Genomic DNA, 144,179 nt, shown 5'->3' on the forward strand with positions numbered 1-144,179 from the left:
ACCCATGGTTGTATGGTGTGGTGGCAATGTAGAGACCCAGAGTGAGGGGGACTTCTGGGAACCTGGCTTCATGTGATTATTCAAGCTACTCATTTCACTTGGCAGGTCTGTGTGCTTGAGACCTGCAGTTTTGCTCTGTTTGCATTACAATGATATCTGTGTATACTACAGAAAACTCTGTCTCTACATTAATTAGCAGATCACAGCAGATGACTGGGGAAAAAAATTGAAATTGTTGCTCTGGTACTTTTTGTCTTGCTCATTACAAGGCGGGGGTGGGGGCGGGTGGTGTTCAGGGAATTAGGATGTTTTTCAACATGGAGGTTATGCCACACATAGTGGGGAGCGGGGAGATAAAACTATGATAAAGAACAGGACAGAGAAAACGTCTTCTACTGAGAGGCATAAGGAATATAAGCAGCCACAATGAAGGGCCTATATCAATGCTTGAGTTAGGAAAATCCGATTGGAGGAATTGAAATAGATGGAGGTACCTGTTAGAGTTTGAAGGATGAGCAGGAATAACGTGGGCAGAGCAGGGGACAGAGAATCATTCTAGAAAAAAGAAATAGCATGAGGAAATATAAAGAGATAGATCCAGGTTCATAAGGACATTAACAAGAGAAAAAAGAGAAAGAAGGAAAAGGAAGGAAGGGAAGAAGGGAGGGAGGAAGGGAGAAAGAGAAGAAATAAAAGAAAGGAAGGGAAGGAAGGAACAAATCAGATTATTAAAGGCTTTGGATTCCAAGCTAAAGAATTGGTTGGAAAGAGGAAACCAATGGAAATCTCTTCAGGAGAGAGATAAAATCAATAGTACATTTCAATGGTTGCTGAATCTTTTCATATTATTATTTAATGTATTTGATCAGGGGACAAATTTGTTGCTAGGTTAACAAGATTAACTAAAAGCTATGCTGTTACCAAAAAAAAAAAAAAAAACAAAGTTGTTAAAAGTTATATCTTCTTGGATTGCATATTTTACTTAAGATTTATTAGATTTTTAATCTCCACCTTAGTGTTTCAAATTTAAATCAAAATATCATTACAGAACATGAACCATACTAGCTTACAAGCTAAACTTAGGAAGTTTAAACTTAGGAAGCAAAGCTTAAGTAAGCTTTAATTTCTGCTTTTAGGAAAAAGTTTTACTTCTATAAATCATCTATCCCATTCCTCAATCTGGGATGTAAAAACAAGGTCTTATTTCACTTAATCTGTGCTAACATCAGATGTTTCTTCGTACTTAAAAAAATATAAGCTGTTACTTTTTGGGTTTCTTTCTGATACTATTCTGCATAGTCCAACAAACAGGAAAGTAACATATGCAAAGGTCGGGGATGGATGGTTTCCCCAGCTAGGGTAAGGTTGGTGAGCTGGATTCCACAGGGCCCTGTGGCTGTGGCCTGGGGTAGCTGTGGCCCAGACACCATACCACTTCTCCTCAGGGCTTTAGGAGGGACCAGGGACAGACAGCTCCCAGGGCTGTGGGGCTCTTTTCAAGCCAGCATTCACAGTCAAATGCAACTCCTCCAGGGCCCCAGTTTAGAGCTGCCATCAGAGGCTCAGTTTCCAGTATGTCCGTGTACTGAGTTCTGTGAGCCGCTTGAGCATTTCTTTAAAACTTACTCTTGGGAATGTTAGCAAGGCTGGAAGCTGCCAAAAAAAAAAAAAAAAAAAAAAAAAATCTGCAAGTGTGGGAGGAAGGAAGAAGAAACTTTGTTTTGATTGTTCTTTCAGTTTATCATCTCGGCTGCCTCTCCCACTCCCTCTCTTCCCCTCCCTCCCTCATCCCTGTCCCTCCTCCCCCTTCCTTCCTCCCTCCCTCCTCTCTCCTCTTCCTCCTTCTCCTCTTTCCATCTCTCTTTTCTTCGGAGAAGTGGTGAAAAGTTAGAGCTTCTAGATGTAGCTCTTTCTTCTTCCCCTGCTTCTCTCTGTCTCTGTCTCTGTCTCTGTCTCTCTCACACACACATACACACACACACACACACACACAGTTTCAAGTTTCAAGACATGGATAAGAGATGAATTCAGTGAGAGACTATTGCTCTTCCCCAAAATGTGTGTGTGTGTGTGTGTGTGTGTGTTGGCCGTGGTTCTCCTCCTTCAGTCCTGAATATGGCACCAGTCCATTTCTATATTTTTCCTAGGTGGTCCTAGATGATGGGGGGAAGGAAAAGTTTTGCCTGTGTCATGAATTACACTTTTTAATTTTCACAGGCTTTCAGGACAGTCTGGCCCTCTCAGGAAAGCATACTTGGAGCTGGGAAGGAGGGGGGAAATATTCCCCTCAGGCACTCTGATGTCTTTATCCCTGTACAAGGCTGTGGGCTCTCACAGGGGGAGATTCCATCTGTCTGAGCCTGTGGAGTCTGACTCACTGGCCTGGGATGGCAGAGTTCAGCCCCCGAGTCGGGAGCAAGCCCCCCTGCCTTAAAGGCACAGTACATGGACTCTGGCTTAAGGGAGGAGAAGGGTGCTGACAAGGAACTGAGCTGCTCCTCTATAATATCCAGCCGCGTTGACTATGTGGCCATCAGTGATCAACAAATTCCAGTACAAACATAATAGTTTACTTAAAATCTTCTTCACTTCGGAATGGAAAAATACATATTGGATTTTGCATGCCCTTGTGAATTGAGATCACCTGCATCATCCACATGGAGAACAAGAATATTTATTGTATGATTAAGGTTCTGATCCATAGGGGGAGGAAAAATCATCTGCATGTCACGATTTATCCGCCTCCTGAAATCTCAGCCCACTCACTTCATAAATTAACAACAGGTAGCATCAATCTCTCTTCAAAATATGTAAGACACATGTAACCTGGCGGGGGGGGGGGGGGCTCAGGCTTCATGAGCTGGTGAAAATAGGTGTTGTCATTAACTCAGACACCCACATCTTAAAGCTCAAGACCCCGCGTGCTTGGCTGCAAGAAGTTCAGCGTTTTGAGAATCCTCCTCCAAGTGCATTGCCACAGGGTATGCACACGTATTTATAAATCATCCCGTGTCCTTTCTAGCTGAGATGACCAATCAGCTAGAACTCAACAGGCTCAAGCCTTGACACATTCAGAAATGGTTTCTGAGTCTGGCATTCTACCTGTGCGCTGGGCCCTGCACTTGGATGTGGACATGTTGCAACCCAGGCATGATTGCTGCTGGAGGGGCCAGAACTCGGGGACTCACCCCCGCAGGTGAAATGATGATGCTGCCACTATGCTCTAGGGCCACTCCTGGGAGGTGGAAAGATGCCAGTTACTTCTGTGATCTGTTCAGTTAATGGCTGGGGGTGAGACAGATTATTTTCCCCCGTACTTGACAGGTTTTAGATGTGTATGAAGAAGTAACTTATATTTAACATTTTTATTTGAGAAACTTTGATGTGTACTTCAATTTACTAGCTATCACCTTTAAAACTCTTTGACACGCAGAAATTATCTGGTTGATTTATCATTGTCTTTTGAAGGTTGACTCATTTAGCAATGACATGACATTTGCATTTGAAATCAGTACTGTATTTATTTCATTGTTCTGAGCCTTACTAAATAAATCTGTGTTTTTTGGGGGATAATTGTGAGAAAAATAATAATGTAACAACCATTTTGGAATATATGGGTTATCCATAGTTCATAGCTCTTTCAACTTCAGTCTTCGTAAACTCTGCTCAGAATAGCAAAATGACCGCGTTCCACCATAGGGAAAATTGTGTTCCAGTACTGTGGCTGGAACAATAAAAATTTTAAGAACAAGCAATGTGATTTTGTCAATGTTTCTTCACTTCAAAAGTGAAAAGTTTCTTCATTCCTTAAAGAAGAAAGTAATAAAACTGATGTTAAATATAGGGAGATCAAAATCTTCCTCATGAGGATAAAGATATAGAAGTCGAGACTGGCTGAACTTGGTTGAAGTCCTTTAATTTGTGGCTTAGGATGAGCATACGGACACACACTACACTGTGATTTTTAGAAGATGCTACTAGTCATATTCTTGATATATAGGATGGATATTGCATCCAGGGCTTTTTAAAAAACAATTACGCTCCTTATATTTGGCACCCACTTAGATTGCTACATATAGAATTTGGACTACCATTGATCAAAAAGAAAAATTTAAAATAAAAACTGGAATTCTATTCAAAAGTCCCAAATGCCAGTCACTTTTACTTATCTAAATCCAAAATATGGGAACGAAAGACAGTCATATAGTTATAGTGAACTTTTATTGAGTGCCTACTCTTACTAACACGCTTTACATGAATGTACTCACCTGCTCATCCCAACAACTCCCTGAGATGGCACCATTATTATTTCCATTTTACAGATAAAGAAACAGGCTCAGGAAGGTTGAGGAGTCTGTCCCCAAACCCAGAGCTAGTTACTGGGAGGGCGGGGATACAAACCCAAGCAGCTGGGCTTGGAGCCTGAATTCTGAATCATCATGGGATGTCTTTTTGATGTGAAGACTGGCTGACATAATGAAAGAACTGGAGTTTGCAATAATCTCCTAACTGAGAACGAGTGTCTTCAAGAACCAGTCTCTGTACTGCAAACACTTTGTTCTACAGATGAAGGAACTGGCCAAAGTGGCGCAGATGACTCGCCAGAGGTTACTTACAGCTTTCTTTGTGGCAGACTTGAGACCAGAGACTAAGTAGTTTTTCACGCCTCTCATTAAGTCAACCAACATTTGTTGTACCAAGCACATTTTAAGGTAGTGAAGACACAGAGCAACACAGCACCTGAGGTCCCTTCTGGTAGGAAAAGTATGTTATAACCAGAACGGTGATTTAGCATTCAGTTAGATTACCAAGGGAGACTGAAATACTCATGTTAAAATATTAGAAAAGTGAGGATAGACCGTGAGGGAGGAGAGTGGGTTTAATATCAGTTCTACCCCATTTTATAGATGAACTTACTAAGACTCATGCATAATGACGTGTCAGAGTCGTAAGTGTCAGAAACAAGCAAGATTCAAATCCAGCTGGATACCCCTTCATAGTGAACACAGTGTGTGTGTGTGTGTGTGACGCGCACGCACATGCGCGCGTGTGTGCATGAGTGTGTGCATGTGTGCGTGTAAAGAGGACATTACAACTTCCTGGTTAGAGAGCAGCACTTTATATGAATCAGTAAAGCTGGTTAGAGCAAGACACCTAGTCCCACTGCTTCGAACCAAAGAAGTCCATTTTTCTTGTAGAACCCATCCAGTCTAACAAAGCCTTGCCTTTCTCTTCACAGTTAATTTCATCAGAAATTTAAGCTCGTTGATGTGTGCTGGTTCAAATTCTTGGATTCTATACTGGGGAGCTTGTGATGTTAGGAAGCATCTACCAGCCTGGTAGCTGCAGAGGAGATGGCTCAAACAGCAGAGCAGAGGGCAGGCAAAATTTAAAAAGAAAGAAAGAAAAAGGAACCCTGTCTGGAGGGGTGCAGCCCCGGGGCAAGGGTTGCTCAGGGCTTGGATATGTGGGTCATGGCCTTGCTAAGAGTCTTGGCATCTTACACTTTGAGAAGCCCAGATGAGAGTGAGATCTGAACAACTCATTTACTACAGTTCTATAGAGGGTGGGAGTGGTAGGAACTAGAGTGTGGGTGCTTTTTGCCTTTCAGAATTACTGTCAGTCTCGTGGTGGGTTTCTCAGCATGGGGGGGGCGCCATCACTCTGGCCTTCCTGAACCCACAGCTCACCCACCTCCCTGTCAGAGCTAACGTGGCAGAGGTGGTTGGGCAGTGGTTACTGGCTCAGGGCCCTGAAACACTGAGTAATTCTTAGAATGGCTAGGAATGAAGGCACCATTCCAGACACTTCCACGTTGTCTAAAAGTATAAAAAAAACACAACCCTACCACCATGCAGCCCAAACTGTTGGAGGCAGATCCCTTGGCTCTGAAACAAGACCCATCCCTTTTATGGAAGGACATTGCTGGAAAGTTCCACAATATAGGAAAGCCAGAGCTCTTTTTCTATTTTTTACAGAGCAGGGCAGGACCAAATCAGGAGTGAGGAATGAAGAGGGATGGATGAAGGGAATCACAGCGCTTTTCCAGAAAGCTCTGAACTTACATTATCACTCTTGGCTTATAAAAACAAAGATCGGAGCTTCTTTTCAGATCTCCTCCAGTGAAAAGAGTCAACCACTTTTCTGGAGCCCCCCAAGCTGTGGACTTCTCGAGGAGTCAAAGAGCATAGAGTTTATAATTTCAGAAGCAACAAGACAAGATATATTGCACGTCAAATCGTATAAATGACAACTGGCATGACCAACAAAAATAGGCAGTGGTGGCTGCGCTCTAGCTGAGTGTTTATTTATTGGGAAGAGAAAGGTACAATCAAGAGAAAGGGGAATCATGTCAGGATGTTATTGGAGTCAAGCAGATTGACTGCCTGGACTGACATTCCTGACTGTGCAGAGCAGCGAGGCGAGCAGTTGGGTCAGAGACACGAGAACATTTGAGACATGGGCTTAGAGCCCCCCAATCGATTTCTAATTGGATTCCAGGTTTTAGTGCAATTAAAAGCCACTGCAAAGTTTTGAGAAGAGAAATGGTAGAGTCAAATTATTAGAGCAGTACGGTTTTCATTTTAATTAGGACAAACCACAGGGACTGGGGGGTGAGAGGATCAGCAAGTGAGGTAGTTCACTAACCAGATCAGTATAGGAGCTGACAAGCTCTTTCTGAAACTGATAGATTAAAGCTACAGGGTGACATTGTAGACGCGAGGGTTTTCTCCCCCCTTTAATTTTATCTTATTCAGTCACCGTGCTAGCTCTGACAGACTTGGATCACCAGCTTGATTAGTTCTCTTATGCATCCATAAACACTAAAATTATACTGTTTCATCCATTTACGTCTTTATTCACATCCACAATTTAGGCGAAGTGAAGAGGAAAAATGTCCAGATTAAGGATGACTGAATTATTTTTCTATCCTATTTTGAAATTTAAAAAAAAAAAAAGGAATTCATGTTTTCTTACTTTGTCATTATCAACCCTACTCCTTTTGGAGGATTTTCGCCTGAAATCTGAATGTGTTTACCAGCTGGGAAAAATCTGACATTTACTTGATTTTGTCCCTTGGAAGTAAAAAAAAAAAAAAATTGGCAGTCTTATTAAACAACAAGTCTGCTTATTTATTCCTTCAATCCCTCCCCAGGTTTCGAGTTCCTTTCAAAGCTCCGACAGACCTCTAACCAGCTTTTTAAAGGTAATTTCTTAAAGTGCTGCCTCTGGTCACAGAAAATGCCACGTAGCTGGGTTTATAAAGGCTGAGAAAGCCATTTTGGTCATATTTGCAGCTTTTTGTGTGGTTCTGGGTGGGTAACACTCTATTGCCAACATTATTCTTTCCCTCTTCTGGGAAGAGCCATAATTGTACTTGGCTTGGTTAACACAAAGGCCTCGGAAAAATATGAAGCTGATCCCTCTAGTGTTCTTTTGTGAAGACTACAGTACAGAGTGCGGGACGGAGGGAAACAGCAGCAACATACCACAGACAATAGCTCCTGAAGTCAATCTGTTTTTCAAACGACATTAATAAAATGACTTGCAGAGACAATTCTGTGTGCTGTGTGAGAGTATTTACAAAAGAAAATGTTGGTATTTTTCTACAATCTATCTACGTTCTGCGAGCGTGCGGTTGGTTATCATTATTGGAGGATGTGTGGCACTGAGAATTATCTGAACAAAGAGTAAACAATTTAAATAACACTGGTCAGAGTTATCACAGGTGCAGAGACAATGTAAACTTGCCTCGTTTTCAGAAATAAATTTACCACACTGGTTAGGACTATCTGACTATATTCATAGGCTTTTCTGGTCATACAAGGGGGAGAAGAGATTTTGTACGTTTTTATATTCTTTTCCTGATGCTCCCTGATGTTCAATAAAAAGAATATGCTATCTTCATGTTTTTCTTTGACATTTTCTTCTCCATTCAGACATTTATTAGATAACTATTCTACTTCAGGCATTGAAGATAACAAAATTGATAAGATAGAGTCACGTTCCTCAATAAACTACACAATCTCACTGGCAGAGATTCTTAAACAACCACAGCAAAGATGTACACAAAGCACTTGGGAATCAGAAGAAGTGATATTATTTATTAATATTAGGAAGGGGAATGAGATATTTAAACTGGATTTTGAAGAATGAGCGGGATTTAGGGTCCTCATATTGCAAACAGCTCATGGTATGTCAGCCTTTGACTGAGCTCCAATTCACTAGCAGTTTCCAGGGAAATCCACTCCATGATGGGCAGCTTGTCCTTGGAGCTGTGCAGCCTGAGTGTCTCCTGCAAAATGCCTGGAGGTTAGTCCAGTTTCCATTCTTGTGACTCTCATTCTTCACATTAAAGAAAAAGAGCTATGTCATAGAAAAGCTAGCTTTCAGTTTAATGAACATGGAATAAAATTTGGAAGCATCCTAGGGATAAGTTTTCAGACTGCTGCTACAATTCTGGATTCTTAGCAGGAAGAGGTAATGCACAAGCAAAACTAAGTGAAATAGTGAGAGTAGAACCAGATCCACTGTGTATCTAGAAGTAGGTCCTGATTGAGGGAGTTTGGCTATATGAGATGATCTCTAAGAGCCTTTCTAATTGTAAGAGCCCATGAATCAATTTTCAGAATTATTATCAAAAGGGCTGATTGCCCCAGAGAGTCTAGGTAACTGTACAGCCACTCAAGACCCTACTACAGTGATATTTGCCCCAGACATTGTCTAACAAGTTCTTCTGTAAAAGGCCCCCCCCCCCCCGCAGACAAGATGATATTCACAGTGATGTTGATAAGAAAGTTCACTGGCTAGAAAACACTGAGGTAGTTTTCAAAGGTTTCTGACTTTCTTGGTCTATAGAGATCATTTGATTCATTACATGGAACATATCATCTGCAGTTATTATATTTATACTTTATGTGTACAGTTAAAATCAAATCATACTTACAAGAGCTAAAAGCATATTGAGGGTCTTAAGAAATTGAATAATGCAAAATTGTGTTGTTATGCAATGTGAATGTCACTATAATAAGCAAACTGTATTTTACAGGCAGTTAAAGTAACATTATTGTCATTTTGTAAAGACTCAACTTTAGTATTTCAACAGTTCCCTAATATTGAACAACAATGTGGTATAATAGCAAAGGCACCAGTGTGTGTGTGTGTGTGTGTGTGTGTGTGTGTGTATAGAATAAAATTATTCAAGTGTAAGATGCCATGGGAGGCAGTGTTTAACCACAAACTAAATAGGAGAGCTGGGAATTATAGATTTAAACCAGACATGCTTGTTTCTAGCAGTCCTTTGGACATAGGGAGTTTCTCTTGTAAAACCTTTGTTCAAGACTATGGGTTGACATTGGTATGTTGGGATTGTCCCCAATGTCTTCAGCTTTTTTATACCTGCATTAATCACAATACACATTATTGCATTCATCCTGTCAGTGTAAGACAATTTTTATATATGCTCTCAGAAGAAATGGGAGTCCTAAATTAATTTGGGAATCAAAGTTTAAATATTTAAAAGGAAATCTGCATTTTGCAATGGGCATATCCATTAATTACTGGAGGGGTATGGCAAATGGAGAACACACATTATGAAATATGGCACAAATTTATTAGGCCCTTGAGTGTCTAAGGATGTCCTAACTAACACCTGAATTTCCCTGGGCTCTATGAGACTTCGTAGATGAATGAGGTCATATCAATGCCCATGACTCAAATTTCATTGGCTTTTTTATTTATATGGCTGATACTGGATTCAAGTGGCTCAAAACATTCATCCTTCTACCAAATCTTTTGAAACGTACCTCCAGGGTATGTTTCCTATGTGGGCAGAGTTAAGCAACTTCCCCTGAACGCTGCTACACGTCTGCACACCACAGCCTCTGTTTTGCCTGCATTACAGTTCCCCATCTAGGGCCACTTATGTTCTCCCAGGTACATAAGCTACCGTGTCTGGCACTAATTTTTATTGGGCACTGACCCAGGTTCTAGGCATGCCAAATCTGGGTAGGGAAGGAAGAGAGAGAGGGAAGGAGGGAAGGAGGATGGAAGGAGGGAAGACAATATTTTCCTCCCTGATTTTGTTTCAAGGTTAAAAGTGTTGCTTATGGGGGCGCCTGGGTGGCTCAGTTGGTCAAGCATCTGACTTCAGCTCAGGTCATGATCTCACGGCTCATGAGTTCGAGCCCCACCTTGGGCTCTGTGCTGACAGCTCAGAGCTTGGAGCCTGCTTCAGATTCTGTGTCTCATTCTGTCTCTCTGCCCCTCCCCTGTTGCACTCTGCCTCTCTCTCTCTCTCTCTCAAAAATAAATAAAAACCAAAACCAAAACCAAACAAAATGTGCTGCTGATGCCTTGGGTGACAAAGTAAAACAGCTACTGAGGGTTTAACTTATAGTTCTTTCTTCTTGAGATTCAGGCATATCTATACACATAGGGAAAAGATTCAAAGGTAAGAAATCTGGGGTTCTAAATTATTTTTTCTTCTCAATACTTGAAAACTTTTATTTTTTAAAAAATTGAGTAGGTGTTCATTTTACTTAAGAAAGAAAAAGAAACATCTGTAACTCAAGGTTTTGGGCTCTGGCATTATATCCAAAGCCTGCAACGTAACAGGGAAAAACTGTCAGTTTCTGAGTTAACAATTTTATCAATTATTTATTGATTCATATCCCATTTATGTATGAAGAAGATTCAATGGGACCTAAGATAATTAGAGAAAAGCCAAGGTTAAAAATGAAAGATGAAATTCAAAGAAACGGATAGTAGAGAGAGTTCTTGGAGAAGAAATGAAGGAAATTTACTCCGATAAAAAGGAATTAGAGAAGACTAATGGAAAAAGACCTTGCCACTGAAGAGAATGAGAAGAAAGGAGGCACTGTTTATATCAATAGGTAGTTCTCTGTCTTTATTTTCCAAGGCACTATATTGTTAAATCCTGTTAGCTCTTTGATAGCTCACCTCGAGGGCTAAACTAAGAAATCCAATTACTTTTCTAGAAGCTGTAGTGATGACCAACTAAACTGTGGCCCTTGGGGACAGTATTTGTATCCTTTGACAGCAATTAATGAAACCAATAAATCAATTAGTTAAATTAAATTAAGGTCCACCCAGCTGTTTCCACAGCCCATCTATGTGTAACTAAATGTGATTATAAGGGTGCCCTTGACGTGAAACGGATACAATTCAAGTGATCTTTGCTGTCTTTATGTCCTTAACGTCTCCCCTTTACAAAATTATAGTTATTCTACCTTTGTCTTGACTCTCTATTGGATGAACTTTGCTTGGGGGAGAGTTCTTGATAGAGGCAATGGAAATACTCTTTGTACTGCAGTGAAAACGAATAACACTGGAGATTGCAGTTCTTTCTATTTATCCTTTTCTTGGATTTAAGAAATCTCATTTTTCTTCCAAAATAATTGTTGTTATCTAGACCTATTTTCTATTTCAAAGAGGAGGCTTTTCTGTCTTTTGACAATGCTAACACCACCAACTTCCTCCTTCTTCTCTAGGACCATTATGATTTCACTCCTTGCCTTACTGGACTAGACTGTCCCCGCCCACCCCCTCGACCCCCCCATCAACCTCATTATCTTTCCCTACTTCCCAAAGAAGTAAACTGTTTCTTTTTCTTCTGCTTCCTTCCCAGCTTCCTCACATAATGGCATTTTCACCTCTTCAGCCACTCTTCTCCGCATTATGAATGTATCATAGCAGTTGCCTCCTCATACCGAATTCAGTGAGCTTTCCCACCCTTGACTTGTCTCCAGACTTAGGTACTATTGGCCAATCCTTTCTCTTGAACTGTTTTTGAGATTGGCAATCAACCTACCAGGTCCTCTCTATATCTCTTCCCCCAGTGTCTTCTTTATTGCCTTCATTAGTTCTGACATCTACCAATTCCTCTGCATATCCATGAAATATTTACAAGTATCCACTTTTGGAAGACATTGTGTTAGGTCCTAAATATAAAAATAAATAAAAAGACATGCTCTTGAACAGCTTATAGAATAGAAGGGGAGGCAGAGGTGAGTAAATAGCTATACTATGTCAAAATCAAGTAAAATCCTCTGCTATAAGAATACAAAGAATCTGGAGAGAACAATTTTGCCTGGATGGAGCAGGGAAGGACAACATAGATGACATCTATGTTGAATGACCAGGGTTAAAAGAAAATAAGTATCATTTCAAACATAGGGGGCAGTGGGTGTAGAGACTTAGAGGCCAGGATCTGATCTGAAATGGAGTCTGGTCACTTTAAGAGTCTTATCTGCCGTTGATAACGTTGGAAAGGTAGATTGTGGCCAGGCTCTTCAAAATTTAGGCCTTTTCACTAAAAAAGTGTGGGCTAAAATTTTTGAGCTGATGCATATAATCATATACAAGTTGCAAAGGACACTTATTAGCAGTGTGAGGAACAGATTAGAGCCTAGAGTTAGCTCATTTCAACGGTCTACAAGAAGAATGATCATTAAGAACTGAACCAGCATGGCTGCAGAGGGGATGGATACTAGACATCTTGCACAGACAAAATGGGTGAAGGAGAGTGTTGGTTTGATGTTAAAGACTGGAGATAGAGAGAAGACCTAAAGACAACTCTGATGTTTCTAAAATAGTTTTTAGATAATGCTATGCATCTATGTAAACATTTCAATTCTTCCTCACTACCTCATTTCAGTATTTGAAACATAGTTTCTATATCCATCACAATTCTTTTGGCTACAAGAGAAAGAAATGAACTCTGGCTAGCCAATCAGAGAGAGAGAGAGAGAGAGGTATTAGAAGGATACTGAGGTTATCCCAGAGAACTCAAGAAAGATTTGAACAATTCAGCACCATGGACGACAGGAATCAAAGTAGTTGATAGATACCTGAAAATAAGGAATTCATGAAAATTTTGTCTAAAGTTCTAATTCCTACACCCCCAGCTTCCAGGTTTCTCAGTTCACAACTGTATACTCTTGGGATCTGATTGTGTCAGCTGGGATCAATTGTTTCCCCAGCTTCATTCAACTGCAACCACTATGGCAAGGTCAGACTGTACAGCTTTGGCCCTAAAGACCACATCCTTGTATGTCAAGGTCAACATCCCAAAAAGAAGAGACTTTGGGTGCTGCTCAGATATCCTATGAGAGGTGTCTTCTCTATGTTCTAAACTGTGTTGAGCTATGCATTCACTTGAGAATCTGGTTAAAAAAAAAAAAAAAAACAAAACCCAAAACAACTAATGACTCTCTTCCCAGGAAAAAAAAAAAAAAAAAAAAAAAGCACAATCACAATGAGGCACAAGGAGTTTTATGGGCTTCTTGAAAATAATGCACAAACCCAGATAAGAAACTTTTGCTTGCATAATGGAGTCTACAATTCTTAGCCTGACTTTCCGAGGTCTTCATGATTTGGTTTGTAAGAGCCTCTTACCAGTCTGGCATCCCACTCCTTCTCTCCTCAAGCACTCACAGTAAAAACAAATTACTTGCCCAACTCTGAACCTTTAATCACGTCATTTCTTCTTTCTATAAAGAATGCCCAAATCCTCTTATCCTACTCATCCTTTAAGGGTCAAACTGAAAACCTGTCCCTTTTATGAGCTCTTCCTTGACGCATCAACACAGAGACAACCGCTCCTCTTCTTGTCATGCGTAATACTTGATACCAATTTCTCTCACGACATCTATTACTTTCATCTTTACTTTATAATTTCTATATGGTGTATTTGTGCTCTTAGATGCTAAGCTTCCTGGAGATCGGACCTGGTGCCATTCAGCCATGTGCCTGCACTTCTAGTGTTCTCTGTAAGTGTGAGGCACTCAAGAAATGCTTGTCAAATGGATGAAAGGCTACTTATTGGGAGAGAAAGGGTTCCTGTATAATTTTATCCTGCTTGTATTTTTACAAGCTCTTCTTTTCAGAGGAACAAGTACTTTTCTTATTTTCCTTTTTATTATACTCATTTTCTCAGGCTTTATGTTTTATCTCTGCTTCCCTCCTGGCAAATCCCATATCCTTTTTTTTTTTTTTTCATTTTCCCTTGGAGATAAATTTTCCCCTTCATCTTTTTTTTATTAGTATTAATTTGAATGACTGTCTTTTTTTCATTTGTTCTTCAGCCCACAGCCTTTACTTTGGCCTTGTTATTCACCAAAGGGAAAATTCTGATCAAGTCAAGAAGTACCCTCCCTTCATTGAAATGCACTGCTTTCAGATTCACTAATGGGTGCAAGAAATTCATAGAAGAGAAAATGGTGGCTGATATTTATATCTTAGGCAGACACATTTAGTTCATTGCCACTTGCCTTATTATTTTCACTGCTTTACAAATGACAGATTTAGGAATCACCACCAAAATATTTAAATTAACTTTAACTGAGTCAAAGATTCTTTTCTCTTTGTTTGAAGTGCGAAACCACACTTACAAAATGGCCCAATAGGAATCCCTTCCCACGTGGATGGTTTTCTGGGATGAAGGGGGGGGAACGGGGGGGGGGGGGGGGGGGGGGGGGGGGGGGGGGGGCTTGCTATGTATGGAAGAACAGCATCCTCTACTGGTGAGAGGGCCTTTGAGTAATGAGAAGGCTTCTGAGTGTGGAGAGCCAATGAAGCTTTGGAAAATTCTTGGCTGGCATATTCACTACAGACTGAGAATGAATTCAAGACTTCTTGTGTTCATCACTCATGATGTAACTGAAACTTACTTAACCTCATACCATTGAAAATCAGTAGTAAATCTTCTCTTCCTTCTTACCCTTCTCCACTAAGCATTTTCCGTTAAGCATTATTCTTATTCTTAATTTCCTTGAAAATTCTTATGCAAAGATTTTATTATAGTTCCAACAGTGTATGTTGGTTCAAATGGAGAAACTTGATGTCATCATTATTGTCAAATATTTTCTTAGAAACCAGCTCTGGTGGTGTTCTTAGGGTCTCTCTGTGGCTGATTTATTATTGAGGCCATCTTATACAATAATGTCTTCTTGGAATTTTCAAGCCCTTGTCCAGGGTCCACAACCAGCCATTATGAAATGAAATTTCCTTCTGTGCAAATATGTGTGAAAATGAGTAGATTTTGTATTTATTTTAAAAATGTGGTACTTGACATTTTCTTGCATCGAATAAAGATCATGTTTGCTCAGTTTGTCTTCTACCTTGGAATGGTGGACTAATTCACCCCATGATGGGGTTTTTCATGCTATTCATGGAATTTTTACAAAATGGCGGGTCGCCTGGATGGCTCAGTCAGTTGAGCGTCTGACTTCGGCTCAGGTCATGGTCTCGTGGTTCGTGGGTTCGAGCCCTGCGTTGGGCTCTGTGCTGACTGCCAGCTCAGAGCCTGGAGCCTGTTTCGGATTCTGTGTCTCCCTCTCTCTCTGACCCTCCCCTGCTCACGCTGCCTCTCTCTCCCTCAGAAATAAATAAAAACATTAAAAAAAGATTCTTCTCTAAAAAAGTGGCAACTTTTTGGGACAGGAGGAAAAGTAAGGTGAGATAGAGTTAAAGACAAATAATCAGTGGATAAGCATATCGATTTTTATAAGATTTATTTATCAATTGCAAAATCTCACCCGTCCATCTCCATAATTATTGAGCACATATACTTCATTGTTTTCATAAGACTGACAAGTTCCCTAGAACTGGCATGAAGGGACATTAAAAGAGGAGAGTGTTTTAGGAGTCTTTTCAGTAGAAATGCCCCTGCCCTCAGGAAGTTCTATGTGTAGGTATTTTGTATATGATCTTGATGGAGGGGCAGTTTCTTTCATTAATGAAGGATTATGGCCCATATTTTATATCTCTAGCCCACTTGAAATTAAAGAAGGTCCCAATATCTTATCAAGTCTCAAATCAGTTTCAATGTAAGACATTTAGTTTCGAGAATGTTTTTTTTTTTTTTTTTCCTCTCAGGAGAACTAAAGCAGAACTGAACCAAGTCTGGATTTACCAAAATTTTTCTTTGCTCTAGTTTCATGGAGAAGGCTAATTAATACCTAGTAATTAATAACCACATATATTCTTTTGCATTATATCATTAAGTATATTCACTTACAGTTCTATATTCTCATTTCTTTATGATGGAGCAATTAGCATTAAACTATCCTTGAGGTTATTATGATTACAATGCCTGCTATAATCACAGTTAGTCATAACTATAATTATCATCACAAATATAGTGGCTATTAAACTAAATTTTAATAACTCACTCTATTATTAATATAATTTTTATTGTTAACTTCATGCCCTCATAGAAGCTGCATAATAATGAATAATTGACAGAGAAGTGGAAATACAAATCATAAAGAACAGAACAAGAAATCCTATTTCCTGTGTTAATGGGCTAAGTACTAAAGTTTACTTATAAATTTGTAGTTTGAAACTCAACACATTCTTCTCAATACTAATGGTTTTATGAATGATGTTGAGCTTTCCAACTAGCTTCTGTATCCAAATCTCTTTAAACCATACTATAGCTTAATATAAAACTAATAGGACAAGCAAGAATTGGAGGTTCAGGACAGAATTGAGGCATGTGGTGCAGGGAGAAGACAGTGAAAGGAATTTTCTTTTCTTTCTTGACAACCAGGCTGATTTTAGAGAAGGTAATAATGAAGTTTTCTCTCACTCCCAATCTGACCTTCAACTGAGTCCCCTGTGGTGGAATCCCACCTGAAAGAAATGCCAGCATGGTGGGAAAATGGCTATTTGACTACCACATGGGGTCACTGAGAAGGAGAGATGAATGTAAATGCTGTGGACTGGCTTCTACCCACATGTCTGCAGCCTGTCCTTGCATATAGGTTGTCTCCTCCTCATCTGTCTCACAGCACCTGAGACCGCCAAGAATTTGGGATGTACTTCTTCTAGTTGTTCTAAAAGATTTCAGGGTGTCAGAGAAGAAATCTGGAGATTAGTAACCTTTTGTGCCTCTATTTATCCTTCTTCACCCTTAACTTGCCATCAGCAATTCTGTTTCTACAGCCTCGCCTATAGTTTCCCTCTACTGGCCATTCTTAGTATCACAGTTTAGTGCATGCTTTTCCATCTCTACGGAACTATTGCCATAGATTCCTATACTTCCATATTTTCCCCTTGACCTTTCCAATATCTCACCCATACTGCTCTTGCTTTTGTTTCTCTGGACACATTTATTAATCATCTACTATATCTCCATCACCATGCTTAAAAACCTTTATAGCTTTCTTTTGTCTATAAAATAAATTCCAAGTTTCTTTCTTTCCTTTTTTTTTTTTTAAGTTAATGTACTTACTTTGAGAGAGACAGAGAGAGTGTGCTCTGGGAAAGGACAGAGAAAGAAAGAGAATCTCAAGCAGGCTCCGGACTGTCAGCACAGAACCATGTGGGGCCTGAATACACAGGAGTGTAAGATCATGACCTGAGCTGAAAGCAAGAGTCAGATGCTTAACAGACTGAGCTAGCCAGGTACCCCAAATTCCAAGCTTCTTAATAAGACTCTATTTAAATGAGTAGCCTTAAACTGCTTTGCCAGAATTATCTCCCAATATGCTGTCTTATTTACCTTACGCCTCAGGAGCAAGTTTGAGGATAAAATCAAGAATTTGGTTTTGTTGAGTTTGAAACACTACTGGTTATATATATGTGGAGGTGTGATGTAGGTAAATGAATGTAGGAGTCCAATATATGGGGGGACATGTATATACTTGGAAATTGCCAGTGTATAGAAGACACCTTAAATTCATTAGATGGAATGAGAAAGTAAAAGAGGAGAGTTTGGAGAACTGAATCCTAGGGTCACTTGAATGTTGGAGAGATGAGGAAAAGCTAATGCATGAGACTTTGGGAGCAAGCAGTGAAATGGAAGGAGGCCCAAAACACAGAACTAACTGAAGAAGGTGTTTCAGGAAGAAAGGCAGTGCCCAGCTGTAAAAAAAAAAAAAAAAAAAAAAATTGCCTTTGCATCAGCAATGATCTGGTCATTGGAGACTCCATCATTGGTGGATTCATGGGATTGAAAGTTTGAAAGGAGGTGAATGAGAGGAGAGGAACTGGAGGCAGCAAATACAGACATTTGTTTCTAGTGTGAAGTGTATGGGGAGGCAGAGAACTCAGGAAACGGCTAGAAGAGATGTGGGAGATCCTACATTTGTTTTTGTGATGATGGACTGATCCAGTAGAGACTGAAACCTTGTCGACACACGTGAGAGAGGACAACTGTAACAGTGGTGTCTGTCAACAGGTAAGAGAGAGTTTGGTCTTCGATTGGACCATTTATCCATTGTAATGGGAGGGAAGTCAGAGTAGATGGGCCCCGATGCTGATATCTTATAGACGTGATAAAAATGATGGTGGTGGCAGTGCTTGCGGAAATTTGATACTGCCTCTTATTTTTACCCCCTGAATGAAATGAGAAGCCAGTTCAGTTGAGAGTAAGGGGTAGGAAAGAGGCATAGAGACCTGAGGCAAAAACAGAAAGAATGAAATAGCCATCTAGGAAAAAAGAAGAAATTCATCTTGCTTCTCTTCTTCTATTGGTTTTTGTCTATCTTTTCCAACTGAACTCCCTTCACTGACCTGCCAGCAGGGGCTCTTCCCCAGAGAAAGGGCTTGAAAAATATTGGCCCCATTAATTGATTGGAAGCTTTTTTTCTTTGGAGCCTTGGGCAAGGGGGTCATGGCCCAAGGCCATTTCAGAGGCTTTAACTAATTAGACTACTCTCCCTTTTGAAATTTATCCATACTCCCTTCCATATTTCTGTATTTTAAACTAGAAATTCAGCATACTTGCATATGAGCCACATTCTGCAAAAATATGTTTCTGTTGACATCAGATAAAAGTTGAGTTGTGAAATACATCTCTTTAGAGGATTAACCAAGCTTCCAAAAAGGCTCTTTGTTGTGGAATTTGCTACCAGATGGGAGACTCTAGACTCTGGATGTTAACAGTATTCCGGTGATTGGAGAAAAATAGCTTCATTTTGTGTAAGCAAAATGAACATATATATGTAAAACATGATGACATTGTAAGTAGATATGCAAATAAGAGTGGAAAAACATAGTTAAGTTGCTTATGGTTTAGAGAAATGGAAATGGAAAAAAATTGCTTGTTAATTAACCAAAGCATACCTAGAAAATACTATCTCTACTATTTATTTTCCTCACATGGTTTTAGGCACTGGGCTGGTATGTATGAGAATATATGATACAGTTTCAATTCCCAAAGATGCTAGTCTTGAAGAAAAGTGGTCCCTGTTTTAAAGCATTGGAAGACTTCCAAGTGATATGAGGGCTGGCAGCAGTTATGAAAGTAATACAAGCTTAGTTTGAACTGCATCAGTTAGGGAAGGCTTGTTGGAGGAGACAAGTCTTGTACTTCAGAGAACTCATTTTTCTGCTTTGAGAGCTTAGGTAAAGAGGGGACTCTTTGGCTTTCAACTGCTGTCGTGCTGGGCTGGCTCTCCAGTTGATTTTCCGTGTGTGTAAACCATGTCCCCCTTTGTTTTTTAACAAACACATAGTGAGGATCTACTAGGTTCCTTAGTGCTGTGGGTACCCTGGTAAATAATTGTGATGTCTGCCATTGAGAAAATCATGGTGTAATGGACAGAGACTTCCTTTTGGGATTTTAATCCACCCACAATAGAGTATTTTCACTTCTTCTTATTGATCCACATATTAATATTTTCCACTCTCAGAAAAAAGTGGCTTTCATAGTAGACTTCCAGATGATACTGGTATGAAGTATGTCCAATAAGGCTCCCGAGTTGTTGCTCAATGGGGAAAGTTGAGGGGTTGCATGGGGCATTTGTTTTGAATTTGGCATCTGAGCAGGAGGTGATTTTTTTTCCAAAATGGGCTTTACTTCCTTCTGTCACTGCAGAAGGTGTTGATGGGTTTTCCTGTACCAGATTCCAGGCTCTCAAATATAAAAGAACAAAGGACGATGGCTGTACTTCCTTCAGCACGTGTTTATCAATCACCTACAATGTGCCAGACACTAATACAGACATGGAGAATCAACAAACAAATGACACAGGCAAAGACCTTATATTAAGCTTAGATTCTATTTTCAAGAGACAGACAAAAACCAGATAGATAAATATGTAAGAGTCATGAAGTGATTATTCCTATGAAGGAAAATAAAGATGCATAAAACAGAGTAAGGGGGATTGAAAGGGAAGGGCAAAGGTTCTGTTTTGGATTGTACAGAGAAATCTCCTCTGATAACGTGAAATTTGAGCAGAGACCCGAAGAAAGCAAGGGAGTGTGGAGCATCTGGGTGGATGGAGAAGCTCATTCCAGATAGAGGGAATAGCAGTTGACTTAATGAGTCTAGGACCCTCAGAACTCTACAATGAGCAAGTGCAAAGGATGAGGCTTGTGTGACAGGCTCCAAATGTGGAACTCACAGAAGCAAAAGACAACTGCGCCCAAAATTTTCTCCTTAACCATATGGACTATGAGTTTCCTCCTGCCTCATGAAGAGAACATGATATCCTACAGAGTTCTGGCTCTGTCATTCTCAAAATGCACTGTTGTCATTTTCATGAAATCTTGTAGTTATTCTACCCTCCTGCTTATAACCCCATTATAGCTTCAGGGCACTTGGGAATGCAGCTCACTCCTTCTTATGACCCTCAGAATCCTGGAGAATCCGTTTCCTCCTGCCACCTCTCAAGCTCATCTCCAGCTGTATATATTGGTCACATTTTCTCCATCATGGCAGTCTCTTCTCTGCCTCAGCTCTTTTCTTTCTGAAGCTCCATTTAGACCCATATCACCAAGCAAACTCCATAACTTACGTCTGGTCTTGCTTCAGGTCTCAATGCCAGCATCCTCTTCTCAGAACGGACTTCTTGGACCACCCCATTGAATGTAGCCACACTCCCTCTCAACAGCACTCTGCTTTTTTCCCCTTCTTTTCTCATAATGTTCACAAACTTTTGAATTATCTAACTTGTTTATTAAATCTCAGGTCTGTGAGAGCAGAGACTCATCTATTAGTATTACCTTGATAACTTGTCAGGATGCTGACCATTAAGGAATATCTTAGTTACAGGAGAGAATCAATATACACACTCTAGATTTGATTGACCCTAACTAATGACTGCAGTCACAACTGTGGTAGGTGAAAGTCAGTAAGCAGTATCCCTGGAGAATTCTACCTTACCAAGTCCTATTTCTGTATGGATTCTACATTCTATATTCCAGGTTTGATCCATTGACCCATTTCTACTTCAATGGAGAGGAATGATCTGGCTCAGAATATTTTTCTTTTAATGTCTAACTCCAGTGCATCTGAATGAATTAATTCAGACCACTGTGGAATGGCTTGGGGAGAAGGTACTGGAATTTGGAAGCTGCGAGACTCAGATTTTGTTTAAACGAAGCATTGTTCAGACATTCATCAGATGACAATATGAGAAATGATTGCTCCAACCTTTGCTGTCAGGTGGCCTGATTCCCGATTCACTGAGATATGGAGGGAGGTGGGAAAGGTTACACTTATGGGGAGAGAACTGAACTATGAATGTACTCGTTTCTCTGAGATCAGGTGAAAAAATGAACTCTGATTTTGTGTTTATTCAGTGGCTGAGAAAGAAGACAGCTGTAACATAATCCATCAGAGACAGACATTTGTCTTGAATACTTTCTCACGTCCGTGAGCTGTGACTTGAAGTGAAGACTTCTTTCTGGCCTGTCCCTTTGCTCCAGGCCCTTCTTCCTTCAGAGTAGGGGCAGTTGCCTGGGAGGTGTCCGGGCTTTCATTAGTAGAGGTAGGAAAGGAACATAGCCCAGGAGAGGAGGGTGGCCTGTTTTCCAAGCCTGTGAGAACAAGCAAATTGCAATTGTCTTTCAATGATCCTATAGACAGGAAAACTTGCTACGTTAGGAAATCACCTGTTTGTGAATACCCGGAGGAACATAAAATAACTTACGGAGGAATATAAAATAACTTACGAAGACCAACGCAGCTTCTGTTTCAGTGTAAGCAAACTGTTATTCAGAGAACACAGAGATCCGCAACTAGAACTCTCTCGCGCTTGCATTATTATAATGATGACAACAGCCATTTAATCAGCTCTAGGAAACAACTACAACAACAAACAGTAACAGAAGCCACATTATCTGATTATTTCATTTTTAATGTTTGAAGTGAAAGCACCTCAGCTTCACGTTACTCTTGCCAAATGGTGTTTAACTTTAAAATGAAAGTTGTGTCATTATCATAGTTGGCCTCCCTCCTCATCTATTGCTGTAGATTACCATACTGTCTGATACAGTAGCCAGTGGCCACAGGTGGCTATTTAAATTTAAATTAATAAAAATTTAATAGAATTAAAAATTCATTTGCTTTTAACACTACCCGCATTCCCACATATGGCTACTGGCTATTGTACTGAACAAGGCAGACATAGAATATTCCCATTATCACTAAATTTTATTGGAATAGCACTGCTTGAGAAACTAAATGCAGTATAATAGGAGAGATTTCCAATCTGTTTTTTTAGCTAGAAAACAATTTCTTGAACAAAGGTACATATGAAATATCAATATTTACAAATGATCACTGTTTAGAGCTGCTATTGCTGAAGTTAGAGTGGAAGATTCTAGATCCCTCCTCATTTGCCACTTACTTCCATCACACCCCAATACCACAGATGACCACAGAACACAGTTTGAAAATCACTAGTACAATTGGTGGAGAGTCATCCTTGAAAGGAGTTGACCTGAATTTTCAATGTTGGCTCTTTCCTCACCAGCTTTGTGAACTTGGCAGTTTTTGGAACTTCTGAGAATTAAGTGCCCTGGTCTGTAATATATATCAACTATCAGAAGGCTGTGAAGGGAGGTTTAGTTTTCTCATCTCTCAGATGGGGAACTGAAGCTTGGTGAGGCTACATGCCTGTAAGGCAGTTACCCTGCCAACGAAGGCCAGACCTGGACCAAACTCAGCCCCCTCTCAGGGCTATTTCACTCTACTGCTCTATAATGTCTTGTTCAATTTGAAGGTCTTCAAGCCAAATCACTTTTTAAAAACCAGTTGTCTACATGTCACTTGCGATTTTTTCATTTCTTTCTTTTTTTTTTTAATGCTTATTTATTTATTTTGGAGAGAGAACACAAGCAGGGGACGGGCAGAGAGAGAGAGACACACACAGAATCTAAAGCAGGCTCCAGGCTCTGGGCTGTCACCACAGAGCCCAACATGGGACTCAGACTCCACGAGCTGCAAGATCATGACCTGAACCAAAGTCGGGTGCTTAGCTGACTGAGCCACCCAGGCGCCCCATGATTTTTTTGATTAATACAGTGTGTGAATACTTCTGAGTGTATTTAAGTAGAAGTTCCCCACCCTACTTCCCTTTGAACTAGCAAACACTGAGTAAAGTCAGACCTTCTTGGATACCCTTCATATTTCCTTATATGCCTCATGCTCTTCTCTTCGTAGAGGGTGCAAAGGAAAACTGACAGTCAAACAAAACACCCCACCTTTTCACACGCACTAAAAACAGAAGGAATCTTTTTCAACACCTCTCATTTTTGGTGGTGGAATTAGAAACCAAATGGACCAGGGGTTTGGAGAACATGCTCCTGTTTCATAGGGCTGAGCACAGACCTGGCTTACCTGTGACCTCAGTCATCTCTAATAACGGTAACTGTAACTGTGTAGAGGAAGTTTTGACAGACAGTGTCAAGTTCAGTGGTTTTCAATACTGAAAAGGCTACTAAAGCCTTTTAGTATAGGATACCCAGGGATTGCAGGAACTTGATGATTATCAGAAAAATCCTTATAGTAACTGAGACACTGATGGACTGCCTCTTGACATCTTCTAGTTCCTCCTTTCCCTAACCCCAGGTGAGAATCTCTCTCCTAAAGTGAACTTGGATACTTTTGTCACTGAAAATGGCACTCAAGGGGAAGCCAGGAGGCTGGGCTCACTCTTACCTTCAGTGTGTGAATTCGGACAAGCCTTTCAACATCTCAGTGACTGAGTTACCTCCTCTGTACTTTGAGGAGATTGGTTGAAATGACTGCTTCAGTCTGTCACTCACCATTTTGTTCTTTTGTTTGTTACAATCCAAGTATGCCACTGTGAGCAGAATATAGTAAATAGTAAAAAAAAATACTTCTCTATTGGAACTCATATCTTCACACTTCCCATATCTCTCCTGGTCCTGCTTGCAAGTACTTTTGAGGTTCTTATACCTGTTTCTGAGGACAAACTAGGCAAAAATGTGTGTGGGGAAAGAGAGAGAGCCAAAGGAGTAGCCAAATATCCTGAGAACAGAGTCAGAGAGATGCCCATGTTCCACTCAGTTCTCCTATATTCCATAATAACTGATCTGTTCAGGCCTCCGTGTTATCTTTGAGCCAGATGGAGAGGGCAGAGGCAAAGCTACTTGTCTTCCTACTTCCATGCTCTTAAGTACAAGGATTTTGTACTCTACTGGATGCCTATCCTAGATTACAACTCTGGTTATAAAACTCTTCTCAACCAAACCTTCAGCAACTCCCCTGTGACCACAAAATGAAGCTCCAACTGTGTTGAATGCATTTAACAAGGATTATACTTAACTTACACTTTATTTTTTTAATGTTTATTTCTGAGAGAGAGAGAGAGAGAGAGAGAGAGAGAGAGAGAGAGAAGGAGCCGAGGAAGGGTAGAGAGAGAGGGAGGCAGAATCTGAAGCAGGCTCCAGGCTCTCAGCTGTCAGCACAGAGCCTGATGTAGGGCTTGCACGACAAACTGTGAGATCATAACCTGAGCCAAAGCCAAATGCTTAAACTAACAGAGCCACTCAGACACCCCTACTTGTACTTTAATTGCTCAGAATTCCTTGGCTTTCCTCATAAGGAAAAAAGTCTTTGTTCCTGGCCACACTCCTCTTCTCCGAGTCGTCAAGAGGCTAGAATTGTAGCTTCCTTTAATTTGATCCAATGCTCTTTCCACTATACCCTCAATCTCCAGACAATAACTGTTTTTGTTTTTTGACAATAAGCATTTTGAATCAATGAAATAATTATCAAACTTTAACACCTTAAAAATAGTTTATTAAATTATCTATCCTGGTCCAAAAATGTCACAGGACAGGAGATGGGAGCAGGGGTCTTTGACTGGCCATTGTCAAGAAGGGTATGTCCAGCAAGACACGTAGGTGGATGGATTATGTGTGCCCCAGGTATGTGCACAGAGTTGGGGGACAGCACTGAGGGCATGGCACTCAGTATGAATAGTATAGTGCAGGAAGGAAAGAAAGGAGGCAAGCTATCTTTCCTTAAATATTTCTCCCATGTGGAGCACTGCATTTGAAATGTTGTTGCTTTGCTGAGTACATCTATAATAGGGAATTTCCAAGCAGAGCAGCAGATGAATTAAGGAAAATTCTTCCAGTCATGTATATAAGACAATTTTGATGCAGCATCATCTGTTGCGGTACTTAAAGAAGTGTTTGTTCCCATGATTAAAATCAAGCGAGTCTTTATTTAGGGTTTAGAAGCATTTGTTTGTTCAAAATCTAGGAAGAAGAGAGAACTAGAATTTTTCCAGGAATGAGCATGGAAATGGGTACATGGAGTTTCAAGTCACACTTGGAAAATATTGGAGAATATATACTCTTCTAAATCATAAGGACTGTTAAACTTCTTTTCCTATTGTCTGGCTGCGTAGACATTACCCATTATAGGGAAAGTTATTCTGACTAGACCTTGCATAGTCCCTTCAAGGAGATTAATAGTTAAGTCCTTTAAAATGTTTTCTGAACCAACTGATGAAGGAAGAGATACCTCCCAGTGCAGATGGAAAGAGTGTAACTTTTCAGGTCTTTGTTATCTCTGTCATGAGGACTACTCAGATAAAAAACTAAGGAATTCTTCATTAATGTGAATCAGGGGGCTTGGGCTTCATATTATAAACAAACAAAAATCCAAGTTCTACCACCAACAAATTGTCCTGCCAGTGGGTGGCACCATTATCCACATCCTTTGTTAAGTGATGGGGTTCAGGGCAGTTCACCCCAGAATGTGTCACTTTGGCACGTGGGTTATTTTGAGCTGAAGGCGGTTAAAGTCCAACAGATCCAAAGAGAGATTTTTACCTCCCCATTAACCGCTTAACAGAATTTAGATAGGGAGCTGCATCAGGAAGAGTGCTACTACCAGAAATAACTTTTTATTTACATAAGACTTCTCACTTGCACAGCAAACATTTGTTTACCAAACATTTACTCTGCCCATCTTCCTATAGATTGTCTTCCTACTATTTGAAGTCCCAGACTCCTACCCGCTTCTGCTTAGCTCAAGATGCCATTTGCGGAGTCCCTTATGTCTTTGTGGGGCTCCTGTACATATGTATTTAAATATGCCTTTTCCTCATTAATATGTTTTATAAAAATTTAATGATTTGGCCAAAGAACCTAGAAGAGAAGAAGGGAAAAGTTTTCTTTCCCTACATCCCCAAGGTTATATTGATAATGCTAAATATAGTGAAATCTAGTTAAAGTGACTGTCTTGAGAATCTTTAGAAACTATTCTGCCTCTTTAGTTTGTTTTTAGGTCACAGTGACTATTCAGAGCTTTAAAGCTAAAGTATTCTTGTCTCCTTACATAGTTATTTCCAGTAGGAGTAGTGGTAGTAGCAGTTATCATAGTGGTGGTATTACTGATAGCAATAACTACTCCAGTATTTCTGCAGCTGTGATTCTACTAAACTAGCTACTGTTGCTACGCCCCTCCACAACTAGTTTTGTTATATCATTAGTTGTGCTGGTATTGCACGTCAAGGGCTTTAGATACACACATCTAATGCTTACAATCAATCTGTAAGTTGAGTATTACTACTCTCATTTTATAGAAGAGGAAACTGAAGCTCAGCAAAGTTTATGTACCCAACCTAGTGAGTTTCTGACCTGAAACTTGATCTTAGATGCACCTGTCTCCACAGCCCACGCTTTTGCATCATTCTTTGTCCCTCATTTGCTACTCACAAATGGCTATAGCTCCAAATCCCAACCTATATGGAATATACATTAAGATACTCACAGCCCAGGGAAAGTGAACTTTCGAAAAGCTATGCAGGAAGTCCAGATGGTTGCCCAAAAATGGCCTGTTTCCTTTGTGCTCACTGACTCTGGCTTGTCTCAAATGCTTCAAAGTTATCTTAATGTCATTTCAAAGGCAATTGAGGGAGCATCCATGGAGATAAATTGCGTCTGCAGCCTGTTGCTGAATGCATATTAAGTTCTATTCATGGATTTCCTAGCAACCACAGCCCGATGACGCACGGAGTCAGTGAGCTTGCGTTATACTCATCTAGAGAAATTAAATCACTTGGATTTTATTATTAATATTTTTAGAAAGCCTCACTAGATTAGCTGTTTGAAACACGTTGTTATCGGAGTTACTATCAGCAGCTGGTCCCAGTCACATAGGAAGTCACTGAGGACTCTGTAATTTTCACAAATGCTCCAGTGAGAGATTATCTCCATTTTAATATTTTTGACAATTAAAGATTTAGTTGGGAAAGAAGGAAATTAAAAAGAGAAAGGTTGTTCTAGCAGCTTGTGATCTTGGCAAAGTTCTCAAACTTGAGACAAACATATTAGAAATAAGCAGTAGGCGTCCTGGTGAGAAGAGACAAGAGGCTAGGCTCATTTTCATGAAAGGGACATATTGAAACCAAAGAACATAATTTCAACAAACCTGGCTCTCCGCAAGACATTCTATAAGGTTAAGGGCAGAATATTTTCATAATAAGGCTCACTGAATACACTGTTTTACAGACTCAAAAGAGCATTTGAGTTTGTTTTTCAGATTTCTAAACAGCCTGGAGTGGTGCAGGCTTCTCACAAGTTTCTCCCAAGTTTTAATTTGTGCTTTATTGGACATACAAGTCAAATACATATGTGATCTGCTGTAGCTATATGAGCACAGCATGCAAAGGCATGGGTAGGTTAGATAACCCAGTGAACATGACATATTTTAAAGCAGTCAGCTTGAGACGACAGCTAGTTAATCCAATGATTTTACTTTGCTTAGAATTTTGTTTTCCACTAAGACTATTTTTTAGAGCAGTTTTAGGTTCACAACAAAATTGAGGGGGAAGGTTCAGAGATTTCTCACATATCCCTTTTACCCATATATGCATAGCCACTCCCCTTATAAACATCCGCCACCAGAGTGGCACATTTGTTACTACTAAGGAATGACACATCACATGATCACCCAAAGTCCATAGTTTACATTATGTATCATTCTTGGTGCTATACATTCTATAGATTTGAACAGATGTATAATGACATGTATCCATCATTATGGTATCGTGCAGAGTATTTTCACTGCCCTGAAGATCTTCCGTGCTCAGCCTCTTCCTCCCACCCCACTCTCCAAACCCTGGCAACTACTGACCATTTTATCATCTCCATAGTTTTGCCTTTTCCAGAATGCCATATAGTTAGGCTCACACAGTATATAGCCTTTGCGAATGGCTTCTTTCACTTAATAATATATATATATAAGGTCCCTTTACAAGACCTATTTCTTTTTAGTGTTAAATAGTATTCCATCCTCTGGAGGTACCACAGTTTATTTATCCATTTATCTACTGAAGTGCATCTTGGTTACTTCCAAGCTCTGGAAATTATAAATAAAGCTGCTATATAAATCTATATGTAGGTTTTTGTGTAGACATAAGTTTTCAACTCCCTTCAACAGATACCACGTAGTGTAATTGTTAGATATTATAAGAGTACGTCTAAGTTTTCTAAGAAGCCACCAAACTGTCTTCCAAAGTGGCAGTACCATTTTTGCATTCCTGCCAGCAGTGAATGTGAGTTCCGGTGGCCCCGCATCAGCATTTGCTGTTGTCAGTGTTCCAGATTGTGGCCATTCTAATAGGTGTATAGTAGTAGCTCATTTTAATTTGCATTTCCCTGATGACATAGTGGTGGAACATCTTTTCATATGCTTATTTGCCATCCATATATCTCATTTAACAATGTGTCTGTTCAAGTCTGTGGCCCAATTTCAAATCAGGTTGTTCGTTTTCTTATTGTTGAGTTTTAAGAGTTCTGTGTATATTTGAGAGAATAGTCTTTCACGAAAGTAAGGCATAATGCTAAACCAGAATTCAGCAAAGACACAGATCTAAATTCTTCAGGATAATCCTAGTTTTGACTTGTACTCCAACCCATTTTGAGTTCAAATCATGGCTGGTTGAGTGTGCCAGGCATATGGACTGATGGTGTGTGAAAGAGCTGAAGCCACTGTTCATTAACGCTTCTCCCTCATAGTGAGTTGAGGGTATAAATGTGCTGCCCTCTGCTTAATTTCCCTTGTTACCACATTTAGAAGCCTGATGGACCTAAAAGGTTTCTTCAGAAGAGTGACTGATAAAATGTGTGCCAGAGAGCATCCACTAGGGCCACCATGCTTGTGGTGGGCTATCACAGTGCTTACTCTGCTTTTAACCAGAAGGATTTCAATTCTACATATTACTTTTCCAGGTGGTTTAATTTCTACAAATGCAGAAGGTTTGAAAACCACTTCTTTATACCTGATACCAGTGGCTCATTTCCTCTTTTTGAAGAGTTTGGAATGAAGGCTTGCTTGTTTGAAGAAATGAGCAGTTTTCAGACTTTCAAACACTTTTGCACTCTCCAAAATCACTGATTATGCATGAATTTCATTTCAGTGTTAGTATAACATTTCATATTAATGGCCACCTGTTGCCAGATGGGAAAGCAATGATGGTGCCCAATGAAGTATGTCCTTACCAGTGCAGCACATGGCTCATAGGACTGCTTTGGGAAAACAGACCTCTGAGTGTTTTCAGCAAAAATTAATTATTTTGGAATGAATCTGCCAGTTTTCCTCCAAGTGGCTAAATGTCAAAAACTTGAAATAACTTTTCCTATGGACTTCGATATTACTGTAAATTCATATGTATGTTTGTGTGTGTATATATAAAATTAGATTTATTATATACACTATAGTACAGTATTGTACAGTACAGGATGGTGTATATTGTACAATACGGTATAATGTGTGTGTGTATATATATATATATATATACTATACTAGTATACATATATACTTAGTGAATATATATATATATATATATATATATATATATATACTAAAAAAAACACACATACTTTCTTTAAGACTAAAATTACCAAGCTATCAAGGGGACTATCAACCCCTTTCTGGCAATATGCCAATTCAAAGGGACTTAAAAAGATTACAGTGAGAGATTGATCTGTACATAAAATGTAATTCTAGAGGAGTCATCACAGGGGTTATCTTTATAGCTGTCCTGGGGCTTTACTTAGCAGTATGTATGGGAATAACTGAAATCATGATTCATTACTGAAAGAAGGGAGTCTAGGAGATGGGGTCCAGGTGGTCTTGCTGATGGAAAGAGAAACCTATCACTTGCTAGCCAAAGCTGTTGAAAAAGCTAGGGGAAATGGTAAAATCCAGTGTTTATTTGACTTCTAAAATTTACCTAGACCTTGTTTTTTAAGTTTATTTGTTTATTTTGAGACAGACAGAAACAGTGCAAGTGGGAAGGGGCAGAGAGAGAATCCCAAGCAGGCTCCACACTGCCAGTGAAGAGCCCAATGTGGGCCTTGAACCAACAAAGCCATGAGTTCATGACCTGAGCTGAAACCAAGAGTTGGATGCTTAACCAACTAAGCCACCCAGGGGCTCCTTTACCTAGACCTTTTGAAAAATATTTCTAAGTTTCAAAAAAACATTTAGAGTTAACTCAGGACTTCTGATCTTAATCTAGATCATACAAAACTAATTTCCGTCTTTTCCCTTTATATGTTTATATATAATACTACCATTCATTTGAATATATTGGTGGTTTTATAATTTCCATCCTCTAATCTTCATATTGTTGACATATTGAAATTATTTCATCTTTGTTTTGACCTGTGAATATATGAAATTATGTGTTCTTAAAGAATTATAAAGAAGGGGCACCTGGGTGGCTCAGTTAAGTCTCCAACTCATAGTTTTGGCTCAGGTCATGATCTCACAATTCCTGGGGTCAAGCCTCCACATGAGGCTCTGTGCTAACAGAGTAGACCTGCTTGGGATTCTCCCTCTCCCTCTCTCTCTGCCCCTCCCCTGCTCATGCTGTCTGTCTCTCTCAAAATAAATAAATTAAAAAAAATAAAATTTAAGAATAAATTAAAAATTGTACAGTAAATAATTTGATTAAACATCTAGTACACACTGCTATTCTTTTATGTTACTAATCCCTTTGATAATCTTTGATAATACTTACATCTCTATTAAAAGTTGCAATGAGGTTATTGTGTTTTACCATTTTCACCTTATGTTAGTTTATATATCTTTATGAATCATTATGACTCAAACATGAGACCAAAATATCTACATAGTGTATGTCCATGTTAGTAAATCTTGTTTGTTCAGCCAAAATAAGGTTTTCTTAAAATAAGAATTAAATGGTAATATTCATAAAGGGTGTAGCACTTTATCTTTCACAGTAGTACTAAACAAACATTTATTAATAGATAAACTGCTTATTACTAATAATTTTTATTGTTTAATATTTTATATTATAAATAGTACTTCACTGTCTTTTAAATAATAGCTTTAAAGTAAACCTTATAGGATACTTCCTTGGGTTATGATGCCCTCCCTCCCCAAAGAAATACCAGGCAACAGGCTTCCGGGTGTTTTAATAGTTTCTGCTGTGTATTATTCTCTAATTTACAGCAAATTCATACTGCAATTAATAATGTCCCTATTCACAGTCCCATAAACTTTGGATTTTATAACTTTTACTTATTTTGCTAACTTCTCAGGCATGGTTTTAGGCTATCAAGCAATTTTTATCAAAGCATGGGGCATGATGTTCCTGCGTTAGAATCACTTGGCATGCTTGTTAAAAAGTTCAGAAATCTAGCTCTCTTGCAGATCTTCTCAAAGTGTCTCTTGAGATGGAGTCTGGAAATCCCCATGTTGAACAAACTCTCAAGGCAAGTCTTAAGCACTCTAAACCTTCAGAACTGCTGATTTATAATTATCTTAATTTGTATTTCTTTAACTGAGAGTAAGGCTTAGCATGATATCCTCGAACCTATAGGTATTGTAGGCAACTGGCAGGTTTTCATATGGGTAAACAAATCTCCCAAATCCTTGTTCCTCCTCTCCACATTCCTCTGTATTTCCCTGATCTACAGAGTTCCAAATGCTAATATTTTAGGGAACACATGATTGCAGTTCCATCTGCTGTAGCTGTTACAGGCATCCTCTTATTATAATACCCACCTAAGCTAATGTTGGAAAATGAAATGAATGGTGTGGTCATGAGTTTGAAAGAGCTGATTGGCTGTACCTTGGCCAAAGGAGTAGTAGTTTCCTGGTAAAGAAATAGGAACATAACATCCCAGACAAATAAAGTAACTAAGACAATGAAATTAATAAAAGGCTTCTCATATTTTTATGTACAATGGTATATTATTAATGCATTCAGTCCATTTCAGTTTGCTTACTTCTAAAATGTACTAGATCCCTGAAATATCTCCTTCATTTTTTGTTAATAAGAGATCAGTTAAAAAGAACACAAAGTATGGAAGGACTGAGGAATAAGTGTGTGTGTGGGCAGACAGGAAGTGCCAGAAATAAACTTTAGCGACAAGAAAAATGCTTAATGACCTCAAGAGTTATTGACGAAAAATTGAGTTATGAAATCAACATGTAACTCTATTGTAGGCACAGCTAAAAGTAGTGCTTTGCTTTTGCATCTCCTATAATCTTCTTCCCCAAATATATCCAGACAGCAAATGTACGGAGTTAAGCCGAAACAGTTAGATGGGCATGAAGTAATAAACTGCTGCTTCCCAACCTCTAAAATCAAAAGGGAAGTGAGTTTGTCTGGGAGACCATTTTGAGAAGAGGGATTAAATTATGGAGAAAAAAAATGCAGGATGACATTTTTTTCCCCCTCGCTGAGTAAGGCCTAACAGAGAGAATGGAACTAAACTTTTCTTCAACACTTAGTATGGACAGGTACTGGGCTAGAGGCTTTAGTATACATTTTCTCAAAAAATTGTTGAGCAAGCAATAGTTTCCACATATATAACTTCCAAACAAGGCACAAAATCTGAAGTACTGGGGAACTGTGCATCTGTAGAGAGACACTGAAGTCAATCCTTTAGCCTGAACCTCAGACCTTTTAATGTATTTTCAATTCCTTACTATGTCGCCCACCTGAATGACTCTTCATGACCTTGAATCCTCAGAAACTGCCTATATCACTAACGTCTAGAGTGAGTGTGTGCATGTGAGTCTGTATGTGTGCACACGATGGATATATGATATGTTCATTTTTTTAACCATTTTTCATTGATATCTTTTTATCTTATTAAAACTTTTCTACCGCATCATTTTAATGAGTCTACTGTATTCCTTTATAGGTACCATAACTTGTTTAACTAAGAAAATTTTAAACATAGAATCAATTGAAACTCAGTGGAAAAGCATCTTCCTGAACTCCTGAGAAGGAGGAGGCATCTCTTTTTCTGAATCTGTGTCTTCTGTCACTGACCTTTGCTGGACTGGGGACTAGTCACATAGCATTTCAGCTTGTCCACCTCTAAAATATCTGTTGACTACTCACTTCCCTCCTGGAGATATAGTGATGTTCCATAGCCATATTATCAGGAAAGAGATAAAACTTCAGATGTATAAATAACAGAGACTTAGGCTTGTACAATTTTAGAGACAGAATCAATTTGAAAAATGATCTAGACTAACGTCTTATTTTCTAGAAAAGATGATGGAGGCCCAGGAAGTTTAAGTGCCTTGTCCAGAGTTAGGTGGGTAGAACCAAGATTAAAACTGCTTCTCAAATCTGAGTTGGAGGCTTATTCTACTTTTTTACTACTGCTTCCTCAAAATATTCCTTTTCTGCACAGTGGAATAATAACAATCATGCCTAGCATTTGTGTTGTATTTTCAACTCACTGTCTTCTCTGACTGAATTTTCTTACCCCTCTAAGGTAAACCGCATGGCCCCCATTTTTCCCACTAGGTACTAGGGTAAACAGAGTAAGAAATATATTTGGACAACATACACAGTTAAAGAGGTTGGGCAACTCATCAGAGTAACATCTTTGATGCCAGTACTATGCTAAGTCTTTTATATGCACTATCTTGTTGTTTGTTCATGTCAGTGAGGTGCTGTTACCAGTTCTACTTTACAGGTGAGGAAAGGAAGGTTTAATGAGGTTGTGATCACTCACTAGGACATGACATAACTGGGATTCGAATCCACGTTGCCTGACTCCAAAGCCCACACTCCTAATTACTTTATCATGTTGCATTCATATGTTAGTTCAGGCTTTTTCATTCAATTCTTTATTTACTCACCAAACAGTTGTGAAGGTTCATTTGATGCCAGCCTCCATGCTTGGTGCTAAGAAGAAAAACAACAACAGGTAAGACATGATCCAGAGCCCAGGAGAGAGATTTTGATATGTAAAAATAGTAACACTACATTGTAGGAACTTTGATAGAAAAATGTCCAAGGTGAGGGAGGTAGGGGCAAGTTAATTTGTACCACTGAATTCTTAGCATTGAATGCTCTTTCTAGAAATCTGTGACTCATAGAGGATGAGTTGGTGTGGGCCTCAAGAAACCTGCTTTGACCCTCAAGTTGAAATCTGGTGGCTCAGTGGGAATCTGACAAACTATCATGATATTTTAATAGCCCTGCCTGCATCATGTTTCTTTATGAAAAGGTGAGACGCTTGACAGTTACTTGTAATACTGGTAAAAAACAAACAAACAAACAAACAAAACTGGTAAAAAAAAAATACTGGTAAAAATTAATAATAGAAATGACCAGGAAAGATTTGTTAAATGGTAAAAGGCCTAAAACATGGTTCTAAACATCTCATTAATTATGAACTAAACACAACTTAGATTTTAAATTAAAATTGTAGGCACATGTATTATCTCCTTGGGCTACTATAACAAATATCATTGACTAGAGGCATAAACAGCAGAAATTTATTTTCTCATGATTCTATTACCAGCCCTATTTTACAGATAAGAAAAAGAAATTTCAATCGGGTTGTGGTCACTCACTAAGACATAACTGGGATTGAAATCCCTAGATTCTTGATTCTGGAGGCTGGAACATCCAAGATCAAGGTTCAGGCTGGTTTGAACCTGGTGAGAGTTCTATTCAGGCCTTGCAAGTGGCAGCCTTCTTGCTGTGTCCTCGCGTGGTGGAGAGTGAGCAGTATCTATCTCTCCTCTTCTTATAAAGCCCCTAATTCCATCATGAGGGCCCTACCCTCATGACCTTAACCAACCCTAACTGCCTCTCAAAGGTCCCACCTCCAAATGTCATCACATTGGGGGTTAGGGCCTGGACATATGAATTTTGAGGGGATACAATTCAATCCACACCAGTGGCATTATGCAGTCAACAACAATCTGAAATGAATAGTATGAGCACACATTTGTTATTCACTGTAAGCCTGAGCCAACCATATTATCTTCCATGTATCCATCTTGCACCTTTATGTATTCTTATTTTTACTATGATAGTTCTGAGAAGTTTGAATGAAAAATTCAGTTATTTGCTTAGGAGCTAAAATGAGTGACATGGATAAATTAGCAACAATAAAAAAAAAAAAAAGAAATCATGCCCCTATAGTTTGAGTTGCAAATGAGAAGTTTCTGCTTAAAGCCTTGGAAACAAATTAAGAATTAGCATAAAAAGTTAAATACCGAACTCATGCCTTAAAGCTGCTAGTAACACTCGACAATATTGGTCTAATTTTGGGATATGTTGGCAGCTAGAGTTAATCTTTCATTACAGTGAGTAATAATAGAAATTAGCAGAATAGGAGACTGGTGAACAACTGAAATCAAATGTTATCAGCGAACAACAATTTGGAGATCACAAATAATGATACTGTGATATTCTAGAAAATGAAAATTTTATTTCATTCTCTAAGCAGAGCAAAAAGCCATTTTGAGCAATAAAGAATGGTGGATTTAAAGATTTGAGGTTATTCCCACCAGCCCAATGTGCCTTGACAAATCTCTAACTACTCTGAATTTTCTCATATGTAAAATGAGCCTTGCTTTCCCTCCCTCCCTTCCTTCCTTCCTCCCTCCCTTCCTTCCTTCCTCTTTTCCTTCCTCCTCTTCCTTCCTCATTTTCTCCTTCCCTTTTTTCCTTCCTTTTCTGCCAGTGAGTACTTATTAAGGCTCTATTATATGCCCATTGAGGGCACCTGTGCTAAGAGAAAAACTCTCAATGCTAAAAAAAACTTTCTCATAAGATAGGTTTAAATAAGACTTTTTAGGAGAAAGGGCTGTAAAAATGTTCAACATTTTAAGTATATTAAGTACTTTTCCCTTTGGAGTCGACTTCTGATTTCAGGATTAATGAGCCAGGGGAGTTTTGTTCATGCCCTTATTAAAGGAAATAAGATTAGCGACTTAGATAAGTTGAAAACTGAGTTCATTAAACCAAATAATTTTGTATAGTTCCTCAAGTCCTCTACAGTTTCAGAACAATTAAAGCAAGCAGGGTAATACTAATTATACATTCTGAATTTTAGAAAAAGTTGAAAATGTACCTGCCTCACCCTTATCATGTATTCTGAAACTTAACCAAAAAAATCGACTGAACTTCAGAGGATTTGATGATTCGGTGGGTCAATAGCAAAATGATCAAAATGATACGCATTTTGTTCTCTTACTCATGACTGCATCACGTTAATTATATGCCTCCAGGGCACTGCAGTGCCAGCCCCAGACTCTTGATTCCTGGGCAGTAAGCTTTCAGGGAGGCTGTGATCACAGTGATGCATAAGCCCAGGTCTTTTCGAACTCTGTCCCTATTTTTGCTCTTTGTTGTTATCTGATTTAGTGTATTGGATGAGAAAATAGAGCATGATGGAATGACAAATACATCACACCTTCCAGTTTCCTCCAAGAAGCCTCTTGGGAAATGAAGGGAGGGAGAGAGAGAGAGAGAGAGAGAGACTCTTTGCTTATTAATATGTATTTTCCATAAATGCTTGAGAAATGAATGCTGCTTCTTAATTGCTGAAGCCAATTACATCAATCTATAACAAAAAGTTCTAAAACATGTCTCTTCTTCAGAAACACAAAGGGACATATCCCAAATGTACACTAGAAAAGCCTCTCTCTCACAGTGGAGTTGCTTAGAATTAAGAGCCACATAAATTGAATTTCAAATTAAACAGGCCTACTAGTAATTGCTCAAAATGGGATTCTAGACTTGAGGTTGGCAATGCTGTGGCATATTTACAAGGGCTAAGCTTGTCCTTGACACTTGACTACTGTTTTCTTTGAGGAGATCCAAGGGCCAAAAACAGGTCATGTAAATCTGTGCCTATTTCCTTCAGGTTTTGACAGGTCAGAGGGAACAAACACTCTAATAGGATCAGACTACTCAGATCAATATTCAAAATTGTTAGACTGGCTTATTTACTCACAGGGGTTTCAATCATTTGTAGAATTTTGTTGGAAGAAGAGAGGCTTGAATAAACTAAGTTCATTTTAAGTGGGAAACTTGCAAAAGTAAGGTTTTTTAAAATTTCCTTTTTACATCAAGCTTTTGATTAAAGAAAATAGTTGTGTAAAACAATTCCATTTTAAGCAAACACCTTAATTATTGATAGCAGTCTCAGGAGAATGAATCAGTGTGTTTCTTTGAGCAATTGGTTTGTTTTTATCTCAGTGGACTCTGTGTATTTTATAACTGATGTTTCCCTCTACATTTTATCTGCTAGAAAGATTAGAGCCCAAATTCATAGCTCACTTTTTGCAAACGTATCAGACTTTATAGCAAGTACTTTGAATACAACAAACATCACTCCTAATTCCATCTTTTCTAAACTTTTATCTGGCTCATTCCACATAGACCAAATGTATTTTATCTTATTGCTTGGTATCTTTTTTGAATTTTCCTAAGTATTTTTCTTGAAACAAAATGGGATGTATAAAGATAACAATTTTTCATAATATTGTTTGCAGGGTCAGTGAATGCATAGAAAATGACAACTATTAATATTAAAAAGTGCCATTAGGTAATCCTAAAATAAATTACTCCAAGCTGTAGTTTAGAAACAAAGTCCTGATAGTTTCAACTAATTCTAAAGTACATGTAAAGTGTGACTACATAAAGCTGGGGAAAAGGATGGGGAATCTTTCTATTTGTTTTTTTTAAAACTTCCACATATAAGAATGGGGATTGAATTCTCTACAGACCATGCACGGTGGCTGCTTTTTTCCCCTGCTTGCAATCACTACGTTTGAAGATTTTTAGGGCCAGGCAAAGATAGGTAATTATTAGTTTGCCCTGTTCTTGCTATACAAGTTGCTAAACTACTGAAAACTATTGAAATACGTCCATTTCTGTTGGTAGAAAGACCTTGCCCTGCTAGTTATCTTTCAGTCATTCTGTCCATTCTGGCCATCCCCTTCCATATCCGAGCCTTGCCTGTAATTCATCAATTAAAGGGTTAATGCCTGACACAATAGGTGGCCCTGGTTACCTGCTCCACTCTGTCACCCCTACATAATGATTTTAAATATTTTGAATATAATCCCTGGTCTCTGTGTGCAAACCAAGGTAAAATCTTGTACAACTAATGAATAAGTTGGAGAGCCAAAATGGTAAAGTAAAAAAATCTGGATCCTCCCCCTTAAAAGAAAAAAAAAAAAAAGATTGGAGGGAGTATAAAATGATTTCAGATAAAACCTTCAACCAATTGATTATCTAATCAGTAAGTATTTTTGAGTCTTTAGTATGTCTTTATCACTGTGCTAGGCATTTTAGAGGATATAAAGAAATGTAATACCCGGTTGGGGAGGTGACAATATGTCTGTGACAAGATAATTGCCAACCCATGTAAGTACTATATGTTAGAGACTTCAGAGATGAAGAGAACACTGATTGAGTATAATTAAGAAGATTTATTTGGGGGAGGCAGAACTTGAACTGAGTCTTAAAGAATGAGAAAGATTCACAAAGGTGAAGATAAAAATTTAATTCTATTCTGCAGAATCAAAGCTAAGGATGCTGTATCACTGTCTTTCTATGTGATTAACATATCTGTTATCAAATTAAGAACTTTCAATGATTGCTTTTGGCCTGCATCCTTGTGTGACATCAGCTCTCAGTCCGTGGACTTGGAGGTCTCCAGACTGGCCATGGTAGCCTGATGTGTTGGTAAGAACTTAAAGGACGAGCAACAGCTTCCCTCCAAAAAGTCAATTTTAGGTTGGCTTTGAATTCATAGGCTACTCATATAAGATTCCATTTTTGTTTAAATGAAGAGATGGAACTGGCGACACATATTCTTAACAAATCTGTATTGGTGCTGATTAAATCCCCTCATTTTGCATTTAGCTATGCTCTGCTTCTGGTATGCAGACCTGACTTCTTGACTGCAGGCTCCCAGACCAGAATTTGGTGCTCTCAGAGCAAACTTAAGGGAAACTCAAACCTGAAGTCCGTTGTGTTAATAAACAAAACCAAACCAAATCAAAAGAGAATTCCAAAGAGCCATCACGGGTAATTGTATTACAGAGATGTAGAAGAATCTGTTCTCTAAAGGATGAGAATAAGCTGTGAGATTTCTTTGTAACACATAGCATGTTAAGAAACAGCTGTTCAGAAATGACATTAAAATGCTGCTTCTCGGGATGGGTCTTGTTATATTTGCATTTGTAAATATTTACTGGGTGAAGACTATGGATAAAATTGCACAGACTTTTATCCATAGGCTCTGTGGTCTGAGTCCGACTTTAGGACTTCAGCTGTTTCACATTGCGCTTCATTTCCTCCCATTGGTTTATGACTGAAAACTGAAACTTCCCAAGGGAGTTTCAGGGGGAGGAAATGTTTCCCCAAATCAGATGAAAGTCCTATGATGGGCTGCTTTCTCAACTGATTTTAGGGAATTACAGCACTTAGAGAAAACTTTAAGGGGGTGAGAGAAAGATGGAATGAGAAGAAGGCAAGATACGTGACTGTTCCTTTCCCTTATATCTGTGTTGAATAATTACATTCAGAAACTTACTGAGAGGCAAACATGTGACATTTAGCTAGTCTTTTTTTTTTTTAAATGTTCATTTATTTATTTTGAGAAAGAGAGAGAGTGAGCGGCACAAGGGTAGAGAGAGGGAGACAGAATCCCAAACAGGCTCCCCACTATCAGCTCTAAGCCCGATGTGGGGCTTGAACCCACAAACTGTCAGATCATGGCCTGAACTGGAACCAAGAGTTGACCACTTAACTGACTGAGCCACCCAGTCGCCCCTCGGCTAGCCTTTAAAAACATTGCATGTATATGTTATTGGGGCTTTCATAACTAATTATTTTCACCTCAGAGGACTACTGTTATTTGGGACTTTCTTATGGCTTGAATACTATGAGAATCTTCTTAGCTAAGAGGAAAAGACCAACCGAACTTGTACCATAGAACTTAGAAGTTTAGATTCAGAACTCTGGAGTAAGTGCGTGGATTTAGGGAGAAAACTTTTACTGAAATGAAAGGAAAGGACAGTATGCAGGAACACCTGCCAATTAGAAGGTCCCTGTGTTTTCATTTTTACTTTTCTGTTCCATTATAAACTTGACTGGGAGTTAGTCTCCCTCAGCTTTCTTGGACATTCTTGCCTGAGGGTTTACAGAAATGTAATATTGAGCAAGAAAATCTCAGAACAGCATTAGATTAGAATATCAGAAGAATTTGTTTTAAGAGTTGTACTGCCAGTTTCCAGAGTCCTTGATATCACACACTAGCTAGTTCACCCCCTGGTGGTACTCAGCTGTGGAAAAATATTAGTGCCTCAGTCGTGCATTATTTAATTCTTAAAATTAACACCTTACTTCTCACATCGCCTTTGGTATATCAGATAGGAGGCCACTACATTAGTCAATTATCACTTGCATCTTTTTTCCGAAATCAATTTTGGGGGTAATCTGATCCCACAGGCAATCCAATTAGTGGTCTCTGTTGTCTCTGGACTTCGAGATTAAGCCTAGTGTAAGGATGCTCCAATACACAGCCTTCCTTTACCTTTCTATTTACTGCCAACTGTTGCTAGAAGCATTGAATCTCGGATTTTTAAGAATATTAAATTGAATCTCTTCTACAATATTCCTATTCACTAACCATCCTAGCTAAGGATTCCACTGACTGCAAATAGTTCTTTGTCATAGAATGTGAAGTTCTGCTTTGTCATGCTGTCGTGTTCTGGACTGCTTAGTTCTACCCTCTTGGTATGTAGTAGGATTATAAGTTCTCCACCATGTGACAGCCCTTGGAAGGCTAAAAACAGTTGCATTTAAGAACATGAGAGATTCCTTCCCTCACTTTCTCATTAGATTCAAAATAATAGTCATGAGCTTTCTGCTTTACTGTTCCTCATTCCGATTCCTTTAGGTCACCAGCTTCACCTACTTCTCCAGATGCTGGCTTATTTATACCTCTATGTCAAGGTGAAGTTAGGAAAACCAAAAACACACTAAGGTATTTCACAGGGAAATTTAATACTATTAATAATAATTCCCTCAGAGGAATCCAGTATTTGGGAGAGGGGTCTTGCAGAGCTAGGATTGAAGAGACAGTGCTCTCTGGACTGTTTCTAGTTTCTCTGGAATTGAAGAGGAATTTTGTGGAGCTAGCCCTCAGACTTCTGAGGAGAGTTGCTCGGCTGCTGTCACACCATATCGGCTCAAGAAAGAGCCCTGTGATACCAGCAATCAGACAATTGGGAAGATGGTGGTGTCCAATGGTGCCGGCCCCTCAGTAGCTTGGAGGAGAGCCTCTGTTAAGCTGAGGCTCAGCACTTGAGTTTGGGGAGCTGCCTGCCTAGTGGTCTTAACCCTGTGGAGAGGGTGATGACCTGGTCTGAGAGTGCTGAAGGAAGCCAAAGGCTGAACCCAACTTGAAGACATAACTTTCTCCCATTCTCTAGTCTTCAGTTTCCCTCCAGGGCCTCCTATTGGCAGAACTTAGTAGGAAGCCAACTGGCAAAGGAGAAATACGTTTTGCAGACCTCTGACTTGTTTCCCAAAAGAGAATAAGGAATAAAGACGGATGCATTTGGAACTGAGACAAAATGGCCCAGAAAATTATTTTTTAAAGCCCATTTTTCTTAAGTTTGGTTAGAAACTCAAATAAAGATGGATCAATTTCGATTATATTTGCAAAGCAGGATTACATTTTCAATAGGAATGTTAGCTTATTTATTCATATGTAGTCACATAGGAAGAGTTGCTCCGTCATCCCTATTTATTTCACTTGAGTTTTTTGGGTTGTTGTTTAACTTTCCTGTAAATCAAATTTTCTCTAGCTTGAAGATTATGACTTTCTTCTTTGGAGACTTCTTCATGTCTCAAATATATTCCCTCTAGTGTCTAATTTCATGGAATAAAGGATATCAGAGTACAACTTAACTGCTAAAACTCAAATTACCAAAATAGAAACTCTACAGACTAACTCACTCGGGAGGTTAAAATTGAAGTAAAATTAACCCCACTGACCTCATTCAAAACTTTCCTTGTCAGAGTGCTAAGGATGAAAAAGAAAATAAATTGATGTCGACATACAGACTCCTGTGAAAAGTGACACAACATCTTCTTGTGTAATAGCCTTGATTTTTCTCCTTCCTGGTGAGGGAAAGCACTGACGATAAATTCATGCATTGAGTATGCAAGGAAAAAAAACGTTACCATTCTCCAAATTATTCTAAGGTTTTCTGGACTGAGGACCACAGAAGCAGGTGAAAGATGAGGAAAGCAACTTCCTGATCTTGAAAATGCTTTCAAGTCAAATGCCATTTGAGACTGAGACCATTTGTAAGCAGCTCTTTGAGCTTCAGGCTCCTCTATTTGAAAGAAGACTATGGGCAATGGTCTTCAAGGTTTTTCGGTTTTAGTAGTCTGAGAAAAAGCCATTCTAGAATGTTCTTGATTTTGTTTTATCTTTTAGAAGTAGGGGATTGGGAAAAGAGAAGAGGGGAAGAACTGCAATGACTGATGATGATGATGATGATGATGATTACTGCTTCAATGTTAGTCTTCTCTCTTCCTTCTGAATAACAATGGACTCTAGAGTTGAAAGTCTATGTGACATTTTAGAGTCAGATTTTGGTTTTAATTCCAATTTTGTTTTATAAGTTGTGATCTTTGATATTACATGACATCACTGGGCCAAAGGGTTTCTTCTATGAAAGAGGGATAATAAAATCAGTTCCAGATCTTTCTGAGGAGAACATAAGATGATAAATATGAGATCATCAACATGATCCTTCATACCGATAATATTAATAAAATGGTTAATAGCAATTACCAACTAATCATCTTGTCTGTGCTTCTCTGGTATACTGGCATGCAGCGTATGCAGTGTATACTGGCATGCAGAAAAAAAAACTATTCTTTGCCTACTCACTTCCATGCTGGCATGCGGCCAACTCACACAGAGCACAGTCCAAAGCATGCGCTGGCGCTGTTACGTTTACATCAGTCTAGATTTCTTTTCAAGGCCCTGTGTGCGCGCATGTGTGCACAAGCACATGGCCTTAGTGGACAGCTGGCAAGGTGATCTTCCCTCTCTGTTGTCTTTCATTCTCTAATCCACAGGAATTTGACGGTAAGACTGGTTTTTTCCTGCTGCAGAAAAAACATAAACTCAAATTCTTCTTAAAATCAGACTAGCTATCCACATATAAGGATAGCACAAAGAAATTATTGACATTGTTGTTTTGGAGATCAGTGAGGCTCTGGAATAAAATACAGGAATTTAAGGAGTAAGAAGTTCTTTCTTTCTCTTCTAAACCACATCTTCAAACAACACAAAATTATAGAATGATTTACTGATGAAGTTTTATTATGAGGTTGCTTCTCTCTTTCTTCCTCTCTTTTTTTATATTAACATCTAGGAATAGTATTACATAAATATTTAGGTAGCCGACACAAAGAAAGGTTAGGTGTCCTATTTCAGGACACTAGTGAGTTTAGGCAACACTAAGAATGAGAAGTACTTCTGGGTTTATTTTTCAAATTCCAATGGCTTAGCCCTTTGGAGGGGCGAGGTGTCTGTCCCAGCCACTTTTGCGGTGGGCCCCCAGGCTCACAGCACTTTACGTTTCAGTGCAACAGATGGAACCACACAACGTGGGCCTTCTCGGTGAACCCCCTTCCCATGCTGGTACCAGGCTCCATAACAGCAGGCACCGTATCCAAGCCTGCTGTGCTGATCACAGCCAGCTCGGGCTCCTTGTTTTCTTAAAGTGCCATGTCTCTTGTCCCCACCCCCCATTCATTCCGAACCCTTCAGCAGCTCAGCACAGCAAGCTTGACAGGACCTGTCTTCCTCTACTGTTAATTTCACAGCCGGATGAGTAGAAAGGTAATTTATATGGGTCAGTCAGATTTAAAATGCTGCTGTGTCTCCTGACGAGGTGGAATGAGAGGATTTAAAAGAATTATTAGTGTGGTCCAGAGCGGCAGTCTGTGGTTTCTTCGACACAGTCCTATACCTTTTCCATTTGGTAAATGCCCCACGTGGCCTCCACATGTTGACTGTGGATTACAACCAAGATGAGAAGCAAGCCACTAGGGGAAGATTTTTGTTTTCATTTATTTTTAATTAATTGCAAACTTCCTCTTTCATTTGGCTTGCCACGCTCTGCAGATCCTGGTGACACAGGAGCTCTGCCAGCATTAGGAGCCACTGTGCCGAACTGTGAGCAGCTTAAAAGTACCAGCCAGCTGCTTTGCACTCAATCCTCAGGGAGGGTTTGAAATAAATTTGCATGCTTGGAATTCACCTTCAAAAACGATCCAGTCGATGTTGCTGAAATCCATGTTTCTCTTTCCTTAATTCTCCCCTTAAATTATAATGTTTGTAATTACACATTGTTATTCAAAGCATAATTATTAATTTTCAGGGGATAAATAGAGTGTCTAGGGGCACTTTAAGGCGAAAGTCATCGAGAGTTTTTCCTGCCCTTCCTGAAATCCCTGGAACTAGTAGTTTATATAAGGAAAGAATGATGCTTAATAACGGAAGAGCCAAAATAAGAAATAGAAAAAGGGGGGAAAAAAGCAAGCCAAGGTGGGAGAAACCCCAGGGGCCTGAGAATCAGTTACATCTCTTTTGAGGTCAGACAGATGTGAGTTGCATCTTCCGGTGCTGAATAACTGTGTGATCTTGGGTGAAATTATTCAATAACCCCAAGTCCTCAGCTTTTTCATCTGTAAAATAGTTGTAAAAACTAAATATGATGATCAAAATGGAATATCTTGCACCTCTATTGCATGTTCTATACATGGTAACACTTATTAATATAATCTAACATAAACAGAAACATAAATTACCTAAATATGGAATCTATGTGCTTTTAAATATAAGTTGAAAACTTTCTGTTTCAACAAGATGGTCAACTAGGATAACAGAGACACGCTCTGGCTACAACCATCTAGAAAATGGGAACATATAAGACAATAATGATAGCAACAACAACAAAATTATTGGATATCTGAACCCCCCAAACAGAAATAGAATTCTCCCCATGAGTAATAACTGAAGAAAGAACTAGAAACCTGAATGGCAATTAGAAGCTCTCAGTGGGCTAAGTATCTCCTCCCTTGGGGAGGGACATTTACCCAGGTCCCTGGGAATCCAGATGCTTTGGTTTTCACACCTAGATGGAGTCCAGAGAGGGGGTCTTGGGTCCAGGCAAGGAAGGAAAAAACACTGAGACTGCTGCCTGAAGTTAAGTCCCTTTGAGTGTTTTGAGTCTAAATGAAAAGGTGGCTAAAAAAAAAAAAAAAAACAAAAAAACACCCAGCTTGGCAGCATGGAGAGATAAAAAATATAGGAGCTGAGTAAAAATGAAAACATCTTCCTGGGAAATCATGAGCCCTTGCCTTGGCTTCACTGGAGCTTAGACATGATTTTACAATTCTCTGAGAAACTCCAAGCCCAGAAATTTACATACAATTTGTCCAAAAATTAAGTAAAATCTAGTGAAATAACAAAATGAATAAAGCAGAAAAAAAAGGGAATGATAGTGTCAATAAAAGCAAACACTGGCTCTTTGAAAAGACAAAATAGGAAGATTTTGAGCAACAATAATAAAGAAACAAAGAGTGTGGGCACAGGTAAATCATATTTGGAACAAAAAGGACAACTGCAGATTGAATGTGTGTGTGTGTGCGTGTGTGTGTATTCAGAAAGTATATGGAGATAAATTTGAAAGCTTTAATCAAAAAAAATAAAATTATAGACAAATTACCAAATTCACCAAAATGACTATACAGAAGATGAATAGTTTTATAACTGCTAAAGAAATTGAATCAGTAGTTAGAAACAAACCCAAATAAAGACAGTCAGACAAAGGGTTTTATAGCCAAGTTCTACACATTTAAGAAAGATATATAATTACTTTTTTACACAAACTCTTCCAGAGAGTAGAAAGAATAAGATGCTTTACCACTCATTCCATGAGAACAGTAAACATTTGAAATCCAGACTTGTCAGAAATGTAGTGCCATGAAAGAATACTGTTGGCTGGTATCATTTGTGACAATGATACAAAATTGTAAATGAAATATTCATAAAACAAATCCCCCAGTGTATTAAAATGTATAGTATGACTGAGTGGGGTTCATTTTAGAAATACCACGATGGTTTAACTTAAACAAATCTATTAATTTTATTCATTATGTAAAGAAATTGAAGGTGAAAACATAAATATCTCAACAGATTAAAAAAATTATTTGATAAAATTCAGTACCCATTCAGGGTTAAAAAAAAAAAAAAAAGCAATCCAGACATTACACTAAAATTACAATTGCAGAAGAATTCCTTAATTTGGTGGACTTCTGGTTGATAGAATATCAACCACAAACTTATAGCAAAATCATATTTAATGGGGAAACATTAGAAGCTCCATTTAAATCTCTTGTAAATACTGATTGCTATCACTTTATTTTCATATTGTACTGGAGATTTTAGCCAGTGCAGGAAGACAAACTAATTAATTAAAACTTTTAAAATGTGAACAAATCAGAAAGAACAAAGTAGATTTTGCTGATGATATGACTATATCAGAGAAAAAAATGTAGGAAAAGGGTACATGGGTGGATCAGTGGGCTAAGGGTCTGGCTCTTGATTTTGGCTCAGGTCATGATCTCCCAGGTGGAAGATCAAGCCCCACATCAACATCACGGAGTCTGCTTAAGATTCTCTCTCTCCCTCTCTCTCTCTCTGCTCCTCCCCCACTTGCTCACATGCTCTCTCTCTCTCTCAAAATAAATACATACATACATAAATTTTATTTAATTAAATAAATGAATTTAATTTAATAAATTAATTAATTAGACTTATTTATTTTAATAAAGAAAAAATGTAGGAAACTCCACAAACTATTAGTACCAGTAATAGTTCATCTAGATTTTTAGATATAAGACTGATGTACAAAATCAGTAGTGTATCTTTATATCTTCCATGAAATATGGTAAATGTACCTAAAGATAAATACAGCTAAAGGAGTGCAATATCTTTATGAAGACAATTACAAAATTCTACTTGAGAGACCTAAAAGAAGAGTTAAATTCACAGAGAGAAGACATGTGCAAAGATTGGAAGACTTAATATTCAAAGGATGGTAATTCTCTAATTAACTTTTAAAGTAAATTTAATTTCACAGGACTTTATAAGATGATTCTAAATGTCATACAAAAGTAAGAAGCACTGAGAATGAGTTAAAATGATTTTATGGAAAGAGATAAAGAATAAGGCACCAGGAGGAGAAGAAGGAGACTAAAAAGAAGAGATATATCCCATGAGAAGTAAACTTTTATATACTCATATTAAATGAAACAGTGTTACTGACATGGGGAGAGATAGATCAATGGAAGAGAACAGAGAGCCTAAAGACACTCATCCCTATGTAGGAACTTCGTGTAAAGTGGAGTAGCCTTATGAATGCAAAAGGGAAATCTGGGCTGGTCAGTAAATTGGTACTGGGACAACAGGCCAATCCATAGAGAAAAGAAGGCTAGACTCCTACTTAAGGCCATACACAAAACAAACTGCAGATGGACTGGATACTAAATGTGAAAAATCAAAACTTTAAAAATTTCAAGAAAGAATACACAATAATATTATAAGAGTTCAGATGAGAAGTATTACTTAAATAACAAAAGGGGTGCCTGGGCTCAGTCAGTTAAGTCTCTGACTTCAGCTCAGGCCATGATCTCATGGTTCATGAATTCGAGTCCCACGTCGGGCTCTGTGCTGACAGCTCAGAGCCTAGAGCTTCCTTCGGATTCTGTGTCTCCCCCTCTCTCTGCTCCTCCCCTGCTCGTGCTCTGTCTCTGTCTCTCTCTCAGAAATAAATAAAACATTACATTTGTTTAAAGTTAAAGAACAAAGAATAGCAAAATAAAGGAAAACCATGATAAATTTGACTTCATTAAATTAAAAATCTGTGCAGGTTAGAATATACCATTAACAGAAACAGACAAAGAAAACTACTCACACTGACAAAAGATATTTTCCATCTATATATGTAACAGAGGAATAGTATATAGAATACATAAAGTCTTCTATAGATCAATAAGGAAAAGAAAAACAACCTTTTAGGAAATGGGTAAAGGATGTGAAAAAGCAGTTTGCAAAAGGGGAAACTGGACTACTTGATACATATATGAAAAATGCACTCAACTTCGTTGTTATGTAGGGAATGCAAATTAAAATAATAGTAGAAATGATTTCATCCTTAAGAGATAAGAAAAACAAGCCTGATATCACCAAATGTTGGTAAGGATGTAGGGAAACAGGACTCAGGTAATGTCAGCAGGAGAATAAATTAGCACAACTACTCTGGAAAACAAAAGTGCACGCATTCTCTCTATGCATTAATTAGTATGTGTGGAAATGCATGTATCCTAAAATTATATTTCTAGTTATATATCTTAGAAAAACTTTCACACATGTGAGCACAAGGGGTTATACTTCAAAATTTTCATTGCAGGACCATTTACAACTGTGAAAAAGCAAAAACAATCTCTCCCTTTATAGAGGACTAGAGAGGTAAGTTGGGTTTACTTATACAAGGAATACAATATAGCAGTTCAAATGAACTAACTAGATCTGAATATGCCAATATTAAAAAAAACCTCATGAATAGTATGTTTAATGAAAAAAAAAAGCAAGTTGTAAAAAGATACAGGCACTAGTAGTACCATTTAGAATAAAATTTAAAAACACACCAAACAATAACATGCATTATTTATGCATCCATGCATATATGGTAGAAAAGAATAACTAAAATGGCAAAGATATATGGATACTTGATCAGTGTGGTGTCACTCAAAGAGAGAGGAAGGAAGGCACTCTGCTGGTGGACTTTATCTGTGCCTGTACATTTTAAGTCTTAAAAAAAGTCAAACAATAAAGAGACCTGGTAAGCAAGATTGAATAATGTATTTTGAATATGGTGGGGAAATATGTGAAGTTATGCCTTTTCTGTATTTTTGTATTTGAAACATTTCAGAGTTGGAACCAAAATTTTCAAAAGATAAATAGCCAATATAATTTATATATTTCAGAGAAAGCTAAGCCTAACTCTTCAGATACAGCTAAGGGTTTGATGTGCCTCTAGTCCCCACCATCATCAGTCTTTGAGAATCACTAACAAGCATAGAATGGAATTATTACCTGCCAGTATTTTGTTACAATTTACTACTGTAATTTTTGTTGTCAAAGTAATAGCATCTTCATTTTCCCTATTTGGAAGTATATTTTGATATTAATTATGCTTCTTAAATCTGAACATGCCTTTTGGAAATGCTTATATATGCTCTCTCCGACCTCATTTCACCTCATCCAATTGAGAATCACAGACAAAAAGAATTAATACACACATACTTTTTTGGAAACCACATTAACAGAGTCTAAGAGATGAGGGGACAAGTGTCAGAATTGGAGCCAGGGGTCCTAACTTCTCTCTCTGCTCAGTAACTGTGGAAATATTTTCTTAACTTTTCTGTGCTTTAGTTTCTTTATCTTTACAGTAGAAGTGGTGACTTACCACTAAACCCTTTCCAGCTCTAAGGTTTTATAATTTTTTGAAATACATGAGTGCAGTCAGTTATAAAACTAAGTGGTGATTGGACTATATGAGCTGAGGAAGAGCCAAAGGACTCCTCTGTGTCACAATATCTCTTCCTCTATCTTTGCCAGAGTGTCACTGCTTCAGATTAAGTTACTGAAGGCTGAAATTTGAAAGCAACTATTCATTAATGCCTCGTAGAAATGAATTTTAAGATAAGTATGTCAAATTGCTGGCTTCCTCAAAGATTCTGGGACACAGAGCTGGTAGTTTTAATGAAAAGGTGAGCTAGGATTGAGCCAGAGTGTTGAAAGTATTGCCTTAGGAGAGATCCTTGTCCTTTAGAAGGATTCATAGGGCACTGTATGCTTGGGAATAATGGATCCTGAATAAGGGAAAAGTGGACAGAGGATTGTAGAGCAGAAGCAAAGACTGAGCATTGCCACAAGTTCACAATGGCAGCTCCCAGTCACCTCTAAAATTCCAGCTGATGAAAGAACTGCTTGTCCGAGGGGTTAGGGGCCATGCTGACAGGCCATGACTCCACAGGGAAGAGGCACCATAGCAGCTTCCAGCATTGCTGCAGCCTCAAGTCAATGTCCATCAGGAGGGGTGACCGCACCCACCCTGTGGGCCAAGCAATACTACCTCCAGGCATTATGGCTCCTCCACCTCGTATGAGACCACCCATGGGCCCAACAACTGGGCTTCCCACTGCTCAAAGGATGCCAATAGCCATGCCCTCTCCAGGAATTAGACTCCCCCCACCAGGAATTAGATGTCCACCTTCCCCAGGAATGGGTCCACCAAGATCTGAGAATATTGTTGATCCTTCTTAAGTCACTTTTCTTCCCTGCAATATGTCTTGTGAAACTCTGTAAAGTATGAGCTTTATTTAGTTCCCTCTTTGCTGCATTAGTATTAGGTAATAAATGCACAGAGCAATTAAAAAATAGTTGTTTGTTTGTTTTAAGTAATGAGGAAGGGTGTTTTAAAATCTTTGGACCTGTGATAGGAGTGGTATTCTTATTTTAAGATGAAGTTGAAGAGGAGCCATTATTAGTCAAACTGCCAAAGAAAAAGCCCCAGTGGGTGTACCTCTTCACCAGTTCAGGGATCCTGGAACAACACCTACCCAGAGCTTAGCGCTGTTAGAGTTACATTCAAGTTACGTTAGATTTAATAAAAAGGTGGGGGGAAAGAAGTTCAAAAACTTTAATGATGAACAATCTATTCTTTTATCATACAGGAACTTCTGAATTGGTGTGGAACTTTTCAAGGATTCTACAGGAGTGATTTAAATGTAATTTCCTGGAGTCTTAATTGCTAATTATTTTAACTAAGAGTTCTAAATTAAACATTCTCTATTTTGAAGGCTTTAAAGAGTTTAAAGCAATTGCTGTCTTTGGAAATGTGTTTAGTATCTGTTCTCAGGAGTGGAATCTAATCAGCCACGTAAGCATGGTGACCTCAGAAATACAGCCACAAGCATCAGTCTTAATTGTATTGAGAACTCAATGTCCACTTGAGTGAGATACCACTTTAGATGGGTACAAAGTTTTGGAACGTAAACTTCAGTGAATTTAAATATTGCCTTAAAATTTCTTTTTCTTTTCTTTTCTTTCTTTTTTTTTTTTTTTTTTTTTGACACACTGACCTGGTCTATAGATGAACTCTTGATAAAAAAAAATATTGAGACTGATGATTTGGAGGTAAGACAGCCACATAAGTCAGTTTTTTTTTTCCTGATCATATCCTAAATGCCATTTTTTCAATTGGCTCTGCCTCTACTTTGCCAAACTCACATACTGTATGTATGTGTAAATAGAGTACTTACAATAGTCACTGCCTACCAAGTATAAGCATTTCAATACTTAAGACCACATAGCTCAGTCAAATGCTTTCAGAAGGTAGAAAGCTAACCCATTCTGCCATTTTTTAAATGTCCTGCTAAAATTTTATATTCCTATATTTAGGGCCCCAAAGAACTTTATAATAAAACATTTGAGCTACTATAACAAGAGGTTGAACAGAATTTTAAGTTTTGCTCTGAGTTGTAGCAAGCCCCAAATCTGTGTAGGAAAGATAGCAGCTACCTAGAATTCAGGATGCAAGGGACATTTCCTGGGACCAAACTACTTTCTGCAGAAAATAAGCCATACCAGCACAACTCTCCCCACCCCTAATCAATAGAAGAGGACTTCTGTGGGGTGAGAAGGAACTCCCTTTGGGGAAACTCAGTGTTCCTGAAGATAGGTGCACCTCACTTACATTTTGTTTCCCGGTTGGATTTTTGCTTAGCCAGTAAACTTGCTACCTGCCCCTGTACTGTTGAAAAGAAAGACAAGGCAATTTGGGAGAGACGTGACAGAACCCACAGGTAAAGTGAGACCTAGGGCTAAGATATACACCCTAGTTTTCCCTAACCCAAAATTTCCTGGTTCTAAGAGTTGTCCGGACAAATTAGATGAGCTGGGGGCTGTAAGTGTGCCAGACGTGCTATGCTGCAAGAGGCAAATGGACTGGATCATGGACAATCTGTTGGGCGTCTGCCAGAAGTCACAGAGTTCCCATCCAAATGTTATGGGGAAATCTATCAGGGGGCTCACTGATCTTTAGTAGTGAGGCATATTGGAGCTACCATATATCCTCATGGAGCCCACAGGCCACAAGCAAGAATGACAGTCTTAAACTGGTATGAAACACAACCTCCTCAGTCAGGTGATGACATTTTCTCTCTTCCAGACATAATACCCTCTCCTTTTCCATGGCCATTCTCCTGGTTTAATCTCTCTTGGTCTTGCTCACCATGCTAATAGATTTCTAATCATTTTCTGTGCATCTAGACACAGAACATTCTCCAGACAGCTACTAGAATTATCTTAAAAATGGCAAATCTAGTCAAGTCACTTCCCAGCTTGAAATTCTCTGATGATTCCTCACGTTACCATTAGGATCATTAAAATCCCTTAATTAGCTTTCCTGGTCTCTCTAGCTTCATCTCTTAGCCACGATGAACTTTCAATGCCCCCATATTGCCAGAGTACCTCTCTTTCACTTCTAGTCTTTCATAGTTAGTACCTTCTATTCTGCCAGAGACCCTCCTCCCTCACACACTACCATGCTTTGGACCTGCTAAGTCTCACTTAACCTTTACCTGGCAGATGAAATGTAACTTCCCAACAGTACACCTGACCATTAATTCCTATATTATTTGCTGCTCCCTCCACGGTAGAGTTGAAAACCTGCCACTTATTCACCAGTCTATCCTGTCCCAGACTATATACTCAATAGATATTTGCTGAAAAAAATAAGAGTTAATTTGGGACCATTTAATCCATGGGCACTAAAAAGATAAAGTCAGTTAATCAGATCAAACCTGGGCCTTCTGCCCATGCCATATTAACATCTGACTCAGAGCAGATGCTAACATTATATCAAGGTATCAACAAGAGAATAATAAATATAATCCATCATTTTTAAGACAGCTAGCAAAAGCAAAAACCTTAAATCTTGTAACAGAGAAACTTCTCCTGACAGTAGTGCCTCATATACCTTTTCTCAAACTCAAATTATTCAAATTGTGTTATTACTTATTTCCAGTCTTTTCTTTATCTGTTAACTTCAAAATCATCTCCTTGTTCTCATTAATTTTTTTTCCTGTGAGTGCAGGGAAAACAGGCACTTTATGAAATATTCATATCCAAATTTAGAGGCTAGCCTGTTAACTTTCTATGTAGATTTCCCCAGTTTAGCAACTCCTCAGGCCATCTAGATCTTTCCTAACCAATAACTCCATGCAAATGTGTTTCCTTAAACTCCCCGGGAATATTCACCTTTAAAAAAGAAAAGTCAGGTTAGGTATTTTGGCTACTCCATGAGTTGGCTAGGGCTCTTGTAACAAAGTATCACAAACTGAGTGGCTTAACTAAGAGAAATGTATTGTCTCAGTTCTGGAGGCTGGAAGCCTGATATCAACACCAACATCTTGGGTGTTTTTTGGCTTGCAGAAGCATTAACCTTGACCTCTGCTCTCATCTTCACATGGCATTCTTTCTGCATGTGTGTCTGTGTTCAAATTTCTCTATTTACAAAGATACCAGTCATCTTGGTTAAGGGGGATACCTTACTGCAGCTTGACCTCTTCTTAACTACTGATATCTACAAGGATCCTATTTCCAAATAAGGGCATATTCTGAGGACTTCAACATACATGTTTTAGAGGGATGTAATTCAACCCATAACAGTTAACAAATAACAGAAACTTTTACTTAAGTGTAAAATAGAATTCACTGAAAAGGAACAAGACAGTTTCTAAAGGTCTCAGTGATGGGGACTGCTCAAGGCTATCCCAGGCACTGCAGCTGGGAAGAGTAGACTCTGTTTCTTCCATCTTTGGACAACTTGGCCTAAGATTCAAAATCCTAGGAAAGTTCATATGCTCACTGCTCAGCTGGTGGACATGGGATGGTGGTGTGGTAATGAGAGGAAGTTTTGGCAGGAGGAGTTTCTTGGAGTTCCATAGCAGGAGGGCAGGACTTGGGCTTGCTGTTCTGCCCACAAGGGCGGGGTGAAGTTAATTCCTCTAAAGAACTGAGGCCTGAGAATGTTAGAGAGGGAAAATGGATGCTATGTAGCCAAAAAGAAAAGAAAAATATTCTCCATTTTTTTTTTTTTTCAAAAAGAGAAAGTAAACTCAAAAGGAATAGTTTTTCCCTTTCTGGTGTGGATGTTAGACCCAATAGTAACCAAGTATGAAGATCTATCTAGGCAAATGTAAGTTGGAGTCTTTTGATCATACTATATAATGACTTTTTTTTTCTGATGCTGTTCCTTTAGAACAGGTTATTTTTTTTTATAGAATAGGCCATCTTTAGAGGGGCTCAGTATATGTCCATCAGTATATGTCCATCTTTTGTGAATAAAGATTTTCTGGAAGTGGAGAGAGAGGCATTAGGCTTTTGATGTTTGCTTTTTCATACCAATCCTTAGACCTAGAGGGGTTCTCATGTGCTTACATACAGGAAGCAGAACTAGTCCTATGTAAAATGCTGTCTGAATACCTCTCAGCCCCAGTGACTCAAAAGGTCTTTACCTACTGTGTGTGCTAACTTACCCACCCCCTACTCCCTCAAAGTGAAGGCTCTAGTTTATCTTCTTAAAATAGCACTTAGATTCAGGGCAAGGACTTCAGATTCCCGTGGTTCCATGGGATGGACCAAGCTGAATAACATACTCCTCCAAACCTAAGACCCTCCAGTGTGAAATGACAATGATACTTCATAGGGTATAATACTCTCACAGAGTTTGTGCGAGATTAAGGGCAGACATGTTTGCCAAGTGCAACTCAATTAACCCTGAGAATGTGTACATCTGTGGTGACAAGTCAGGTTGTGTTGACACTTATAGTCATATTTTACCAGCCAGTTACTTCCATCTTCAAAACCACGGTACCTCACGCCTTGCTTTCTGTCCTCCAAAAATCCATACAAATGTTTCTAGAATTCCCAGGGCAACTTCTTATGTGCCTACAATACCTGCCAGCTTCTTCTTTGAGGATATCTTGTTGATGACATTTGTCTGTCAGCTTCTGAAGGAAGACAACTCTCCCTCTGCTACTTTTGCTCATGCTTGCTGTGAAGACACTGCTTCTACCCTCTACATATACACTGTCAATCTGATCCTTAAATTTTTTGGATTCCTTGAATCTGGCTAAAAGTACTAAATATTCCTCAGGGGATGTTGGATTTGGAATGTGAAGTGAAATGTGTGAGTTACAGTCTCTTGTAGTGCCATGTTGACCATGTAATGAATACTTGGGGTTGTTTGATAGATCATTGGAGGAGCACCATCAACACCTGTAGCTCCCCAAAATGTGACTTGGCAAGATTGGAAGGTTTTATTGGATTAGCTCAAGGATCAGTAAATTCGAAAATTTACTTAGGAGATTAAATAATGTTTTATTGTGACTGCTCTCACCTTTCCACTCAAATCTCCTCTAATACAATTTCTACTGCAGCCAGTGAAATGAGCAAGAAAGATTATAGTTTTGAGAGTTTTGGAAATGTGCTCACATTCGACATTCACCATAAACATCAAAACCCAAAACTCTGTCAAGAACTGTGAATGACTTCCTGAGTCTCCTGACTTTTCCCAAACTGGAAATCTGTACACTCCCTCCTTGTCTGTGCTTTCCTTCAAAGTGCCTGATATGCCCAGGCATGGCCTTTGGGCTCCTTCCCCTCACACCACCATGGGCCTCCTCTGCTTCTTTTGGCCATTCTCCCTATGTACATTCCTCTGGTCTGGTCAAGTTTCCTCGCTGTACATCTCACTTCTCATCTTGTCTTAGTCACGTTATCTGATAATCTTGGCTAGGAGGACATAAGATACTCCCGGGTAATACTGGAAGGCCGACTCATTCTTTTTCATTTGTATTTTTAAAATCTAACCCTCAGCTTCTCAAGCCTCCCTCATTTACCTACCACGTTCACAATTTTGTCAGATCTGAGTAACCCTTTCACTGTATTCTTCTTTGAGTCAACTCTCATCTTAAACTTAAATGCATTAAATTTTAGCTTTTATCCTCAGCAATAATACCTGACTGTGAAAAAAAAAATGGCTTTGACCTGTAAGGTATATAATTTCCAATACACAAATAAATCATAAATAGCTGTTTAAAAAGATCCTTTGTATACCACCTGTAATCATGTGGCACTAGCAGCACTCTCCTAGCCGCTATCAGTGCTATCCAACAAAACTTTGTGATGAAAGAAATATTCCAAACTTTTAGTGTTCAATATAGTAGCCACTGGCTGCATATGGATATTGAACACTGGAAATGTGGCTAGTGCAACCAGTGAACTGAATTTTCAATTTCATTTAACCAATTTGTATTTAGATGCCCACCATGTGGCTGGCTAGTGGCTACTGTATTGGGAAACACAGATGCATGTTGTAAGGTGGTTGGATTAAATTATCTCTGTTTTCCTCCAGGTCTAAAATGAAAAAAAAAAAAAAAAGGAAGGGTTTCCACAAGTAGGAATATCTGTGGAGATAGAAGAGAAGGATACTGGGACTAAAACTTTTGGGTGAGAGGAACTTCGTCAATACGGCTAGCTAGCAAATATCACAGTACTTGATTTAAAAAAAAATTTTTTACCAGGGGTGGTAACTTTCACCAATTCTCAAGTCACCTCATTAAGATGGTGGTCTTGATGATAGAAAGATTTAAGGGGCCTTGATAAAGGTGGAGTTTTTTGAGTCTCCTCATAACAACAATTTATCCAGGGCTCATTGTGTGCAAAACAGTTTATGAGAAAGGGATGCAGGCCTCAGAAGCAAAATCCCTGGCATGTAGTCAGGGCCTTCTGGTCAGGGATACACGTTAATGAAATTTGTAGTTTGTGCAGCTTAAAACTTTGAAGCACAGTTCTTTCTCCAACTTAGTTTCAACTTGAACAAACACAAGAGCACTTGTACAGAGAAATTCTCCTCCAAAGTGCACTCTTCTGGTGATTACCAGCAGGTCCACTGGCAGCAGCTGGATTGAGTGTCTGAATCAGCCTAGCTGATTACCTTAATCACCTTAATCATAGAATCTACTCTCCCTGGAATGGTCTCAACATGGAGAGTGGCAGAACAGCCACTCTATGCTGAAAACACCTCGTTAGAACATATTCTGATGTTTTTAATGAAGAGGTTACAATTTATATTAGGGACAAGATAATTTCAAGGCTTTGTCAATCTTTTGCTAGTTCTTCTGTTAGTAATGAAGAGTTTTCCAAGGATGTTTTGCTTAGAATACTGGGCACATCCTTGAGGGGTGTTGCTGGCATCCCAAGGTGAGTGTCTCTTCCCTGACCATTCAGTAACAGCTTAAATCAGTACTTGGGACTTTTTCTTCTCTAGTACTAGATTTTTAATAGGCATGGCTAACATTTAATGATTGTTAACAATAAATGACCATTTTATTGAAATAATAAGCAATATTAACTAATCTTTACTTACTAATATTCAGACAAAAATTTAAAGAATATTACAAATTAAATTATGAAATAAACAATATTTTAGCTATAGATAGGGCTAATTGACAATATTTACCAGAAAAATGAATTGCCCATAATGACTAAGAACATTGATCTTGGAGTCAGGAAGACCTAACTTCAAATTCTGGTGTCTCACTTCCTTCTGCTGTAATCTTAGGTAAGTTTCTAAAACCGTGTTTTTCCAGTTTCCTTGTCGACAAATAGGGATAATAACAATTAACTTATAACATCTTCTGTAATAATTAAATAAATATATGTAAAGTGATTAGGATTATCTCTAGCATACAGTAAAAACCAAATAAATGATTTAACTAATTAGCAGTGGTATTATGCTTTTTAAATCTGTCCCTGAGAATCTCTTATCCAAAATTGGTTCTAATTTTTAAATTTTAGACCATTTAGTTTTCAGAACATTCCAGAACACATTTACTGAGAACAAAATAATTATAGCAAGCACTTACACAGCACTATTTGGCTGTCAACTGTTCTGTGCCCTTCCCATACTTCACTCATTTGATCATCAGAGCAACCTGATGATGTAAGTACTCTGATCATCCCCATTTTACAGATAACAAAACTAAAGCACAGAGAGGATAAATAACTTAATTGAGATTACCCAGATCATCTTAACAGAGTCAGAATATAAACCAGGCAGCAGGGCTCCAGAATTAATACTTTTACCCACTCATCTATACTGTCATTTAGGGCCACAAGCAAAGGTTGATTTACAATTACAATTAAAATATATAAATATAATGCTGAATAAAGGAAACCTATAACATGGAAAAATAAAATATATAAAATATATACATAATTAGAATGTATAATCATTATACACAAAACATATTAATGGCTAAAATTTTTTTAAGATTTTTTTTTGAGAGGAAGAGAGAGAGAGCGCATGTACGTGCACCTAGGACGAGGGGCAGAGGGAAAGAAAGAATTTTAAGCAAGCTCCTTGCTCAGTGCAGAGCCTGACAAAGGGCTCAATCCCATAACCCTGGAATCATGATCTGAACCAAAATCAAGACTCAGATACTTAACCTACTGAGCCACCCAGGGACCCATATTGTTAAAAACAAAACAAAACAAAACAAAACAAAAAAAAACCTTTTTAAGTCTTTATAAATCAAAGATGAAATCTTCAGTACTCCTTCAACAGGGATTACTACAGCCTAATTTGCTCCTCCCAGCCCCTTTGAACAAATATTCTTATTTGGCAGACTTTCTGCATTTGAGATTTAAAAATCAAATTTTTTTAAAGTTTTCTAGAATAAGTTGAAGTTTGCTTCTGATAAAGAAATTATTTTTCTTCCCAGCCCGTTAGCTCTAATTATAAAGTAAGAAAAATCTTGTTTGCTTATAAAAACCATCCTGTAAAGAAAATCAGCATCTAGTGCCAGAAACATTAAGGGAGAGTGGAAAGTAAGAGAAATTAATGGTTGTTCAATTGAAAATTAAGATTTTAAACCAACTAAAAATGGACTGGAGAATCTGGCAGTGACTTGACTCTGTGAACATTCATAGTACAGCACCTAGAACTCATTACTCTGTGTATACATAATGTGGGTCTAAGAAACACCCACATTATGTATACACAGAGTAATGAGTTCTAGGTGCTGTGCAAACTGAATTTGGGGGAGCATATGCCATTGTAATATTTAAAAATGGTGGGGTGGGGGTGGGGGGTGGGGACGCCTGAGTGACTCAGTTGGTTGAGCATCTGATTTCAGCTCAGGTCATGATCATGGTTTGTGGGTCAAGTCCTGCATTGGGGTCTGTGCTGACAGCTGACAGCCTGGACCCTGCTTCGGATTCTGTGTCTCCCTCTCTGCCCCTCCCCTGCTCATGTGCACGTGTGCACACACGTTCTGTCTCTCTCAAAAATAAATATTAAAAATAATGTTTTAAATTAAAAAATGTGGGGGACTTCCAAAGTATATATTCCTGAAGTAACAGATCTTGTGGGTAAATATATTTTAAAATATATAATTAGGATAATAACTACATCTGCATACATTTTATTTATTTAAGCGATTTCATACTGTATTTCCCTGTTTCATTAAGTCTTCTACAAGCTCTTTTTAACAATTTTCCTTATGAAAATTAGAGTATTTCTGTTTCACATTATTACAAAAAATTCTATGAAAATTACCATTGTGCAAGAATCATTTCACATCATTTATTGCCTATGATAGCATTCTAGTTGTTCAACTACTGAGTGGAAAGCTCTAAACTTCAGTGCCCAAATAATTTTTCACAAAGCTATGCCCATTTATACTTATGCTAGACAAAACTAGTTTTCCTATATCACTGAAGCTTTGCTAGTTTTGAATATTCTCAAGTAATTATATTTCATTTTTTAATTTGAGAATTGTTAAGAAATGAAATTGGCCATTGAACCTATTTATACGTAGTTTCTGAGTATTATCTGCATATGTCTATATTTCAGTTAGGATGTTAATATTATTTCTTAGTAATTTGTATTAGCTCTCTATAGTAAGGATATATACATTTTAACATTTTGGAAATATTCTCCCAAGTTTCTCATTTGCAATTTAAGTTTGCTTATGACTTTTTTCATATGTTTCAAAATCAAGATATATAGTCCTTATTCATAAATATCATAAGCAAATATTAAATTTACTTTAGTAATGCAGATATTAACTTATTTTAATATTATATTTGTTTCCATAATTTATTTAATAAATTTAATCTAATATTTACTAATCACAGTAATAAGAGGACAAGCATAGTCTTCTAGACTAGCAGTATCAGCAATTAGCATCAAGGTATTGAAGGAAGAACACATGGAATGCTTAAAAGGGACCATAATTTACTGTGATAAATCCAGCATATTATGAAAAGACATATATTTTTCTTCCCCTCATCATTCTTACTAATACTTTATTATTTCATTTTTTTCTGTTGTGTCCATATTCAAGCTGCCTTAAAAAAATCTTTTGTATATATAATGGAATATTATTCAACCTTAAAAAATAATCCTGCCATTTGTGACAACATATTGGACTTGAAAGTATTATCCTAAGTGAAATAAGCCAGACAGAGAAAGACAAACACTGCATAGTATCATTTTTACATGGAATTTTTTAAAAAAGTCCAACTCACAGAAACAGAGACTAAAAAGGTAGTCACTAGGGGTAAGGAGTAGAAGAAATAGGGGGAGTTGGTAGAGGAGTAGACACCTTCAGCTATAAGGTGAATGAGGTCTGAGGATCTAATGTAAGATATGGTTCCTACTTGATAACGCTGCATTGTATAATTGAAATTTGCTAAGTGTAGAACTTAAATGTCCTCACTAAAGGAAAAAAATGATAAAAATGTGAGGTGATGGATGTGCTAAGTAACTGGATGAGGTAACCTTTCACAATGTATATGTATATCAGGTCATCACAATGTACACTTTAATTACCTTACAATTTTATGTATCAGTTATACCTTGATTAAGCTGAAATTGAAAAGAAAAGATGAGTAGTTCTGGGGATCTAATGTACAGCATGATGATTACATTTTACAATAGTGTATTATCTACTTGAGAGTTGCTAAGAGAGATCTTACGTGTTCTTACATGTTCTTACCACAAAAAAGAAATAATTGTGTGAGGTGTTAACTACTACTTGGTAATCATTTCTCAATATGTAAGTGTATCAAATCAACACATCAACTTAAACTTATATGTCAACTATATTTCAGTAAAGCTGAAAAAATCTTTTCTAGAATATGTCTATATTAGATTGAAATACTGGAACTTCAATATCCTGCTTTTTCTGTCATTTCATTTCTTCTGTACTGTTTGTGTTAGAAGAAAATAGAAAGAAATACAGCAGGTAAAAAAACTGTTCAATTTTTCCATTGCATTTGAAAAGCAAATGAAATATCCCGAGGTCTCTCCACTGTGGGAGAGGATGGGGTTATTGTTAGCACAGAGCATGTCACTCTGTACATGAACCTTGCATCCATAATCCCCCCATGTGCTTTGAGAATAAGAACTTCTGACATGAAAAGCTCTGCAGAGATGGCTCATTATTTTGTTTCTATTTGAAACTGAGGTAAGGGTCCTGACCAAAAGAAGATAGCACTTTGGAAAAGAAAACCACTCGGTTTCAGCAGGACAACTCCTGGATCAGCTAGAGAAAGAGAGAGAATGGTCATCTTGACCAAGAGAATCCATGAACAAACAGATGGGTGCTATGTCCTGCCAGAGCTGAGCGGAGGGTGATAGATGTTGGTGACAGTTGTCACCATCTTGTTCTATTCTCGTCTGACCTTCAAATCCCAACTCAAACTGGATTCCCTTTTCTGCCCAGCTCTCTGCCCAGCTGCTACTGGCGTACCGCAGGCAGGGGAAACCGGGTGGTAAGCTCTTTAGGAGGAAAGCACAAATGGCACCAGACTGGTCCCTTGCTTTAGGTGTGACTCCAAGTGCTTCCTTCAACTTTTCCTTTGGATCTTCAACTTGCTTTCACAAAGGCCCTGGATGAGTGTACTAATGTCTCTTCCACATGGGAAAATTGGGCTGATTAAAATAATACTGCAGATTAACTCATTTCTTTGAGACACTTTGTTCTGCATTTGTTCAGTTTTAAGTTGAGTCACTTGGTGCACAGCAATATAATACTCATTTCCTCAGCCAGATGTTGACCTGCTACAGTCCTTCCTGCTTGGATAGGGCTAAAGAGACGCAGAAATTCAGTTTTAAAAAAGTACTTCAGTAGCTGTGTGTCAGGAGCCTCCCTCCTTCAGCCTCTGGCGCATCCCCAGTGTGGTGATTTTGCCCACACAGCCTTTCTCATGCTGTGCAGAGGCTTCTTCTCTGATTGCATTTATTGTCTAAAGCCAATCAATGGTTGGCAGGAACATACCTGCACTGTGTTTTACCAGTTTTCCGGGTAATATCATTTCTTCGGCAGCATTATTAGCCTACCATACAATTGCCATCAGGAACCAAAACAGAGAAAACTGGTCTAAAAGACAACTCATTAAACACGCACTTCTTCCATGAAGCCTCTCTCATGGCATCACCAGCTACAGGTTATCCCTTAACACATTACCCAAACTGCCAGATCATAACCATCATTTCATGCACTCTCTTTAAAAAACATATTGTTGGACCCTCCCCTGGGAGAATTCTGTGTCAGTGGGTTTGGAGTGGGGCCCACAAATTTATATTTCAGAAAGTCCCAAAAACACATTAGACATATCGTATTTAAAAAGCCATCTCAGGGGGCACCTGGTGGCTCAGGTTGAGCATCTGACTCTTGATTTTTTTTTGCTCAGGTCATGATCTCACAATTCATGAGATCAAGCTGACAGCGTAGAGCCTGTTTGGGATTTTCTCTCTCTTCCTCTCTCTCTGCCCTTCCCCTGTCACCCCTCCCCACCAAATAAAAAAATTTTTTTGTTTAAAAAAAAAAAAAAAACCCAGGTTGGGTCTTATGACCAGGCAAACTTAGGAAACTATCTTAATTATTGCTTCACATCTTCTGTCTTAAGGATCTGATGATTTAATTACATCTTAAGTCTCATGGCTGAAGTGTGCGTTGTGGAGAGATTTCAAAGAAACAAGATGGGCAGTTGGATTTTTTAAAAGGTGGTCATAGGGACTGGAGTGTGAAAAGATAATTAAGGAGCAGAGACAGGAAAAGTGCTTCATGAAAGAAAAAGGGACAGAGGTCGAGCGAGTGGGGAGGTGGGACATTCTAACATCCAGGCAGCATGAAAATGACCTGCTTATTGGTCTTCCCGCCTCAGCCTCTGCACCCTCAAATCCCTCACAGCTGTCACAGTCATCATCCTCTGGCTTCTCCTTGATTGCATTATTTCCCCTCAGAGTCCTGTGCCAGTGCTCAATTACCTCTTAAGCCAAATTAGCACTCTTAATCACAGGTGTCAAGGCCCTTCACCCCCTTGTTTCCTGTAACTAACCGCCATCCTCACCCCCCTCTTTCATCATCTTTGAGGCTTCCCTCTCTGGCTCCCAGGCTCTGTTTACCAGTCCTTGGATGGAATTTGTAAGCCTGCTTTTGGCAGCGCCCTATCTCAGCTTCAGACCATTTTCCCCTCCTTCTGATGAGGCTGTATGCCTTTCTTTTTTGAAGATACTGTTCAAAAGTAACTTTTTCATTTTAGATTTCCCTTTCTCTTATTCTGGACAAAGATGGCCTTACAGTTTCCCTCAGCTTAATGAAGTTTTTAGTCTTCCTGATTCTAGGACCCTGTCTTCCCTTTCTTTAGAGTAATTTACAAAATTTATAAATTCTTTCTCTGCCCCTTTGAAATGATGTAAATTTTTGCCCAGCTTCTTGCTGGTTTTACAACCCAGGAAATGTTTTTCTTTTTTTAATTTTTTAAAAATTAAAATAAAAAGTTATTTATTTTGAGGGAGAGATCGAGCAGGGGAGAGACAGAGAGGGAGGCAGAGAGAATCCCAAGCAGGCTCCACACTGTCAGTGCAGAGCTCAGCATGGGGTGGGCTCAAACTCACCAACCGCAGGATCATGACTTGAGCCCAAGACAGATAGTTAACTGACTGAGACACCCAGATGTCTCAGAAAGAAGTGTCTTTCTTAAGAACCAGGGAACCATGTCTTTGAAATGTAAACATCAAAGGAGATAGTACCCCTGTCTCCCCACCTCTGGGGGTGGAGGGTAGAAGCCCAACTTTTATGGGCTAACATTTTTGGCCTCATCACAGAGAAAAACATTCACAAACTCAGGAATGTGCTCCACAAATCTCACCAATCAACGTTCCATTAATGTCCTCTAGTACTTTTCCACTAGCTTACCCCAGCTCTTAGCCAACTCCCAACTTTACTTTCTGCAGAATGGAGTTCTGTTTCTCTCCCCTATGGTAGTAGCTTGAATAAACTCTTCCTCTTGTGTTTAACTTTGTCCATGCACTGGACAAAGTTTGCTTGACATTACTTAACACCACAGATACAACTGGTTGTATAAATATACAACCAATACATTTCAGAAAAAAACATGTATGTGTATAATCATTGTATCTATATATCTAAAGTGTAAGCTTTTGCAGTTGGTAACCACTCTCAGTATTAAATTCTTCTGAGCAGAAATCTTTGTTAAACCAAAGAAAGGGATAATGGAGTCTCTATATATGATTGGGCTGTCATTACATGGAAATTATGAAAGCTTTTAAAAATTCTGAAGACACATTAGAACACTTTTCTATTAGAATAATAAAAAAAAACATTTCTTTTTAAGGTCTGGGAAAGATTTCCAAGGTCAGAAAATGCATTTTCTTCTCAGAATTACACAGGGCTGTGACTCTACATGTAGAGAAATTTGCCTCCTATGTGTTTTGTGTATAGCTGCTGCCCAATTAGGAGACCCCAGATTCCAGGTGTCTTGTTAGTAGAACTTTCTACTAAACAGAGCGTTAAACATGAGAGTTAAAAAAAAAAGAAATACAACATACATGAACATGTTACATGCGACATATGCACACAGAATATAACTGTAGGGTTATATCGATTTGTATTTATTCATCAAGAGAACAAAATAAAAAGGTTTACACCAAAGTTTCTTCAAATAAACTTGGAGAAGGAATTATTACATCAAGGGTAGAAAATGCCTATTAATAGGAATATTTATGTGGTCTTGTAAGACTGTTTTTCATAAAATTGTGTCAAGTTTAGAAAGTTTTCATTTTGTGCCTTATCAATATAATTTTTCAGTTAAATATGTGGAAAAGGAAGCTCACTTGTTAGATAATTGGGGAGATTTACAGTGTTTCTTTTCTGATATTCAACTCCACCTGGACCATCCTTATTTTCTCCCAGTAAAGGCAAAGGTACACATTTGCTGTTGAGTTGGGAATGAGGGCTCATTAGTTTGTGGGACACAGAGATTTTTCTTGGCAGTGCTGAATTGCCTTGGGGATCTCAAGTGCTTTCTGTTAACAACAGTGCAAAGAAACTATGTTCTCTAAAACCTCCAAAGAGATCCCTGTCCCGGTCTTCCCTTTCCTGGGAATGCGAATAATCAAACTCCACAAAAAGTACAACCAATTAATTTGTTTTAAACCTGAAAAGCTGTTGTTTTCTCGCTTGTTTGTTTTGCTTTGTTTTGTTGTTGTTGGGTTTTTTTTGGCTGTTTTCTGTTTTGGAACACAGCACTCTTGGGTTTTCCATAAGTATTATTATTTTGGCTTCTAGGTATTGAATTGAAATGAAAAGATTGTTACATGAGTGGACGACAACCCTGGGATACTGATTCAGTATCAGTTAATTTTCAAGATTTCGGTAAATCTTTAGATTCTGTTTGCAAGCAAAAAAAAAAAAAAAAGAATACTTTGGATTACAAAAAAGCTATTAATGACACGTAACATTTATTTGCATATGGCTGTGAAAGTATACATTTGAGAATCACTTCTAAAACTAGGAAGTGCAGGTGGCAAATTTGAACTGATCTGCTAATCTCTTACATCAGGCCCAGAGTATACAATTTTCTGTTATCATGTGAAATAGTCCCTTACAATTTGCAGATACTGTTCTATGTCCAAGTTTATTAAGCCTTTTTTTTTTAAAAAAAAAAACAAAGACCTCCAGCTAAAACTATTTCTGTTCTTTCCATTTCCTACCTAGAAATGCAAATGGGAAATTGATTTTGTGGATGCATTTCATATTTTAAAGCTTAGTGAAAATCGAGTGAATCGAACTATTCATGAATGAGCTTAATATTTGAGATTGCAATTTATCACTTTGGGAGTTTTAAAAGTTTTTTTTTTCTCCTGTAAGTTAAAACACTGTTTATATGAGCAGCCAAACTTCTATTAAGCACACTTCTTACCTAGATATTATAGGGCCCGTGAAGGATTGAACTGTATAAGCAATATTCTAAAATGTTAATGATACCACCTACCCCTTACCCACTACCCCGTCTCCTGCTGCCTCAGCCTCTCTTCATTCTTTTGTCTCCTCTCCCTTCTTAACTATTCTATATGGAGTCCACTAAAGCCTGACCACTTCAGGTGTGTTTCTAAGCCAGTCTTCTAAGTTGCTCTTCCCTGAGAGATGAACTATCAAGGTTTGGTCTGTAAGAAGTTTAGATTTTAATTTCAAAGGAAAAGACCAGGATATTCATATGGGGGTTCAGTTATAAAAACAAATCTTTTCCCAGGGAATTAATGTGACCTGGACAGAACCCCCTATGAATCCTAGGCCTACTGCATTCCTTGGCTGCTATATGTATGCCTTCTAAAACACCACAGTTCACTTACTATTTCATAAAACTACAAAGGCAATTAACTTAGAGGAATGCAATTGGGAGGACGTATTACTCCTTTTCAAGAAATCTGGAGAATTTCTCAAACAGAGAAATTACTTCCTAGCAGCAGCTCTAGAACTTGAACATTTTTGTATTTTTGTACTGTTGTTTTCCTTGCAGAGAAGCTATCGATTTGAGGAATTTACAAGTTTCTGGAAGAGGAGCTTGGAAAATTTGTAAAAGAAACATTTCTGGGATTAAAAATGAACCAATTTCTTCTTCCAGAGAATGGAAATTTTGAATTATAAACCCAGGGAGTAAGCTCAGGTGGTCCCAGTTCCTCGTGGCAGAGATTGGCAATTAGCAAAGAAGAGATTATATAACTTTTCTATTGCCGCTGTAACAAAGCACCAATTTAGTGGTTTAAAAACAACACAAATGTATTATTTTAGAGCTTTGTAGGTCATAAGTCTCACATGGGTCTTATTGGGCTAAAATCAAGGCTAAAATCAAAAGGGCTATCTTCCTTTGTGGAGATTCCCTTGCCTTTTACGCTTCCCAAGGTGTCGTCGACTCTTTGTCCCCTTCCTCTATCTCCAAAACTGCAATGACAAACTGAATTCTTTTCATGCTGCCATCTCTGGTTCTCTGCAGCTAGAAAGAACTCTCTGTTTTAAAGGACTTGCAACTAGACTGGGCTCCCCTAGATAATCAAGGATAATCTCCCCATCTTGAGGTCCTTGACCTTAATCCTATCAGCAGAGTCATTTTTGCCACATTAAGTAAAATATTCACAGGTTCTGGGGATTAGGGTGTGCACAGCTTCAGGGGAACATTTTTCCACTCACCATTGGAATCATGGGCTCTAGTTGGTTGTTAGCTCTTTGTCTCTAAGGATGTAGGCTCTTTGTCTCTAAGACAATCTCCACGGGTGGGATCTGGGTGAGGTGACTGAGGTACTCTATTCAAGTGGAAAATCTAAGCAGAGGCCCAAACTCAGTAATCAAAATTAATATTTTAAAATAATATTTTAAAAACTCAAAATTGTTGGGAAAGGCAGTCTCATGCATGCAGTCTTTGACCCTCATTCAGCCACATAAGAATGGGCCTTTGGCCTTGAATACATCCTCACCAAGAGATCAAGAGCTCATACAGCCTGTGCCAGGGTTATCACATTGTGCAGACATATCTTTCTCGGTTTCAGATATATGCTTCTTTGTTCTGCTTAAGCATGTATGCCGGTGTCCTCCGGCAACACCCCCGCACGCCCCCCCCCCCCTGCTGCCGGCCCAGCTTTCAGTATGTCTGACTCTATAGGGGAAGGGTTGGGGTGCTCCTATGGTATGAGAAGGGTACAAAGGTTAATTACTAGCCATGAAGGACAGATTGAGCTGATCTTGCTTTCTCTTCTCTATGTGAATAAAGTATTATTTCCAGTGCTTCACTGTGTTGTGTTTTCTTGACAACTCTGAGAGCAAGATGAAATGGGCAGAAGTGTTTGGAGTCTTTCCTAGGACTGGTAAACATGCACCATGTTTTGCCCCCTTGGGAGCGATCCAGTGCAAGGTGTTTGGCTTGACAAAAATAAATGCTGAAAATTCCAGATGAACAAAATATCAAAATTTTGACTAAAGACAGGTGGTTGTTTGTTTGCTTTGTAGCCTTGTATTATTATGCAAAGAGGAGATTTCCCACAGCTGAGAGTGTACAATTGTGCATGAAGGGTTTGGGCAGTGCAGGCCTTGATGTGTCATCATGTTTTTGATTGTAGAAATTTTATTAATTATTTACTTTCTTCCCATTTGGTTCAAAATATGGAAACATACCTTGATAAGTGTATACAGGGGTGCATATTTTTCCTTTTGCTTCAGACCACAGTAATGATCTGAATGGTAGTATCATTAGCACCAGTGTTTGTGCTTTACCAGCCAGACTTGCACTGTGGGGAGGTGGCCAAATTAAGGTGGCCTTAATTTGTGGAAGCAAATCTCAAGGCGGAAACACTGGATTCCAGGTCAGTGAAGTGAGGTACCCATGAATAAATGAGATAACGACTTGAAGAACTCCTATATCCTTGTAGGAATCTGCAACAATGTCAACATCATCAACTGTAGCAAGATCGTCTCTTACACCTTAAGACCCGAATGCAAAGACATGTTCCAGTAGCTATAGCAGGTTTCCTTTTTAGCACCACATCAAGTGTCTGGCTTCCTGTTTGGGGATATTGTTCAAGTTCAAGGAATCTTATCTGATTTATAGGCCCAATTGCAAGAAGGAAAACTGTAAAGATGACCCTTTAAAAAAGAATTTCTAAATTCCCATCTTAGAGAGTCCTTGAGTATATCATGGCACTGTGATAAGAGACTGAGGTTATTAATCTTGTATGATGTGATTTGGGAATACTGCTGTGGAGTATTATTTGCTTTTTAAGCTGGAAGGTATGGACTCCAGAATCAGCCATGTAACACATTTGTATCCAATTGCACAAAGACAGGCAAGCAATAATCCACCAGGAATTTTTCAAATTTTTCCCAAGGAAGGATATAAGATGTGTATTCATTCAGCCTATTGACAGCTCCTGGAATTCTGATGTATGCACTAAATCCTGTAAGCAATTCAGTCCCAATCAGTCTCACACTTTCTTTCTAAGAAACTCTTTCTTTTCATTCTTTATTTCTTTGTTAAATTTGCCTTGTCTTTGTTTTTCTGCTATTTGACTATAATATGCTTAAGAATGATTTTCTTTGTATTTATCTTGTTTGGAGATTGCTGATGTTCTTGAAGCTGACATACTTCTCAAACTTTGGAAAATTTTTGCATTAGTTTTTCAATTTTTTTTCTATGTCATTTTCTTTATTCTTTTCCTCTGAGGCTGTCAAGTATCAAGACTATTAAGATACTTGGTATGTACCATAAGTCACAGATGATCTGTTGATTCTTTTAACCTTTTTCCTCTGTATTCTACAGTGTAGATAATTTTTATTGATCTGTCTTTCAGGTCATTGACCTTTTTTACTGCTATGTCTAATCTGCCATCAAGCATACTCAGTAAGGTTTTTTTTTTTTTTTTTATTTCTTATATTATACACTTCGACTTTAGAATTCCTTCTTTTAAAAGGTATTTTTCTTCTTAGATTCTGTATCTGCATTCTCATTACATTCATTTTTCCATTAAGTCCTTAAACATACTTATAAATAGCCCTTTTAAAGTCCTTGTCTATTTCTAACACCTGGGTCATTTTGAGGTCTTTTGTTATTGACCACATTTTTCTCCTGAATACAGGTCAGAGGTTCTGCTTCTTCATATGTCTCGTAATTTTTATTGTACACTGGACACAGTAGATTTAAAACAGTAGGGAGTTAAGATTATGTTGTCATCTTTTAAAGACTTTTGAATTACATTGTGGTAGATAGTTAAATTACTAATGTATTTTCTTAATACTATCATGGTTGGCTTTTTAATGTTTTGTCAGGGTGAGTCTATTTCTATACTGTCCTTAGTGTGCTAGGATATGACCCTTTCTTTAGGGTATGAAATTTTTAAGGTCCCAAATGAATGCCTGAGGTGCTCACTGAAATTTTACCGTTGCTGGGGCAGAACTCCCACACTCCCAGAACTTCATGACCACCAATATCTCTGATCAGCTTTTGGTCTGATAGCAGTCATTTTCTCAATGGTCTCCTGATATCTCTCACTATGCATGACATGCCAGTCTCAGCTATCAACCTACACAGAAGCTTCATGCAAACTTTTTGCTATTTTTGCTCTCAGTGAAGCTTCCTCCTCTCTAATATCCTGTCCTGCATCTTTCAGCCATATCAGCATTAACTCCTATTTCTGTCTCCCCAACTGCTTTCCCACTGAGCTTCAGTATCCTGTACCGAGGCCAGGGAATTACTCTAAGAAAGCCCAGGCTAACATGGAGCTAATCTCATGCACTCATTGCTATCTGATAAAGTGATGAGTTTTATAGTTGTTTATGATGTTGGGTAAGACTAAAACCAACTGCTCAGTCACAGCCCAAAGCAGATCTCTCTCTTTTATACTTGAATGTTACTGCTTTACCATGTAAGCTTCGGGAGTCAGGAGCTGACCTTAGCTTTTGACTGTGTTGTCTATAGCAAATGCACAACCTGGGAAAAGTTAAGAAATACAGGAACCATCTTTGTATTTGGGAATGAAGATACATAGAGAATCAGATGTGATTCTCTACAAAAATTTAATTCATTTCACTTGTGGTCACTATCTTTTCTTTCCTTTCTTCTATAGAAAATTCTATCTTCTTCATCCAGCTGTGTCCTTTGATCTCTCTGCTCTTCTCCAGTACTTGCATTAGAATCTCATTTTCCATATCTTGGTTTGGACTAATTTTCTACTTCTTGCATTGACATCTTAGATTTTAACTATTTTGGCATTTGACCTCTGACCAGTTTACTCCCAATTTTCTTGCACAGTTAAGCTTAAACCATCCTTCAGCTCTCACTAATGTTTCCCTGGGGATGATTCTATGATCATGTGTGGTCTCCTGCACTCCTGATCCCTAATTCACTCTCCCAGAGTCTTTGTTAACATCAGCTGTCTTCCTTGACCACATCTGCCTATAAAGTTGAATCCCCTAATATGAAACTGTCCAATTTCTGAAATGTAGCTAAGTTTGGTATGTCACATAATCTTTCTGGGGCAGTCTGTGTAGCTGGGACAGAGAAAAGGAAAACAAGCACTTCAGATCATTCTAGTAGACTCTAAAGTTTGAGAGCTACCCCTATAGGCAAAAGTATACAAGACATAACCTTTTATTCCTTTACTTATGCTCCTAATCTTCCATGCAAAATAGAATGTTACTTGGCTTCTTCCAGGTCTTGATTTGCTTGTTTTCTTCCATACCCCTTAAAATTGCTTTGTACCAATCACTCAATTACTCTCAATTAGAAGATTGTGGGAGGCTGTTAGCTGAGCATATGTAATTTTATTTACATAAGACAATTCTATGAGTGTGTACAGGATTTTTGAGAATTATGGTCTTCTAACAATCTTGAATCTCTAAAACTGTTAGCATGTGCTTTATTAATGATTTTTCATTATTGGCTGTCACATAGATAAGACATCACAAGGATGTGAACAAGTTGGTAGCACTCTAGCTGTACTCTACATATTTCTCTTGAATTTAAAGAAATATATCAGAATGTACATGATTGAGGGAGACATTATTGTAAGGATATTCCTAAACTCATTACTATTTACATAAAGTTAATAATTTATGAAAGTCATCATTTTATTATTAGTAACCAGATGCTTACCTCAGAAATAAAGTCAGGTTAGTCTAGCCTGACATCAAGGTTGAGGACCAGCCCTATGAAGAATCTTTATAGAGAATCATACTTAGTGGCTTCTACGAACTTTGCAATCGGTAATACTGCTTTTCATGTCTTTCTTAAAGTTTCTAAAAGTTATTATAGCTTGCCTCTGGTCTAGGACAGTAGAGAGAGGAAAATTATATGTCTTTTGTCCACACTTTGATCTATAGTAATAGTTCTCAAACATGGGGAATACTAGAATGACCCGACAGGCTTGTCAAAACACATATTGCATGGCTCTGCCCTCAGTTTCTGATTTAGTAGGTGTGAGAAAGGGCCTGAGAATGTGCATTGCTATCAAAGTTTCTGGGTGATGTTGTTGTTGAGAACCACCAGCCTAAGATATTTCGGAGTCTCTTAAGCCTAAGAATCCCTGGAACTGATTGTTATTTTAGATACTTACGAAATGTATTGCTAGCGACTCAGCTCTGGCTGACCTTTGTGGCATTGCCAAAATCACTTAATGCTTCTGTGTTTCTATATCAATGTCTGCAAGATGGAATATGCCATGTGAGGCTTAATGACGCTCAGGCTCACATGAATAGAGCTATGGATTTGCAAGTACTTATTTTAAAGTATTATTTTGCAGACTTGGACAATTCCCCAGAGAAGTTATGGTTAAGGCTCCATACAGAAATTGAAATCCCTCTTTGGCTTCAAAATCATTTACTCTGAAGCATTGGCTTATTTGGGGGAAAAATTAGCTTTTTTTGTTATCTCAGTCTCCATGAAGTTATAGCTAAAAATAATTTTTAAAGTTAAATTGTCATTAAATCCTAATGCCCATTGATGCATTTGACCAAATTTTGCAACATTTGAGGAACTTTTAAATGGCAAGTTAGGAAAATTTAAAACAATTGTTAAAGATGGTAGGTATAAAATTTTTAAAAATCAGGATAGTATTAATTATTAATTGGAGACAAGTTTATTTCATTTGAACAAAATATTGATTTGATAAGAATGTCACACTGTAAGTGTCTTTAGGTCAGAGTCCTATATTGCATAAATTCTACTTTATCTCCAAAGTACCAACCTTTTTAAAAAAAATTTTTTTTAACGTTTATTTATTTTGAGAGAGAGACAGAGCATGAGCAGGGGATGGGGCAGAGAGAGAGGGAGACACAGAATCCAAAGCAGGCTCCAGGCTCTGAGCTGCGATGCGGGGTTCAAACCCATGAGTGAAATCATGACCTGAGCCGAAGCCGGACGTCAACTAACTGAGCCACCCAGGTGCCCCTTCAAAGTACCAACCTTGACAAATGTTCACTCTTGGCATTCTGTATCCTTAGAGTAATGACTTACTTGAAACTTAACTTTATTATCTGGTATTGGTGATAATGCAGCAACATCTTCAACAAAATGGTTTTAAATCCTTAACAAAAATTATGTAGTAAAAATATTTTGAGATAATGTGGGTCATTAGATATTACACATTAAAAAATATATATATACACATATACACATATATGTATATATATATGTGAAATATGTAGGATTGTCCTATATATATATATATATATATATATATGTGAAATGTAGGATTGTCCAGGCAAAAATACCAGTTTTGTGACTGGAGGATAAGCCTTAGATGAACAGCAGGGTAGGAGAGAGGAAGCTGAGATTCTCATATTAAATTAGGATCCTCAAAGTGGTATTAAGTATCCTAGCTTAGTGGTAACTTCTGACTCTCTGCAGAAGTAAATACGAATCTTCTCTGAATATAAATATGTGGATATTAGACACAGGATTCCCACAGAATAAGTTCAACAAAATAAGTTCATAATAATAAGGTCCAAAGAAACTAGTCACCATGAGAGAGCTGGAAAGACAGCAAACAACAGATATGTTTCCCAAGAACTTCAAATATTAGAATTTGTATATATGAAATATACAGCCCTAAATTTTTTTAAAGGTAAAATATAGAATAAACAATTGAGAAAGAAACAAGAATATATAAAAGTAGCCAGGCATATTTGAAAATCATCCAAATACAGCCTTCAAATATAAAAGATGTAAATGTTGAAATTAAGAGTTCAATGGATATCTTGACCACAGAGGCATGGCCATGAAGAGAGACTGAACTGAAATATAAATCTAAATAAGCACCCCCCAGAAAGCAGCATATAAAAAGGAAGACATGAAATATGAAAGTTCCATTATTATAGAATCTAGAAGGAAAAAAAACTAACATGCATCTAAATTGAGGAAATAGTTAAAAATTTTTCAGATTTGAAAAAATACAGAAATCTACCAACACAGGAATCTCATTCTACTCCAAGCAGGATAAATAAAAAATAAATGCATGCAGAGTAATTTTTTTTGGAATATTGTAAAATATTAGTGACAAAGAAAAGATCTTGATAATAGCCAAAAAGAGAATACATATTATGCATAAGGAGTAACAATTATACTAACAGAAGACTTTTTTATAGCAATAATAGATGACAAAAGATAGCAAAGAAATATCTTCAATATGGGGGAGAAACTTGGTACTTATCAAAACTGGGTTAAAAACAAGAGTAAAGTGAAGATATTTAAAATAAATAAAAACTGGTAGAATATACCATTAAAAGATCTTCACCATTAAAGGCCATATTTTTTTTTTAAAAAAGGTCCGAATTGCATGAAAAATAATGAGTAAAGAAAGAAGAGCTACTTAAAGAAATCTTAAAAAAAGACCAAAAACTAAGAAAAAATAGCCTATATAAAATATTAATTTTAATAACACCTAACTTGGGAGTTAAAAAGGGTATAACTAGCCTACTGGAAAACACTGGCCATTTTCAATCAGAAGTGATTGAAATCAAATTATTCTAAAGTTTGTGTTTTCTAAGAAAGGATACATATTAACTTTAGACTTTATTATTTATTATAAAATGTGGAGAGTATTTATAAAAAAAAAAAAGAAATGGAGCATACAACCTCCAGACAAATAGAGGGAAGAATTACAATAAGAAAAAGCAAATAAACAAACCAGCTAAATCTCAATTATGACATCTTCACTAAAAGAAAAGGAAATAATGGTGGGACAAATAAGACACACACAAAAAGTATACCATTAAGAATGTATCATTTGCTATTGCCCCATATTTCTTAGTAACAAATCATTTCACAACTCAGTGGATTAACACATAAGCATCCATGCTCGTGGGTCTTTAGATGGATTGAGGATTGGTAATCAAGGCGTGCCTGAGCTAAATGGTTTGGATCTGCTCCATATGTCTCCCATCCTCCTCCAAAAGTAGCTGGCTAACCTAGGGATGTTTTCTTCATGGCTACAGCAGGGAAGCATACAAGCATAATTCAGTCTTATGTTGCATTATGTCTGCTACATCTTATTTCCCAAATCAAGTCCTATGGCCAAGGTCTAAATTGGTATAACGAGCAAAATATTCTCCTTCCATGATGTGAGGGTAACAACATAAATATTTTAAAACAACAATCAAATCAATAAATGTAATTACATTAAATTCACAAGATTTATATTTATACTTATATTTATATTTATATTATAAATAAATAGAAATGCAGTAATTTCCCCAGTTACAGCATTTTAACTACTGCCAGTTAAAAGAGATGACCAACTGAATTTAAGAGAAATGCAGAAATCTGGAGAAACTGACCATAAAAGACTGGGGCGGGGGAGGGGAGACAACCAGGAAAATACTAAACAAAATAAAGCAAGAAGCTGTGAATGATTACTTTAGGGAGTACAGAGGGATAGTGATTGATAGGGAACACCAAGAACAATGCTTCTAGGGAACTGGCAATATTTTATTGCTCAAGTTGGTGAATGTATAAATGAAAAAAAAAATTAAAAGGAAGGAAAAAAGCAAGGAAGGAAGCAGGCTATTGTAGCTGTATTAAAATGGAACAAAAATAAAATGTAAAACACAAATAAAGTGTAAAACACGTTATTAAGAATAAAGTAGATCCCTATAGAACTGTATGAAGTTCAATTCACCAGAAAAAAAAAATGAAACAATTCTAAACTTATATGGCTCTGTATAAACAGCACCAAAAATATATAAAGCAAAGTACCATAGAGCTACAAGGGAAAAAAGGAAAGGTTGAAATTGATTTACTGATTACCAAACTTAAGTTTTAAAAAAAAATCAACAAAATAAATCCAAAGAAGTTATAAAAATTAGATAACGAGTAAGAGAAATTAATGAACTAGAAAGCAGATATAATGAAGAGAATCAACAAAGAAAAAGTTATTTTAAAAGATGAGTAAAGATGAACCTGTGGTGGAATTTATCAAGTTCAAAGGGACAAAGAACAAGTAAGAGTGATAATTTTTTCTCAAGAATTTGAAAACATAGACGGAATGGACAGATTTGTTGAAAACTATAACTTATGGAAGCTAACTCAATAAGAAATAGAAATTTAGATTAGTATTTAAAAATCTCCCACACTGAAAATAGCAAGCCCACTTTTTAAAATGAATTCTTTAAATTTTTAAGGAAAACAGCTAATTCTAAACTTATACAAATTCTTCTAGATAATACATAAAGAGGAAACACTCCACAAGTTATTTCCTAAAACAAGCATAATCCTTCTACCAAACACAGATAAGGACTGTATGTGAAAGGAAAATTACAGATCAATCTTACTCATGAACATTAATGCCAAAATGAAAAACGGTACTATCAAGCCAAGTCTAAGGGTTTTTATAAAAATGATAATATATTATGATCAAATTGAACTCGTCCCAGGAACGTAAAGGTATTTCAACATTATAAAATCAATTAATATATTTCACCACATTTGCAGATTAAAGGACAAATACCATTTGATCATCTCAGTTGAAGCAGAAAATCTTTCCGTATAATTGAACATCCATTCATGATTATCACCATTTCCAACCTAGCAATATAAATATTTATCAAAACCTTACAGCAAACCTTCTTAATGATGAATTTGGGAAATACTCTTTTTAAAATTAGGAACAAGACAAGGATTCCTATCACTCTTCCGTTTTCTTTTTTTCTTTTTTCTCCCATCACTGCATTGGAGTTCCTGGCCAGTGAAATCTAAGAAACAGAAATAAATATAACTTTTGGAAAGAAAGAAACAAAACTGTGATCTATATATATCATAACTGCATAGAAAATCTAAACAAATGTAGATAGAGTTTATTATAATTAATAAGAAAATGAGAAAAATGATTACATATGAGATCAAATTCAAAAATCAATTGCATTTTCTAACACATGCAACAAATAGACAAAGCAACTTAAAACTGTTTTCGATATAAACAAATACTATAAAGTACTCGGGGTACATGCAACAATTATATTGTTAGTGAAATGTTAATATGGGGGCGCGGGGGTGTCTCAGTCGGTTAAGTGTCCGACTTCAGCTCAGGTCATGATCTCACGGTTCATGGGTTCGAGCCCCATGTCGGGCTCTATGCTGACGGCTAGCTCAGAGCCTGGAGCTTGGCTTCAGATTCAGTATCTCCCTCTCTCTCTGACCCTTCCTTGCTCACGCTGTCTCTTCCTCTCTCTCTCAGAAATAAATAAAAAAAAAAAAATTAAAAAGAAAGAAATGTTCGCACGGAGAAAATTACCAAACATTGAAAGACATCCAAAAATAAATAAATAAATGCAGGGATATCCTCATATTCAGGGTTAGGAAGAATCGATATTGCTAAGATGTCAATTTTCTCTAAATTGAATGAGAGTTTCAGGGCAAATCCAATCAAACTCCCAAAAGGGGTTTCTGAGGAACCTGACTAGCTTATGATAATATTTGAATAGAAGATCAAGGGGTCAAGAAGAGTCAGGAAACTCCTGCTGAATAAGAATAAGGTTAAGAGAATTGCCCTACCAGCTACCAGATCTATTACGCTAAGCTAATTAAGAGAGTGTGGTATTTGTGCAAGGGTAAAAATTGATCAGAGGAATAGCTAGCCTAGAAATAGATCTCATACATGGAAGTAAGATATATAACTGAGCCGGTATCTTATAAATATAGCAGTAATAATTATTTATCTACAGAAGGGTAAAAAGAAGAAATTAGAATACTCTCTCATAACATACATAAAAATGATTTCCAGGTGAATCAAATATATTAAGAAAGGTAAAATTTTACAAATAAGAAAAAAATTAGAAGTGTATCTTTAGGATTTCAGGGTAGAAAAATTTTCTTAAAATACAAAAAGGATTAACTATATGAGAAAAGTTTAATAAATTTAACTGTAGACAAAAGTTCCTTTAACTGCAATTGTAAAATCCATAGAGCCATGAAATATGGAAGTTTATGTTCATATGCAACATAAGTTCATATGTTCATATTATTTGATGGCAAACACAGACACATGGCTGTTTGTTGTGTTCTTTATAATAGATGTGAATATTTACCCATTTTGCCTTGGGTATAGTAATGAGTTTGCCTACAGAATTCTCTCCAGACTTTGTTGGGAGTGTTCATAATACACAGAATATGATCTATGTGAACTTTCGGGGGGAACAAAATTCCTAACCTGAAACAAACCTAATTCTAAGGGTTTTCAACAAGAGATTGTGGTCCTGAGCATAACAAATGAGAAACACATAATTCAGGGTAGAAGTTATTTCTGGGTGCTCATGGGGAGGCAAGCAAGGGATATGAAAGGACCACAGCTACTCTGACCATGATATAGGGATAGGTACTATCAAGTAGAGGGTTTGGGGGTGGGTCATGATTTTATTTGCTTCATAACTTATGTGTATAATTTATATATATTTAGTATATTATAGTAAACATTATGTGGTTGGAAGATGTTTTAATTCTTCTCTCTTGTTTCCATTTTTTTAACAAATGATTTCCCCCCTCAGAAAGTTGATTTCATGGTTCACTAATAAGCCATAAGCTACATTTTAAAAAGCTGAGCGACCCTCGCCTGTGTCCTAGGAGCCCCGAACAGGGATGTCAATGGTCTTTATACCTAAGTGCTAATATGGTTGATGCTTAATGGATGGGTTGTCTTCATGCTATAAAATAACTTGAAATGGACCTACTGGAAAGAAAACAGTCCTCCTCCTCATCATTCCAAAGGTTCTGACTTACTTCTTTTTTTTCCAATGTGGACTGGTTCTCCCGGAGATGACCTCACTTCTTTCCTAGTGTGGCCCTGACTATTGGGCCTCCCGTGTTGTGAATTTAAGGCCCGTGGAGAGAACATGCACGGCAGGCACCGCAAAGCACACAACAGCATCTTGGAGAGGCAGGATTGCTGTCAGGTAGAGAGTGTACTCCAGTTTGACAACCTTGATTCCCGCCTCAGTCAGTCTTCCTTGTGGGTTGGGCACTTGGGCTGGGAGAGGGGTGTTTAAATGGACAGCATCTGCCACCGCAGCGGGCCCTCCTGCTGTCTCTCAACAGGGAGGACATTCATCTCCCTCCCATCTCCTGTACATTAATTTAGCAAAACAGTCTTCCTGCTGGTAAGCCAAAGTAATCAGAACACGCAGGAGATAAGACTTCAGGAAGACAGTTTGGAGCCATTCGAACAACTCTAGGTTTCTCTGGTTGAAACCTTGAGGCACTGCTTTGGGCACAGGCACTCAAAATGTGTGGACACCCCTTTGGAATTTGGGACTTCCGCCCGAATTACCAGGAACTGTACTTACTGGAGGACTCTCCAGCCTCTAGTTTGAAAACCAGAGGGGAGTTTCCACATGCCTTGCCCTTAGGGCAGTGGAGATTCCACAAGACGGGGATGTTCTCAAAGGAAAATAGAGTAGCCCTCTTCAAGGAAAAACTATGTGCTTAGCTCACAGCTACTAGTACTGTTTCCTTTCTGACATCACACGGTGGACGCTCTTGAGTTTTTTTGTAGGCTTACCATAGGAAAATAAAGCGTTATTAACATGAAATCTAACACTTTGTCCAGTTACCCTATCAAAAGATCAACATATTTTATATAATTTACGATAATCTGCTTTGTTAAAAAAATTATATTTAAATGTTCTATTCTTTTTAATAATTACCTTAATAAACTGAATGATGAAAAATGAAATAGAAATACATATTAGATATCATGAAATAACAACTAAATTTTTTAAACTTCCTAATCATTAACTAAGTTCTCTAGCCTCTGTGGAGTGTATATGTATGTTATTTAAATGTACGTGATTTTACACTATTATTTCATGTATTCTTCTCTGGGGTTCTTCTGTTTATCAAAAGCACATTAGATCTTTGAAATATTTTTAAGGAGGTATTAGTAGAGGTCCAGACTCTCTACATTCAAATCCCAGAAGTTCTACCTACTAAACTGTACAATGTGATCAAATTACTTAATATTTTTTAAGCTTCTCATTTGTAAAACAGAATATAATAAAAGGCATTTGATTCCACAGTATTGTCAAGGGAATTGCATGGGCTAACCCATATAAAGTGCCTAGAACTATCTACTTGGTACATAACTAGATGCTCAGTATTTATGATTACAGCACTTAAAACTGCTTGATCTTATTCCATGATGCCACACTCTTCATTTGTTAATGAAATATGGCTTTGTGGAAGAGTTTTACAATGGGAAATTCAGGCCTATTCCTTTAAAACCTAGTTTTAAATAACGAGTGGAATGAAGTAAGTAAATAATCCTCTTTAAAAAATGTTCTTTTATTTATTTTGAGAAAGAAAGAGCATGCATGAGTTGGGGAGGGACAGAGAAAGAGGGAAAGAGAATCCCAAGCAGGTTCTGTGCTGTCAGCACAGAACCCAATTCAGGGCTTGATCACATGAACCATGAAATCATGACTTGAGCTGAAATCAAGAGTCAGACACTTAACCAACTGAGCTACCCAGGCACCGCTAAAATTTCCTTCTTGATTTATTACTTCATTCATCAGCAGTTGCCTTCCACCTCTGCCCATATAGTTCTGAAAAACCTTGAATTTGTAATTGGGATCATAGAATATTAACAGAAGTAACAGATTTTATTCTGGTCTAGTGAGGTAGGTCAAATTCTACTCCCAATCCAGCTTCAACTTTAAAGGGAACAGCTTTTGGGGTACTGGTGGCTCAGTCGGTTGGGTGACTGACTTCAGCTTAGGTCATGAGTTTAAGCCCTGTATTGGGCTCTGTGCTGACAGCTCAGAACCTACAGCCTGCTTCGGATTCTGTGTCTCCCTCCCTCTCTGCCCTTCCGCCGTTCATACTCTGTTTCTCTCTCTCTCTCTCTCTCTCAAAAATAAACATTAAACAAAATTTAAAAAAATAAGGGAACAGCTTTTAATAGTTGAGCTTCTGGGAAATTTTCATTTGAATGAACAGCATCTCATCAACTGAAACAATAAAAACTTTTGAAAACTGCACACTTAGTCTACACATCTCATTTATTAGATGAGAAAACTAAGATACTGAAAGGTGACATGGCTTGTTGGATGAAGGAGATGTATCCTCCCTAAAAGGTATAGAACAAAAAATAACTAGAAATTATTTGTAGGTTTTTTCTTCTTCTTTATCTTGAATATCTATGAAATCTTAAGCTATGTACACTATTTTCCTAATGTTTCTGCAAATTTATTTATTTCTTACCTATAAAACTAGGACCTGCCTTTTTGAAGTAGCCAGAAGGTGTAGGCAAAATAATTGTCTGCAATCATCGTCACTTCATGATAATCACTGTCCCCCACAGCCCTGTCTCCCCAGCTTGTAGACAATACTACCTTCTTTTACATGGATATTTCTTTACTTTTTAAAAATTACCTTAACAAAGCACCAAAGTTGGTATATCCCTGATCTATTCTGTTAGCCTTTTCATTTTTCACAAAGGGAAAACATTTCTATTACACAAGCAGATAATGAATACTCAGTTGGACATAGAGAAAATTAGCAGACTAAATGATCTACTGATCATCAAATGTACATGCAGAGTTACGACGCAATCCAGCCTTAAAGTTTTGGAGCAGAGTCACATCTAAAGAGACATCTAAAGAAAGGATTAATAACTTTCTGCAGATAATACTGGAAGTGGGACAGAGAACTACAGAATAAAAGGATTCAGAATGCTTGTTCCTGAATTATGTCTCAGAATTTTCCTCAATTCTTGAAGTCCTTCTGAGTCTCCTAACTGTCCAAAATACTGAAGTCCAAGGGCAGCACCAAATGCACAAATTTCCTTTGATATGACAAACGAGTCCCTCTCTCATGTTAGGACTAGTTTGTAGTCAGTGACATGACTTTTCTCCATTGTTGAGAACATTACTGTAGGATGATTACTAAGCAATTAGTCTGCCAGTTATAGAAGTATTTAGACTTTCATAGGAGAGAGGGCATAATGGGTGATGGCAATTAATACTAATCTTTAATTTGTCACTAATACTAATCTTTTATGTCTTTGGGAAACGGTTAATTTTTGTAGAAAATGAATGTGTTTCTTACTTTTAATATTCCTTATGTTTGGAACAATAAATACAATTTCAGTTTTCAAAGTTCAGCTTGAAATAGCCTATTCTAGGAATTTTCAAAAGTTTGTCAAACTCAATTCCCTCTAGGGACTACTGCCATAACTTCATCCAGTATTTAAACAATAAGCAGATTATTAAAAAAAAACAAAGTGGTAGATTATAAAATCTTCTTTTTATTATAGAATGCAATTGCTGCCAAATTTGGCATACCCAGAGGAAAACTGCCATTCAGTAACAAAAGATCACTTTATCTGGTTTACTCATTTCAGGCACTGGAATCATAACTACAACGAGGATTGAAATCAGGTGCTTGAATTCCATCTCTAATAAGACCCGAGGGTTCTTCTATTATGAAGTTCACCAAGATAACTAAATGAGATTGGTTGAACTAGCACTGAACAATGAACTCTATACAAGTTGTACACATTTAAGGTGCAACATAACAAATAATAGAGTGGAATTCTGATAGTAAGTTTCAGTCATTTGTCAGTAAGAATTTATCAAATCACAGCCATATAAGGGCAAGAGACATACTGTCCTCATTCCGTCTTCTTTCTTTTTTTTTTTTTTAAATGTTTTATTTATTTCTAGGAGAGAGAGAGAGACCGTGAGCAGGGGAGGGTCAGAGAGAGGGAGTCACAGACTGAAACAGGCTCCAGGCTCTGAGCTGGCAGTCAGCACAGAGCCCGACGCGGGGCTCGAACCCACGAACCGCGAGATCATGACCTAAGCGAAAGTCGGACGCTTAACCGACTAAGCCACCCAGGTGCCCCATCCATCTTCTTTCTATGTTGAGAGCCATTCTGAGCCCACTAGTCAAGATAGCTCCTGGTGAGGTTAAAGCAAGTTTGCACGGTCTCTTGCCAATCAGATGATGACCGATATCCACCCCCACTCAATTATTTCTGCTTGAGCACTGACCCCCAAGGTACCTTGTTGATGGGTATCAGGAATGACTTATCCCCTTATTCTGGCCCTGGTATGATGACTGCACCTTATGATGGAACTTACTGTGGGAACTTCTTCTTTTGATTATGGGAACAGACATCATGTCTCCAGCAGATCCTGTTTCCCTCAATACTTCCTTTGAGCTATGAATAGGATAATGACCCTTACTCATAAAAGATTGACCTCTACATGTACAATTCTGTTTCTACCGTTGCGTTAGTCTAAGATGTTTATACAGCTCAACATGTAAACCAACTAACCAAAAATGTCTCTCATGCCCTAGCTATTCAAGAAATTATGAAACTAGACACAAAGGTAAATGCACTCGAAGAGGCTATTCTATGTATTGGAAATGAGCTAAACTCTTTAAAGGTATAGTTGGCTTTCTAGTGCCATAAGGAATATAACTGGACAATTAAGTCTTGCCCAGAGACAAAGAGCCTAACTTAGAGAGAAGGAACAGATAAGGGCAGAACATAAGTTACCACATAAACCTTTGCTAACTGATGACGTATAACAGTCCCTTCCCTAAGGCCTACATTCCACAAACACCTTCCCTTACCCTGGCAGCTGTGATGAGGAGGGATAAGAGTATCTACGACTTAACTTATGACTTAATCTTAGTGTTATTAAAATGTGTATGTTATCCTGTTTTTCACTAAGAACTGTTATTTTCTTAATCACTCAACTGCACTATAATTGGGGCAGTTCTGCAAGAATACTTCTGTAGAACCTGTTTCTGTACATTTTCCAAAACATCTTATCACAGAGAACTATCCATTGTAAAAATTCCATTTTCTGATACCATGTTAATGTTTGATCTATAAATAAAGGCACCAAAACCGACAGGACAGAGATGCCTGCCTGGTGATCAGAAAGAATCTCGGGGCTCTCTCACTCTCTTGCCAACACTGTCCATCCTTCAGGGACCCCTGGCCCAGGCTGGAGCTGGACTCCGGCATTTCTAACTTATTTGCTGTTTCCCTACTTACTCATATTGCTTCCACAGGCAGTGGAATTGTACCTCCATGGATATGCACCCATCTGTTTTGTTTGCTATTGAACCCACAGCACCTAGTACAGTATTTGACACTAGTTAAGTTTCCAATAGGCAAGGCTGAATGGACAAGCAGAATCTCCTCCTTGACCCCAATGGGTGGGCCCTACAATTTTTCTGGTGGTGTATCTCCATTGCTACATCCCTGGGGTACTCTCCCACTCTTCTCCATGTTTCTTAGCTGATACTGAGACTTGCTGCAGTGGTGGGGAGATTTTTAAAAGCTAATGTTCCTGTTGCTTTAAAAAGTAATACTATTTGATAATAATACTATTTTTTGAAGAAAGCTTTGAAAATGTGCCAAAGTATATTGAAGAAAATAAATATCACACGTAATTTTACTGCTCACACATAACACTTAGTAAACACTTAGTCCTCTGGGGATTTTCCTTTCTGATAACGTATGCACATGTATATTAAAACATATCTTTAATGAAACTAGTATCAAAATTATAATTTTGACACTTGATTTTTTAATTCAACATTGCATTTGATGTTTTTCCTACGTTGTTAAATATTCTTCAAATGAATGGTTTTCTAATAACTGGCTTTGGCATTTTATATTTATTTTACCATATGCATTTCCATAATTATTTCATAATTATTTTAACATTTTCTATTTGTTCCACTTGTTTTCCTTGCTATTATAAATCATGATTTAACTAGAATCCCTGTACCTTTACCTCTATATTCTTCTGGCAACATTTTCTCAGGATAAATTTCAGAAGTGGAAATTCTGAGTTAAAGCATAAGAATATTTTAAAGTTTCTAGATGCATACTGCTACGCTTCTTCCCAGAAAAGTGGGCCCAATTTACACTGGTTGGGGGCTTATCTTTCACGAGAAGGTTAGCTGGTAACTGGAGCTGGAAATGCAGAAGGGTCCACCGCAGTGCAGAAGTTACAAAGCCCACTTTGCTACAAACACCCTTCTCATATGCCATGTCTATTTGCAGCAGCCTGGGGTTGTGCTAGCTCACCATTTCATACTCATTGCTACTTAGGCTTTCCCTTGTTTTCTCTGTGAATTAAAGATCTTTCCTGGGAAATTTCTGCTAGAGATGGCTGCTTCCAAGACCAGGATGTTGTAGGTTTAGCATTTGGCCTCTTTTTGGCTGCTTGAGACTTACTGCTCTACCAAAATGCAAAAGGGCTGTATAATCAAATTCAGAGATAGGGTCATGGTTAAATTACCAGAGTCAACATTTGTGCCTAAAAAGCTATTGGGACTGTAATCTATTGTGTGTGCTTAGAGAAAATGCACATTTACTCTTTTGGAATGTCATCCAATATAATGTGCTAAATAGACTAAAGCAGACCATGCCCGTCAATAATAAAGTAGGAGTGATGATTGGCAAAGTTTAAATTCATGCAGTGTGAGTTTGCAAATATGTTAGATAAACAATCAAAGCCGAGTCCCACACCATATCATAAGGACAAATAGTGCTGAGTGTTTCAAGCTTACTGTTACTTCAAATAATAGATTAAGCTATGCCAAGCAAGAATTCTCATTAAATTGTCCCGCAGGATGCAGGAATAGTTTGTATATAGCCCAATCGAGGCCCAAAGCCTCTAGTGTCCTTTGGCATGTACCTGACTACAGACTGAGTAGATGACATTGAATTGCGTATACAGTAAAACTAACTTTTATATTTTTAATAGAGGAGTAAAGGGCTGGTCTTCTACTGATTTTTTTTCTTTTTCTTTTTTCCTCACTTATATTCTCTACTGATGATGCTTTTCAGATGAGCCCAGCTTCTGAGAGGAGGTATGGAATCACAGGATTGAGAGCAGACTCTAGGAGCTATATGGTTCATAAAATAATTCTCTGGGATGGAACAATGTTGCACCAGAGTTAGGAGAGTTTCAATCTCCTCAGGAAATTCACTGATTCAACCAATATTTACTGACTGCTTGCTATTAAACACTGTTTTAAGTTCATAGATAAAATAATGGGCAGAAAACAGATCTTTCGTTCCCTGTCACTTGCCATCCATGGAGAAGGAGACATTAATCACATAATTTCACAAAGAAGTGTATAAATGCAACTGTGAAGAGGGCCAAGATAGAGTGATAATGGAGAAATTGAGCCTGCTGAGAAGGTAAGGGAAGGCTTCCCTGAGAAAGTGACACTTGAGTTGAGAACTGAGAGATATACAGGCATTAACTATGTAAGAAGATGGTAGGTGAGGATTATAGATGTAGAAACTGTGTGTTCAAAGGCTCTGCTCAGTCTGAATGGCTGCAAAGGTCAGTATAGCTGAGAAGGAGAGAGTAATGGATGTATAACATGAAATACGACTAGAGTGGTAAATAGGACGCAGGCCACACATGGCCTCCTAGGTCACATTAGGTATTTTTATCTTGATTTTAAGAGTAACTGGGAGATACTGATGGATTCAAGCAGAAAGTACCATTATCAGGTTTTTTTTTTTTTTTTTAATTTGAAAAGATCACTAGTTTTACCACGGAAAACAGATTAGAAGGAATTAGGATGACTAGAGACCAGCCAGTTAGAACATTGCATTAATCCAGGAAAGAGTTCATGATAGCAGGGACTAGAGTGGTAGTGGTGTAGAAGGAGAAAGTGGACAATGTTTAGGGATATTTAGGATGGAATACAAACAGAAATTGATGAGAATATGGAATGTAGGGTGGAGGAAATAAAAACGTGTAGGTTTCTGGTTTAATTGCTTGGGTTGTGGTGCCATTTTCCTGAGTTTAAAAATAATGGAAAACTACCACACTTAGGGGAATAGTTTGTTTGGTTTAGGGCATCTGTGGAAATGTCTTTGAAATTCCTGGATGAGATATGTAGATAGCTGAATATGGTACTCTACTCTGAGCTCAGAGGAAACACATCAGCTGGAGGTAAAGTTTTCCAGTCATGTGAGTGTTGGATATTCAGACTATGGATACAGATGAAGTTGCCAGTATGAAAGTCTGAGTGAGTGAAAAGACCACAAGGTGTAGGCCTAATGTGCTATATTCAAAAGATCACCTTCTCTCCCAGCTCAATAAATAATGAGGATTCTTGAGTTTAATTCCTGAGCCTTCTGCTCTTCTATCTATCAAGAGATCATAGCAGTTCATGAAGGAAAGAGTGATTAATGGTGACATGTTTTGTTGAAGAATCAAATAGGATAAACAATGTTTACTGAATTAAGGATGATTATGGATGTCTGTTAGTTTATTGAGAACCATTTCAGGGAAGTCATTTAGCCAGGTGATGGTTAGAATGAGGAATGAAGAAATAAAACAAACAAAAAGTTCAGACAACTTGAGAAGTCTGTGAAGGAAAGAAGAGGTTGGGCGGTAGCTACAAGGGAATAAAGAACCGATGAAAATTAATGAAAGAAACTTCGACTGTGTAAAAGTCAATGAAAAAGTTCAATTGAGAGGTAAGATGTTAAATATACAGGAGACAGGAAAGAAAGTCCATAGCAAAAGTCTCTTCCTTTTCCTCTTCCACTTCTTCTTCCTCTTCTTCCTCTCCTTCTCCATCTCTTTCTTCTTCTCCCCCCTCCTTCTCCTTCTCCTTCTCCTTTTTCTCCTCCTTCTTTTCAAAGTAGGCTTTACACCCAGCACAGAGCCCAATGCACAGCTTGAATTCATGACCATGTGATCAAGACTCAAGCTGAGATAAGAGCTGGACACCCAACCAAACCAACTGAGCCACTCAGTTACTCCAGTAGCAAAAGGTTCTTAATCATTCAGGAAAATATTGAGTCCAAAGCACAGGTGGTAGAGAATTTGGATTTAGGTGGGGGGAAAAGCCAACTTTTTATTTTTTTAGGAAAAAGAAAAAGCTTAGATGATTGAAAATGTAGATAGATGTTTGTCTGATACCAAGGACATGAAGTAAATCGCTTCTGATGATTTCCATGTTCTTTGTAATGCCCCTTCACCTTTATGAAAAGGTGATTTGCTGAGTTTGGGAACTGAAAAGAGTTATTTAGGAGAATGGAAAACTTCAGACATAATCATTGAGGTGAGCATAAGAGTGAAGGAGCCAAGCCAGAGAAAGGTGATGAAATTAGGTGGTACTGAAGGCGCCATTTGAGGCTGGTAATTGCGGGTTTATGATGGAGCCAACGTAGCCTATTGTGTGATTTTTCTCTGACTACATGTAGCTGATGAGAGAGTGGTGTCAAGAAAACCGATTGTCACATGCATTCAGTTTGGGAGTTTCCTTAGAGGGGAGTAATGAATAAAGCAGAAAGGGAACAAAATTTGTAGCATTGTTAAGAATACTACTGAAACAATGGAGCATGTATTCCAAATGGTCTCAGAAGGGAAATAAGAAAGAAATGGAAACATAAATTGAGACAAAGTAGAGGGAGCATTAGATTGGAGATCATGACAAAGTCAAAAAATTGTTGTAACAGAAGTAATTAAGGAAAAAAAACAAGTTGAGAGAAGAGTTAGTGCTCAAAGAAAATATTTGAAATATATTTGAATTATTGCTTTGAACATAGAGACAAGATTATGATCACTGGAGATGCAGAGACTGAGGACCTGAGATCCCAAAGTTTTGGGCCAGGTGACCCAATGGGACAAGGATGGTATCTTGGAAACGGTGGGGACTATCACAAGCCAAGAATCAAATTCTCTAGAGATCTATAGTGGTCCAGACTTCAGAAGATGGCAGCATGTAAGAGGTAGAGAATTTGATGAGACTGAATGATGTTAAGTCTCAAAGTGTCTTTCCTTTCCCCTCCCCACCTTTTTCTTCCCCTCCTTAAGAGGAGATAATGACCTAAAAGTACCAATGAAGAACAAGAGAACATAAATCCTACTTTCCAGATTGAGGCCATATGGGATGAGAGAAAGTAATGTGATGTTGAGAAAACTTGAGGGTATTCTAAGGTAAGAGCCAGGTTGCTGATACAGCAAAAAGTAGACAACGAATTCAGAGAAGAGGGCATAGATATAGAGGAATTAACACATTATGAAATAATAATTTGATAGGTTCCATTGGCAGGGTATGAAAGATGGATAAGAGAGGGGCCCCTGGGTGGCTCAGTTGGTTAAGCATCCAACTTCAGCTCAGATCATAATCTCACGGTTTGTGGGTTCACGCCCTGCATCAGACTCTGTGCTGGCAGCCAGCTCAGAGATCTGGAGGCTGTTTCAGATTCTGTATCTCCCTCTCTCCCTGACCCTCCCTGCTCGTGCTTTCTCGCTCTCTCTCAGAATTAAATACAAAACATTAAAAAAAATTTTTTTAAGTTTAAAAAAAAAGATGGATAAGAGAGAGAAGTTGGGTCTGAGCAAAGAAGTCCACAGTAAAGATCACGATGTAGTGGAGAATTAAGAGTTAAGGTATAACATGTTGAAAATTTATTTCAAAGGTTTTAGTCTCAAGAAACCTCAGATGAAGGTGAATAACTGGGCCCAGTGGCTAGGTGTTTTTTTTTTTTTTTCCTTACCTAAGAAGGGTCATAGTGGGACCAGAAACTATATTCCATATGCTTTTGTTGAGTGATGACTAACTTAGAACTTCAGACTTCAAGCAGGATAGTCACAGGACCCAAGATTCCCCTTTTTTTCCTTTTTAGAAATTACTTCCTATTAAGTGTGGTGAGTCTTTCTTTACATGTGATATTCTTCAAAAATTTTTTATTTTTATTGACTTTGGTCTACTCTATTCTGACTTGTCCATGTATATGTGTGTGCGTGGGCGTGGGCATGTGCATGTATGTCTTCTGACTCACTGTTGTCTTTACTGAATATTCAGTATGGTTAGGTTGCTTGGCTTGGTTTCCATTAGCTCTCTCCCTGATGGAGCCTTCAAAATATGCATGCTCATTTGAGCTGGATTTATGACTATCTGTTGTGTGTGTGAAACCAAAACTGACATTAATTTAAAGACCATGTGGTATCAATGGAAATTACAATTAAAAGCTGAGGATGGATGATTAAGTCACACCAGGAATGATGAAGAGGCCAACAGACAAAAAGGGAGTTCAGAGTTAGATAGTGTAATCATGCATCTGTTTTTATTTTCTTGGGGCCTCACACAGTGGATGCATGAACAACTATGAGCCGACGGGATATTGACTTGGCTCAGGATGTAGAGCCTTCCCAGATGGCTCAATGTACTCATTTCCTGACATGCAAAAGTTTGGGATTACCCTGAAGTTTTGATGCCCTCTTATTTCAATGTACTATATCATTGTTATTTCTTGTAAAAGTTTTAAAATATATTCAACAATACATTATGCCACATAAATACATATTGCATATGACATAGAAATGTGTCCACAATATATTACTGAGTGAAAAGGGTAGATTACCAAATTGATGTAAAATAGCTGGTGTATGTAGTATGTCACAAGCACAGCAGAAGGGATCTGGAAATGTAAGCCAAATTGTTTATGGTGGGTTTTGCAAGACATGAGGATAAAGAGCTTAACTTTCTGCTTTGATTTTTGTTTTGTCTTTTGCATCAGCCAATAATAGTACATAATAAAATATTTATAAAAAGCTATATATTTATATACATACCTATCTTAATCTTATGTTGATTTCACGTCACCTTTTAGGATGATAGGCCCCTATATGAGATTGGAATCACTGATTCAGACTATATAACTTAATATCACGATTTTGAAAAAGGGACAATTTTTTGTCTTACTGGTTTACACACACATAGACACACATTCACACAGCTTTCTTATCTTTAAATTATGTTCTCTCTTGAGAGTTTGAAGTAAAATAGTACTTTAGACCTGAAAGACATGTTAATTCATGTATTTCCTTTTGTGAACGTATATGCTGTTAAGTATTAGTTGGTAAAATCTGAACCAGTTTAAAAGAGAAATTCCGTTATTCAAATGCTTAAAGATTTCCTAGCAACTGGGACAAATAAATAAGAATAAAGAATATGGAAATTTGATAATTGTTAGGAAGGAAAAAGCAGAGAATTATAGAAATGAAAGAAAGTTAAAGTAATTACGATATTTTCCATACTTGTGAACTATTAAGTAGGTACTTTGAGGTGGGCCTGGGTGGCTCAGTCAGTTAAGCATCTACCTCTTGATTTCAGGTCAGGTCATGGTCTCACAGTTTGTGAGACTGAGCCCAGGTTTTGGGCTCTGTGCCGACAGCATGGAGCATGCTTGGGATTCTCTCTCCCTCTCTCTCTCTCTGCCCCTCCCTGGCTCTCTTTCTCTTTCTAAAAATAATTAAGTAAACATTAAAAAAGAAAGCAGGCACCTTAAAATCTAAAAATGTAGAAGGCAGTTTTCAATAACATGCTATGGGTGCAACAAACAGGAACAAAAGAAAGGAGTACCTACCTAAGTTTAGGGAACAGAGTAGCGATCAGGGAAGACTCAGAGAAGAGAGTCTTGAAGTGAATTGGTAAGATGGATATGAGTTATCCAGGCAACAGATTCCATTATGAGTGAATGGTACAAATGGGGTTGGTGGGAAAGGATCATACCAGCTGGGAAGCTTACATGAAGTAAGGAATAATAAATGGTGTTATGATAAACAAATAAGCCTTGGAAAGGGTTAGAATACTCAGCAGATAGCAGCAATATTAATCACCACAGCTTTGGGTATGAGGTTTTCTTTATGGTTAGTGCACTATTCAAGTCCTGCCTTTGATTTAAATTAACTTGAAGGCATTATTCATCTTCCTTTTACTGTCTGTTTATGCAAAATTATAATTGCTGACACTTATATTTACTATTTGGTGATTCTGCATGACAGGAATTTCTCAATATCAAACACTACCTACACGTATTCCCTAAGTGACGCTCAGAGCCTGTCACATAATATGCAGACTACACAGATATAGTGAAAGGAGTAAGTGTTGGGGTGTGTGTGTGTGTGTGTGTGTGTGTTTAAAGGGCAGTTTTTGACTCCTTTGCTTCTACTGAGAGATGTGGTAAGCAGCACATGGAGCCCTGTACCCTGATACCTCTATACCACTAACAGCAGCATGGAAAAAAGGATAACTAATTTCACTGTCAGTCAAACAAACAAACAAACAAATTCTGGGAATGGGCTTCAGAGGTAGATTATATAGAATTGAAAAGGATATTTAGCTAGGTTTGGAAAGAGCAAAATACTGGCATTCTTTAAGCTGTTGAATTTATTCCCCAAACTACAACTCCTCACTATTACGCTACATTCCCTATTTCAGTACTTCATTACAAATTTAATGGGATAAAATGATTGATTGAATTCTGAAACTGTAAAAGGAGAGGATGCTTCCTTGTGATCTTCTAGTTCATGGCAGTAATGACACACTAGGGACCAGGAAGTCTTAACCTTGAGCATAGAGTACGAACCTCATGGTTCTTAACAAGGGCTGTACACTAGAGTTTCCTAGATGGCCTTTTCAAAATATGTATGTTTGAGTCTAACTCCAACATTTAAATGGAGTCTAGGCATGTGCATTTTGAAGATGTTCTACTGTGGATATTTATGCATAGACCTTTTTGAGAAGTATTGATAAAGTGTATACAAATAATAAGAATACAATGGCAATAATAACAACAGGATTAACTTTACAACTTATAAGTATTTGCAACTGCAATATTTTGTCTAATCTTGATAATAACCCAGCAATATAAATAACATTAAACCCATTTTACTCAAGAAGAAACAGATTTGGCAAAGCCCAGTAAATTTCCCAAGTTTGCATTGCACAGAAACATCAAGGCTAAATTCAGTCCCAAATCTTCTGACTTTTCTAGTATTAAAATCTTTGGCATCAAGGGGTTAAAGGGTGGCTCAGTTGGTTGATTTCTTGATTTCAGCTCCGGTCATGATTTTACGGTTCATGGGATCAAACCCCACATTGGGCTCTACACTGAGCATGAAGCCTGCTTGGGATTCTCTCTCTCTCGCTCTCTCTCACTCTCAAATAAATTTTAAAAAATAAATAAAATCTTTTGCATAGAGTCCTTTACTTATTCAGATCAAATCTAAGAATTTCTTTTTCCCACACCATTCACCATAGCTCTCTCCTTATCTATGTCCTATTTAGTGGAATCCCATTCTTGAAAGACCTATTTCTACACATATATTGGAAGGAATTTGGATTTGGCAATGTAGCTTTGGGATGAACAAATATTGGCAATTATATTCTGACTTTTTCACAAAAACTATACAGGGGATTTCCAATGATATTTTAAGGGAATTCCAGACACCAGATTACTGTTGTACTAATATTGGAGAAAGGGAATCAACCACCTACTAACATCTGATCTCAAAGCTTTAGTAACAGATGTACAGATAGTCTTATTGACCAATATCAATTTCCTGGGGAAATTTCTCAGAAAAAAATAATTTTGCATTTCTGAATTAAGAATTTCAAATATCAGTCAACTGTGGGGAATAAATTTAGGAATTCCCTGAGCTTGCACCAATGGGTTAACAAGGCATAAAGAATTAGAAAGTCACAGGAAGAATACACCCAAGTTTGAGTAAACAAGATTAGGTAAACAGGGCAAAGGCCCCCCAGTATAGGACAAAAGTATAGGAATAGAAAAGCCTCAGGATGAAAGCCAAATAAGGTAAACAAGATTAGGTACTCAGGGCAGAAACGGCCCCCCCCCCAAGTTTAGAACAATAGTAGAAAGCCACTTTCACCAGAAGGAAGGACAAAAACATGAAAACAGAACTTTAGACCACAGCAGGGTTAAGTTGCCCAGAGCAGAGCTAATTAGCAAAAGAAAGGTGCTTTGTTGACCCTGAGGCAGCATCCTCTGTATTTATTGTCCCCTAGGTCAATTCAGATAAAGAGAGGTGGCTGGCACCTCATGTTTGCTCTAAACCTTCCACCCAGCACCAGAATTTTGTTTGTATTGACCCAACCACCTAATACCACGTATCTCCAAAGCCCCCTTTTCCTCACACCCACGAGTGAACGGTCACGGTTTCATTCTCTTTGTGCATGTCCATCACGTTTGTAAGCCTTCTGACCCTAATAAAAATGGAGCAAGGACTCTTATTTGGGGCTCTTGTCTCCTCCTGGACAGTAGCCTCCCTAGCTTTTTGATCCTGTGTCCCACTTTCTTGCTGGACTAGAGAGAACTCCAGACCCCAAGTCTACGACAGTCAAGGACTTAAGTATGTTTCTGTTTATGGTGTAAAGGAGTTTATAACCATTCCTCGTTCAGGGAAGGTCTCTAGTTCCTCTACCTCTATCTTCCCTCAGAGTACAAGCACTTCCTTTTAAAGATCATTCCCATTCACTCATTTTTTTACATTTACTACACTTAATATTTCTTTCTATAATCTCGCTTTTCATTTATGTCTTGATAACTCTTTACTTTGTCCTTCTTTCCATGGGATTTATCTGCATGGAATAATGTCTCTCAATATAATCTTGACCTTAAGAAATCTTTTAGACAATTCTCTAAGTTTCTAGAGGTAAAAAAGAAGAAGTTCACAACTCAATCACAGTGACAACCTAGCACAAATATCATAGAGGCAGCACCTTTGAATGAGACATATCCTAAAGGATTGACTGCAAGACTTCATTTTTTGGCAAGGCATTATTCAGTGGCAGTTTTAACTTAGAACTAACATAGCTCCCAACTGAAGTCTCAAATTAGCTTGATTTGTGTTTTAGCACATCCAACTAAGAAATAGAAGAATTGAGTCTATTTATCAACTCCCAACTCTTTTTCATATTTTTTCCAACCTATTATTCAAGGTAGCTAAATTCAGGATTGTCACCACCCAACTTAAGCACTGAGAGGTGAATTGTAGAATGATACCATTTAGTTCACATTGTTGATGTGCCTGTGGGAAATAAAGCTTGGTAAAGCAAAAAGAGAGCCAACTCTGATATCTATTTATCTAAGTGCCTTTTCTGATATCTATTTATCTGGATGCACTGTCTAAGGAATGTCTTGTAATATAAATATATTTTCTAAGTCATGGTATATATAAGAGAGAAGAGGAATACTTCTACTTTGTCAAATAAAGACTTTCTCAAACAGTTGCTCATTTATTCAACTTAGTTTTGACTAAAAAACTAACTTTAAAATCTTAAATTCTGCTATATTCTTTCTCCTTCAGTCTTTGGTGGGGAGGGGGGGGGTCTTTGAGGACAACTGCTGAAACTACCTTAAAGAATAAGAGCCCTACTATCTACCAAGAGCACATGCTATTATTTGAAAGTTAGAGTCTGACAGAGAATTGAACTAGGAAATTAGCAGTCTGCTTAGAAAGTGGAGTGTTTGTATGGAAATCAAAAGCTATATGAGTGTCCAGCCAAGACCATCATTTCTGTTCACTACATAAACAATAAGTTGATCTGCTGAAACAAGTTTCTTAAGATAAATTATATTAGGAGCCATATTCATCATAGTGCAGATGTTTGATAAAAAATATTTGTCAGGATAGCAACCATATAGAATATATTTATTTTTAATGTAACCCTTATATCTAGAGATAGACCATAATGGTTATTATTCATTTGGGACAAGCCATAATCACCTTAGAATAATAAGTTCCTTGAAATTCTTTTGTGAGGAAAAAAATGTTATCTGTATTTTAGGAATGGAAGTAAAGCAAGGCAAAAATTATCCTTTTATGGGAAGTGTGTAACATGCCCTTGAATGATGCTTTTTCATCAAAACCAGATGTTGAAAGAAAAGTTCCAAGGCACGGTCCAAAAAGCTATAATAATAATAACAGAAAAAGCCTTTACTATAGGCCCTTGATTATGATGAACCCAAGACAAAAACAGGGGCAGTTAAATAAAAGCAAAATGGTTTCTGTGAAAAATAATGACTGTGAAGAGGCATGTTTCTATTTTAGATAGTTTAGTGATTATTCTTAGCTCAGCAAAAGGTAACTACAAATGGATCTGAAAACTGTTTGAATACCTTCCAAAACTGGTCAGGTAGGAATACAAAACAGCGACAGCAGGGACAACTGCACAGTAACTGTCTGAAAAGAGATAAGAACACAAAGGAAATAATAAAATCCACAAAAAACTGAAAATTTATGAGATGACAAAGTCATCTAAATATGTTTGTCATAACAACAAATAAAAATGAGATAAACTAATTTTAAGCTATATGAGTATTATTAAAAGAGTAAGATTGAGTTTAGAAAAGAAAAAAAAAGAAAAAAAAACCTCTATGTGGTCTGTAGGAGACTCACCTAAAACACAGTGACTTAAAAAATCAAAGGAAAAGGATGAGAAAAATATATAGCATACAAATATGAGGTGCAAAAAAGAAAGTATGAGTGCCAAGATTGTATCAAAACACTGAATTAGAGTTTTAAGAAAAATGAAATGTGCCTAAAAATACTACATTGTAATAAACAATTCTAGACATACTAAAGGTATTAATACAATGGTAAATTTAAAAAGAAAACAAGGAAAAGGAAAAGGAAAAGGAAGAAAGGAAGGAAGGAAGGAAGGAAGGAAGGAAGGAAGGAAGGAAGGAAGGAAATAAAGGAAAACCCCAAACCCAAATAAAAGTAGTTAGGGAAAGCCAACAGCAATTAGGTAGGAACACCAAAATAATAAAACATAAATCTTCTAGCTAACTTAATTTTATGGGCTGAACTTTGTTCCTCTCAAATTCATATATTGAAGTGGTAATCCACAATATCTCAGAATGTGATGTATCTGGAGATAAGGTCTTTAAAAGAATAAGTTAACTGTAGTTCATTAGGGTGGGACAAAATCCAGTATGACTGATTTCCTCATTAGAAGAGGAGCCTAGGATACACGCCTATACAGGAGAAAGACCATATGAAGATAGGCGAAGATAGTCTCCTGAAAGCCTAACAAAGAAGTCTCAGAGAAAACCAATCATGCTGTTACTCTGATCCTGGACTTCTGGCCTCCAGAATTGTGAGAAAATAGATTTCTTTTGTTTAAGCCATCCAGTCTGTATTCAAAAAGTCAGCTCTATTTCTGTATGTCAGCAATAAACATAAATTGAAATTACATATTAACATCATTTTCAATAGGACCAAAATATGAAATCTTGGGGGTAAATTTGACAAAAGATATACAAAAACCTGTACACTGAAGTCTATGAAACATTCATAAGAAGACTAGAGAAGAACTAAATAAATGAAGCATTATATCTTGAGTCAGAAACTCAATATTGTTAAGTCAACATTTTTCCTAAATTTTCCATAGATTAAATGCAATTACAGTCAAAATCCAAGCAGACTTTTTTTTTGTGGAAATTGACAAACTGTTTCTAAAATTTACATGGAAATGCAAAAGACCTAGAATAGTCTAAACATCATTGAAAAATAGCATCATATTTAGAGGACTAACAGTACCTAATTTCAAGACTTATTTCTAAGTCTACGGTAATCAGTATCAAGTATGACATTGCAATTCAAATAGACAAAAGGATCAACGGAACAGGATAGAGCATTCAGAAATAAAACCGTATGTATATCGACAACTGATTTTTGACAAGGATGCAATTCAATATAAGAAGAATAATCTTTTCAACAAACTATGCTAGAACAATTGAACGTCCACATGCAAGACAACAATAAACAAACGGTGGTCCATACTACAAAAAAGCAGTTTAAAATAGGTCCTGGACCTAAATGTAAAATCTAAAATTATAGACATCCATGAAGAAAACAAAGGGTAAATCTTTTTGACTTTGGGATAGACCAGCGTTTTTTACACCCAGCACTATTGACATTTGGAGCCAGATAATTTTTTGTTGTAGACGGATGTCCTGTGCATTTAGGAAGTTTAGCAGCATCCCTGGCCTCTCCCCATTAGAAGTTAGTAGTACCTTCCCAGTTGTGACCACCAAAAATGTATTCAGACTTGCCAAATATCCCCTGGGGAGCAAAATATCCCTGGTTGAAAATCACCAGGTTAGGAAAATATAAAATCACCTGATATGAAAATCAAAAGCATGACCCACAATAAAATAATTTGATAAATTGTATATGAACAAAATTTAAAATCTTCTCCTCAGAAGACACTGTAAAGAGAATCAAAAGATAAGCCACAGATGGGGAGAAAATATTTGTAAATCATGTGTCTGAAAAAAAGACATATCTAAAACATACAAAGAACTCTTAACACTCCACTAATAAACAACTCTTCAAAAATGTGGAAAAAATTTGAACAGATACTTCACTAAAGAAGATACACAGATGTCAAATGAGTACATGAAAAGATGTTCAATAGCATTAGCCAACAGAGAAATGCAATTTAAAACATGATATACGATCACATAATTATTAAAATAACTTTAATTTTTTTAGTATAATTTATTGTCAAGTTGGCTAACATACAGTGTGCTCTTGGTTTTGGGGGTAGATTCCCGTGATCCATCATTTATATATAGCAAATATCAGTGAGGATACGGAGGAACTGGAACTCTCATATACTGCTAGTAGGAACATAAAATGACACTACATTGGAAAACAGTTGGGCAGTTTGTTAAAAATTCACACATACACCTACACATGATCCAGCCATTGGATTCCTTGGTATTTCTCCAAGAAAAATGAAAGCAGAGGCCAATACAAAGACTAATGTAAGATTGTTTACAGTAGTTTTATTTGTAATAGCCAAAACAGGAAACAACTCAAATGTCCATCAACAGGTGAATGGATAAACAAACTCCGGTATTTCCATATGATAGAAAAGTACTCAGCCAAAAAAGGGAAGGAAATATTGATGCACGTAACAACATGGATAAATCTCTCAAAAATAGTGATGCTGAGTGAAAAAAATGAGGTAAAAAAGAGTATATACTTATTTCACTTACCTAAAAGTTGAGAAAATGTAAACTCATTGATAGTGACAGAAAGCTAAGATTACTGGTTGAGTGGGAAGGGGTGTAGGGTGTAGGGTGAGGAGGGTAACAGTACAAAGAGGCACAAGAAAACTTTTGGGGTGATAGAGATGTTAGATTCATAGCGGTACACAAACATCAAAACTTAACAAGTTGTAAACTTTAGGTGCAGTTTATTATATATGAAAATATTAAAGAAAAAGGTGCAACTTACAACAGCAATGTGGAGTATGATTACCAAAGAATAAGCTGAGCGAAATATCAAGGACAATTATGAAAAAACTTTAAGACTCTACTGAAGATATAAAACGAAGGTTTAACTACAAAGGGACTCATTTTGCATTTTTATTATTTGATAAAAAGATTCATTATTATAAAATTGTCAGTTCCTCTAACTCAATCTATGCTCTTTAGTACAATGACAATATGAATCTTTGTTTGTATGAAAAAACAATGAAACTTTGTTTTTAACTATGACAAGTTTATTCCAATGTTCATATAGACAAAATATGTGAAAATAATCAGAAATTAAAAGAGAAAGTTCCAAGTTACTCTCACCTACTACATTTTAAAACATGTAATAAAGTTGGAGTAGTTAAAAGTCAATCTGATGCATAAATTATTAAATAGATCAATGAAGTAGACAAGCATCCAGAAATAGAACCAGGTGTATATGAGAAATAAGCATATGGTAAAAGTAGCATTAAAGTGGGGAAAAAGATGGATTATTAAATAAACAGTTTGGGGATAACTGAAAAAGAAAAAAATCAAGTTAGAACATTACTACAGTCCTTACAAAGACACATTCCATACTGAGAAAGACGAAATGTTAAAATTATTAGGGGCACCTGGGTGACTCAGTCAGTTAAGCATCCAACTCTTGATTCTCAGCTCAGGTCATGATCTCACGGTTCTTGAGTTCGAGCCCCACATTGGGCTTTGTGCTGATTGCTTGGGGCCTGCTTGGGATTCTGTCTCTGTCCCTCTCTTTCTCTCTGCCCCTCCCTATGCACATGCTCTCTCTCTCTCTCTGAAAATAAATAAATCAAACTTAAATGTTAAAATTATTAAAGAACCAGAAGAAAATATAAAGGGATACTTTTATAATCTTGAAAGGTAAATATTTTCTTAGCCTAAAATAAAAGCCAGAAATATATATAACTGAAGATTTAAGATCTGAATACAGAAAACAAATAGAAAATTTTTACATTCCAAAAAACAGCATAAACAAGACAGCTGAAAATAGAAAATAAAATACCTGCAATTAATGTGACAGAAAAAAAGGAGTATTTATAGTACACAAAGCATTTTTTTTTCCTTTTTTTTGAGAAACAGAGAGACAGGGAAAGAGCTCCGATGCAGGGCACAATCCCATGACTGTGAGATCATGGCCTGAGCCGAACTCGAGTCAGACGCTTATCTGACTGAGCCACTCCGACACCTCACGAAGCACTCTTAAAACTGAAAAGAGAATAGATGATTCCTGGAAAAAAAATAGGGAAAAAAAATGTATATACAGGCCCTTCACCAAAGAAGAAATATAAATGGTCAGTGGACTATATATATATATATATTTTTTTCAGTCTTATTAGTAATCTTGTGAACACAAGCAAATACAATAGTAAGATATGGCCACCTTTCTGACTAGCAAATATTAAAGGACTGATCAAACTCAGATTTCCAAGAGAATGGAAACTGACTTTCTCATGTATTGTTGGAGGGAATATGTAAATTGACACTTTTTTTCAGAACACAAATAAGAAGCATATGTCAAAACTTGAAATACGCAATTACACTTCTAAGCAATTACCCTAAGTGGATAAATATACGTGAGCTCAGAATTTATGAACAACGAAGTTCGCTGTTGCTATATTTCTTCTTTTAAAAAAAATAGGTTTTTTCACATATAAATTTTAAACATACAAGAGCAAGGAGAGAATGGTATAATGAACCAGTAACTAAATCACCTAGTATCGACAGTTACCAACATTTTGCTCATCTTGTTTTATTTGCTACCTCTGTACCTTTATTTATGTGCACTTTTATGTGGGAGTTGAGACTGAGGATATTAAAGTTAGCCCAAAGCAATATAATAAACTCCACAAATACTTTGGTATCTATATTTAACAAATAAAGACTTTGTCATAAAACATACCTGGGATAATTTCTTAACATCACCTAATACCCAGCCCATGTTTAAGTCTGCTGAATTTTCTAAAAAATCTCTCTTTAAGATTGGTTTGTTTGAATTAAGATCTTAAGTTCCAAATATTACATTTCATTCACTATATCTCTTAACTTCTTTTTTTAAATATATATAACAATGCTTCCTCTCTTTTTTTTTTTTAAATGCCATTTATTTATTGAAGAAACTCAGTCATTTGTACTGTAGAATTTCCCACCAACAGAATTCAGGTAATTGCTTTCCAATATGCAATTTACCTTGTTCTTCATTTCCTTATATTTATTGTAAAATGATAGATATATAGGCTTAATTAAAATTTTTTGACAAGAATGTCATATAAGGGATGTCATGTACTTCCTGGTAAAATGCCCTGGTTATTCTGTTTAAGTGATATTAAGATCCAGATGGATCCGGATGATGTCAACATGATGCATCCATTATAAATTTCTCCAACAACTTCTCACTAATTGTTTTAGATCTATATTGATAGTTATATAGACTCATTATTTCATTAGGGATTGCAAAACTGTGACATTCTAATTCTGTCATTCCCTTTGCATTTATTAGCTGGAATTCTTTAAAAAACTATTCCTTTTCAGACTAATTGATTACACTGAAATAGATTTTGTACAGCAAAGCCTGGCTTGATGCTGTCCCTTTGTTATTTTTTAGAATAATGATGTGGTTTCCAAGAAACCTTTAATGGTGACCATTGTGTGTGTGGCACTTATATCATTATGAACTTGTGGATTTTCATATTAATGTATTTCCGTCTATTGCAGGCACTCAATAGACTCTTTTGATGCACTGAAAAAGACTCTTCTGTCCTTTTGATGTAACTCCAGTCTTCTTTTTTAAGAAATTTCTTGCTTTGGGGCACATCTAAATGTCCTAGGATTGTTTTATACATTTCTAACCCTTAACCTAGATTCACCCATTTTCCCAAAGAGCTTTGATATTTTGGGGGAATGTGGGTGGGAAATAGTATTTAAAGATCATAATCTGGCCACTGGGGATGCTCAATTCTCCTTAATTATCAGTGTTGCTAAGGTTTTTCCTTGGACACACCTAGGAATCAGGCATTTTTAGGAAAGATGAAGAGTACTGATATTTTCTTTTTTAAAAATATTTTATATGTTTATTTATTTTTGAGTGAGAGCAGTGGGAGGTGGGAGGTGAGAGAAAGGGAGACAGAGGATCCAAACTGGGCTCTGTCCTGACAGCAGCTCTGTGCTGACAGCAGCAAGCCTGATGTGAGGCTTGAACCTATGAACTATAAGATCATAACCTGGGCTCAAGTTGGACACAACTGACTGAGCCATTCAGGCACCCCAAGAATATCAATATTTTCAATTTAAGTTGAACTTATGGGACATTATGTAACTTCCTTATTTCAGACTTGTATTTCCTTTTCACTGACATTCATGGTTCTTAATGATATTAACATACTTATTTGTTGAGTGCTATAATATGCCTATAATAGCTTCATAATAACAAAAATATTATTACAACTAATTGAGTGTAGTTTCAGATCACTTTGCAATTCATTTTGTCCTTAGGTTATAATGATTAAGAATTTACAGTAAAAAAGAAAGGATAGTCAAAATACTATGTTTTGGAGTCACCTGAAATAATTATCTGTATGGTTATATAAACAAGTTAGCATAGAATTAAATTTATTGATTTATTTCTGATTTTTAACATTTTAATTATTTAATATAAAATATGTATGTGGTTTGAAAGGCAAACTATAAAACCAGGTACATTTAAAAAAATCTAGCTTCAATTCTGTCCCCTATATCCTGTTTCTTCCATTCACTTACAGGTAATCTTTTTTGTTAGGTTTCAGTTTGTTGTTTTAATTGCTTTCTTTTGAAATATAAGTGATATGTGTGTAGATGTAGCCTTCTACTTTTTATACATAAACTAGCATATAAATGCTTGGAGAAGAGTAATGAATTAGGAATTGGAAGAACTGTGCCCTAGTTTTGCCTGAACTAGCAACTGTATATAAGATTTTGAAACAGTTAATTTATCATCCTGTGGTTTAGTTTCCTCATCAGTAAAATGAGAGGAATTGCTTAGAGTATTTCATAATATTAGCATTCTGTACTTTTGGGATATTAAACAATGCCCATTTCTTAGGATATGCAAATAGAGATATATAAAATTGACCACACTCAAAGATACAACTTCACCTCTTGGGATAATTAATGTATGTCCTAATCTAAATACAGGGCCACAATGGGAGAAGTCTGACCTTAAATTGATTTGAAGTATTTGCGTGCTTAAATGAGCTTTTAATCATGCAAATGGTTGCATTATTACTACACAGTCTTACTCATGCAGAAATGGCATATCTTACAGTCCAGTTAATCATAACTGGCCATAATCATAATCATAACTCTCTGCCCTTCTTTCAGATGACTCTTTTATGATTTTGTCTTTTACCTTAAATTCCTATCTCCTTCCCCATCCTCATAACAATGGGTAATCTTGCTTTTTTACATTACCCTCCCCCAAACTTGAAGCAAGTTGCCAAAAATTCCTACCAACCCATCCATGTATTCATCTGCAGCTATGCTTATTAGTTTTCTCTTCTCTCCAGACGCTAGGGAGGAAACTGTCCCTGTCTCGAGCTGTGGCTAGCCTTTACATATGCATTATGGTCTATCCTCTTTTGCCAATTCATTGATCATGCTTTTCCTGAGGCGCCATCAACTTTTCACTCTATTGGTTTATTCCTACCAGATTAAAAATAAGCGATTACTTATTTTTACTTATTTTACTCTCTTCAATCACCTTTCCTCTCCACATACTACCCCATATCATGCTCCCTTTTATAGCAGAACTCTTTGGAAAAGGAATCTATGCTTCCTACCTATCGTTTCTCTCCTTCCGTATTTTCTTGAACATGCTCGATTCTACTCTTTGCTCTGAATATAATTCCTCTTTTGCATAAGCCAGAGGCAATCCTGGCATCTCTACCTTCAAAATGTACTAAGACGCCCAACAGTTCTTACCTTCGCAAATTCCATTAGCCTGGCTTAAGCCACTTTTATTTCACACCTCTATGAAGTTAATAGATTCCAAACTGGTCTCTCTGCTTCTGACTTCAGTTTGCTGCTATTTATTCTCAACATGACAGCAAGATGTATATAGTTAAAACTATCCAGATTATGTCTCTCCTTTCTCTGATTAGTGCCCTCTAGGTTTTCCATTTCAAAATAATCCAAAACAGCTACTATGAGCTACGAGGCCATTCATGATTACTTTTCTAACCTCATATCCCACTGCCTTCTCTATAATTTCTCCAGTTTATCCTCTTTTCCCCTGGGCCTCTGCACTTGCTGCTCATTCTGCCTGGAATGCCATTCCTCCAGTATCTGCGTTGTTTACTTCCTTCCTTCACATCTTTACTTTCCTGGATACTCTATCTAAAACTTCAAATTTTACCATTGTGTTAGTCACCTCAGGCTGCCGTAAGAAGATACCATAGACTGGGTGACTTAAAAACCAGGAATTTATTTCTCACAGTTCTGAAGACTGGAAGTTCAACATCAAGGTGCCACCAGGGTGAGGTCCCTCTTCCTGGCTTGTAGCAAGCTGCCTTCTCGCTGAGTGCTCACATGGCCTTTCCTTAGTATGTGCATGTGGAGAGAGAGTGAGCTCTCCTGTCTCTTTCTCTTTTTATAAGGGCACTTTAATGCCATCATGAAGGTATCATCCTCATGATCTCATCTAAACTTAATTTCCTCCCAAAGACCCCACCTACCATCACACTGGAAGCGAGGGATTCAACATTTGAATTTGGGGGTGGACACAAATATTCATTCTATAATAGCTATCCCTACTTACGTTTCATACTCCCCAACTTCATTTTATCCTATACACTTGTCACTTTCTAAAATAGAATATATTTTACTTATTTTGTAGATTGTTTGTATTCCCCATTAGAATTACACCTCCATAAAGCAAGGACTTTTAGCCATTCATTTATTGATTCTCTAGTACCTCAAAAAATGTCTGGGGGTGCCTGGGTGGCTCAGTTGGTTAAGCGTCTGACTTCGGCTCAGGGCATGATCTCACAGATTCGTGAGTTTGAGCCCTGTAACGGGCTCTGTGCTGACAGCTCAGAGACTGGAGTTGCTTTGGATTCTGCATCTCCCTCTCTCTTGCTGCCCTTCCCCCACTCATATTCTGTTCCTCTCTCAAAAATAAATAAACATTTAAAAAAATGTCTGGCACATAGTAGATGCTCAGCAAATATGTGCTGAATAAATAAGTGTCCAGAAAACAGTGCCTTAGAAGTTCGAGTAGGCCATAAATATAAAAGACATGTAGCCCTTGTAGGAAAGAATCTGCTCAACTCTGAAATAAGCAAAGTGCTATGGGAAATCTTTGTATTATGTTCACATCCATCATTGTGAACATTTTAACAATCACTCAGTGAATTTATGAATTAAATCATTCTTTGGAAAATATCTAATTGATAAAACTCCAATGAATAAATTAGACTATCTGAAAAAAAGAGTAGCAAAGTAATTTAAATTCCACTGCTGATATGGGCATCTGTTTATTATAAAACAAAGGCTTTTTTTCCTTTACTTTAGAATAAACAACTGTGACAAATTGGCTCAATATTTCCTTTAGTTATGCTCATAATATATTTTAAGCAACATAATAGGCTTACATTACCCATCTTGTTTTCAATACCCATATGGCGACCATTATGTAAATGTTCCTTAAAAATAAATGGTGCTGTTTAGTATACAATGTATGTTGTTTGCCACTAAAACCATGATTATGTGAAAGAAAAGAATCATTGAATCATCCCAAAGAAAGGATTAAATTCTAGGAGAACTATAAATAGGAAATAGCTGATACTATTAAACGAACGTCAGAGGCACTTTACTTGAATTTATCAATACGGCATAACTTAGAAGAGGTTTTAAGATGATAATAGGTTTTAAGATTAAAAACACTTTCTAAATTTTTCAAGAAATATGGTTTATGAAAGATACTAAAAACTAGGCATACAAAACTGAAATCATATAGTGGGAAATTATGACTGAGGTAACTCAGTATGTTACTTTGTTTCTCAAAAACCCAAATGAATGTAATGAGGAGAGAATCCCTTGTGATTAAGAATGACTATTATAGATATTTCAGAAATGCAACAAAGAGGTGGAATTTAGTTAACAATTGTACATTTCTCAGTATTTTCAAAATATGTTTTCTTTTATGGATTTCAAACTATAAGAATTTTGGATACTACTTGTAGCCCTATTGAATGCAAAGAGCTTTTTAAGAAACTGGAAGTATGCAGCATCAAGTCAAGCAGTTAGGGACCTGCATTTCAGGTAGTCTCCTCTATGAGACTTTTCAAATACTTTTTGAGTTAAAGGTGTTCTGCCATATTGTTATAGACGTGTAGAACCTTAGTATGTAGTTTAATTCCTTTGTTATACATGTAAAAGTGTATATCCTACAGGAATAAGGAGTTTTCCCATGGTCACATGAGCCAAGTTATATGAGATCAGGACTGAAACCCATCATGTCAATCAGTTAGCCTCCTTGCTGTTAGAAGAAATTCCAAACCTTTTTTGTTACTGAGTGATATTGGCCAAGTAACACACACACACACACACACACACACACACACACACACACAGATTCACAGATATATGTATGTGTAATTTTATTTAGGCAGCTTAATTACATTCATAACACGGATTAGAACCAAGTTCGTAAGTACTTAATGGTATGTTCAATCACATGAACATTCGGTTAGCATGAAATCTTGGTCTGTTTCCTAGGGCACCAAAGTTTCTGAGCAGCATCCAGAGCCTGGGAGGACAGTAAAACATCTTTTTAAGGCTGATGAAAACGGCACAGGAGGCTTTTAATTTATTTTCTTTTTTGGTAGCTAGCATTTAGAAAAGATCAGAAGCAAATAGTGACTCTCGCTGGAAGCACACGCACTTAAAATTGCCCTATAAAGCTAGAAAACAAGAAATAGGCTATGGAAAAATAGCATATTTGCTGCTTCATTGCCTTCCTGCATACCAGCAGAGATTGGGTACGAGGGGCATGCCAGGGTGACATATTTGTCATCTAATGACATAAGAAAAACATCAAGAAAAAATTTAACAAAATAAGGAGTAAGGAGGATACTGCTGAAAAGTATATTGTTTATCACAAGTTTCAGGTTTTCTGCCTTTTAATGTTGTGATAGTCTTTCCAAATTTTCGAGACTCTGAATAAGTCTTTTATGATTAACACTTTCTACAGAGTATATTTTGCTGTATTTTTGAAGGTACCCCATTAAAAATTTGAGTCTCAAATAAATTGTAGTGTTTTATCAATATTTAACTGGATTTGGAGGACCCTTGTCTTATTTTACATGCACTATTGACACATTCATTCAGGAACTCCATAAAGACAAGCTTCCCCAGGTGGTGCATCCACCTTGTTTACGTTAGTACATTTTTTAACTTATCAGAGATGCATGCTTGTGGTTTGGGTAAAACTACAGGAATTAAACACAGGGATACGGATTGAGTAATGAAGGATCTAGACAATATCTAGAGCCTAGGGGGCACTGATGATGGGGTCTGTAACCCCAATGAACACCAGTGCTGGTTCTGAGGACGGATTAGAAAGGTGAACGTCAGCACCATGGGAACGTCCTTCTGTACAGAAAAGGAGCCTAAGAACTTGAAACTTGCTACCATTTGTTTTCCCCCAAACTTAGGGCATCATAAAAATTCAGGCAGCTTATGAGATTCAAATACAAATAACGGAACTTTCCAGAACGCTCGGTGAAAAGCGGAGGAGCAGAGGCTGCCGGAGCTGCACCCAGCAATGTGCTGCTTCCCACTCCCCCACACCGGCCTCGACCTGCTCACCAGCTGTAGACAATGGGGAAAGAAACTACTTACTATGATTTGGGTATCAAACCCAATGCCACCCAAGAAGAATTGAAAAATGCTTACAGGAAATTGGCTTTGAAGTACCACCCTGACAAGAGTCCAAATCGAGAGAAGTTTAAACAGATTTCTCAAGCTTATGTGCTCTCTGATGCAAAGAGAAAGGAATTATATGACAAAGGAGGAGAACAGGCAACTAAAGAAGGTGGAGCAGGTGGAGGATCTGGCTCCCCCATGGACATCTTTGATATGTGTTTTTGGAGGAGGAGGAAGGATGCAAAGAGACAGGAGAGGTAAAAATGTTGTGCATCAGCTCTCTGTAACCTTAGAAGATTTATATAATGGTGCAACAAGAAAACTAGCCCTGCAAAAGAATGTGGTTTGCGACAAATGTGAAGGCCAAGGTGGAAAGAAAGGAGCGGTAGAATGTTGTCCCAATGCCGTGGTACTGGAATGCAAGTAAGAATTCATCAGATAGGACCTGGAATGGTTCAGCAAATTCAGTCTGTGCGCATGGAATGCCAGGGCCATGGGGAATGGGTCAGTCCTAAAGACAGATGTATAAGCTGCAATGGAAGGAAGATAGCTTGAGAAAAGAAGATTCTAGAAGTTTATATTGACAAAGGCATGAAAGATGGCCAGAAGGTAACATTCCATGGTGGAGACCAAGAACCTGAACTGGAACCAGGAGGTATTATCATTGTTTTAGATCAGAAGGACCATGCTGTTTTTACTCAGTGAGGAGAGGATCTATTCATGTGTACGGACATACAGCTGGGAAGCACTGTGCGGCTTTCAAAAGCCAGTATCTACTCTTGACAACAAACCACTGTCATCACCTCTTACCCAGTCAGATTGTCAAGCATGTAGATATCAAGTGTGTGCTGAATGAAGGCATGCCAGTTTAATCATAAACCATATGAAAAGGGATGCCTAATTATTGAATTTAAGGTAAATTTTCCTGAGAATGGCTTTCTCTCTCCTGATACACTCTCTTTGCTCGAAAAACTCCTACCTGAGAGGAAGGAAGTAGAAGAGACTGATGAAATGGACCAAGTGGAACTGATGGACTTTTATCCAAATTGGGAAAGATGGCACCATTACAATGGAGAAGCTTATGAGGATGATGAACATCACCCTGGGGGAGGTGTTCAGTGTCAGACATCTTAATGGGGCCAGTGAACAACACTGTTGGCATTCTATATACAGTAGTGAATGAGTGAAGGACTATAATAACAGTTCACTACTTGCTATTGTTTTTGTTTTAATATTCAACTATAGTAGTGTTTTAAAAGTTAAATGAAGGATAAAAGATATAAAAGCTCAAAAAAAAAAAACCAAATACAAATAACAGCTTGTGAGAATCAAAAACAAAGAAAGAAAAAGAAAAACATTTAGAAAAATGCTTACTCTTTCAAAAAGAAATACTGTAACTTTCAAGTAGAATTTAGAGGATGAAACACCAAATAGATACTTTTATTTAAAATTTTTTTTCGGGGGCGCCTGGGTGGCTAAGTCGGTTAAGCATCCGACTTCGGATCAGGTCATGATCTCGTGGTTCATGGGTTTGAGCCCGCGTTGGGCTCTGTGCTGACAGCCAGCTCAGAGCCTGGAGCCTGTTTCAGATTCTGTATCTCTCTCTCTCTTTGACCCTCCCCTGCTCATGCTCTCCCTCTCTCCCTCTCTCTCTCTCTCTCTCTCTCTCCCTCTCTCTCTCTCTAAGAAATAAATAAAACATTTAAAAAAATAAAATGCTTTTTTCTTGTTCATTTATATTTAAGAAAAAATAAAATAATAGGAGTTGTAATGAGACCACAAGTTTCACAAAAAAAAATGCATTTTGAAACATGGGATGATCCATCAAGAATGGTGGAGGAAGCCACAGGACTTCTAAAATATTGGAATGAAATACTCACAAAGACTGTCAACCTTGCCCAGGAATTCTTTCTTGGCTATAGTGGATATGCTAGATTGGCTCTTAAACATCTGTTTCAATCTCCTTCCAAGAGATAGAAGCTGGACAAAAATCCTAGATGTGTTTGAAGTAAGGATTCCAGATGTGACTTTACATCCTGCCAATCAGATGCTCTCAAATGACACTTGCGTTCAGAACTGATTTAACCTATGAGCAAGGCCTAGTGTGTGAGACACTCATTTTGTAAGTGCAGACTTAGCAAGATATGCATGATTCTGGAGCCAATTGTGGCAGCAGTGGGCTCTTGGATCCAGATCACGGTGAAGGCAAGAGCAATTCTGGAATCAGCAGATGGCTGTTGAATTTCCTCCCAAAGGTCATAATTATCTTGGCAGGCCAGCTCTACTGCGTGGCTCTAGGAGTTATTCCTGGAGGCTCAGCCTAGAGCCTACTTTTGCAACTCTTGTGACAATTTTATAAATACTTTATTCCCTCTATTAAATTATATTCTAATTTCCTGTATTAATTTTTTTGTTTTAAACAGCTAAAGTAATTTTTATTACCTCAGCTGAACTTTTACACAATAGTAGAATACATTCTTATCCTATGCTTCCAGCATAGTGCTGCCAGAAGGGCTTAGGAAAGAACTAAATAAACTGAAATTCTAAACCCCCCACCCCGCAAACAGAATTGCTCTCTTCCTATTGTTCTCCCTCTAGAATCAGAACAACCATCACTTCTTTGGTCTTTGGCAACTTACTTGACCTCTCTGTGCCTGAGAATAATAATAGTGTCTGCCTCCCAGAGTTATGAGAATTAAATTATGAAAGTGTATAAACCGCTTAGCACAATTCCTGGTAAATAAGTTATCAGTAAATGAGATCTGTTAGTATTATTACTTCTGTATGACTTCTATCACTTGTAATGATCTAGAAGTGAGAAATGGTTTGCAAACCCTTGAGGGAAAGATCTAGGCTTCATTCATTTATCTTTCTGTCTCAAGGTCCTATCACAAAGCTTGACAGTTTGTAGATATTTAATGTTTCCTGATTATTCTTTCTAGTCTATGAGTTCACAAAGATTCTAAGTTCAAGTTCTCAAAGTATCTTATTCTTTTATTTTTTCTGGGAAATTATGCCTAACCCTTCATGGGGGGTTGAGTGGAAGAGATAGAAGAGAATAAAAATTTTAAAAATCTTTTTCTATTATCCATTTCAGATCCAGCACTTCATATATGACAAAGTAGGTGTATGACAAAAGTAAGACCCAAAGTTATTATTCTGTGCTCAAGTTCACAAACCTACAAACCTGCAACCAGTTCTCAATTGACCCCATTAGGCTTTTCTATGACATCACTTTTTTCTATGACATCACATTAGGTAGGATATGATCATTAAGTAGGATATATCCAGCCCTGAGACTATGATTCTAAAAGGCAAATTTTCAAAAATGGCATCATTTTGTATGTACCCTTCAAACTGTCTTGAAAACTTCCATACTTTTCTCAATATGATTGTATCTTATTTTGATTGCTAAAGACTGTACATTTAAGTATCAGTGATTGCACTATGAAAAAACAAAGTGACATCTTAGAGTAATTAGAAGTGTGCAGGGACTTATCAACTGAAATTAAATAGTTCCCAGTTTTTAGAGGATTTAGGCTTTCTTTTATGGTTTTGTGTTCAGTTTCTTTTCTCAATATTTGGCATTTAACTGTCTTTTCTTATTGCCATTGATAATTTGGTCTCCATAAACTCTCACCAGTTTTCTAATTTCCTTCTTCCAATCTTCAAGGGTTCTGAAAATCTGAAACTATTATAGCACAAGGAGTAAACTGACTACTAGTGAGAGCTTATGGGGTTTTCCTAGGGATGGATATAAATTTTAGTGTGTGGACCATTTGGTATTGGTTTTGACCCCTCATGGTTTGTTTTCCTCCTTATCTGATTTCATTGGAGTTTTGTTGATTGGCACGACTAGACAAATAGCCTTAGATGTGTTAGACTAAGTATCAATTCAGAACACTGAAGCAGCAACTACCAGCAAGGTCAGATTCTAATAAATTAATTCTCTAGGTAATGTAAAATGATACAGTCACTTTGAAAAATATTCCAGCAATTCCTCAAAAAAATAAACAAAAATTACCACATGATTCAGCAATTCCACTCCTAGTTATATATCCAAGAGAAATAAAACATGACCACAGAAAATGTACAAGAATGTGTACAAGAATGTTCACAGCAGTCATTATTTTTAATAGCCAAAAGACAGAAACTCAAATGTCCATCAACTAATGAACAAGTAAACAAAATGTAGCACATCCATATAATGGAATTTTATTTGGTCATAAAAGGAAATGAAGTATTGATTGATGCTTCATGCTACATCCATGCTACAACATGGATAAAACTTGAAAATATTATAATGAAAGAAGATAGTCACAAAAGACCAAGTATTGTATTATTCCTTTCTATGAAGTGTCTAAAACAGACAAATTTATAGAGACAGATAGAAGGTGGTGGTTGGCGAGGGCTGGAGACTGGGGTGGGGGGTGTTGTGAAGTAAGTGTGAAAGAGAGCTATAGAAAATGGAAGTTTCTTTTTGGGTGATGAAAATGTTCTAAAACTGACTGTGGTCATGGTTGCACAATTTTAAAAATGCTAAAACCACTGAATCATCTGCTTTACGTGAGTGAATTGTATGGTATGTGAATTATATTTCAATAAAGCTGTTATCAAAAAAGTCTTCATGTAGCAAAATGATCATCAGTCTCTAGATGAAATTCCATCAACTTCAAACAATATTTTATTCAACAAACTTAGACTTGGTTCTTTTAAAGTTTATTGCAAAAAGATCCCATATGTAATAGTATTTTGATGAAAACAAATGCTTTTCTCAAATTGCCTATTATCAATAGGGGATTTGGCAAAATATCATCACTCAAAATTTACACTGATAAATAGTAAACTTTCACATGAGCGCTTGTGAAAGGATTTTTTTTTTTAATCTCACTACAAAAGATGTCACTGTCTGAAATCTTGCTTATCGGGTAACGCAAACAGGATCTCTTAAAATAGGCAGGAAGGTTCAAGAACAGAAAGATGATTAATCAGCACAGAAGAATTTCTAACATCCTGGTTAACTACAGTGGAGTCAATTGGCTTTCTTTTCTTTTTCATTGTTACTATAGAGATTAGAGAACTACAGCCACATGTGGTTAGGACAGGAAACTTCCTACATTTCATCAGAAACAAAAGGGCAGAGGGCAGCAGCACAGAGTGGGGGACAGGTCTGGACAACAGAGACTGGAGTCACGTACTTGGTCTGGTCAAGGGTTGCTGGCTGATGCTGGTGACTCATATGTGTCTCTTAGGCCTACTTTTCCCTGTTTGTTACAAGTTTTCAAATTAGGTCCTGGGAAAAGATATATCAGCTTCTTGACCTGAGATGTTTTGCTGAAACTCTTCACAACAGGATTCTCACCTTCTTGTGTTGTTATTAAAAATTTTTAAAAACAAGACAACAAAATGACATTCCATTATCAGGGAAGTTTAAATAGGGGAGAATGGGGGAAAGATTGTTAATGATTCAATCTGAACTGTCTAGAAGCAAACAGTTATATTAAAAACAAATGTATTTTACCTGCAATCTTTTAGATTGTTTGAAAAAAATTATGCCAGGAACTGATATGAAAATCTCAAAATAATTACCTATGTATCCTATTTTTATATAAGATTGGATATCTTTCTCCATATGACGGTCTTATGGCTGAGGGAAAAGCTATCAAAAGAAACTGTATGTGTTTGCAGTTACATGTGTGTATGAATCCATGTGTATCCATGTGTTCATAACTTGGACACACAGTACTTTTAAGAATTCAGCCATTGCAACAAGGCGGGAAATGAAATTATCAACATTTTCTAGTAATCTAAATGTCTTGTAGATGACAGCCTATTCAGAATTTTTTAAATGAAGATAATTTTTAAGGTAAGAAGTATAGTTTGCTGGGGCGCCTGGGTGGCTTAGTCGGTTAAGCGTCCGACTTTCGCTTAGGTCATGATCTCGCGGTTCGTGGGTTCGAGCCCTNAAATTTAACAGACTATAAAGTTCACAAGAGAACATGACAAGAATCTAACACTTAAAATAGTAAAAGCCAGTCTTATATTTGTTTAACCTACTGAAAAATTCTCTGCAGTCTGGACAGCCACAGTCTAAGACTTCAGCAATGAAAATGTAATTAAGATATGCTAATATTGGACAAGAAAATACTGGGGGGCCTGGGTGGCTTAGTCGGTTAAGCGTCCGACTTTCGCTTAGGTCATGATCTCGCGGTTCGTGGGTTCGAGCCCAGCGTCGGGCTCTGTGCTGACTGCCAGCTCAGAGCCTGGAGCCTGTTTCTGAGTCTGTGTCTCCCTCTCTCTCTGACCCTCCCCTGCTCATGCTGTCTCTCTCTCTCCTAGAAATAAATAAAAATATATTTAAAAAAAAGTATAGTTTGCTAATAAGCCTAATATTCATGTTGATCTTTTGCAAAAAGTTATTTTAAGTACTTATTTAAATTCTTTACATTGTACGGCAACTGGGTGGCTCAGCTAAATGTCCAACTCTTGATTTTGGCTCAGGTCATGATCTCCTGGTTTGCGAGTTCAAGGCCCATATGGGGCCCTGTGCTGACAGTGTAAAGGCAGCTTGGGATTCTCGTTCTCCCTCTCTGACTGTCCCTCCCCCACTCACAGGCTTTCTCTCAATAACTAAATATACAAACATTAAAAAAGAAATGATTTACATTGTAATGCACACCATTTTCTAGCCTTTAACCTTGTAACACTGGTGTGAAGCTATGAGACAGAAGCATTGAGACACTTCTTGCATGGAAATGTCTAATGGAATCGCACCTATGTCCCATGCAGCGGAGAGAATCCATTTTCAGTTTTAATCCTAAGCATAAAGTGAGTAATTTTTGACAAAATGGATTTAAAATATGTCTCTCACTGGTACAGCTAATCCATTAGGAACCAGGCAGACTTAATCCTATATTCCTATCCCAATTCCTCTCCTCACCTCCAGCTTAGACTGCTGATCCTGCAGGAAAAATCCTTGTGCTTTGAGTTCTACATATCTATTTTGTGATTATGTGTAGAACATTTGGGATGTAGAGCAAGAGAGTTGCATCATCACACTAACCATTTTTGGGCTGGGAAACAAAAGCTGAGCACATGGTACAGGTTGTCATAAGGGCCCAGATCAGCTCTGATGACGACCTGTGATTCCCAGAGAGGAGTCCATTCCATTAGCTACATACTGGGAGACGTGGCCACAGTCAGTGGTAAGGTGGTTCAGAAGAATTGACTATCATTGGATAGTCACTGTATATGAAGCTCACTGTATATGAAGTTCCTGTTTGAGGACCAATTCTATTTTAGCAAGGGGATTTGGGCAATTTAGTAGCAAATTCTTATTCTGTCTTCAAAAATCATAAATCTGTGAGAACAGATATTATGTGGAACTTTTATCTCATTAGGAGTTGTAGCATAGTGTGCTATTATGCATATAATGTAAGTGCTAATGGCTGGGGAGGGAGGCTAAAAATGATCCAACTATACTATTTCAAAAGTCTGATATTTCCCAGGAAAATATGCTTTTGTCATGTTAAATCCCATATAACTTCCTAATATCTAGATTAATTATATCAAGAAAGCCCTATTTATTTAGGTAAATTCAAAAACAGTTGGAACAGTTGATTAATCCCCAAGTAGTAGAAATAAATCAATTTATGGGCCAATTGGAAATGAAGTTAGGGCAGGAAATATGCACACATTAAAAGTGAACTAATATAAACTGAAATGCTTTGAGACATAGCAACTTGCTAAAGGTAAGATATTATTATAATAACTGAAGAATATTATGGGTTTTAACATCATTACTAACTCTGTATGATTTAATTTTATATGCTTGCCAGTAAGAATTATGATAAATACCTACCTATTTTCACTATATGCAGCCTTTCCTAAATATTATCCAAATTTCCTTTGCCATGGACTTTTCTTAAGTGTATAGAGAAACTGTTTTTTGTATTCACTTGAATATAATAAAGATGTCTCAATCAATAAGCCTGGGTTAACATTATTGCCAACTAATAACTTTTATAATTCAGTGCTTATGAATCAGCAATTTAAATCCTGCTATCTCCTTTTCAGAACTAAAATTCTGAAAAACTGTGGAGAAGCAAAAATCTTTTTCCTTCCTCCCTCCCTCCCACTCTCTTCCTTCCTTTCCTTCTTTCCTTCCTTCCTTCCTTTCCCCTTCTCTTTCCCCTTCCCATTCCTCCCTCCCTCTCTCTCTCTCTCTCTCTCTTTCGTTTTCTTACATCTGATACCAGCAACATCCTTGGACTCATCCAGAATGTGATAGGACAATGTGCTGAGGTGCAGTGCATTCATTATCTCACTGGATTCTCATTGCCGACCTGAGTCAGGCAGCAACTCCAGTTTACAGATGAGAAAGATGAACGGTCCAAATTATCTACCCTGGTTTCAAGTAGGCAATTCACAACTCTGCACATCTCCAAGTGAATCACCTCTTTTCTTCCCTCTGGATTTCTATGTGCTGTAAGTATACTCTCAGCTGGAATACTGCCTTATAGACTCGTATATGGGGGAGGAGAGGAGGGAAAGGGAGCTGAGGGGAAAGGAAAATTGATAAGAGATACTCTGCTTTCAAGCTTCTGCTTCAAGAATGCTGCCTTATGTACTCCCTGATTTTGTCTTGGGCCTTCCTGGAATGGTGGAACTTACTATTCTTTATGATTCCTAAAACAGTGTGGCAGGCCTCCAAAGATATTTGTCTTAATTCTCAGAACCTATAAATATTTTAGCTTATATAGCAAAGGGGAATTGAGTTTATAGATAGAATACAGTTTGCTAATCAGTTGGCCTTAAATAGTGAAATTATCCTGGATTATCTAGGTAGGTCCAATGTAATCAAAAAGATTATTGAAAATGGAGGAGAGAGGCAGAACAGTCAGTCAGAGAGAGATTTAAAGACACAGCCCTGCTGTCTTTGAAGCTGGAGGAAGGGGCCATTTAGCCAAGGAATGGCGGCAGCCTTTAGAATCTGGAAAAGGCAGGGAAACAATCTTTCCCAGAGTCATCAAAAACAAGCTCTTCCTTGCCAAATAATAATCTGATAGTGAGATCTGTGTTGAACTTCTAAGAACTTCAAGATAATAAGTCTGGATTGTTTAAACTACATACTTGTGTAATATGTTACAGTAGCAATTAGAAAATGAGTAATTCCAAATGTAATTTCAAACCAGTGTTCTTCTGGGTGCTGGGGGCAAGTGGAACATCTGTCAACCTCTCCCCACCTCTGCCCGCTTGTGCATTTTCCTAGAGATGGGTCACTTAGTTGGACCAAGAGAAAGTGAGGGCCCCTGAGGATATGCTGTGTTTTTCTAGTACAACCCTAAGCTGCTCTGACAATGAAACACCTACTCATCTTGGAGAGCCAGAAGACACATGTATGTGAGGGTGTTTAGGAGACCCACACCAGCATATGGTTGGACTCCTATCAATCGTGTTGACAATACTGAGAAAGAAAGATACAAAAGTTACCATAATTTTTCCATCCTCAAGAATAATACTTGTCAGGTGCATATAGGTAGTATCTGTCAGATAAACAAAGGTAATAATATAGTGTGGCAGAATGTTAAGCTCTGCCTGAACCATGGTAGCATAACTATTACAGCATGGGCTTTGGGGCCACACAGTCCTGAGATCAAGGCCCTGCTTTGCCTGCTAGCTAGGTGACCTTAGGCATCCATATAGCCTTGGGAGAATCAAAGAAGAGAGCTGAAACCCAAAGGCTTCCAGTTACCACCTCACCCACTGAGTCAGAGATACTTTACTGTAAGAACTTTGTGAGTTACTTTAACATTTATAATGTACCCATTTATAATGTTATATTGATCTCTTTTCTTAATGTTAAGCGGTTCCACACTTAAATATAAGAATACAGGGTTTTTTTCTAAAATGGGAACAAAGAAAAGATGAAGAAGGTGGGTAGAAGGGATTTAAGTGGGAAGAGCTGAGAAGAAGGTAGCCGGTTCTATATCCAGCTATATGAGAGGGTCTAGATACCCAAGGGATTGAGTGACTTTTGGCCTCAGCTAAAGGAGAGAAAAGCAGGCTGAGTTTCTAGGCTTGTGGCAGTGAACCAAAGTCTGGCTGCATCTGAGAAAGAGCTTTTGACCTTTCAGACATCTGAATAGAGAAGTTACTCCTTGCAACTCATATTCTCCTTGCAGGCCTATCTTATTTCACTCATCCATCCTTAAACAATTTCCTGAACAACTTATTAGTTGTGTGCTATTGCTATTAAGAATCTGCAAAAACGAGTGAAAAAATGAAAATATTAGACTAAAGACTCTCCTGTAAGGGCTTCTGATTGAAGCTGATTGGGGGGGGGGGGGAAATGGGACCACAAGGAAGTTATTATAGAAAGGAGACAGAAGAGCTGAGGACCCTTGACTCCTGTGGCAGAACTTTTGCTGAAAATTGAAATGACTTAGTGACAGCAAAGCACATAAAAATTACTTTCTTATAATTAAAGTTAGAAAAGATTTTGTGAAGGCTTGAGTCAGATTCCTTGCACCATCTTTGGGAGGCTAGGAGCTTCATATTCAAAACACTAAGATCAATTTATACCATTTTACAAAAAAAGACCTTTAAAAAACAGTATACCATGCTTTGAATCTGGTAATGCTAGCCACAGTTTGTTTGGCTTGACAGTTTGGAAATTCACCTGTCTGTTTCAGTCCAGTGGGCAGCATGGATCAGCTCTCAGTGCCTAGGGCTCTGCCTCATTGTGATTTTGGCCCTAGAGGAAAAGGTCCTGGTCAACGAGAAATCTATGGACTCATCCCCTTCCTCAACAGGATAAAGGGACTCTCAATGATGAAAGGCTAACCCCATGGGGGGCAGCCAATACTTGTGGTCACATGGGCAAGACCAAAGCAGCAGACAGGAAATGATGGACATTAATGCAGCTTAATAAATTTTTTACTTACCCTTCAAGTTTCTTTTCCCATTCCCGTGATGACCATTTCACCCATTTATGACTTCTCTTATACCCAAAACCACCCTCACTGTTATCAGGAAACCTAATCTCCCATCACATGGGAAAGAGAGGACTCGTGTTACTTCCCTTTATTTTCCTTTAAATGTACAGCCATCTCAAACCCTCTTTTCTGTTCTTTCTTTAGGCTACTATTTCTCCATCTTTATTGGGCCCTTATCTACTATGAACATGCTTAAAATTCTCATGTCCTACAACCAAACATTTTTTTCCATAAGTCGGCCTCCTCCTGAGGCCACCAACTTCACTCTGCTTTCTCCTTCATCAGTACAGTTCTTAGAAGTATCTTTTTGCTTTCTGTTCTCTCACCTCATATTCATTGTTTACCCCACAGAAATTCAGCTTCTGTCCCTTCCTTTCTAATGATGCTATTCCCACAATGGCCACCTCCATTGACTTCCTAATGCCAGACTGGTTTCTCATCTCAATTTGCATTGTATTTGATTTTGAAATAATTACTGTCACCAATTTGCCCCTGGCATTGTTTTAAGCACTGTCACATATTCCATTTAGTCCTCAACATGATTTTATGTATTAGGTGTTATATTCCACATTTTATACAGAAGGAAGCAGCTTTGCTTGACATTTCCTCCATCTGGACTATCTTCCTCTCTTAGCTTCTGTAAAACTATTCTTTTCCTGATTCTCCACCTGGGGTTTGGGGACTGCTTTTGCTCTCATTCCCTGACTCCTTTACCTTTGTCCATTACTTTTCTTTCCCTACTCCAGTACACAGTTTTTCTAAGTGAGCTAAACCCATCCTGCATTCATATCTTTCTTCTGCCATCTCTGTGCTCCTGATCCATATTTTCAATGTGTAATTAATATCTCCACATTCATACCAAAGTGAACTTATCTTCCTACTCACGTTTTCAGTAAACATCTGTAGAATCTACATCATGTTTCAGGTATTGGCTGCTGCCTTGGGGACGTTCAGATGAGTAAAAAACAGCCCTGTCCTTGAGGACCAGGAGACGGACCTGTAAATAATTAGAGTATAAAATGTAGGTATTCTAATAGAAGTATCAGAAGTAGATCAAGAAGTAAGAGAAGGGAACCTGTAGCTGCCTGAATGCTCAAAGGCAGTTTCCCAGAAGAAATGAACACTTTTAATATGACTTTTAAGGAGAATTCTAGGTCAACAAGGGGGGAAGAAGACATGTAGTGCAAAAGGCCCAGTTTATACAAATGCACAGAATTTCCACAGAGAATGGCATACCCAAAAAAGTCTATGCTTGGCTCGTTTGAATGCTTAGGGATGAGTATTCTGTACCGGGGTTAATGGTACTACCATTTATTATTATTATTATTTTTTTACCTAGAAAACATCTGGCTTTTCCCTCCCTCCATAAACACTATTACAATCAGTACTATTCCATTTTCCATAGGACTTTTGATCCTGTCATAATCTCCCTTTCTTCCTGTGGTCACTGCACTAGTTAAGGTTCTTACCATAAATCATTGTGGATGATTTATTGCTTAAGTTTTAAGGAAGAACTCTGCTTGCACTATTATAAGCTCTTTACCCTGTTCAAAAATAAGTATGCTTACGGGGCGCCTGGGTGGCTTAGTTGGTTAAGCGTCCGACTTTCGCTTAGGTCATGATCTCGCGGTTCGTGGGTTCGAGCCCCGCGTCGGGCTCTGTGCTGACTGCCAGCTCAGAGCCTTGCAGTCTGTGTCTCCCTCTCTCTCTGACCCTCCCCTGCTCACGCTGTCTCTCTCTCTCTCTCTCTCCTAGAAATAAAAAAAAAAAAATAAGTATGCTTACAAATCCAAATGCCCTATTATACTTACATAAAACTTTACTGGTTCAAAAACATCACAATAACTTTTCTCAATATGAAAACAGTTTAAAAGAAAACAGCCCCCCATTTTTTTTTAACTCGTGGAAGCTGTTCTTGTCCTCATACTTATCAATAAGGAGGGATCAGTGTCAGACAGCAGGCAGGAATGAGTCTATCAAGTGCAAGAAGGCTTAAAGGATCAATGAGGATGTCTCTGAGAAGAATTTTAGGAGAAGGAGATGTCAATATGCCAGTAAAATAATTTGAAATATCCTGATTACCAGAGAAGCTATGGAAGAAGCCAGAAAAGTGAGATCTGTTTTATTAGGAGAGACAAGGAGCAAAGGAAATAGTGATGGTGATATATTTATAGAGTAGGGTCCTGGTTGTGCCACATCCTGACTTGAGATGGCTTTAAGTTTCAATCCTCACTGTAACCAATGGCTTTTGTGCAATATATATCTATGCCTATAATTCATTTTCAAATACATTTGTAGATTTTGATTCTCATTGTAACTTTACAGATAAGAATTATTATTGTTTATTTCATAAATGGAAGGAACCGTGGCAGTGTTTCATAGGCTTGTTCAAGATGAAAAGAGCTAGTTAGTAATCAATAGATCTGGAATTAGGTCTGTCATTCTAGAGCTCTTACTATTATATGAGCCTGACTCCTAGCAATTATGGACAGAACTGAAATTATGTGCCAAATATAGGTTTATTGAAGGCTGATGCTGAAAAATTTTGGAAATCAATGTGAAATTGATTAAACATGCTAAGATACATTTTCAAAAAGATGTCTGAAAATTGTTAGTTCTAACCTTTTGATTATATAGTTTTGTCTTCTATGAATCTATTTGTTCAGGCACATTTCCAATTTCATATAGCCAGCTTGTTCTCTTCATATTCATATAAATATATTTGTATCTATCACAATGCATTTCCCAATTTGGGGTTGGTATACTTAATTATCACATAAATACTACATCAAGACTATTGTATTGCTTACTTGCTGCTAATATATCTCTTTTCCTCTTCTAAGCATTTTTTTAAAAAAAAATAATACTTTGTCTTTTAAAGAATCAGTTTGGGTGAGTATTAAAAGGAGGATATGTGTATTTCTCACAATATGCTGGGTCCCTTTCATGCCATACATTAAAGAAATAAGAAAAGGTTAAAATCAGTAATTCTTCAAATGCATCTGGTATAATTACTAGGACTTATGAGATTTCATAAATGTACTGAGTGTGGTCTCCTGTGGATGCTTTTTCAAGACTGGAAGCATTGTGGCAGAGCCTGAGTCCTGAGATATTCTTAACCTCTCTTTCACCTGTGGCAGAGGTACATGAGTGCCCCCTCACTGTGAGAACACTCTTCCAAACACCAGCTCATTCTTCAGTCTTTAGGGGAAGAAGTGCTGTCCAAGGTTAAAGAGGGGCCTTTTCAGCCTTCTCTTTCAGCTCACTAAAATGCTCCCTTTGTGGTGGGAGATGAAACTACAGAGGTAGCCAACAGACACAGAGGAATTCTTTAGACAGAGCTTCTGTACTTTAACAAGCTTAGTTACCTCTTTTAGCAATGTGTAATTTCACATAATACATGAATGTAAAAATTGCATTGTGGAGAGGGGTGTTATTTTTACTGTGATTTGTCAGTTTGACCTGTTTGAGAGTCATGCATTTAGAGGTACTGCAACTCATCTCTCTCTCCTTGGGGTTCTTAGGAAGCTCTCCCCTAACTTCAGCCATTTCTTGGAATAACTTGGAAACTGAGGAAAGGGAGATGAGCCAAATATTGAGGTGGTGCTTACCTCTCTCTGCCTCTGCTTTCTCCTACTTATAGCTCTACTTTCATAAAAAATGAATACTTATACCTCAAAATTTTACTTAAAATATTTACTTAAAGTTTACTTAAAATATTTTATTTTTAATTCCAAGTCAAAGATTTTTATTGGTATTTAATCTTGCCTAGGCTGTTATCCATTCTAATTTTTTGAGAAAAATAAGGGTCCTTTTCCTAAAATGATGGTACTTGTCCATGGCATGTATTAAATTTGTATTTAGTGATAAAATAATTCTAAATTGACTTCAAGTAATTTGTGAGTTCATCCCTAATCGCTGAGAAGAATGTCAAAATTCAATCCACTATCATGAAACACTAACACTAACATTGCTTAAGACGGTTTAGAGATTTTAAAAATGTATTTTGACTGAAATATCTCTGGAATTTGGCCTCACTAATATAACACACACACACACACACACACACACACACACACACACCACAACACCACACACACTTTGGTTAATTCCCAAAGTATTCATTCTATGAAAATATACAATATGGTGATAACCACATAGAACAGGATTCTTCTGTAATATCTTAGATATAGTAGATATTACTGGCCAGTATGGTGGGGACAGGGCATTGGGTAAAATTAAGTAGCATTTTAGAAAAGTCAATTAATTAATTTTCATAGAACATAGATAAACCTGAAAACAATTTAGTTAACCCTTCGGGTTTGAAACTACAGACTTTTTTTAACCATCTTTGAATTAACCAGTTTTGCAGCTCAACTGCAACTCTCCATTCCTTTTGTAAATCATACCAGTTGGTGTCTGTGGCATATGAGGTGCTCACAGATCCTAGGTCACTCTCTGGCCAGCCCACATAGTTCTGCTACTTCAAAGTGAGTTGTACACTTACTAAGAGTAAATTGCGATTGTTACCAAACCTGTGCCGTTAGTGCCAAATGTGTGTGACACTGAAATTGTGACACTTAATTAGTATAAACAAACCAGTGAAATGTAAGTTTGAAGAGTTCTGGTTCCTGTGGAATCTAAGTTGCATACCTTGTAAATACTCTATGAGAGTGAATTGTTTACATAGTTCTTGCCATATTAGGTGTGAATAAGAACACTGTAAAGGATGGGGTGTGTATAGGAGAAGTTTTCTCTTTAAGTTGCTTCAGAAGTATCTTTAAGTCTTTTGCTCCACATTAAAGAAAATGAAACTAAAACTTGAGGATGATACATTACTGGTTTGGGAAAGAAACATGATGTGGAACTCATTTGATCCATGCTTCATAAAAAGGCCTTAACTCTGCTGAAAAGCTTGGCAAATGAACACATAATTGTATTTCTGAAGTTAGAATGCTTAATTTATATGTATGTATTACTTGTATGCCTACTCATTTCAAACTGGCTTTTTGATTAACTGAACAACTACTGATTGCAATCATGTTAGATAAGTATCTACTCTACCTAGGTTCAAATCACTCATCCATAAATAAGCAACTTTGGCATTTATAAAACTTCTTCCTGAGATTCGTAAGGTCACCTAAGGTGGCTGGGGGAAAAGATTAGGTATCTCAGGGGACAGAAAGCTAACACAATTGCTGTCACCACAACACAAAGAAAATAATTATTTTTAGAATTTACTAAACAGGGACATAAGATGAATTCAATCAAAACGTTTGTGGTAAATGCTAAGACTACGTTCAAAAACTGGAAAAGAAGAAACATAATGAAATATAAAACTCTGAAACACAAGATAATGCTTATGCGGAAAAAAAAGACAGGAAGGATCAGAGACAGAAAGATAGAACATGAGGGAGGGAGGTAATCGAGGGAGTGAAGGAGAGAAGAGAGGAGAGAGAGAGGGAGCGGGAGGGAGTAGAAGAAAAGAGAATGAGAACAAGAAAATATCAGAAAAAGAAAGAAAGAGGGCAATAAAATGCATATTAAGAATATTGTGATGCTGAGCATCTGACTCTTGATTTTGGCTCAGGTCATGATCTCCCAGTTTTGTGAGATCAACCCCCATATTGGGCTCTGGCTAATAGCACAGAGCCTACTTGGGATTCCCTCTCTCCCTGTCTCTCTGCCCACTTCCTGCTCTTGCTCTCTCTCTCTCTCTCTGTCTCACAAAATAAATTAACAAACATTTTTTAAAAAGATCCTACTTGGTTCTCAATTTTTCTGTTTTTGTTTGTTATGTTAGAAATTCAATGGGGCTTCTGGGTGTCTCAGTCAGGTAAGTATCCAACTCCGGCTCAGGTCATGATCTCATGGCTTGTGGATTTGAGCCCTGCATCAGGCTCTGTTGACAGATCAGTCCGGAGCCTACGTCGGATTCTGTGTCTCCCCTCTCTCTCTGCCCTTCTCCCACCCACGCTCTGTCTCTCCCTCAAGTATAAATGAACTTTAAGAAAAGAAAATTAAGAAACTCATTTATTTATTCAAGAGGGCACAAGAGTTATTGACCTTTTCAGTAAAATCATGGTTAATACTTTTAAAGGAGCTTTGAATACCCAAATTATAAATCATCTAACAATATAAGGAAATTTACAATTTTATGAGCCATTCCTTATTGTATCACCAATCTCAAAAAAACAAAAGGGTCTATCTTTGTCATAGGTTAGGTTCCCTGGGAAATAGTCGCTGAGGTAGAGATTAGCATGCTGACAATTTATTAGAGAATGTTGTCATGATCAGCCATTATGGGAAGGAAGAAAAGGAAGCAGGACTGGATAGAAGGAATAGTTGAACTGTGGTCCAATTACTGAAAGGTCTACCAAGGGATGTAGGACTTAATAGTACCTCGACATTCCCCTCAATGATTAGATGTAGGCTGCCTCAGGAAGGAGTGTGATGGTAGACAAAGCAGTTTTCTCTGACTGAGGGCAATTCCCAGAGAACACTGAGGGCTGAGAGCTGTCAGCTGGCAACATTCTCAGATACTGAGGGAAAAGTCCTTCAGTCCTGAAGGCCACATAGTATCCATGACAATCTTTATGTTCTATTTTGTGGTCAGTGTGGCTTACTGGGGAAATCATAGTCACTGGAAATAGACAGACCTGGTTTCCAGTACTAACTTTATAGTGACCCACATAGTTTTGGACAGGCTATTTCACTTCTCATGGTCTGTTTCCTCATTTTCAAATGCAGGTGATAATACCTACCACACAGGTTTGGGGCAAGTGCAAAGGGGGATAAAAGCAGTTAGTTTTTGTAAAAAACTGGCAAGTAGTTAGACGCTCAATAAATACTGGCTTCCTCCCACCACTTTCCAATAGGCCAAAGTATTTTAAATAGAGAGTACAGTTTTCACCAGGGTAGTGTTCTTTTTACACACTCCTCTTCCACTTGCCATTTAGAGAAGAGAAACCAACAATATTTCCCACGATAGGTAATTTAGCACGCTACTTTTTATGTTCCTTAGGCAGACTTTTTATATAAGGTTTTTCTAACTAAAATAGATGTCATTTATTTCAGGGAAGACAAAAGCTAAATTAAAGAATTAGCCTTTTTTTTTTTTTTAACTCACTGAAATCAGAGAGAGTGAAAGAAAGAGAGATGAAAAAGTGTTTCTGTTATTGTCATCTAAGATGTTTTATAACCTCCTTCCCTACTTTTAAGTGTCTAGGGCTTCTGGCATATTACCCCACTCAAGCAATCCCTTCCTCAAAAAAAAATTTAAAAAATCTGTGTCTTTAGACCAATGGTGGCTAAGCCCTGATAAACTTGAAATGGAGTATTACAATAGTTCTCAAATTTTGGTCCCTGAGCATCACCTGGGAGATTCTTAGAGATATGAATTCATAGGTTCCAACCCAGCTCCACTGAATCAAAAACTCCTAGTATCCAACAATCTGTTTTAACAATTCTGCCAGCTGACTTCAATTCACACTAAGATCTGAGAACTAATGGAGTAGTATACCAATCAGTGTTCCAGCAGGATATAGATATTGCATTCAAGTTCGGACAACTCAAGAAAGGTTTAATAAAGGAAGTATTTTATAAAGGTGGGCCAGGGTGTGAGGGAAGCACAATGGATAGTGGAATACCTTGGAGCTTAGGTCTAAAGAGATAAGGCGATTAAGAGGTTACTGGAACCCAAAATGAGGTCTTGTGGAGATGATGCCTTGAGAGGTGCTGAAACCTCTGGCATACAGACCAGGTCCCATGATGGAAAGCCTTTTCCTTCCTGTTTTCTGCTGGAGTTCTCCATTGGCTGAATCCAGTGAGAAGCCAGAAGGCAATGGATCCCAAGAAGGTTAACCTCCCACAATGGGGGCAGGCTGGGGAAGGGTGGAAGTTAGTCTAAAATGGGCAAATGGAAGAGATCTAATACAAGTAATAAATCCTAAATGTCAATATTAATTTTTATTCATTTAAAAAGTCTTCTCATAACTGTAGCTTTTCCAAGCAGTTATTTCTGACTTACTCAAGAAGTAATTATTTTGTGATGCCTAGCGGCTACTCTTTACTTTCATTTTTAAAAATTATTATTGGCAGGGGCGCATGGGTGGCTCAATCAATAAAGCATCTGACTTCAGCTCAGGTCATGATCTCACAGTTCATGAGTTCGAGCCCTGCATCAGGCTCTTGGCTGACAGCTCAGAGCCTGGAGCCTGCTTCAGATTCTGTGTCTCCCTTTCTCTCTGCCCCTCACCTGCTCATGCTCTGTGTCCTTCTCTCAAAAATAAATAAAATTAAAAAAAAATTAAATTATTATTGGCAAAAGTCTGAAAAATATGTGAACCTCTTGAGGCTAGTAATAAACGTGGGTCCAGATTGCATCATTATCTTCTCTTTTCCTGGTGCTTATTTATCATCATAGGTATCACTTCATTTAAAAGAGAAATTATGCCTGGTGTGGTAAAAACATGAAAGTATCAGTAAGGCTGTAAAGCCATAGAAACTTTTTACATGCTAATGGATACTGGCACAAAAATTTTGGAAACCATTTTTATCCGACCTAAAAAACTTGAATCTATACCTACTGACCCAGTAATTCTACTTACATTAATCTTCGGTTAATTTATATCCATGCAATTAAAAAGGTGGCATCGTGTCTAATAACTAGAAAATGAACACATCCTCAAAGTTCATCAAAATGTAGATTGTTAGTGAAAAAGCAACAATAATAAATTGGTCATATATTCATACTAAAGAATCACAACAAAAATTAATGACCTGCAATCGAGCACATCCATACTGCATGAACCTCTCAAATGTTATTTTACATGAAAGAAACAAGTCAACAAAGTATACATATATTATTCCATTTATATAAAGTTCAGAAGTAGACAAAACCAAGCCATATGTCATTTAGGGATGCATCTATATATGGTAAAATTACCAAGAAGTAAGGTAGTGGTTAACAAAAAGTCAGGATTCTAGTTATATGTGGTTATATAGGTGGGTATGTATTGCAAAGCTGCTGAAACACAAACGGCCATTTTAATTTAGATTGGCACAAGGGACCAATTTGTACCTCTGGAATATTTCACCTTGATGAAGGTGCACACTTAATGTGGTAACTTCAGATTTTAATGGTTCTTGTGCTGAACCTGGTGTTGGGGTGATACCCAATCTTCTGATCTTCCCCTTCGATTGGCAACTATTTCCACTGTATGTATTTTACCCTCTCTACTATCTTATTTCCATTTAGAAGCTGACTTCCAAAGAAAGAGCCACACTGATATCCTACCAGTAGTTAAATAAATTGGCTCAAGTATAAGTATTTTTTGTTTTTTAAATATCACAACAAAAATTTTTAGTATGTAAATTTTCAAAGACAAAACAAGTGAGAGAACATCTAATGAGTCTCCCTGCACTCCTACCCAGCTTTAACAATTAGAAACATTTTTCAAAATGTTTTCTTCTTATAATGAAATTTAGATTTTAATAAACAACACTGATTTTCTTGAGTGCTACTTTATGTGTAGAGGTAGAATGAACATACTTTGAAATTTAATGGATTTGAAATATGTTTCAGTTCATTGCTTACATCATTTCTGTGATTTGGAGCATTTTTAGTTATTTTTATGTAGTAGAATAAATTGCATTTTTAATAGTATCTCATATGGTTGCCTGAGGTAACACATTCTCACACTGAATTATAATTCAGTAAGAAAATATATTATTTTTTCCCTAAAATCAAACACCAGTGTTCTGAATGGAATTAAGATTTAAGGCCTGGAATTTAAAATTATTACTTGGCTATATTCAACAGTTTCTAATGGGTGGTGGTTAAGATATGATTATAACTATTAACAGGAAAAAATTAATTTTCCTCTATTTGTAGACATTTTCACTTCTGTTATATTAATTTTATACCTTTGGGTTATTAAATATCAGATCTTATATTTACACATAATAATAGCAACAAACTTTTTATTCCTCTAAGTCTAAACACCTCTAACTAGTTTTAAGCACAAGGAAAGGGAAGGGAAAGAAGTGTTCCTCTCCCACTGCAGAGAGCTATCCTGCAGAATAATGAAGCAGACCAAACATGAATCTTAAAATTTTTAATCTCACTGGTGGACTGGCCATAGTAATTACTGAAATGAGCCTATATTTTCCACAGTAATATTCAGACATTCCCTAAATTTCATTCAGGGGCAGAGGACAAAGGACCCCTCACAGTACGCTTTTAAAGGTGCAATGTGAATAAAAATAAAGTTGCTTTTTGATGACCATGCAATAAATTCTGCTTTGTATATATAGTGGCTGCTCATTTAAATGATCAAAGAAGGTTAGGGCTCAGTATTTTGATGGCAGAAATCACCAACACCAAGTAGTCCTACTCATAAGTTTTCTCAAGTACCAAAGGGACATGAGAAGAGCATCAACGTGGATACATCTGAGTGATGATGTATTGTTCCTCACAAGGCTGTACCCAGGGTGGTAGTGATTCAGGTGAATGTCCTGCTCAAGGAGAAGTCATATTCTTAGTCTAAGGGGATCAAAATAGAGAGCTACACTGGACTTTAAGTCTCACTCCTGAAAGGGCCACACTAATTCCCATGTGATTATGATTCCATGTAAGACAATAATTCTATTATTCATCAAAATCATGGCACTCAAGCTGTCCACACTGCAAGTCCTAAGACTTTGCTGATCATTCTAATGCACAGTTGTCTTTTCTGTGCATATGCTGGGGGTTGCATACATTAGATAAAGAAATGCTGCCTGCTCTCACAAATAGACTCCAACCATGAAATAGTTCAAATACAATAGAAGTTTAGTTCTTATAGAACTTCCAAAATCAGTGTTCCTGATTGGTGGATAGCTCTTGTTCATGTGGTGATTCAGGGCTTTGGGTTTATCCCATTTTGTGGCTTCTAAGGACATTGTGCTTGTTTCATCAGGCTGGCAAATGGGGAAAAGGCTTGGAGGAAAAAAGGTTTTTATAAGCCAGGCCTGAAATTGGCATCCGTCACTTGTTTCCAGATTCTGTTGGGTAGAATTAAGTCACGTGGGTACCTGCAGCCTTTGTGAATAGCACAGAGGAAAAGGAAATTGGTACTGTGGACAGCTAGCCATCTTCAACCACAATTATACACTTCCTTCTCTGTGCCTATTGGGTCCAGGTGTTTTCCATTTACGTCTACTTAGGGCTTCCCATGAAGGAACGTGGCCGTGGCCTGCCACACAACAAAGTTAAGATAGTCATTCAACTTTATGTAATTAGTTCCCCATGGCTTTTGATGTCAAGGACTAATAATATCTAATTCGTCTCAAAGAAATTGTTACAGTTAAGGAAGAAATAGAAAGGGCACTAATTTTGGAGAACTAATGTAGCAGCTTAATATTTGCTCATTAGAGTCCATCATTGCCAACAGATTTTGTTCTTTGAAATAATTTTCATAATTACTTGACTAAATTCCTCCATGAAAATAAATGGTGACAATTAACTCAAATTTTGCTTTAGGATGTAGATAATTAGTGAGTCTGTGTTTTCCAAATGTCTCTGTCATGAGGGCAGAGACGAGAATTTTAAATTCTTTCCTTGCAAAAGGGCAGTGCTGAACTATACACAGAGCCTGATGTTCAGAATTAGGAAATCTGAATGGCACCTGGACACTCAATTTCCATGTGATTTTAGAACAGTCACTTAACTATAACATGATCCCACTTACAAAATATCTCTTTTTGCTATGTTCTGAGGATCACATTACGATGATATCAATACAAATATTTTTGAAGACTTAAAATTGCTATATATGAGTTCCAGCTGATATTTCTTCAATATTTTTTAGTTACTATTAAAGATTGATATAAGGAACAGAGAATGATGCCCTGGTTAAACAGAGGTCAGTCACTCAGCCTCTACCAGATCTTATTTTTATGAGGACTGTTTACTCCTGGCTATCTTCTGAATGCTACTCGGCAATGCTTTGAAATTACCTCTGTGCTGAAAGTGTTAGAGATGGTTTAGGACTCTCCTCCTGGAAATCTAGGCTTATTTCACCATCACGGGCAGAGGAATTAGCTCTCCAGAGTGAATAAACTAAAGCTTCCAATGAAGGTGAATAGAAACCCAGGTTCCATTTTGTGCTCTGAGAGTCACCAACAGGAATGGGAGCATTTTAACTTAAACCTGGAGATACAGGAACATTCAAAAATAAGAATCATTTATCTGGGGTTATTAATAAGAAGTAAAACTACTTCATGCCGTATTGAGTAGAGCTCTATCTGTCTCTGGGGAGGAGAATTTAATGATTTTCCTTCTGAGAAGCACTTTTCTATTGATCCTTTACATAAACAAATATATATATTTTTTGCCTTAGGGAAAAATCAGATCAGAGAAATGAAATGCCTTCATGGACTAATATTTGAAAAATGAATTAAAAATGTTAGAGTGTAACAACTCCTTTTTATGGTTCATAAAATCCCAAGTATCCTTAAAAGTACCCATAGTTAATACCTTTCAGAAAATCCCTGAGTTAATATTGTTAGAATAGTTTGGTGAAATTTAAGTAACTCTGCTAACAAGACTTAGAAAAATTTTTCCTTTTTTTATTAAAAACAATTTAATTTTCTCAAAGAATTAATAACTGGCTTGAATCAGGAATGTTGGAACTGTTCACAGAATTATAAGCAGAAACTGGGAAAGGAACCATAGAGCCAAAAAAATAATGCAATAGGAGGAATGTTTTGTGTCAGTTTTGCCTTTGACTTTTTCCTTCTTAATACTTACACTACTATCAACTCTCAATAAGGAGAAAGCACTTGCTCCAGCTACTAGAACTCTTTCAGAAGCTGGTTCTTGAACATGTACTGTGTGCTGGACATTATATAGGTCACCAAGTACATAGTACTAAAGTCACCTGCAGGGATCATTCTAACCTGAAGTTTGAAATCTTCTTACGATGCTCTCAGGGCAGCATCAATCTTTGAAAGTACTTAATATCGAGAAAAGAAAAGGATGCTTCTGTGTAAAAGAAAAAATGATGATGACAAAACTATGGCCCCAAATTTTCCTCAGAGAGAGAGAGGAAGGAAGGAAGGAAGGAAGGAAGGAAGGAAGGAAGGAAGGAAGGAAGGGATTGATTCAGAATTTTTTAAAAACTGCCCTGAGAATTGTGTCCTTTATCCACTGGTATTTTTGAAACCACCATATTACTAACCATTGACATCACTGTCTAAATAGCTTTCATAAAAGTTAATAGTTTAGAAATAATAGCTGACAGTTAAGTGTCACAATGTGAATTACAGAACCAGCATAGACTTTTGAATCTTCTCTTTCTCAAGCTAGCTGAATTTTTCCCATTGAAAGGAAAAGAAAAAAAGATACACTTTTCCCCTACAGGTACATTTTTTCCCCTTTGGGCAAAATGTCTAATAAATTGAGATTCATTGAAATGGATACCGAGATTCTGGTGTCTTCATGACCTATAAAGGCCTAAGATTATTGCCTCAAAAAGGAAAAAGAAATTAGTTAATTCTGACCATTTTATCTGTGACTTCAATTTTACATGATTTCTAATTTCATTATGGAGGATTATACTGAAAATCACCCCAATATCCATTACACATTTTAATATCCATAAATTATGCTATGTCTAACTTCAGATCAGTTGCTAATGTGTTTATCTTCTCCAACGTGACCTTTAATCAGTTGCCTTAGGAGACTTATCAGCAATACTAACAATGAGTCAAAGTCATGTATTATCAGTCTCTGTCCCTATAATCCAGTTCTGAGTGAGACAAGTAATCTTTAGGGTACCTCAACAAACTGCCTTCCTCTCAGTAACTCCTGCTTTCCTTCTCATATGGGCTGTCCCCTGAAGCTCCGTATTATGGATTCAGCCTTACTGTATGGGACATTGATCGAGTTGTAGCACCTACCACTTATTATTCAGGAGGCTATCTATCTGGCAACAGTGTTTCCCCATTTTTCTCACCATTCCATGTACTGTACTTTCCATCAAAACTGGGCCCTTGGTCAGGCAGGAGATTTTTCCTATATGTAAGAGGGTGCTTTTAAAATCAAGGCTATGCAAGCTGAAATCTTCACACCAGGCATACTCTGTGAAATTGCATGAGAGCATCTTCCAATGTTGATCATTGGGCTCTACTATTATGCCCTAAGACCTGCATATTTTCTAGTATTTGTATTGTCTCATATGATGGGCAGGGATGCAATTGGTAGTTAGATATAGCTTGCAGGTATCACACACTATATATTTGCAATGACTAATTTACATAGAGTGGGGGACTATTTCAGTAGGAAAAACATAAATAGATTTAATAACTGGGTCCCAGAGAGAAAATTTACTGTAAGAGTCTGAAACAATGAGCCGTATTCAGTGACAAGGTCTGAAAACTGGAGAGGGAACATAATCAAAGCACCTGGATCAAACCTTTCCCCTAGTGTAACAGCCCCCAGAGAGAAAAGGTATTATGATTTGAAGGTGCGAACAGCACCTTCAGGCCCAACACTTAAGATGTGTAACACAGCAGAGAAGAAAGCCTTTTCCTCTCCTGTTCTAAAGCAAGCTGAAGAACTGCCCTATCACTCTCACTTTGGGGATCACCTATAGCCATCATCAGAAGAGTCCACAGTAGCTATGATCAGAGGCGAGAGGCACTCTATTCTCATTAACGGGTATATTTAAAGACTCCATGGGAACTTCTGACAATTATTGCCTGTAAAGAAGGAATTGCACCAAGATGGTTCATCCATTAACTCACTCCCCACCCTGTTTCTACACATTCCCATTTCTGATGATTTCATCCTCCACTCAGCCTTAGTCACCCACCTAGTGATTAACACCTTCTTGTCTTCTTGTTCTGGTCATCAGCAATAACTGCTTTCCTGTAATGGACAATGAACTTTCTGACTTTTATTTAGGACGCATCCTTTCACAAATACTATTTTCACCTGCTAGTAGAAGTCTGCTCTTCCAACGACTACCCCTCTCTTCTGCATGATCAACTTTTCCTTCCCAATGCAGCGTATACAAATGCTGTAACATCTCCAATCAAAAAAAAAAAAAAATTACAATTCTACCCCTTAACACTAGATCCTCTTCAGCTGCTATCACATTTCTCTGATCCTCTTTATGACTACGCAGCTTTTAAAAGCAATGATGTCTGCTTCCTTATCTAACACGTTCTTATCCCAGTTCAGTCCCCATCACCCCACTAAAACTATTCTTTTCAAATAACCGATAACTTACATGTTACCAAACACTTAGGTCCATTCTCAGTCTTCATTTAACTTGGCCTCTCACTGCCATTTGCTCTCTGCCTCCTTCTTAGAATGCCTCTGAACTACTGTTCCAAGGCATCGTTCTTTTTTCTTCTTACTTATTTGCTGCTTCTTACCAGTCTCCTTGTTTGATTTTACTCTTCTTCCTGACGTCTAATGCTAGAGAACTCTTTTATTTTCAATTGTATTTCTTTTCTATACTTATTCCCAGAGGGATCTCATTCTTTCCCAATGACCTTAGATACCATGTATATGCTTACCCCCAAATCCGTATCTCCAGCCTAACCTTTTCCTTGAGTTTGATTAGAATATTTATCGATTGTATCTGTATACACAAAGGTCTAATAAATACCTTAAACTTAGCAGGTGCAAACTGCACTCTGGATTTCCTCTTCTCTCTTCCCTAAACTTTCTTTTTCCTTGGATTTCCCCAAGTCATTATATGCCACCAAACGGAACCACTACTCATAGGTCAAAGTTCTGTTACAAAGATCAGCAGGGGTTGAGGGATGTGACATGGTCACACCCTCCAGTTTTATTTATTCATATTTGAGGCACCAGCTTCTTAATTACCCTCCAGCCATGTGTTATCCTCCTAACTAATGGCCGCATCTGTGGAAGAAAACAAACATTTCTCCACAATGTGATAACACTAAATCCTCCTTGTTTTATAAGCGATCAACTGTACACCATGGAACTCATTCCCACCAATCACTATTTTGTTTTTGTCTAGCCTGTGTTCTGCCTAAAGACCAGGTGATAAGTTGCAGCCTGGATAATCAAGAAACAAGTAATTTAAATACTGAGTTATACCGAGGAATTATAAATGGCGCCAGGGGCAGGTTCTGAACAGTTTTGGCTTTTTTGTTTGTTTCTCTTTTTTTTAATATTTCCTCTTTAGCTCTCCCTCAGCCCCTCATTTACTGAAGTTTCATTTTCCTATTTGAACTTTTCCCTTTAATATAGATTTCAGAGTCAGAACCGAGAAAGTCTTCCTCTAGAGGTTATTCTCAGAACAAATCAGTTTGTCATTGTAGGTAATAAGGTATATATTTATTTATCAGTCATCTTGTTACTTGAAGGATTTGTGAGATGTTCATCTAAAAGTCTGTGAGGACCATATTGGTCATGCCGGATTTTTGTGTGTATATGTTTTGTCTACTTGCTCTACCACTAGCTTTTAACATGTTAAATCAAGTTTTGGTCTGTTAATCTGCTGCAAAAAGTATTAACAGACCCTTAACAGCAATAAACAGAAAATTAAGAGCTTGAAAAACATCTGGAAAATATATAACACCCTAGATATACAGAGTTTAACCTGCTGATGAAACTAGAAGAAAAATAGTACCTTAGAAACTTTCCCTGTGTATTTTATTTTGATTTTTACTCTGTGAAACTGAAGAACTAATCATATTTCATTTGTAATCCAAAATGAGGACCCTCACATATTTATGGATATTGAAGCCTGGCTAATTTTCCTTTTACTTTGCTATGTTTATTAAGTAACATGTTAAAGTTAACCAACTTTATACAGCAGGTCTCTTTGTAGAATAAAGAATTTCAAAATGTGGGGGGAAAAAAGCAGTTTCTTTCTTCAAGGAGCTTAAACAAGAGAAAAGGATTCATATAAGTAACTAGAACATGTTATATTTCTACAAAAAAAGCTTAGTTCAAGTCTAAATATTTCTCCAGCCAGACTCTACATATTATCAGGGATCTTCAAATTACCCATGAGATATATTTTTTTAAGTTTACTTATTCATTTTGAGAAAAAGAAGAGAGAGTGTGCATGCGTGAGCAGAGGAGGGGGAGAGAGAGAGGGAGAGAGAGAATCCTATGCAGACTCTGCCCAAGGCAAGACTCCAACTCACGAACCCTTGAAATCATGACCTGAACCAAAACCAAGAATTGGACACTTAACCAACTGAGCCACCTAGGCGCCCTGGTATTTTAAGTTTTATTTTGTGATTTTTTAATCATTTGGTAATATTAATAAAGGATTACTTCAGAACATTGGGATGATGTTCCTGTAATTAAGAACTGCTGTAGACTTAAAATATGTCTGTTTGAGTTTTTGATCAAGTTGTTACCCCAGACAGTTTTGTTTTTGTTTTTGTTTTTGTTTTATTTAATGCATTGGTAAGCTTGCCTGGTTGTTGTTAACTTTCTAATGTCAAAGTGATAACAAAACCCCAAAATCTGATGAATATTCAGATTGAATTATTCTCCTAGTTTTAAATACAAAATTTCTCTTATAAAGTGATAATGCACACTTGAAAGATACATCCTAATTTGACTTTAGCTTTTAAATATATTCTAAAATATCACTTTAATTTGGCACCACAAAAACGACAATGGCTGAACATTTTTTTTTAATGTTGTGGGCTAATAATATAGCCACAGTCAATCATACTAATATATATTAATAATGGGTTTGTATGAAATGTTAGGTGCAGATGATATCTGATATCTGATATTCATATTGTATTTATGAATTTTCAGTTATTAGTTATTATTAAAAATAAGAACCATTTGCATCCAAAATTGTTTTAAGCACTTTCCATGGATTAACTTCTTGAATATTATGTTATAGGCCAAATACTAGCCCTCCAAAGATGTCCACATCCTAAATCCGGACCATGTGAATATGTTACAGATATGGCAAAAGGGACTTGGCAGAGGTAAGTAAGGTTATGGACCTTAAATAGGGAAATTATCTTGAATTATCTGAATGGACTCGATTTTATCATAATGAACCCTTAAAAGCAGAGAACTTTCTCTGGCTTGAGATCAGAGAGATGCAGCAGAAGCAAGAAAAATTCAAAGTATGAGAGAGATTCAACCCACTATTGCTGGAGAGGTGAGAAGAAATGGGGACAGCCTGCAGGATCAAAGACTGACCGCTGGCTCATAGTCAACAAGTAAATGAGGACCTCAGTCCCATTACTGCAAAGAAATGAAGTTGGCCAACAACCTAAATGAGCTCAGACACAGATTCATCCCAGAACCTCCAGAAAGGAACACGGCCTTGTTGATTTCACCCTTATGAGACTCTAAGCAAGGATTCATTGAGTCATGCTCCACCCAGAACTCTGACCTAGAGAACTATGAGATATAATAAATGGGTATTCTTTAAGGAATTAAATTTGTGATAATGTGTTATGGCAGCAACAGGGAACGAATACAAATTTTTATAGCAGCTTGAAAACTGTTATATTATTATCCAATTTTACATGTAAGGAACCTGACGCACAGAGAAGTTAAGTAACATACCCAAGGACACCAGTGATAAAGCTGGGATTTGGTAGAAGAAATGAGCCATCACTTGGAAGAGTGTATTGAGGGTTTGCTGCAACCAAAAGATTAATCTTTGTAGTAGTCAGAAATATATTTTTATTGAGAGAAGATGTAATGTGTGAATTGTATCCTTTGCATATAACCCATATTAGTTCATTACTAGCAGTATGCCAGTATTTATTGGTAAATTTACTAATATCATTAACTTTCTCCTCAAAAAATATTCTCAACTTCATATTTATTTTAGAGACGCACAATTAAAATGCTTGGCCTATCAGACCAATGAATTAACAACTAAAGAGTGAGAGATCCTTACTGAATTAAAGGCATAATAACTGAAGATAATAATTGAAATAATGATTTAACATGTTCAAAACCAAAAATAAGCTCATATACAAAGCATAAAACATTGAAATACCACAAGAAAAACTTATCATGAGAATTGTTGTAATATTTTAAATGTGGTTGACCACAGCATGAGCTTCATTGTTAACTGGTATGAAGTAAGTGTTTAAACCTGCTTAAATGTCCTGGATTTTTGGAATATCAATTATGTTGAAATTGTCTCTCTACTTTCAAAAATGACTTGTAAGAATTATGTGCAAATATGAGAACTATAAAAGTAGACCTGGCCACAAGAACAAAACTGAGCACATGTTTCTTATAAAGTATCCTTATAAAATTCAAAACTATGTAAACTATGTATTAACAGAGGAGACCACAGAAATGATGGCATTAAAATGTTGCAGAGGGAAATCTGGGTGGCTCAGTCAGTTAAACATCTGACACCTGATCTCAGCTCAGGTCTTGATCTCACCGTTCATGGGACTGAGCCCCACTTCGGGCTCTGTGCTGACAGTACAGAACCTGCTTGGGACTCTCTCTCTCGCTCTCGCTCTCGCTCTCGCTCTCTTTCTCTCTCCCCCCCCCCCCGCCCCTACCCTGCTTGTGCTCCCTCTCCCTCTCTCAAAATAAATAAAGAAACTTAAAAGTTTTTTGAAGAGAATTAAATGAACTTAATAATAAATGAGTAAATGTTAATAATAGTAAGTTCCAGAACATGATAAAAATTTAAATGTTAATATTACCTAAATGGGTATATAACATGAATTTATTAAATAACTAATAAATGTATGGAAATATGAAAAAAGAATTATTTTCTTACAAAAATATTGTCTTTTTTTTAAGTTTACTTATTTAGTTTGAGAGAGAGGGAAAGTGTGAGAGTGGGGAGGAGCAGAGAGAGAAGGAGAGAGAGAGAATCCCAAGCAAGATCTGCGCTGTCAGCACAGAGCCCAATGCAGACTCAATCACACCAACCCATAAGATCACGACCTGAGCTGGAATCGAGAGTCAGACACTCACTGATTGAGCCACCCAGGTGCGCTTATAAAAATATTTTCAATTGACAGAAGTACAGGCATGTTTAATAATATTAGTTGCATTTTATCAATGGAAACATGAAACGAACTTTGAAAAGATTTTCTTTTTATTGTTTACAGTCAACTAACACTATTGCTAATACTATATTTTAAAATATAGACAGGGGTGCCTGGGTGGCTCAGTCCACTGAGTGTCCGACTTCAGCTCAAGTCATAATCTCACGGTTTGTGGGTACAAGCCCCACTTTGAGCTCTGCACTGACAGCTCAGAGCCCGGAGACTGCTTCAGATTCTGTGTCTCCCTCTCTCTGTCTCTCCTCTGCTTGTGCTCTCTCTCGCTCAAAAGTAAATAAATAAAACATTAAACATTTTTTAATAAAGACAATTTTTATATTTCTCATAATGCTACATGTTCAACATGACTAGAACAGAAATGGTATATGTTCTATATCTGAAAAATATACAGGATTTGTTATGAAGAGAACGATTTTGTCATATGGTATCATTGCAGAGTGCATAGAATAATAGCCTTAGAAGTTAGAAATATATTGGAATATGATTATTAGATTAACATTTTACAATAATTATTTTATAATAAACATTTTATAATATGTAATGTAAACTGTATATTAAAGATGTAAAATTAATTATAATAATCATGTTACAGCTTATTCAATTTTAGCATTTTCTATATTTTGCATATCAAAGGACAATGATTACAAGCAGTTTTATTGCATTCTGAAAACTTTTGGCTAGTTCATGGAATGGTTCTGAAACATTTAAAAACTTTCCTGATAAAATAGAAGTATTCTTAAGTAATACTTATGATACATTTCAGCCACGTTAGCAAGTATTTAGCTAACTTTAAATTTGGAGTATTTATGGAATATTTGGCTGATAAAATAGAAGTGGTTTTTCAATAATTTTTAAAATATATTTCAATCAAACCAACAAATGTTGTTTTATTTTATTTTATTATTTTTTGGTAAGGAGCATTATAAGGTGAGAAAGTCCATGCATGTCATGTGGGCAGATTTTTTTTACTTTTTAACTCTTTTTAACTTTTTAAATTATAATTTTTACTGTAGTAAAATAAATTAAACTGCTGACTTTGATAGAGTGAGACAGTTAAGTTAAATAGAAAAGAGGAAGCCTCATTTACCTCTAAACATCCAGAAGTTCAGACATATTGTTGCCAAATTAAAATGGCATGGAGACCTATAATATTATCATAGTTAATTTTTACACATGACCTAATGTTAAAAGCAGGCAGACAAAAAGCAAAAACCATACAGTTCACATTGCTAAAATTAGTCTCAAATTCTGGAGGCTAAAAGACAGATATGTTGCAAATGTATGCATACGTTTTATATATCCTATATATAAATCTATACATACCCTCCTCCACCCCAGTAAAACTTAATAGTCACACATTTTAAGCTAAGTGATCTCTGAAAGATATAAACCTTGGATCTATAACTTAAATATTTTTTACATTGCTTGAGAATTTATAACTGTGTCTGTATGTGCTAAAAGTAAAACTAAGCTGTCTTCTGACCATGTATTCAAGTGGTATGGTGTCACATAGACTTATCTAGAAATCGCATGGATTTGGCAAATTCCACTCACTGTAAAAAACCAGTTGGCTCATGGCAATATTAGTCCAATTGTTCCAAATAGGTTTGTACAGTTCCAAGTGTGTTTTTTTAAAAGGATAATTCTATCCTTAGATATTTTAACCTCTTTTAAGACCACTTCTAAGTTCAAGCCAAATAAAATATTTCTTCCAATGCTCCTCTTTTTCTGTAAAGAATACAGCTTCTGTTAGTATCACCAATCCTTTGATTTCTCTCTTAGGTCTTTAACTCCTAGGCCTTCAAAAAAACACAAGGTGATAATATCAGACTTTTTTTTCCTTTTTTTTTTTTAAGGAAAATCATGGTTTAAGTCATGTATCATAACACTAACTTGTGTCAGACTTACTGCAATATGGGTTGTTAGTTGCTGGAAGTGGTGATAAAGAGAGGTTGTAGACTTCTTCCTTGTATGTCTAAAAGCAAGTGTTCCTCAATGTCTGGAATTGGAATTCCACACAGCTAATCTTGGTACTGTTGTCCTTTCAAATAGAATTTGCATGATTTTTCCCCCTTTTAACAAATCCTAATATCTTGCCTAATACTCTGCAATAAACCTTCAGTGTATGACAAAACAATTGTGAATGGAATAGAATGGTTTTATGAACAATAAAATGCTAGAGGTGGATGTTAAACTTATGCTTACAAAGGAAGAAAAGAAAAGCCATACCGCAATTAAATCATTTAAGTATATTGGAACCATATTATTTTTGTGATTATCATTTTAAAGTGTTCAAAATTTATCCTAGGAATAAAAATGTCTGTTGTACCTGACAATATTTTTTTCTATAAAATCTATACCTGAAATAATCTGTTCAGTTAACTCCTTTATGTTTCACTTGAGCCGTACAAATTATGTTAGTTAAAATTAAATTACTCTAAAATGCAAATTTATTCAGCATTTAATAAGTGCATTCTGCTGTCTTTCATATTAAATGATGATATATTGAATGATGAACAGGGATTTTTTTTCTGTTGAGAAATTACAATTTTTTCCTAAAATGCAATTTTAAAGGTTTTTGCCTGGCTATAAGTGTCACAAATCCTCTTTCCAGTTTTTAAAACGAGAGCCTTTTTAATGTTTTACTATCATCTTATGTCAAGAAAGATTTTTGTAGTTTATAGACTTCTCAGTAGTCTATAAATAAGTCTCCCTTATCCATATAAATGTTGGCTTGTTTAAACTTTTTTTTTTTAATGTTCTTTATTTATTTCTAGGAAAGAGAGAGAGAGACAGCGTGAGCAGAGGAGGGTCAGAGAGAGAGGGAGACACAGACTCTGAAATAGGCTCCAGGCTCTGATGGCAGGCAGCACAGAGCCCGACGCGGGACTCGAACCCACGAACCGCGAGATCATGACCTAAGCGAAAGTCGGACGCTTAACCGACTAAGCCACCCAGGCGCCCCAATGTTGGCTTGTTTAAAAGAGATATTAAGACAATTCTCAAAATTTGGAACAACACTGAATCAGTTATTCTCTGAAAAAATATGGTAATAAAAATCTAGCATGTATGATCCTCTGAAAGAGAAAAAAAGAGTAGACTATTTGGAAATAACAATAGTTTGTTCTCTTCTCTTAGCTATTTACAAATATTGGACAACTTCAACTCATCTGGAAGTGTGTTAGCAATCAGATAAATTCTGGAATCTCTTAAAGCATATACTGCGTAATCACTTCTTGTTTCATAGCATCCCCACTCTAAATGGTGACCATCCCGGATTTCAGAAATATTGAGTCAACTTTGAAATGGACACACATGAGCCTACGTGTATAAGGAACCAACAGGACTCCTGGAAGGAAAGTCATTCCTAGAGAAGAAATTGGACGTGAAAAGATGGACAAAGCCTTCGTCACTGGAGGGAAGGGCAGGCCTGAGTTCATGGTGTCTGCGTCCCGCTCATATCCTGTAGTGATAATTCTATCATTAGGCTAATGCACAAAGGAGTAATTCTACTCTTATAAAACTCTACCCTTACAGAGTGTAACACAGAACAGGGAAAGAGTCTTTCCTGTTTTTGAACTAAATGTAGGACTTTGTAAACTGCAGGCCTCCAGTACGCTGACCTGGGGCCGAGCACAATCTGAAGAGACAGGCAGGAGAGAATTTTCACTCTTCACGTCCTTACGGAACCGCAGTCAGTGGTGCCTCAGGTGACTATTGTGCTTCTAGGATGTGGAAAACCCCCAGAGAAGTAAATGCAGTGGTGTTCACGTTAGGAAGCCAGAGCAAAAGAGGAAAGAAATAGGAGCCCAACATGGCAGCTGACCCCATGGTGTCTGCAGTTATGGGAACTCACATGAGGCACTCCCAAAAATACATGAAGAGGAAAAGCCAGGGGCCGGGTCTTTCATTAGTAGGTTTAAGTGGATTTTATTTATGAGCAATCTCTGTGCCTTCCTTGTAATAAATTCTCAATA

At 37.4% G+C, this 144,179-nt stretch overlaps 1 long non-coding RNA gene and 1 pseudogene across 2 annotated transcripts; one reads left to right on the forward strand and one right to left on the reverse strand.

The window, feature by feature from the left end:
• Positions 1–8,147: 8,147 nt before the first annotated feature.
• Positions 8,148–121,130, reverse strand: LOC120234395. Of its 2 annotated transcripts, none has more exons than XR_005529075.1 (3): positions 121,024–121,130; positions 34,385–34,430; positions 8,148–8,296 (listed from the first exon to the last, which is right to left on the reverse strand). It is a non-coding gene; the product is annotated as an uncharacterized LOC120234395 (long non-coding RNA). The 2 variants fall into 2 exon arrangements; XR_005529074.1 differs by lacking the exon at positions 8,148–8,296 and adding an exon at positions 21,690–21,795.
• On the forward strand, positions 109,097–110,275 carry LOC120234393 (annotated as a pseudogene).
• Positions 121,131–144,179: the final 23,049 nt, after the last annotated feature.

The sequence above is a fragment of the Hyaena hyaena genome, unplaced genomic scaffold (genome assembly GCF_003009895.1).
Source record: "Hyaena hyaena isolate Hyena2069 unplaced genomic scaffold, ASM300989v1 scaffold_109, whole genome shotgun sequence".
NCBI lineage: Eukaryota > Metazoa > Chordata > Mammalia > Carnivora > Hyaenidae > Hyaena > Hyaena hyaena.